This window comes from Lemur catta, chromosome 7, assembly GCF_020740605.2.
Source record: "Lemur catta isolate mLemCat1 chromosome 7, mLemCat1.pri, whole genome shotgun sequence".
Taxonomy (NCBI): Eukaryota; Metazoa; Chordata; class Mammalia; order Primates; family Lemuridae; genus Lemur; species Lemur catta.
This window is the reverse complement of record NC_059134.1, coordinates 15916541-16056234: the sequence shown is the minus strand read 5'-3', so window position 1 is coordinate 16056234 and position 139694 is coordinate 15916541. Positions and strand designations below refer to the sequence as shown.

General features: G+C 44.1%; 4 protein-coding genes, 1 long non-coding RNA gene and 1 pseudogene across 13 annotated transcripts; 5 read left to right on the top strand and 1 right to left on the bottom strand.

The window, feature by feature from the left end:
* Positions 1-7863: 7863 nt before the first annotated feature.
* LOC123641958 lies at positions 7864-17618 on the top strand (annotated as a pseudogene). The gene is made up of 2 exons (XR_006736378.1): positions 7864-8837; positions 17553-17618. The product of XR_006736378.1 is annotated as a 60S acidic ribosomal protein P0-like (transcript).
* Positions 17619-44946: 27328 nt separating this feature from the next.
* Positions 44947-76719, top strand: MSANTD2 (Myb/SANT DNA binding domain containing 2). Of its 4 annotated transcripts, XM_045555717.1 has the most exons (5): positions 61753-62024; positions 65733-65822; positions 69727-69826; positions 71430-71490; positions 75195-76504. In XM_045555717.1, the coding sequence occupies exons 3-5, from the start codon at positions 69751-69753 to the stop codon at positions 76045-76047; spliced, it is 990 nt and encodes a 329-aa protein (XP_045411673.1). In that variant the 5' UTR covers positions 61753-62024; positions 65733-65822; positions 69727-69750; the 3' UTR covers positions 76048-76504. The 4 variants fall into 4 exon arrangements, with proteins under 4 accessions (XP_045411674.1, XP_045411672.1, XP_045411675.1 ...); XM_045555716.1 differs by lacking the exons at positions 61753-62024; positions 65733-65822 and adding an exon at positions 45020-45556 and having other exon boundaries at positions 75195-76719; XM_045555719.1 differs by lacking the exons at positions 61753-62024; positions 65733-65822 and adding an exon at positions 45020-45556 and having other exon boundaries at positions 69571-69826; positions 75195-76719.
* Positions 76720-80637: 3918 nt separating this feature from the next.
* ESAM (endothelial cell adhesion molecule) lies at positions 80638-89009 on the top strand. Its single transcript, XM_045555712.1, has 7 exons — positions 80638-80901; positions 84416-84600; positions 85609-85813; positions 86009-86164; positions 87391-87513; positions 87807-87933; positions 88180-89009. The coding sequence occupies exons 1-7, from the start codon at positions 80832-80834 to the stop codon at positions 88487-88489; spliced, it is 1176 nt and encodes a 391-aa protein (XP_045411668.1). The 5' UTR covers positions 80638-80831; the 3' UTR covers positions 88490-89009.
* Positions 89010-89948: 939 nt separating this feature from the next.
* Positions 89949-94595, top strand: VSIG2 (V-set and immunoglobulin domain containing 2). 2 transcript variants are annotated; one of them, XM_045555713.1, is made up of 7 exons: positions 89949-90090; positions 90533-90696; positions 91243-91450; positions 92251-92409; positions 93357-93476; positions 93593-93737; positions 94403-94595. In XM_045555713.1, exons 1-7 carry the CDS (start codon positions 90030-90032, stop codon positions 94533-94535), a joined length of 990 nt encoding a protein of 329 aa, XP_045411669.1. In that variant the 5' UTR covers positions 89949-90029; the 3' UTR covers positions 94536-94595. The 2 variants fall into 2 exon arrangements, with proteins under 2 accessions (XP_045411669.1, XP_045411671.1); XM_045555715.1 differs by lacking the exon at positions 93357-93476.
* A 291-nt stretch (positions 94596-94886) lies between these two features.
* NRGN (neurogranin) lies at positions 94887-102340 on the bottom strand. Of its 4 annotated transcripts, none has more exons than XR_006736240.1 (5): positions 102162-102340; positions 96340-96566; positions 96084-96104; positions 95746-95984; positions 94887-95662 (listed from the first exon to the last, which is right to left on the bottom strand). XR_006736240.1 is itself a non-coding variant. In XM_045555710.1 (4 exons), the coding sequence occupies exons 1-2, from the start codon at positions 102174-102176 to the stop codon at positions 96345-96347; spliced, it is 237 nt and encodes a 78-aa protein (XP_045411666.1). In that variant the 5' UTR covers positions 102177-102340; the 3' UTR covers positions 94887-95662; positions 96084-96104; positions 96340-96344. The 4 variants fall into 4 exon arrangements, 2 of the variants coding, with proteins under 2 accessions (XP_045411666.1, XP_045411667.1); XR_006736241.1 differs by having other exon boundaries at positions 96084-96101; XM_045555710.1 differs by lacking the exon at positions 95746-95984.
* A 14493-nt stretch (positions 102341-116833) lies between these two features.
* On the top strand, positions 116834-137080 carry LOC123641186. Its single transcript, XR_006736239.1, has 3 exons — positions 116834-116931; positions 117534-117697; positions 137013-137080. It is a non-coding gene; the product is annotated as an uncharacterized LOC123641186 (long non-coding RNA).
* The last annotated feature ends 2614 nt before the right edge of the window (positions 137081-139694 follow it).

Here is a 139694-nt window from a genome sequence, read left to right as displayed (position 1 = left end):
CACAATGCACACACACACTGCCCTGTCCATTTGCATCCCCCCAGAGCCTACAGCCTCCCATCACTCTCTCTGCCTGGATCTCTTCCCAGGGCATTGAGCATGTGTGTGTGTCTGTGTGTGTGTGTGTTGGGGGGACAAGAAACTAACATCTGCCCCCACCCCCACTAGGCTATGCCTGTGAATGGCCCAGCAGGTCTGCTGGCTTCAGAGTGATGCTACCAGGGGCAGTGACCCAGCCGGGAGGGGCCAGAGGGCCACACAGGAGGGGGGATCACAGAGCAAAGAGCAGGCACCCAGCTGGAAAGCAGACAGCAGGAGCCTGCCCCTGGCAGGAGACAGAGTTTGTTGGCTCAGCCTCTGCAGCTGCTGAGATAATAAGCCAGAGGTCCCTGCACAAGAGTCCCCCTTGCCCAACAGGGTTCCAGTGGAGGAGGCTGCGGGGACACTCTGCAATACACTCCACCCAGCCTGGAAATCTGGAGGCAGCTGGGTAGAACACATCCACATCCCAGTACAGACATAACAAAAGCTAGGGAGAGCAAGAGCTGTCTTGGTTCCTTTTCTAAAACTAGGTACAGAGCAAGCACTCTGTAAATAGATGTTTGGTGAATATACCTGAGTAAATGGTTATTCCTTACAACTGCCATCTTAGAGCCAACTAACCTTCTCTGTCTCTGTCTCTCCTTCTGCATTAGGACTGCTCTTATAGCTACTGTAATAGTACGACAAACTGTGTGGCTTAAAACGACAGAAATTTATTCCCCAGCAGGCTAGAAGTCTGGAATCAGGCGTCTGCTGGGCCATGCTCTATCTGAAGGCTCTAGGGGAGGGTCCTTCCTTGTTTCTTCCAGCTTCTGATGGTTGCCAGCAAACCTTGCCATTCCTCCACTTGTAGCTACATCACTCCAATCTCTGCCTGTCTTCTCACGGCCTTCCTCCCTGTGTGTACGTATGTCTCTGTTATCACCAGTCATTGGATTAAGGCCCATCTTAATCCAATATGTCCTCATCTTAACTACTTATGCCTGCAAAAACCTCATTTTGAAATAAGGTCACATTCTGAAGTTCTGGGTGGACATGAATTTTTCTTTTGAGGAGGGGACACTATTCAATTCAGTACACATTTTTTCCCTGTTTTTCCTCTCTTCCCTTCCTCATTATTTCTGATGATCCAGGTTAACTTCCTATTTTGCTCATTTTAAAAATATTTTTATTATTATATACGTAATACATGCTCCTGCAAAAATATCCAAGGAGTATAAGAAATATAAGATGAAAAGTCCAAGTTCTCACCCCATCATTAAGTCTTTCTTCATGCTACAGACCCACCTGCCTGGGAAAGCTACTGGTGGTTTTTTATGTATCCTACCAGATTTTTTTTTTTTTTTTTTTTTTTGAGACAGAGTCTCGCTTTGTTGCCCGGGCTAGAGTGAGTGCCGTGGCGTCAGCCTAGCTCACAGCAACCTCAAACTCCTGGGCTCAAGTGATCCTACTGCCTCAGCCTCCCGAGTAGCTGGGACTACAGGCATGCGCCACCATGCCCGGCTAATTTTTTCCATATATATTTTTAGCTGTCCAAATCATTTCTTTCTATTTTTGGTAGAGACGGGGTCTCACTCTTGCTCAGGCTGGTCTCGAACTCCTGACATTGAGCGATCCACCCGTCTCGGCCTCCCAGAGTGCTAGGATTACAGGCGTGAGCCACCGCGCCCAGCCCCTACCAGATTTTTAAAAAGCATATGTAAACATATGTATCTCTATTCTTTTCAAAACATAAATATGATCAGATTAGCCAGACACAGTGGCGCATGCCTGTAGTCCCAGCCACTTGGGAGGCTGAGGCCGGAGGATCATTTGAGCCCAAGAGTGCAAGACCAGCCTCAGCAACATAGTGAGATCCTCATCTCAAAATATATATGTGATTAGATTATTATACTATTCTGAAACTTCCCTTTTTTTAACTTGTCAATATTTTTAGGACATCCCTTCATAGCAGTACATGTATCTCCATTTTATTACTTTACTGACTGCCTAATATTCCATTGCATAGATTTATCATACATTTGTTATCAGTCCCCTATTTATGGAGGTTTAGGTGGTCCCTGGATTTTTGTTATAAAACAATGCTACTAATAAACATCTTACACATGTATCTTTGCACACATGTATATCTATAGGGTAAATTCTTAAAAGTGAAATTATAGAGGCCAATACTAGCTAATGATAGCTAATGTTTATTGAGTGGTTTTATTATTCATTCATTCAGCAGATGTTTACCAGGTACTTACAATGTGCCAGACACAGTTCTGGACATGCAGGCTACCAGTAGTGAGAAAAACAGATAAAGAATGAGACGTGAGCACTTTGCAGGCACAATCTCATGTAATGCTCGTAGGAACCCCACGAGGCAGGTACTATTATCTCCAGTTTTCAGATGAGAAAAATCAGGCCTAAGAAAAGATAGCAAGCAACATAACTTTACTTAAGTAAACTTCCCAAAGTTACATAGCAAGAAGTATGTGCATTTAAAATTTTAATAGATATTGCCAAATTGCCCTCCAAAAATTTGCCACAGTTGACAGTCCCACAGTAGTGCATGAGAGCTCCTATGTGATCACCTTGACTGAATATTATAACATTTTTTAATCTTCCTTGATTTGATGAATGAACCATGTTTAATTATTATAATACCTGTATATTTAATTCAGAGTAAACTTGAGCATATTTTCATATGTTTATTGGCCACTTGCATGTTTCTGTGGTTTGCCCTATTGTGTCATTGGGGAGAAATTATTATTTGTCCCTCATATATGTTGCAATTTCCCTCAGTTTGTCATTCAACTTTTGACTTTAAAATATTTTGCCAGATTTTAGAAAATGAAGTCAAATGTGTTAATGTGTTCCATTATTCCTTTTGGGTTTGTGTCATGCATAGAAAGGGCTTCTTCATGCTAAGATTAAAAAGTTAGAATACTTGCTTTCTTTTAGTAATTCTAATGTTTAACACTTCACACTTAGATCTTTCATGCATCTAGACTTTATTTTGGTATAAGGAGTAAGGTAAAGATATAGTTTTTTCCTAAAACAGATAAGCAGTTGTTCCTGTCTTACCTTTGCTGATTTGTAGGGCCACTTTTCTCATATGCTAAATCCTATGTGAGAAGGAATCTCTGTTCTGTTAGTTGATCTGTATGTTAATTCCTGTGACAGTACTTAATTGTTCAATTGTTAGATCACTGTAATATATTTTACTACATGACAGTTTCCCTTTGTTACTGTTTAGAGCTTCTCTAGCTATTCTCGAATTTCTTTCAATGATCTTAATTATCCTTCTATTAAGCTTTGGAGAAATTTTATTGACGTTTTTGTTGAGTTACATTGAATTCATTGGTTAAGTTAATAGGTTAATTTAAGAAATTTGACATGTTTTCAATATTTCTTTTTTTTTTCAAGAACAAGGTATTTATTTGTTCATTAAATGAGTATTTATTGAACATCTACTCTGTACCAAACCCTCTTTTAGGCACTGGAAATACATCAATTATCAAAATAAACAATAGCTCCTGTCTTCATGGAGCTTGCATTCTGCTAGAGGGAACAATGGATAAGCTAAATAACTCAAATGTATAGAAGTTAAATACTGGTGAGAATTATTTGGTAGTGTGGGAGAAGCTAACATTTAAATGGATTTCCCAGAAAAGGTCTCACTGAGAAAATGATATCTGAGTAAAGACCTTAAGGAAGTGAGAGAATGAGCTACGTGGCGGTCTCAGGGAATACAGAGGAAATAGCCAATGAAAAGACTCTGAGACAGGAGGACAACTAGTGAGTTGGAGGAAAGGAAAGGAGGTAGAGTAGAGCGAATAAGGGAGAGGGACATTGAGAGATCAAGAGTAGAGAGATTACGTAGGACCGTGTAAGACATAATAAGGACTTTACCTTTTTGTGAGTGAGATGGGAGTCATTGGAGAGATATGAGTGACATAAATCTGACTTGTTTTTAAATGGGATCTCTCTGGCTGTTATGCTGAGAATACACTGGAGATAGGTCAAGGGAAGAAGCAGAGAAGCCAGCTGGGAAGCTTTTGCAATAGGCACAGGGATGTGATGATGGTGATTAGGACCAGGGTGGTACCAGTAGAGATGAGAAATAGCCAGATTCTGGATATATTTTGAAAATAGAGTTAACAAGATGTTACTGAGATGGGGAAACCTAAAGGCATTGCAGATTTGATAAATTATATTAGGAGCTTGGTTTTGGGCATGTTAAGGTTGAGATGCCTGTTAGAAATTCCAGTGGTGTCATCATATGGACAGTTGGATGAACTAATCTGAAGTTTAGAGGAGAGATCTAGGCTACAGATATAAATGTGAGCATCTGCATCATATAAATGGCATATAAAACCATAAGATCATCAAAGGAGATAGAATAAAAGGACAGGTCCTCGGACTGGGCCCTTAAATACTCTTAACATTTAGAATTTTGGGAATTGAGGAGAAAGAATAAAGAAGACTAAGAAGGACCCAAAGAGATAAGAGGAAATCTGGGAGAGTGTGGTATCCTGTAAACCAAGTGAAGAGGGAGGTAAAGCAAGTGAAGGGGGAGGGAATAAGCAATGATAAATTGGGAGCTCAACTAGTTTGTGTCCCTCCAAAATTCATATGTTGAAATCCTGATCCCCAAGGTGATGGTATCAGGAGGTGTGGCCTTTGTGAGTTATTAGATCATGAGGACGGAGCCCTCATAAATGGAATTTGTGTTCTTATAAAAGAGGCCCCAGAGAGGTCTTTCTCCTTTTCTACCACGTGAGGACACCTTGGGAAGACAGCCGTCTGTGAACCAGGAAGCGAGCCCTCACCAGTGAATCTGCCAACACCTCGATCTTGGACTTCACAGCCCCCAGAAGAGGGAGAAATAAATATTTGTTATTTAAACCACCCAGTCTATGGCATTTTGTGGTAGCAGCCCAAATGGAATAAGACAACTAGGATGAAGACTAAAATTTACCATTGAATTTAGTAATGCAGATGTCACTGTTAACCTTGTGAAAAGCAAATTTGGTAGATCGATGGAGGCAAAATCTGACTGGAGTGGATTTAATAGTAAATGAAAGCAAACCGGGCATGGTGGCTCACACCTGTAATCTTAGCACTTTAGGAGGCCAATGCCGGAGGATTGCTTGAGGCCAGGAGTTTAAGACTAGCCCTGGGGAATAGCAAGACCGCTGTCTCTACAAAAAATAAAAGTTAGCCCCATGTAGTTGTGCGTACCTGTAGTCCCAGCTACTCAGGAGGCTGAGGCAGGAGGATTGATTGAGCCCAGGAGCTGGAGGTTGCTGTGAGCTATGATTGCACCACTGCACTCCAGCCTGGGTGACAGAGTGAAACTTTGTCTTAAAAAACAGAAGAAAAAAGAGTAAATGGAAGCAAAGGAATTAGAATTTTGCTGAAATGGAAAAGAGATTTATAAGGAAATAGTTGAAAAATAAGTGGGATCAGGAAGGTTTTTTTTAATAAGATGAGAGAAACAACCTCATGTTTATGTGCTAACTAAAACTATATCATTGAGAGGGAAATGGGATACAGAGAAGAGAGAGGAGAGTTGCTGGAACAATGTGTCTGAGTAGGAGAGATGATGGGGTCTAGAGCATAAGTGAATGGGATCATTTAGCTAGGACACAGATAGTTCATCCACAGTAACAGGGAAAAGGGTAGGATGGATATACAGACACTGATATAAGGAGGTGGAAAGATGTGGTGGTGGGAGCCCACTGGAGTATTTTTTATAATTGCTTCTCTATTCTCCATTAGGAAGCAAAATTATCAAAGAGTGAGGATAGGGGAAGTGGCTTGAATAGAGAAGAGAGGGTCTGACAGAGTTACGTAGGAAACCAGGGGAGTTAATGGCTCTGGAAATACAGTATATGCTAGGCAGCATTAGAGGGCTACTTGAGGTTAGCGGTCATGAATCAAAAGAGACCAGTGTGCATGGTTTTGCATTCTTCTCCAGGTACACTGGGCTGCTTGGGTGCGGGTGCAGAATAGGTGGAGGGTTGGATTTGCCCGAGGTTGTGGGTTAGCCAAACAAACTCAAAGAAGTGAAAGACAGGTAAGGAAGTTGAAGATGTATGCAAGAAACTGAATCTGATGATTGAACATGGGAATTTAAGCTGAGTAATGAGAAAAGTGGGACCATGAGTTGATAAATTCAAGGAGCAATGGAAAGGGATTGATATAAATGGATTGTCTTGGTGTGGTCTAAGATTCGTTGCAATTGGAATACTGGAAGTGGTGAACTGGAAAAAATTGCAGATGGTGATTGGAAATGAGAATGCTTGAAATTGAGATCATGGAGAAGTTCAGTTACTGATTATGACAAAGTCTACTAGGGCATAACCACAAGGGTTAACCACAAGGGAAGAGTAAACAACAAGACTGTGGGAGGAGAGGAAGTCAAGAAACAGCAGCAAAGATATTGGATGGATTATCCAAGTGTGCATTAAAACCATCAAGAATTGGGGCAGGGGAAGAGTTGGTGAGAGTGACAGTGAGCTGGGAGCTAAAACCTGCAAGAAATGGGTGACATGAGCCCAGGAGTTGATAGGAAGTGGTACTGAGACAGTGGGCATGTCTAAGGTCTTATGACCTTAGACTCAGAGAGTTTCTTAGGGAGGAGGGAGGGGGAATGGCTCAGACTTAACAATGGGAAGCAAGGAGTATGCCAACCCCACCTCTGAGCACAATAACAGAGTTGTGGAAGATAAAACAGCTACCTCATTTTTATGTTCTTTATTAATTTTAAAGTTTTCATCATTTAGATCTAGAATACTTCTTGTTATGTTTAGTCCAATATTTATTATTGTTTTGTTATGACTGTAAACAGGATCTTTTCTTTTGGACTCTTTCTAACTTCTCCATATACCCCTTAAACCTTGAACCCCAAACTGTGCATGGCACTCTGGTGGGTTTCTGAGAAGTATTTCATCAACTTTCTACCTCCTGCCAATCTCCATTGCCACTGCCTTGGTTTATGTTCTCATCATCTTTCACCCTGACTATTGCAAAGCCTCCTAACTCCCTGCTTTCAGCCTCCCACTAAGAAGCCATCCTCTGCACTGATGCTATAAGGAGTTGTTATATATTTGTTCAACTCCCATCTAGTAAGCACCTGCTAAGTGCCAGACACTGAGCTACATGGTTGTCTCTAATGTTCAGATCTGATGTTACTTAAAAATGATAATGGCTCCCAACTTCCTACAGGATAGACCTCACATAGGTGGCACACAAGGATAGCCACAGTCCAGATGCTGTCTACCTTTCCAAGATCTTCTCCATTACCCCCCACCCTTACCCAACCCCCTCTGGCCATCTATATACCACCACCAAACTGCCTTTTTCTCTTGACCATGTGGTACTCTTTGCACTCCTATGTCTTGGCTCTTGCTACTTCCTCTTCCTGAAATGCCCTCTTCCCTCCAGGTTCCACTTTCTGCATCCCTTTCATCCTGGTAATCCAGCTTCAGTCACCTAATTAGTGAAGTCTTCCTGACTCTCTCAGACTATACAGTCCTCCCAGACCACTTGGTTTATTCCCCTCCCATAGAACTTACCATGTGATGTTTTAATTATTTGTTTACATGTCTATCTTCCCCATAATCTCCAAGTTCCCCTTAGAGAGCAGGGACTGTATTTTAATCCTCTTTATATTCCTGGTGCCCAACATAATGTGTGGCATATAGTAGGTGCTTATTTAATGTTAATGAAGACATGAATTATAACATATAATATTTACTGTGGCTCTCACCAGGCATCCTTTTGTGAATAACATCATCAGCTCTGCATGGTAATCCCTGATGCACCACCATGATTCCTAGGGAAGACAAGGCAACCTGGAAGTCCAATTGCTTCCTTAAGATCATCCAACTTTTGGATGATTACCCAAAATGCTTAATTGTGGGAACAGACAATGTGGGCTCCAAGCAGATGCAGCAGATCTGCATGTCCACCCAAGGGAAGGCTGTGGTGCTGAGCAAGACAAGCATGATGTGCAAAGCCGTCCAAGGGCATCTGGAAAACAACCCAGCTCTGGAGAAACTGTTGCTTCATATCCGGGGGAATGTGGGCTTTGTGTTCACCAAGGAGGACCTTACTGAGATCAGGGACATGCTGCTGGCCAATAAGGTGCCAGCTGCCACCCATGCTGGTGCGGTTGCCCCATGTGATGTCATTGTGCCATCCCAGAACACTGATCTGGGGCCAGAGAAGGTCTCCTTCTTCTAGGTTTTAGGCATCACCACTAAAATTTCCAGGGACACCATTGAAATCCTGAGTGATGTGCAGCTGATTAAGACTGGAGACAAAGTGGAAGCCAGCGAAGCCACACTGTGGAGTATGCTGAACATCTTGCCTTTCTCCTTTGGTCTGATCATCCAGCAGGTGTCCAACAATGGCAGCACCTACCGCCCTGAAGTGCTTGACATCGCAGAGGAAACTGTGCATTCTGGCTTCCTGGAGGGGTCTGCAATGTTGCCAGTGTTCGTCTGCAGATTGGTTACCCAACTGTTGCATCAGTACCCCATTCTATCATCAGTGGCTACAAACGAGTCCTGGCTTTGTCTGTGGGGACTGATTACACCTTTTCACTTGCTGAAAAGGTCAAAGCCTTCTTCGCTGATCCATCTGCTTTTGTGGCTGCTGCCCGGGGGGGCCACGCCACCACTGCTGCTCCTGCTGCTGCCAAAGCCCAAGCCAAGGCTGAAGCCAAGGAAGAGCTGGAGGAGTTGGATGAGGATACAGGACTTGGTCTCTTTGATGAATCACCAGAAAGAACCAACTCAGTCAGCTCTATTTGCAAAACAAGAAAATAAAGGCTTACTTCTCTTTTTAAAAAAATTTACTGTGAACTTCTTATGGCCAGGGCTGTTTTAAGTGCTTTAAATATATTCACTCATGTCAAAAGACAAAATTACAACAGATTTAGTTTAAAGATCTTACTTGGCTTTTATTTGCGTTTCTGGAATCAGGCAACACGTCCTTCTACAAAGTAGAATGAGTGTTCTGAGGAGCCGAGCAGAGGAGTTTGGTTTTATAGACAGAAATGGGCTAAAGAATACAGAAACAGAAAACAAAAAGTAGACTGATCATCTCAATGTTTCTTTTCTTCTGAAGGTTAAAGCAGAGGGACTTCCTTGTCGTGCCTTCTAAAACTGGCCTGCTTGGGGATTTGACTATTGTCTCTCTCTCCTGAGTTCTTCTGGGATCAGATAAAGATCTGAATGTCGGCATGGTGGTGTGGAACTTCAGCATAAGTCGCTGCATTTTGGTTTGGTCTGTGGGGCCTAGTGCAGAAGCTCAGTCTAAACCAATGGCCTCCTATAAATTTTATTTAACACTCATTTTTTTCCCTAATAACTCTAAGATTAGGTACAATTACCATCCATATTTTATAGATGGGGAGACTTAGGCACATAAAGGTTAAATAACTTTTCCAAAGTTACTTGGCTAGTAAATGGAGGATCCAGGATTTAAACTCAGGCTGATTTTATACTTGTATGCTTAATCAATAGGGTATACCACATCTCTGTGAAAGACCTGCATCTGTATAGCAGGTTTAGTAGTATAGAAGAACAAAGACTTCCCTTGCCCCAGTTCCAACACATACACATTATACTCATATGTAATTCTAGCAGCAGAATGACTCCTACAGTCATATTGCTGAATGTAATCTACTAAGACCTCTGGATCTTTTTCTGCCATTCTGTTTTTAGTTCCTCAATCCCTAAGTCCCTTATACCTATCCTTATTAAACCTGCTGCTCTTTGTATTTTCCCATTTCTCTACTTCCTGGCACTTTCCCAGTTTCAGAGAAGTCAGAAATGGCCTCTGCTCTTTATTTCTCTTTATCTCAATTTCTCTCCTCTCCTCCTCTCTCTCTCCCTCTCTCTCTCTCTTTCTCTGTAGGTGAGGCTCAAATTCACAAAGGAAGAGACCAATTAAGATCTTCAAGTCGCCTATATCCTACAGGGAATATCCCACTTTTCAATTAAAGAGGGATATTTCCTTGCCTCTAATGATTTCCATTCAGAGGGAAATGCTTTTGTGTTAAATACATATGTGAAAGGTTTTCCACCTTACATCACTGAGCCTTTATTGTCTGAGTTTCTTTGGTGATTGTGTGTGTGGTCATAGGTTTGTTTGTATTCACTTCGAACACTAGGCCTGTCTCCAGTATCTGCAGGAATCCCTCTGCCCGGAGTCCCTCCTGCCACTGATCCACACTGTTCTTTGGTTTCTTATATCACAAGGAGCTCCTTTCCACTGACTACTCCTCAATTTCATGTAGTAAAGATGACTCTAGCATCTCTTCGGGCTCCCACAAAGAAGCATAATCTGACCTGGGAAAGTCCAGCCTCACCATGATCTCATTCCTCATCTACACAATGAGAAGAGACACAAGTAGGTTTTAAAGGTATAAGAGAAGTCACTACTCTGACAAGCCATGGGAACCTACTCCTTTCCTTCCTTCCTTTTGTGTGACCCTCTCCCTTTTCCCATGGCTTCTCTTCCACATCTCTTTTCCTTTGCATCTTCCCTGCCCCCATCCTGCTGCCTGTTTATTTTTAAGCCTTACCTCCTAGGTCCTGATTGCATAGCTCATAAATATTCAGCATCTCCTAGGAGCAACCTCTGAATGGTATTTCACCACCCAGCGTTGCTCCCCCATCTAATCAGAAATGGGGCTAGACTTTTCTGAGAGTCACTTGCTTCCATCCCCTGAGCCCTGCACTTATCAGCATGGGGGCTTTATTTTCCTCTTCATGGTCTTAATCATAAAAAGATTCCTCCTGTGACTTTGGAGCCCCTTACAGATTCCAACCTTCGTAGTCTCAGAGACCTGTATCTCTAAATGTGAGAATTTCCAAATATTCCATGATGAAAAGGTTTACCTACTCCAGGGCAATAACTCTGCCTTTAGAAGAGGAAAAGGAACCATAGGAATGAATCTGGAGTTATGATCCAGGTAGACAATTATACGCACATAAGCCTATCTACTGACAAGCCTGCCTCCTAGGAGGCATTCAGTAAATATTTTAGTTATATTGAATGATTTCCTATATGCATATGGAAAAGATGGAATGAAAAATAAACGAAAATGTGAGCAATGGTTGAATTAAGGGAGAGGGAATGCATATAATTTTTCCATCTTTCCTCCATTTTCAGATATTTTGTTTTCTTAATAATGGAAAGTATAAAATGATCATTTATAAAGGGTTAAGTAGAGGCGGAGGGCAGGCAGAGCATGGGTCTGTGGCTCTCCTTAGCACACTGATCTCCCATGGGCGTCCTAGAACAGCTCCAGGCCAGGCAGCAGCCAGGGGCTCCTCTCCCCCTTTGGTTTGGCACTAGGCTCAGCAAGGCCACAGCTGTTTGTATTGGGAGAAAGAAGGAACAGAGATGGGAGTAGGAAGTAAGCACAAGGAATCAGAGAACAGTAGGTCCCTTTGCAAACATCCTCCCCAAATCTCTCTTCTATGACATTTTAAACAGATGTCATCTAGGTTTGGCTTGACTCCCTCCAGAGGCAGGGAGCTTGAAACCTGATGCGGGAGGCCTAGTGCGAGGTAAGGCAGCTCTCACATAAAGGGGCGCTTGTCTACGGATACCTGCCTCATCTACTGGGCTGCGTTCTAGTCCTGCCTCCAACTAAAGGACTGGTTCAGAAGCGGGTAGGAGAGAGGTAGGATCAACAGACAGACATGAAAGTCCAAGAATTACAGAAAAGAGCATCTCTGGTAAGATTCAAATATCAGTGGAGACACTGGAGGTTGAGGTCCAAGCTCATCTTTTATGTTGCCTTGAGCCATCTCTGCGCAAAACCCACTAGGGGACTTAGGTTGGCAGAGGTTGGGGATGGGCTGTGTAGCAATGATTTGGGCTGGTGTCCAAAAAAGCAGCTTCATAGCCCCCATTCAAATCCTATTTCAGCACAGCTTATGTTGGAAATGGGAGTGGGGAATATTCCATGGGGCTATTTCAAAAAGGCCAGGGATGCTGTCAGTGGAAGCTGTAAAAGTGTCTGTGTGTTTAGGGGTGGGGGTGGAGACAGGGCCCATGTGTTTTGGGCTCTATTAACTAACTCCCTCCCATCCATCACGGCCTTCCCCCGGGCCTCCACAGCCCTGGCAGCTGGGTCACCCCGGGGAGGCTGGGCTGGGGGTCCCTAAAGGGAGCTAGGCTTCAGGCAGAGCAGTGGAGACACATGTGTGCCTGGCTGGGTTGGGGCCGGCACCTCATTGAGAAGGGGGCTCTCCAAGCTGGGCTTCATTAGGGCAGTGGCACTAATAGGGAGGGGGTGCAGGGGGCCGGGCTGACAGCCAATTACTTGCTCGTCTGCATTATGGATTAACCCATCTGGGCCTGGGAGATTGGCTCTGAAAGGGGCACAAAAGGGGGGGGCGTGACCACAATCACACACTGAATTATCCCGTCTGAGCGCAATTGTCCACCAACAAACGGGGCCTCAGGATGGGTGACCCCCTTGAGCTCTCTTCACCCCCCACCTCTTGCCCCACAGGAAGAGCTAGAGATAAACTGCTGCCTGGTTAAAAGGCAGGGGTCTGGGACAAGGAAGACAGAGATGCCACTCCAGACAGGCAGGGAATTTAGGGGAGAGGGGCTTGGATTTGAGGTTCAGCCAGAGAAGCCAGCAGTCAAGTGAAATTCTCCCAACATACTTTTTCACTTCAGCTGTCCACCTCGGAGGCGACACGTGACCTAAGAAACTCGCCCGTCTGGAATACTGGGCAGCATCAGAGAGCAGAGGGGCTCAGTCCAGGGGAAAGGAGAGGGAAGGACCAGAGTCAGATGTCTTGCATCTCACCCGTCACCCCTTCTGGGGCTAATTGATTCCAGACATGAATAAGGGGCTCTCGCATGGGGTCTTGAAGGACCCCTGCCCTGCTCTGGCATCTCTGATGCTCTCCCAGTGGGAGTGGCCGCACCCCTCCCCCATGCCTCCTCCTCCTCCAGGAGTAAGACCATGGTGCGGCAGGCAGGGGGGCTCTCTCCTCTGGCTAATCCCCTCATTACCATCTCATAATCAGAATCACGCTTTCAATGTAAATGGGGATTTTAAATATTGGTTTCTCTAGACACAAGCTCCTTTGGAGAAAATTATCAGTGTTCCCCTTTTGCCAGTGCTGGTGGCCCCACAGTGAGGGGGGCGGTGCGGGGCGTCAGTGAGGGCTGGGGGCTGCAGAGTCAGGTCGGTGGGGAGGGTGGAGGTGTCTGACAAGGGAGGGTGGACTGATTTGTTTTTAGTTGGCCTGGGCAGCCTCAATTTCCCTGATTCAGCAGAAGAAACTCATCCAGAGGAAATTGGCTCATTTCAAACTCATCAAGACTGTGTTGGAGCTGATTGGCTTCTGGTCTCAAATCACTCTGGACTGGAGATCAATAAGGAGTTGTAGATCCCAAAATCAGATTACTGGGGGAAGGGAGGTGTATTCATTAGGGAGCTCAGGCTCTTTGCCCTGGGACCATTGCTAGAACCCCCTGGCATGCCCCGGGAAGTGACCTGGACTCTCTTTCCAGCCATTTCTGGATACAAAACATGACATAAAGTTAGAAGATCCTTTCACATCCAAGACTTCATGTTTGCGGATTCACAGCAGTCCTGCGACACAGGGATGGCAGCCAGCCAAGGAGGCTCGGAGTGGGCCAGGAACAGCTCAGTCAGCTCACACGGCTGGGCAGTGACAGAGTCACATGGGAACACAGGTCTTCTGAGTCCAAACTCACCCCTAACCCTTTGTACCATGCTCTGTCCTTTAAAATGGAGGCTACTACTCCTCCGCCACTTGTGGGGAGATGGGGCCCGTTTGGTGTGCCCGTGGTCTGACCACAGAGATGTGCTGAGGATGTGGGGGTCAGACAGAGGTCATTCTCTGCTCTGCTCCACCGCTGTGGTTAGCACACGAGGACCAGGACTGACTGCTGGAAAGGCCATCACACTGCCTGTTCTCTCTCTGTTCACGGCCTCCATCCCTCACCGCCCTGTCTCAATGCTGGGTTCCAAACTGGGAATGAATAATAGCAATAATAATTATAATAATAACGGTTTCTTCTCACATCTGCTTAGCATTTTACAGTCTACAAAGTCCTTTTTATGTGTCATACAACCGCCTTGAGAACTAGCACCACAGCTTAAGGCTGAGGACAGAGGTTCAGGAGTCAGCCTAGGTGCATTTACTCCCACTGCTTATCAGCTGAGCGACCTCAGGCAAGTTATGTCACAGCTCCTGGCCTCAATGTCCTTACCTTTGAAATAAAGAAAATAATAATAGAACCTACTTCCTAGAGTTGTTGGGAAGAATAAATGAGACATACCAAGTGCTTAGAGTAGTGTCTAGCACATACTAAGTTCTCAATAAATGATAGCCATTTGTAGGGAGGGTAAGGAGCACGATCCCATTTTGCAGATGCAGAAGCCGAGGCTCCAAGGACTAAGTAACTTGCCTAAGGTCACTCGGTTGGCACGGCAGAACTGGTTGTTAATTCAGGACCCATGCCCAAAGTTCCTCGAAGAGAAAAAAGCGGCGGTGGTCTCCTGAGGTCCTTTGTTGTGTTTTAGATGGCAAGGCAGGCTCTTCTGTTTAGCCGGGTGAGGCGCCCGCGGAGGAAGGAGAGGCGACTTCTCCGCTGCGGCTGGCGTGGCTCCGGGGGACCCCTCCTCTCCCGGCCAGAGGCGCCGAGCGCAGCCAGGGGCACCATGTGGCTTGCGCTAAGCTTCTACTAAAGAGGGCGGGAGATGCCTTCGGAGGGCCCCCTCCGCAGCTCAGCTTCCTCCGTTTAGCTTTCTCCTCATTAACTCCCCGGCCTCATTAATCAGCCCCGATGAAATGCGCCCCCGGGAACACTGCCTGCCCGCTCCGCCGCTGGGCGCTTTAATTATCCTCCCAGCGGGAGCAGGCGGGGTTGGCGAAGCGCTGTGCTTTGCCTACACACACACACACACACACACACACACACACTCACTCTCTCTCTCTCTCTCTCTCTCTCTCTCTCTCTCTCTCCACGCACACGCACACAGGTCCGCAGATGGCCCAGCTGAGTCAGGGCTTGGATCGTGGCCCAGCCAGTGCTGCAGACCCCGGCTCAGTTCCCGGGATGGTACCCCAACCCCAGGTGGCGTAGAATCTCTTTGCATCTGCCCTGGGAGCCTACAGCGGAGTGGGCATTAGCATCTGTCCCTGCCTTGCATGAGAAGGAGGATCCTCCTTCTTTCCAAAAAAGTCCATGAACCTTCATCTCTTTGGTCTAATTTCATTTACTAACGAAATCCTTACTGGGCTACACCTACTATGTGCACCGGGGACACTGGGTGTTGGAAATAGAGACATAGGGCTGTTTAGGCCTCAGGAAGCTCTTACAACGGCCAGGAGGGGGAAAGTGAAAGATTAATCAAACTGAAAAAATAATACCACCACCAGTAGCAAGGTGCTATTCTTAAAGCACAAAATGCTGTAGATGTGCACAGTAGGACATTGAATGCAGCCAAGGCTTGCCAAAAAGGGTTTTCCTAAGAAGATCAAAGCTAGAAGTGGGACTTAAACTCTAAGTGGGAGTTAGCCAGTGAAGGAGTGGATATTTAAAGCAGCAAATAGCAAATACAGAGGACAAAATATGGACAGAACTGTGTGTACAAAGCCCTGTGGGTAATTCAGTCTGGCTGGAGGACAGGGTCCCGACAAGGGGACAGCTAGAGGTAAGAAGGTAGCCCCCTTATAGCCCAGGTCATGAGGGGCTAAGAACGTAGGCCTAGATGTAACCTGAAGGCAACAGTTACTGACGTATTTCAAAGCCAGAAGGTGACATGATTAGACTTGTGTTTTGGAAAACCTCTTTGCAAGTGATGAGGATGAATTGAGGAGGACAGGAATGGAGGAAGGGAGGCTAATTAGCAGGTTAGGTGACTGACTGGGTGTGGGAGGCAAGAGAGAGAGAGGAGTTTGGAATATTCCCAAGCTTCCTCTGCAAAGCATGCTTTGGGAATAGGGAGGAAGGTTATGTTGAGGTGGTCCCAGGTCTCTGGCTCAGCTCAAATTGAAGGTGAAGGCAGAGACCAGCGGGTTCCTTCCTGTCTGCCTTATCCTCCCCTTGGTAGGCGGTCAGGAGATGTCTTCTAGCCTCAGGTAGGTAAGTTACTGCCTCAGCTCTCCCATCTATCAGATGAGACATTTGGATTGGAGCTGGTTTACAGACTCACACCTGCAGGTCCAGGCAGACAACAGAAGAGCTCTGAGCAGACCAAGGCAGGAATGAAAACCTGCCAAAGAGGCTGTGCCCCTCAGTCAAAGCCTGCTCTGGTCTTGCTAGAAAAAGGCTCAAGGTTGCCAGATCTTCTACAGCAGAAGACAGAGCTCAGTGTTTTTAACATGAGATCTCCTAATTTTAAAATGCCGGCACAATCAAAACACACTTGGTTTGAAACACATCAAATATGTGTAAATACATGAGTTCATAATAATGTTTTTAAAAAATCATTGGTCACCTTTGAGGATGCTGAAGAATCAACTCAGTATTTTAGAAAATAATAAAAGAAAGAATCAAGCATTTGTCCTACTTTTCCTATTTGAAATGTACCTCAGGATAAACAAACAGTTGATGACAGGTTCTCTTTAGAGAAGTATTATGGCTCGTAAATGAAGAGGGAATCATAGAATTAGAATATCACAATTTGGCAGTGCCTAATGAAATAATGGATCTAGGCAGTGGTCATTACTGACAAGCAGATATTACTCCTGATAGAATTAAACAATATTGCCTATGAAGTATTCTTGAAAAAAGAATCAAGCGTTAATTGATGAAGCCTCTATATCTAACAACCAATTTACAGGAAATATAGGGGCAGAAGAACATGTGTAAATGACACCATGGGGATACATTCAACAAAATCCAGACTGTGGAACATTCAACAAAACAAATGATTGGGTTTCTTTAACAAACAAATTGCCAGGGAAAAAAGAGATTAAGGGGAGGAACATCAGATCAAGTCAGACAATGCACTGTGTAGATTCATTTGGATCCTCATCTGAACAATGAAGAAGAAGAATTAAGACAACTGGGAAAGTTTCAACATTGACCATATATTTGAGGATAAAGAATGATTACTTTAGATGTGATAATGGTATTACTATTACCAGAGTACTTACCTTTTTTAGGACTACCTTGAAATATTTAAGAAATGATATGAGAAATGATATGAAATGATATAAGAAATGATATGATTCCTGAGATTTGCTTCAAAATCACGAGGAGAAAGTGAGGCAATAGACGAAGGAAGATTGCCTTTGGAGGGATTAAATGCTGAAGCCAGGTGATGGGTATATGGGGGTTCTTATACTATTCTCACTAATTTTGTATATGTTTATTATCCACAATATGCCATTATTTGTAATACAATAGTTTAAAAAATACATCATGGACCACAGTAAGTCTAGGTTTGGTCCACAGCCCGCCGGACTGTGGCCTCTGACTCTCTGACACTTCAGCTTCCAACCAACTCTAAATCGCCCACGAATCCAAACCGTCAGGGTCGGACCCAGTATTGCCACTAGACCTTGATTTCCCACACTCTTTTCTGGTCCCTTTTCACGCCCTTTCCCAGAAGTCCCCATCTCCCAGGGAACGTGGTAGTGTTGCAGAGAGGAACATTAAACAAAGCAATAAAGACCAGAGCGAGCTCCCTAGGACAGAAAACACCGCAGGATTAGGGTGTTTGGAGCTGGGACAGGAGCTGTCGCAACCCAGCGCCCTTTCTCTGTCCAATTCCCTTGCCTCCACCTTAAAGATATACACTGCGTCTGGCCAGACCTCTCACCTTTTACCTGAGCATTCCAGAGCCCAGACAAAGGCATCTACTGCCCAGGAAAAAATAATAATAAAAGGCGGGAATCTCCCCTGGAGCAGTTCAGGTTGGAGAAGAAGGTGGTCGGTCTGGGGAGACCGAGCCACTGGGGCGGAGGAGGGGAGCGAATGGAAATGCCCGTATCCAAAGGCACGTGAGAGGGGCAGTGTTGGAGACAGGCACAGTGCCATTTCTGTGCGGTCTCTTCTCTTACTGCAACCCCTCCTCCCTCCGCCACCACTCCCGGGCAGTGAACGACCCTTCCCCTGGCACGTGTCTGCGGCGCTGGCTGCTCATTTAGTGAAAGATGGGCCGGCTCGGAGAAGGAATCACGCGGGCGGGGCGCGGGGAGGACGCGGACTTGGAGACACACAATGGGCAATCAGCGGCAGCCGGGGGCGCCCCCAGCCAGCGCGCTCCTGGGGCGCGGCCGTCCCTCTCCAGCCCCCGCGGGCCTCTCATTGTTTCCTGGATCCCCCTCTCGCCCGGCTCTGGGAGCCCAGATTGGCGCCCGCGCTGGGGTTTGGCGGGGGTCGGTCTCGGCCGCAGACCCGACGCGTGTCCCGGGTGCAGGCCCGCCCTCCGCCCTCCCGCGCCCCGGCCCCCGCGTCTGCGCGCGGCCGGCCTCCCGCTCCCACCGCTTTCATAGCCGCTCCCCGACCCGCCGGGGTAACGAGCCGCCCTTGACCTGGCCCCCGCGCCATTGTGCGCGTGTGGGGGTGACGCCGGGCCTCCGAGGGCGGTGGAGGGTGACCGCGCGCGCGGCTGCGACCCCCGCTTCACACCTGCTCCCCGCCCCCAGCCCCAGGCAGGCGCGGGTGTGTCCCCTCCCTCCCCGCGGGAGGGGTCTCAGCTGGGGCTGCACTTGGTAAAGAGGCCGTGGAGAGGCCGGCGGCGGCCCGAGGAGGAGCTATAAATTTGGAGCAGATGCGGCCTGACAGTCACCCGGCCCCGGGAGGTGGGGGAGGGCTCTGCTCCCCGCCCCGGCCCCATCTTCTTTTCTGCAGCTGAGTTAGACCGACTCCAGGCCGAGGTGACACGGGACTTTGGACACGGGCGGCCTGTCCTCCTCACGCCCCCACCTCTGCCTTCCGCTCTTTGTGTGCCCACGTGTAGGGAGAAGGAAGAGAGGGCAGGGAGATGCCTAAATTGGCTTATTACTTTCTCCCTAAAAATAATAGTTTTTCAGAAGAGACTGTGACAAAGTCTGCCACCCTGGCTCTGAGCTGGTGCTTTTTGGCATCAGCTAGAGAAAAATATGGAAGATAGCAGTTCATTCCACACTATTAAGTGTCCATTTTGTGCTAGAAACTGCAAGGTAGGGAGGCACAGGCAGACACTATGGGGGAAGAGGGGAAAGGGTAGCAGAAAAAATACTGAGGAATAACACTTGCTGTGCTGTATTACTTGTGCTGTAACACTGCACATTCAAATAGCTTTTTCTCCTTCCAGCAGAGGAGGGAGCGGGGTGCAGAGTGTCTCCAGGGCTTTGGTGGAGTTAGTTCTCAATTTAGGTATCTAAACCACAAAGCTGTATGGGAGAGGGGAGGGCTTTCCACTAACCACACTACCAGGGAGGTGAGATGGGCCTTCCATGGATCTGGAAGCGAGTGGAGAGCGCTGGAGCTGAGCGTAGGTGGGGTGGATGTGGCCCTAGTTTGTCCAACTTGCTCTGGAACCTGTAGGGATCCCTCTCTAGAGTACTGTGAAGTCTGAGTCCGCGTCTCCCGTCTGAAGATCTTGGTAGCATCACCAATCTGATGGAGGGTGATTTGGGGGTTAGTGTCCACAACACTGGTGCCAAGCTGAGTTGGTAAAAACGTCTGCAGTGATTCTGTTCTTTGTGGCTGTGCATTGGTTCCCTCTAGCACTCTGGGGAGGGGGCAAGTAGTTTGGCTTGTAGGATGCACTGCCTCTCCCCTTGACTCCCACTCCCCCCAGTCTCCCTGGTCTGTACCCCCGTAGCTTTCCTAGGCTAGTGGTTCTCAAACTTTAGCATGCACCAAAATCACCTGGAGGCCTTGTTAAAATGCCACCCAGAGTTTCCAATTCCTTTGGTCTCGGGTAGGCTCAGAGGATTTGCATTTCTAAAAGTTTCCCAGGTGGTAACAGTGCTGATTCTGGGGCTCACACTTACAGAGCACCACCTAGATGGACAGGAAATTAGCAGCTGGTGGAAAGAGGAGGGAGCTCAGTGCTGGGAAGGTCACTGGAGGCTGAAGCTCCCCAGGGTACTGGAGCATCTTCACTCTCTATGAGGGATCCGTAGGCTAAAACCCCCAAGAACTTGGCATATTCCAGAATTAGCCGTGTGTGTGTGTGTGTGTGTGTGTGTGTGTGTGTGTGTGTGTGTGTGTGTGTTTTCTGGAGACTTAGCACTCCCCCTAATGGACTCAGATGATTCTGTGCTCTTCTCAGCCTTGCAAAGGGAAGCAGGAATTATCCTAATTTATTACCCTAATATTTTCCCAACCTAACTTGGTTACCCACCCATCTCTGTGTCACTAAAGGAGCAGGGGCATTGCCCTCCACATTTCTGTTTGGAAACTGATGAGCATAGATTTTAGTACACAATAATGACTCAAATGTTTGTGTATGGATGAATGTATTAGTGCTTTCTTTCCTCTTTAGGAGAATCCTGACACCTACCAGTCCCCCTCCTCACCTTTGCTTCTTCCAGCAGTTCTGAAACATTCCAAGGGTGATTTAAGATGGTTGGGTTCCAGCTATTTGCTGAAAAATTCTCCCCGAGGTGTCAGTGTCATTATCATCAGGAGCCTTCGGCTGGTGGCAAGCCAGACCCACATCAGAAAGAGGCTGAGGACAGTTTGCAAAAGTGGGTTAAAAAAAAAAAAAAAAAAAGCACAGTAGAGAGAGATTGTGAGAAAAGCAAGTGGCATTTTATTTCTCACCACCAGGTGGCAGACATTGCCGCATTAATGAGAATTATCCCTGGACTTGAAACCTGGCCTAAATTCTACTTTTTTCAAACGAGAGCCAAGGCAAAAGGGCTGTTTCTCTACTTAGATGAGTTGGGAATTGAGGCAGGGAGGATAGTTGCTTGAAAACATCTTTGTAGCTGCTGCCAGTGTACTTGAGTAATCCTTGGAGCTTCCTCATCAGTGAGAAAGGGCCCGCTGAAACTGTCTAGTTTTTTCTTTGGGAAAAGAGGTACACTCTGTTGTAGATGTAAGAAAATGGGTTACTTAACTAAGAAAAATGCAAAGACTCCATAACTTCAAGCCAGAGGTTTCTGCCACCACAAAAACACATGACAGCCCTAAACAACTTTACAAGGACATGGCTTTGCTCCCTTCATTTCCATCCCCTCTCTGGCAGGAACTCATATTTCCTACCACTCAAGAATTCTTTGTTCTGTTTCCCATGTTGAAATGTCTTAAAACTAAAGAAGAAAGCTTTATTTTAACTCTAGAATCCACTCAGGCACCTTCTTACTAAATTCTAGTCTGCAGTCTGATGGACGTGTGGGTGATCTCTCCTTTACCCCAAATGTCCTAATGCTCAGACAATATTCAGTGTATAAACTGAATTCAATATAAATTATATAGTAGCTATAGCAAGAGTTATACACATACAGCAAGAATATATGCCTCTTACAGGAGAGTTCAATGAATGTTTTAGGAGAAGGGTAGGTAAAGATTTCTGTTCAACACAACTTTCTCATCTTAGGTGTATGTTACAACAGGTACTGAGAATATATTAATAGTAGCATCCACTACAATGTCAAGGTCAAAGCAGATCTATACAGTACATAGAAGACAGGAAATTGTCTATACCAACATCAGGTTCTCTAGCGTAAGTGGAAAATTACCCTTTTAGCCTGCAGGGGTTATTACTTCTTTCATCTGATCAGCTTTAGGCCTCTTCCCCCTTTGGTAGTGGTACACACTGAAAATCTTCAACTAAGTGAAACCCTCCAGCCCAGAGTGCTGCTCTGCCTTGGGCAATTCACCTTCACCGCAGCAGCAACCTTGCACACTGTAAATGTTTATAGATACTCTAACAGAGCCCGTGAGAAACAACATAAGAAGATTGAAATTGTACATCTTTTGTTTCTTCTATGTGTGTTGTTAACAGTCAGTCAAAATATATTTATGGAATGCCTACAGGCTACATACATAACATGGTATTTCACTCTTCATTGAAAATCCATTAAAACAATTACTAGGTCATGCTTGGAAACTTTTCACAAAGGAATTTTCTTTAGTTGCTGGGTTGGTAGGAACTAATTTGAGATGCAAAACTAACAGACTTATTGGAACTAGGAAGCCCTTATGTAAACCACCACACACTGCAAATAATATATGTGAATTTATTTGTACCTATGTCTGAAAATACGGACTTAAAAGTTATTAGTACCTCATGTTACTAATGTGTGTCGAAGGGAAGAAGAGTTTTAAAAGTTAGTGAATCATCTTTTACTAACACTCCAAAGTTAAATGTTTACCTAGAAGGTTGTGCCCCGGTTATAGGCCCTTAATGACCATCAATTAAAAAAAAACTGTGTTCACATCCATAACAGTTATGGAATGTCATTCCCTCTTGTCTTTCATACCAGGAAACTAGGCTGAAAGAAAAACCCCACATTTTTTGATCAAGGTAAAAAGAGACTCATTCAAATCAACATTTGGTCTTTGAAATTAATTTATAAACATAAGGAGTTTTCATAAGTTTGTTTATTGTTTTTTTCCCCACTGCTAACTTTAACAACCTTTATTAGCATATATGTACATACACAGTTGGTTCTGTCTCTTTCTTTCTTTCTTTTTTTTTTTTTTTTTTGAGACAGAGTGTCGCTTTGTTGCCCCGGGCTAGAGTGAGTGCCATGGCGTCAGCCTAGCTCACAGCAACCTCAAACTCCTGGGCTTAAGCGATCCTCCTGCCTCAGCCTCCCCAGTAGCTGGGACTACAGGCATGCGCCACCATGCCCAGCTAATTTTTTCTATATATATTTTTTAGTTGGCCAGATAATTTCTTTCTATTTTTTTAGTAGAGACAGGGTCTCGCTCTTGCTGAGGCTGCTCTTGAACTCCTGACCTCAAGCAATCCACCCGCCTCACCCTCCCAGAGTGCTAGGATTACAGGCGTGAGCCACCACACCCGGCCTCAATCATTTTTTTAACAAGGAATTTTTATTACTTAAGACACTGGTATAGAAATTACCCCCATTTCTTGCACATCTTGCATGTTAGGGGATCTTGTTGAAGGTTCCCAGTGGTAGTGGAACCTCCATGATTTCTATCCCTGGCCCATGCTTCTAGTCCCAAATCTTTGCTGCAATCACTCTCCATCCAATCCAAAGCCCTCTACTGTATTCCCTACCTTCTTAGGGCAGGAGAAGAGAGAAAGAATAGAGTTGGGCAGAAGGCCTTATTCTGCCTTAAAGGAAGGGTACACTTAACGTCAAATGATGGAACTGCAGTGACTGACCAAAGGGAAATACAGTAGTATAAGTTTAGAGCAGAAACTGGGGTCAGACAATCCCAAGGCCAAAGCTCAGATACGTCACTGACCAGTGTTATGATTTTTGGCAAGTAACCTAACTTTTCTGAGCTAAGGCAGAGCTTCTTGCCTGTAATGTGAGGCTTAAATAAGATAATGCTTGTATAATGCTCAGTATCTGCCTAGTACAAAGCATTGATCAATAGATGTTCTTAGTACCTATCAGATCTCTGTGAGAATAGAAGCCTACTTCACCTCTGCTTCTGGGGACAGACATTTATCTGTGATCAAGAGAGTATCTGTGTGTGATATTATGAAACATATACTTGGGCTTCCATTTCCTAACATATAGCTCCTAAAATCCTTGGAATTTCTGGAGTGATGAGAGTTCTTATGTCAATGAGGTGACTGGTGGCCAAGGCATGATTAGAGGGCTGGGACTTTCAGCCCCATGCTCCAACCAATGGGGAGGGGAGAGGATCTGAAGTTTGTATGGGTCACCAATGGCCAATGATGTAATCAGTCATGCCTACATAATGAAGCTTCTATAAAAACCCAAAGGGATAGAGTTTGGGGAGCTTCCACATAACTGAACACGTGGAGGTTCCTGGAGGGTAGGGCCCTGGAGAAGGCATGGAAACTCTGTGCCCCTTCCCATATTGCTTGCCCTGTGCATCTCTTCCATCTGGCTGTTCATCTGTATCCTTTGTAATATCCTTTATAATAAATGAGAAAATGGGAGTAAATGTCTCCCTAAGTCCTCTGAGCCACTGTAGCAAATTAATGGAACCCAAGGAGGAGGTCATGGGAACCCTGATTTATAGCCAGTTGATCAAAAAGCACGGGTTACAACTTGTGCCTGTGACTGGCATCTGTAGAGGGAAAGTCTTGTGGGCCTGAGCCCTTAACCTGTGGGATCTGATGCCATCTCCAGGTAGACAGTGTCAGAATTGAATGGGAAGGTATTCAGCTGGTGTCCACTGAAGAATTGATTGGCATGTAGGGAAAAAATCTCACACATCTGGTATCAGAAATATTGAATGGCTGTGTAAGACAGTAAAGAATGGGAAGAAAACACTTTGGTTTTTGTTTTTTTCTTATCCATTTAGTGTGCCTGTGCAAATACAACAGAAAGCTCATCGAATTGCCAGTAAATCAGGATACTGCATCACAGGGACTTTCTGTTCTGGGAAAAGTCTGTTTTCAGTAGGAGACAAAAAATGATCAAGACCCTCTGCCTGTCTTCTAATTGTTTTTTGTTTGTTTGTTTGTTTGTTTGTTTTTTGTTTTGTTTTTTGAGACAGAGTCTCACTCTGTTGCCCAGGCTAGAGTGCTGTGGCATCAGCCTAGCTCACAGCAACCTCAAACTGCTGGGCTCAAGCGATCCTCCTGCCTCAGCCTCCCAAGTAGCTGGGACTATAGGCATGCACCACCATGCCTGGCTAATTTTTTTATATATTTTTAGCTGTCCAGCTAACTTCTTTTTTTTTTTTTTTTTTTTTTTAGTAGAGATGGGGTCTCGCTCTTGCTCACGCTGGTTTGAACTCATGAGTTCAAACAATCCTCCTGCCTTGGCCTCCCAGAGTGCTAGGATTACAGGCATGAGCTACCGTGCCTGGCCTGTCTTCTAATTGTTGTTGAGTTGAGTTGCATTGGGTATTTCCAGAAATAGGCAATGAGACAAGGATTTGAGTGCAAGGAGTTTATTTGGGGAAGTGGATCACCAGTAGGAAATTAAAGGTGTGTGAGAGAAAGGCAGAAAGCCAATAAAGGAAGAGTTGTGGGTAGCTGGGGTTTAGTTCCATCAGGAAACTCTAGTGGACAGTATAAGATGCACCTCAGAGCTATCCCATCTGAGGGGCAATGAAGTAGGAATATTTATCTACCAACGCTCCATCTACCATTTGTTAAAATCTGCTTCTGGGATCATTAACTGTTGCAGGCATGGCCCTGCAACGGAACTCTGGAGGCTTGCACTGCAACTTTCCTAATGGATCTTGCGACTCCATGTGGCATACACATCTACAACAAATACCTCTGGCACCATGGAATTAATGGTCACAGGGCCCAAGCAGCAAGGCCACTTAAACTGCAGCCAGAACCTGTTGCAAAATCTAGTCTTGCTCTGGGCCTCCCTCAAAAACTGGCAGCCTTCAGAGTCGCCCGATACATGGATAAGAGCAGTCTTCCCAAATGTGGTGTGTGCTGTCTCCAAAATCCAAAGAGGCCTAGCAGTACGACATCTCTGAATGGAGGGAAGTGCAAAGTAAAATAACTTGTCCTTAAACTCATAGTGGATGTCTTGGCATGCCCCAAACAACCGGACCCCTAAAAACTTCACTGATAAGACAGGCCTTGAATTGGTTAGGGGTTTATTTCCTCACCTCTTGTATATAAGTGATCCAATTAACATAATGCTTCAAAATAAGGAAACTTTGTGGAGTTCTGGGGTATATCTCAAGACAATCAAGGTCTTCTGGGCAATACTTTGAGGCTGCTGTGGGAAAACACCCTTAAGATTCTCAGAAGCTGTGGCTGAGAGGTCCTTTAGGCATTGCCTTAAATAATTCAGAGGTTTTAACAAGGATTCTTACAGCCATACCCTTGGTTTGATTTTGGCCTCAAACTTCTTTAACTTTGAGTAATTTTTACCAGTGGGGAAAACTGGGGATAAGAGACAGTTGTATTTTGCAAACTAGCAAATCCCTGGGCTTCTATAAATCCTCTAAATTCTGCTTATAAGCCAAATAGTTCCTTCTTTCGCTCATCTCTCTTTTCCTATATGTTATTATACACAGTTAGGAGAAGCCAAATGGCACTTTCAACATTCTGCCTGGAGATCTCCTTAATCATATTTTAAAAACTTTATTAGGTACATTTTCTATGTCTCAAGTTTCCACAGGCAACATTTTGCCAACTATTCCATGACAACATAATACAAGTTGCCCTTTCTCCAGCCTCCAGCAACTATTTTCTGACTGCCTTTCCAGCTCCAGCAGCTGTTGGTTCGCCATTCCTCCAGCCTTTGCTCACAGCTCCCTTGGTGTGTTTCCAGCCCCTAACCACCAACTGGTCTTAGGGCAGAATTCCAGGAGAACAAGAGTGGAAGTTACAAGCCTTTTGAGGATAAGTTCCAGAACAACATCACTTCTGCCACATTTTATTGGTCCAAACACACCAGAGGGCCATTCCAGATTCAAGGAGTGGAAAAATTAACCCACTCTTAATGGAGAGAGTTATAAAATAATGTGATGATGCTTTCAATTTGCATCAGAGGTCTTTTCACTTGCAGGTGGATAGATCTACAGAATAAATTCCTAAAAGTGTCTTGCTGAGTCAAATAAAAATATGCATTTGCAATTTTGTGAGATATTGCCAAATCACCCTTCACAGAGGTTGTACCAAATTTTCAATCTCACCAGCAATAAATAATGGTACCAGATAAAGTTTCCCCAGATCTCACAAGATGGTATATTATCCAAAATTTTTCCTCTGCCAATCTGACAGATTAAAAATGGCATCTTCCTATAGTTTAAATTTGTATTATGACTGAGATTGAGCATATTTTATTTAACTAAGAGCCATTTATATTTTCTTTTCTCAAAACTGGCTATTCATAAGTTTACCATTTTCCGTTCGGTTTGTTGGCTTCTTATCTTTCAATGCACTCAAGAACTGGCACGTGTTAGTGGTGGGATATATTTGGATACCAATCCTGGGACAGGATCTCTTGAGTCACTGAACTAAAAGTTTTCTTAGATATCCGATTTTGGTCTTGCTAAAGTCAACAAATTCTATCCTAACCTGGGAAGGGCTATCAGTATGAGGAGAATATAATGGCTTACACTTAAAGAAAATAGATTAAATATGCCCAACCTCACCCACTACATGCAAAAATCACTCCCTTTAGACCAGATGGCTACAAATTAGGGGGTTCCCATGATCACCCTCAGGTTTAATAATTTTCAAGAATGACTCACAGAACTCAGGGCTAACAATTATTATTTTATTATAATGAAAGGTTACAAATTAGAACCAGCCAAAGAAAGAGACACAAATGGCAGAATCTAGAACTAAAAATAATAGAGTTCCAAGTTTTGTGCCCTCAGGAATGTGTTACCATCCTGGCATCGATGTGTTGTAATAAGCAGAGTATTGCCAAGCCTAGAAGCTCATTCTCGTTTTGGTGTCCAGAGCATATATTGAGGCCTCATTGGGTAGGCACAATTGATTTATTACCCTTGAACTCAGTTTCCAGCCACCCTCTCTCCCTGGTGGTCAGATTGATTTCACTCCTATCACTCAGGAAATTTCAGAGGATTAGAGGGAAACTCCAAGGAGCAGGGACAAACGTCAGACCTCTCTTTGGGTAATGGTAATTCTTCACTACACAAATACCCATAGTGTTTCTTTGTTTTGATTTTTTTTTATCCTAATTTAAAATATTTTTTGTTACATTGTAGCAACATAAATAGAGCCAATACTTGCCCTTCACAACATGTGTGGCCAACCTCATGTACATTTTAGTCCATTTCTTTTATATCTTTTTTCTTCTAAGGATTAGGGGCACATATATCTCCCCTAGAAGGTCCTCCTTCATTCTCCCTATGCTAATGTGGTGGTGTACAAGTCTTGGAAGGGACAGAGTTCATCTTTCATGTCCTTGTTCTCCCCACCTTCCTTTTCTTTCTTTCTTTCTTTTTTTTTTTTTTGAGACAGAGTCTTGCTGTGTTGCCCGAGCTAGAGTGAGTGCCGTGGCATCAGCCTAGCTCACAGCAACCTCAAACTCCTGGGCTTAAGCGATCCTCCTGCCTCTGCCTCCCCAGTAGCTGGGACTACAGGCATGTGCCACCATGCCCAGCTAATTTTTTCTATATATATATTTTTAGTTGGCCAGATAATTTCTTTCTATTTTTAGTAGAGACGGGGTCTCGCTCTTGCTGAGGCTGGTCTCGAACCCCTGACCTCGAGCAATCCACCCACCTCGGCCGCCCAGAGTGCTAGGATTACAGGCGTGAGCCACCACACCCGGCCCCCACCTTCCTTTTCTGAGATGTCCTATAACCCAGTGGCCTCCCTTTGCCCCGTGCTCTTTGCTCACTGTGCAGGTGGCATGGAGGACCCTGCTTTTCACTCTTAGCCGTCACTGGGGAGAGCACCATTCAACATTTACCAGATTACCATTGTTGCTCTGCTCTTACCAACTATCTACATGAAAAAATAACATTGTGAACTCTTAATGCTAGGACATTAAAGTCTGATAAAGATTTAGTGTGTTCTCCTTCCCAGGTATATTTGATTTTGAAAAGAAATTTCTGTAAAGTTCATAGGGATGATTCTCCAAATGCAGAATTTTAGGCTGGGGGAAGGCGTATTTGGCAGAGATCCTGATGGGGGAGTAAGGTATGTGGATATTTGGGGGAAAGTTGTTCTAGGCAGAAGGTATAGCAAGTGCAAAGGCCTGAGGCAGACATGTGCTTTATATATTCAAAAAACAGCAAGGAGGCCAGGGTGGCTGGAGCAAGGGAGACAGCAATAGGAGACATGATCAGAGAGGTAACTGGATTATGCTGTTTTGTTGAGAGTAAACTGAAGTGGGGAAAGGATGGAAGCAGAAAGACCACTTAAGCAGCTCTTAAAATAATCTAGAAAGGAGATAATGGTGACTTGGAACAGCAGTGGAGCCTGTGAAAAGTCTAATTTTGAATAAATTTTGAAGGCAAAGTTAACAGAATTTGCTGATAAGTTAGACATAGAGTGAGAAAGAGTCAACAACTCCATGGTTTTTAGCATGAGCAGCTGGAATGATGGGAAAGACTGGACAGAACAGATATGGAGGGGAAGATCAGGAGCTATTTTGAGCATATAGTTTGAGAGGCCCACTGGGCAATGGGCAGTGTATTATGTGAGTGTGCAGTTGGGAAGACAGGCTTGGCCTAGAGATGTAAATTTGGAAGCCATCAACATAATGATGATTATTGAGAACTAAGAGACTTGATGAGATCATCAGAGAAGTAAGTATAGATAAAAAAGGAGAAGAGGTCTGAGGACTGGTTCTGGAGCACCAGCAAAGGAGACTGAGAAGCAAAACTATATATGGTAAGGGGAAAACCGGGAACCGGAAGAGTATAATGTCCTGAAAGCAAAGTGCAGAAAGCATGTCAGGGAGGAAGGGGAGATCAACTGTGTCAAATACTGCTGGCAGGGTAAGTAAGATGAAAATGAGATTTGACTATTGAATTTAGCAATGTGGAAGGCATTGGTGACCTTGACAGGAGCAGTTTCATTGGGTTCACAAAAGGTCAAAGCCTGATTGGAGTTGTTGGTTCAAGAAAGAATTTGAGGGCAAGGAGGAGACAGGAATTGAATATGAAGTACTGAAAACACTTTTGAGAAGTTTTGCTTAAAAGGGAAGTAGATCTGTCTCTAGTTTGGGACTGTTAAAAAAAAAAAAGAAGGGAAGGAGAAAGAGGATCACTTCTGGAATGGCAACATGAGGAGCTCTGAAGACCCTCTTCCCAAAAAAACAACCATAACTGATGAAATTATTTCAAGAAACAACAGCCTTTTAAAGTCTCTGGAAATTGCCTAAGGGCATGCAGTAAATTAAGAAACATTTATTCAAAAAACTCTACTAAATATCAGTAACAACAGGGAGAATCTGTGGAACTTAAGCCACAATCTGCTCCCCATCTTGCTCACTCCTCGAGCTCAGGGTGATGGAAGCTCCTCTACTCTGAGTAGCTGTGGTTATGATGACAGGGCTTCCTCTTCCTCTAACTCCTACTCTAGGACTATGCTGTCTCCCTGTGAGGGGCAGGCCACCAGCATTTCTCATACTCCCAAACTCTGTGTTGCAGAGGAATTTTTATTCCAGGGAGGTTCTGCCAAGAGGTTGGGGGCTCTTTATCTTCACCCAACTCCCACTTGTAGGTCAGAGGCTTTACCTAGGTGTGGCAGGCCAATAATATTGGGGCCCCAGTCACTCTCACTCTAGCTCATTTACAGGGCAGAGGTTCCACATGGGGAGAGGCAAGCCAAGAAGACCAGAGGCCTCCCCAATGAAGTGTCCTGCAGGGGCAGATCACTCTGAAACAAGCAGGCCACTGTCTCTGCCACCAACTCTGAAGCAGGGGTACAGAGATTTTGCCCAGGGAAGAGGTAGGCTATAAGAATAGACAGTGCCAAAGCTTTCCCCAAGAGAACTGACTTTATTTGGAACAGAGTATGCAGGAAGTTCAAGCCTAAGGGTACTTCCAAAAACAATGGAGATGTTGGTGGTAAGCAATTAAAAGGAGGCTGGTAGCTCCATGAGAACAATAAGCTAAACTGTAAGCTAGCTAGTTTACCAGACAGAACCAGAGAAAGAGACAGCTAAGAACAGCCTTCCTGGGTTCAGGACAAACCTCAAAGACTGTCCTCAAAAACTATCCTTGCAAAGGGACCCAAATTTAATTGGATTAGACTACAGAGAAATTTGTGCCCTAGGTCATTGTAGAAAATGATAGAGGAATCATGTGGCAATTGGTGGAACCTAACAGTTGAGTGCAAATGGAGATGTAAAAATCCTCAACAAAATACTACGAAACTGAATCCAGCAACATATAAAAGGGATTATATACCATGACCAGGTGGGATTTATCCCAAAAATGCAAGGTTAGTTTAACACCTGAAAGTCATTTAATGTAATTCACTATCTAGTAGCAATAGAATAAAGGACAAAAATCACATGATCATCTCAATAGAGGATGAAAATGCATTTGATGAACTCCAACACCCCAAAACCCCTTCACAATGAAAATACTTGTCAAACTAGGCAGAGTAGGGCATTTCCTAAACCTGATAAAGGACATTTACAAAAAACCCAGAGCTGATGTCATTCTTAATGGCAAAATACTGAATGCTTTCTCCCTAAGATCAGAAATAAGGTAAGGATATCTACTCTCGCCACTTCTGTTCAACATTATGCTGAAGGTTCTAGTCAGGGAATTAAACAGGATAATGAAGTAAAGGGCATCCAGATTGGAAAGAAAGAAGTAAAACTATCTCTATTTCCTTTTTTTTTTTTTTGAGACACAGTCTCACTCTGTTGCCCGGGCTAGAGTGAGTGCCGTGGCGTCAGCCCAGCTCACAGCAACCTCAAACTCCTGGGCTTAAGTGATCCTACTGCTTCAGCCTCCCGAGTAGCTGGGACTACAGGCATGCGCCACCATGCCCGGTTAATTTTTTCTATATATATTTTTAATTGTCCAGATAATTTCTTTCTATTTTTAGTAGAGACGGGGTCTCACTCAGGCTGGTCTCGAACTCCTGACCTCAAGCGATCCACCCGCCTCCGAGAGGGCTAGGATTACAGGCGTGAGCCACCTCACCCAGCCTCTATTTCTTAAATGATATGATCTCATATACAAAAAAGTATAAGGAATTCACTAAAAAAACTAGAATTAATAAACAAGTTCAACAAGGTTGCAGGTTACAAAACAAACTATATACATCAACAGTATTTCTATATACTAGCAATGAATTATCTGAAAATGAAATTAAGAAAGCAACTTCATTTACAATAGCAACAAGAAAAATAAAATACTTCAGAATATATTTAACATATGAAGTTTAAAACTTACTCTCTGAAAACCACAAAAATTGTTGAGGACTTCAATATATGGAAAGATATTCTATGTTCACTGATTGGATGATTTAATATTGTTAAAGATGTGTAAACTAAAAATAAAATTCTAAGCCCCTCACTGACTGAATGGTCCAAGGCGACCCCAGAAAAATTCTAAAACTGAGTTCCTGGCCTTGAAGGGAAGGGAGGTCAGACATGCCTCATTATACCCCCTCCCTTTTGGAGTTTAGACACAGCAACTGACGAGCATTAATGTTAACATAGAGATCATAAGACTCACAAACAGACTCTTTGTGGCAATAAGGTACTAAATTATAAACAGGACCCAAGGCCATGCAAGGCAAAGGTTAAGTCATGCCTGAAGGCCATCATTTTGCTTAACAATAGAAATTTATTCCTTACCATTCTGGAGGATGGGAAGTCCAAGATCCAGGCACCAGCAAATTCAATGTCTGATGAGGAAGACACTTGGAAGCTGCCCCGTGGTTCTAGAATGGCACTTTGTTGCTGCATCCTCACCTGGCAGAAGGGATTAACATTGTGTCCTCACATGATGGAAGGCAGAAGGGCAAAAGAACTAGCTAGTTCCCTCCAGCCCACAAATCCCATTAACGAGGGCAGAGCCCTCATGACTTAATGACCTCCTGAAGGCCCTGCATCTTAATATTATCACATCGAATCTTAGATTCTAACATATGAATTTTTGGAGGATACATGTATTCAGACTATAGCAGATGGCAATACTCCCTGTCTACAAGTTGATCTACAGATTCAATACTATCCCTATCAAAATCCTAGTTGGCTTTTTTTTTGCATAAATGAATAAGCTGATGCTAAAATTTATATAGAAATGTAAGGGACCCAGAATAGCCAAAACAATCTTAAAAAAGAGCGAAGTTGGAGGACTCATTCTTCATAATTTTAAGACTTACTATAAAGCTATAGTAATGAAGACTGTGGAACTGGCATAGGGATAGATATATATGTTGGTGGAATAGAATTTAGAGTCTAGAAATAAACCCTCATTTTGCAATCAATTGATATTTGACAAGGGAACCAAGATAATTCAATTGTAAAAGAATGTTTTTTTTCCATGAACAGTGCTGAGACAACTGTATTCCAGATACAAAATTAAAAAATGAAGTTGGATCTCTTTCTTACACCATATACAAATATTGATTCAAAATGGATTATAGACATAAATGTAGGCATTAAAAGTGTAATAGTCTTCAAAGAAAATATAGGAGTAAACCTTTGTGACTTTGAGTTAGGCATAGACTTCTAAGATTTGATAGCAAAACCACAAATGAAATTAAAGAAATAGGTAAATTGAACTTCATTAAAATTAAAAACTGCTGTGTTTCAATTGGTGCCATCAAGAAAGGGAAAGACGACTGATAGAATGAGAGAAAATATTTGCAAATATTTTCTTTATATAAAGTCTCACATATCTGATAAGAGATTTGTCTTCAGAATATATAAAAAAGTTACAACTGAAAGTAAAAAGACAAGTAACTCAATTAAAATGGGTGGAGAATCTGAATAGACATTTCTCTAAAGGAGATACATTAATGGCCCATATGCATATGAAAAGATGTTCAACATCACTTATCCTCAAGGAAATACAAATCAAAACCACAATGAGATACTACTTTGCCTCACCAGGATGGCTATAAACAAAAAGACAGACAATAACCTATTGTAGACGATGTAGAGGATAAATATATACCCAAGAGAAATGAAACTATAGGTCCACACAAAAATTTCCACAGAAATATTCACAGCACTATTATTCATAATAGCCCAAATGTGGAAACAATCCAAATGGCCAATAGATGAACAGATAAAATGTGGTTTATCTATACAATGGAATATTATTTGGCAATAAAAAGAATGAAATACTATTAATAATTCATGCTACAACATGTATGAACCTTGAAAACATTATGCTAAATAAAAGAAGCCAGTCACAAAGACCACATATTGTATGATTCCATTCATATGCAATGTTCAGGAGTGGCAAATCCATAGGAGGAGGAAGTTTATTAGTTGTTGCCTAAGTCTGGTGTGGTTGGGAGGGAATGAAGAGTGACTGCTAATGGATGTGGAATTTCTTTTTGGAGTGATGAAAATGTTCTAAAGTTCATTGTGGTGATGGTTGCATAACTGTGAATGCATTAAAAACCATCAAAATGTACACTCTAAATGGGAAAATTGTATGGTACGTAAATTATACCTGAATAAAATGGCTATACTTTTAAAAAAGGAAATATATTCAATAGCTGGAGGAGGAGGGTATGTTTTGAGATTTTTTTTTTTTTTGATGAGAAAAATAAAGCAGAATTATACAGTGATGGTAAAGATCCAATACAGGGGGAAATAATTGCTGCTGAAAGAGCTGGAAAGGAGCATTTCTGGAGCAATGTTCTTGCAGGTAGAGGTGGTAGGATTTAGTGCTTAAATGGAAGAACTGATCTTAACTAAAAGTGCAGACTACTAACTAGTACTAACTAGAGGGCCAGCAAGCAGGTAAGTATTAATAAATGTGTTGGGAGTTTTGATTCTAATCCCTTACATTTCTTTTTCAATGAAATAGGAAGAAAGATAAGGAGCTGAGAACGAGGGTTGGATGAAGAGATTTTTTAGAAGTTCAAGGTGACCAAAGGCATAAAATATTAAATAATTATACAGGAGAGTGAGTGAATGAAGGAACAAAAGAAATGAAACGACTGCTGAGCCACATTAAGAGCTCACTTGAGGTCAGAGGTCATCATTTAATTGAAAGGCAGACCAGTCAGCATGGTTTTGTGGGTTTTTTCCTAGCCATGAGCAGTTGCATGGTGCAGGTGTGGCATAGGCAGACAGTTGGATTTAAACAGGATTGTGGTTTTGCCAAATGAATGCTGCAAAGAGAGAAAGGAACGGTGAGTTGAGATCTAACAGCACTCACTCATAAGGGCTGAAGGGGGAGATGAGACAGCCAAGGTTGAGTAAGAGCCAGAAAGTGTAGAGAATGGCCTGAGAAGAGATTGCGGACAAAAGAATTTTTTTCTGTTCACTGACTCTAAATATAAGAGGAGGGGAAGGGTGGGTAAGGGAGTCAGAAATAAGGATTTACAGAACTTTGAGCACTAAATTCCAGGGCACTGAGGTTGTCCAGGGACTCCTGGGCTTCTCATGGGGAGTGCCTTAAACAGGTAAAGGTCATGATGAGATTAGTACTGGTGGTCAGAGTCAGATAGTGGTAACAAGGCTGTCAATGTTGCATAGGGGTGAGTTTGAGGATGGGACACCTTTCCAACAGCATGCAGATGAGAGGAAATAGCAGCAGTGATCTTTTATTGTGTTTAATAGTATCAGGTTCCATGCAAATTACAGTACATAACATTACCTTATTTATGCCTCATACCTTCTGATGAGGTAGGCTTTATGTCTCCATTGGGCAATAAAATTGACAGTCTACCTTGAGTGTGACAGTGGCCCACGGGAGGATGCAGTCATGGGAGAGAGGAAAGACTGTTGCATTATTTCTTCAAACATTCTTTTTTTTCTTTTTTTGAGACAGAGTCTCACTCTGTTGCCCAGGCTGGAGTGCCGTGGTGTCAAGCTCACAGCAACCTCAAACTCCTGGGCTTAAGCAATCCTTCTGCCTCAGCCTCCCGAGTAGCTGGGACTACAGGCATGTGCCACCATGCCCAGCTAATTTTTTTCTATATATATTTAGCTGTCCAGATCATTTCTTTCTTTTTTTAGTAGAGATGGGGTCTCTCGCTCTTGCTCAGGCTGGTCTTGGACTCCTGACCTCGAGCAATCCTCCCACCTCGGCCTCCCAGAGTGCTAGGATTACAGGCGTGAGCCACCATGCCTGGCCCAACATTCTTTTTTAAAGAACTGTTTTTATTTTCTTAAAAATTACGAAACCATCATTTCTTTCTTTGTAAGAAAACAAAGTTAAGCAACAACAAAAAAAGAAAACCAGCATTTGATATAACTAGTATTAAAACCAGGTGCATATTTATTTCAACCCTTTTTAGAATTAATACATTTGTATAAACCCATTTAAAAAAATATTAATAGCCTTTATTTCTTAAAGTAGCTTTGGATTTACAGAAAAAAATGAGCAGAAAGTACAGAGAGTCCTCCCCCTCCACAGTTTCCCGTTATTAACATCTTGTTTTAGTGTGATACCTTTGTTATAATTGATGAACCAGTATTGATACATTACTATTAACTAAAGTTTATAGTTCACATTAGGTTTCACTCTTTCAGTTGTACAGTTCTATGGAGTTTGACAGATATCCACCATTACATACAGAAGTATCGTAAGAAAGGGTTTTACTGCAATGAAAATCCATGCACTCCACCCATTCATTCCTCTCACCCTCCCCCCTGGCAACCACTGATCCTACTACTGTCTTTATAGTTTTGCCTTTTCCAGAATGTTACATAGTAGGAAACATATACAATGTAATCTTTTCAGATTGGCTTCTTTCACTAAGGAGTATGTATTTAGGGTTATTCTATGTCTTTTCATGGCTTGATAGCTCATTTCTTTTTATTGTTGAACAATACCCCATGTGTGAAAGTATCACGGTTTATTTATCTGTTCATCTATTGAAGGGCATTTTTGTTACTTCTTGCTTTTGGTAATTGTGAACAAAGCTGTTATAAACATTCATATACAGGTTTTTGTGTGGACATATGCACCATTGCTGGATCATATGGTCAGACTATGTTTAGTTTTGTAACTGGCTGTATGTTTTGCATTTCCACCAGCAAAGAATGAGAGTTCCTGTTGCTCCCCATCCTCACCAACCCCTTTGGTGTCAGTGTTTTGCTATTTTAGTCATTCTAATAGGGGTGTAGTGGTATCTCATTATTATTTCATTATGCCCAATGACATCTTTTCATATGTATATTTTCATCTGAATATCTTCTTTGTAGAGATCTCTGTTCAGATCTTTTGCCTATTTTTAAAAATTGGGTTGTTTATTTTCTTATTGTTGAGTTTTAAGAGTTCATTGTATATTTTGAATACAAATCCTTATCTTTTCATTCTCTTAACAAGCCTATTATTTTTGAATAACAAAAATATTGTGAGTATCTAAGTTAACTCATTTACTACACTAGTTTTTATGTCAGAATAATAGTTCATGCAATTAATATAGCAGTGTTTATTAACCAGTCTTTTACTGATGGCTTTATAGGTCGTTTCCATATTTTAGTATTATAAACTGTGTAGTGATGAACGATCTTGTAACTAAATCTTTTTTTGCAATCTTATCTTCTTAGCTTACATTTCTAGAAGTGGAATAGCTGGATCAAAGGGTTCTTATGTTTTTGAAGCTTTTAATATTTATTAAAATTGTTCTACAGAAAATTTGTCCCAGTTTACTATTTTTAATAGCAGTGTATGAAAAAGCACCTATTTCCCCAATCTCTTGTCAAATAGGTATTATAAAATGGTTTAGAAATGGAAATAGCTTCCTTTTTTCTTCTGAATATAAAAATAACTCACTTATGCTATCACTTAAAATTATTTGTAAATTGAAAGGTTAAAAATAGTATTTCATTATTTTAATTTGCATTTCCTTGATTGCTAATGAAGTTAAACATTATGTCAGGAAAAATACATTATCTTTAGTCCCACTTAAATGCCATTAATCTAATAGCTATATCATAAATATTTGGTGATAGTATTCATAAAATAGCATTTATTGAGCACTTATTCCAACACAGCATTTTGCTAGGTATTACATAAACATGTACAGAAGAATTAGTCCCTAACTGCTAAGAAATCACAATCCTAGAAAGTCACCGGCCAGGTAACAAATGTTTATTGAGTGCCTACTATTGCCCAGAAGTATTTTTTTCATGATAGCTTTATTGAGGTATAATTAGCATACAACAAACTGTGCATATTTAAAGTGTACAATTTGATAATTTCTAATATATGCATACACCTGTAAAACAATCACCATAATCAAGAGAAGACATCCATCACTCCCCAAAATTTCCCTGTACATCTTTGTAATGTCTCCTTCCTGATTCTGGCCCCTCTGTTCCCCCACCATTTCCAGTCAACCACTTTTTGTCATCAAAGATTAATTTGCATGTTTGAGAATATTATATAAATTGAATCATGCAGCATATACTCTTTATGGAGGGAGGTTCTGAATTCTTTCACCCTAATTATTTTGAGATTCATCAATGTCCCATGTATCAATAGTTCATTTCTTTTTATTTGTAGATAGTATCCCATTGTATGGACATACCATAATTTATTTATCCATTCCCTTGTTGATGGACATTTGGGATTGTTTCCAGTTTTTGACTATCACAAATAAAGGTGCAATTAATATTCATGTACGTCTTTGCATGAACATATGCTTTCATTTTTCTTGGGGAAATATCTAGGAATTGTATGGTTAGGACATATGGCAGGTGTATGTTTAACTTTTAAAAAAAATGCCAAATTGTCTTCAAAAGTGGTTGTACATTTTATACCAGTAGCAATGTGTGAAAATTCCAGCCGCTTCCATCCTTCGAAGTGAGGTATTACAAGGATGGAAAAACATGCACCACATGTACTCATCATCAAACATTAAGGTGTTCACATGGTAGTAATACTCACTGGGTGCCAGTCGGGGGTGGGGATGGGGGGGTAAACCCATAACTAATGGAAGCAGAACACACTATATGGGGAGGGATACACGCTTGTAGCCCTAGCTTGGGCAGGGCAAACAGCATTACATGTAACCAAAATGTTTATACCCCCATAATATCCTGAATAAATAAAAAGAAAAAGAAATTTCAGCCACTTGAATCCTCACCAGTTAATATGGCTTATCTTTTTAATGTTAGACATCCTAATAGCTGTATAGTAGTATCTCATTTTGGTTTGATCAATAATATTCGGTCTTTTCTTGTGCTTATTTACCATCTTTTTTTGGTGAAATGTATGTGAAAGTCATTGTTTAAATTGATTTGTTTCCTTATTATTGAGTTTTGAGAATTCTGTGCATATTTGGAGAATAAGTACTTTATCAGATATGTATTTTACAAATTTTCTCCAAGTGTGTGGCTTGTCTTTTCATTCTCTTAACATTGTTTTTCAAAGAGCAGACCTTCTTAATTTTAATAAAGTCCAATTTATCAATTTTTTTCCTTCTATGGATTGTGCTTTTTGGTGCCAGATCTAAAATATCTTTGCCTAATCCAAGGCCACAAAGACTTTATCCTATTTTTTTTCTTGGAGAAGTTTTATAGTTTTAGGTTTTACATTTATGGCTAGGACCTATTTTGAGTCAATTTTTGTATGATGCAAGGGGTGGATCCAAGTTCATTTTTTGCACATGCATATCCATTGTTCCAGCACCATTTGTTTAAAAGATTATTCTTTCTGCACTGAATTGCCTTTGCACTGTTGTTGAAATCAATTGACCATTTATATGTGAGTCTATTTCTGGGGCAAATCCCTTTTGAGTACTCTACTTAATGCTCCATGATCTATGAAGTTTTCCAAATTGTCTGGTGGGAACAGAAATTATTCCTGGCCTTTATGACCTCCATGTATTCTTACTTTTAATCCTTTCAAGTGATCCTTCCCTTCACCTTGGGATCTTTTGTCACACACTTGTACCAGTAAGAACTAGGTTGAAGAGCTGAGGGAGCTCTCTTACAGATCTCTGAGTTTCTCTCTCTCTGTACCTCTTTTCTCTCTGTTACTCTGCTCTACAAACACCAGCTGCCTTGGCCACTCTGGACTCTCAACTGTTGTTGTCTTCTCAACTCAGGAAGACCACAAAACTCCTCTGGGAATCCTCCTCTTTATGCCATGGTCTGGAAACTCTTTCCAGCCAGTAAGCTTACGTAATTATAGGGCTCACCTTGTTTGTTTTAGTGTTCACTGTCCTTTGTTGTCTGCTGTCCTATGTCTTCAAAACCAGTGTTTTATATATTTTGTCTGGTTTTCTAATTATTTAAGATAGAAGGGTATATCTTGTCCTTGGTATTCCATCTTGGTTGATGGGGAAAGAATGTCTGGCATTATTCCAAATGCTGGATCTATTAGAAGTGAGAAAAATGAACAAAATCCTTGGCTTCAAACAGCTTACATTCTAGAGGGTTCTAGAGGGGGAGGGCAGATGACAAATACATGAAACAAAAATAATATGTATAAATAAATGATTTCTGAAAATAAGTGCTGTTGACAAAATAAAGAGAGAAGTTGGGCTACTCTAAGAGCCCAGATCCAAGGGGAGGGAACAGAGATTCAACTTCTCGGAAGAGTGTCAAATAATACACAGACATGTTTTAAAACCACCACAGTCATGGCAAAGAGTTTGGATTATATTATTCCAAAGGAAAGCCACTAGTGAATTTTCAAAAAGGAAATGATGTGCAATGATTTACAATCTCAACAGACCACTCCACCAGGATTACTATATACAAAATAAACATGTAAGAATCGATTGTATTTTTATATACCAGCAAAAACAATTAGAAAATGAAATTTTAAAAAGGATACCATTTACAAGAGCATTAAAAAAATATCACCTACTTAGGAATAAGTCCAACAAAAAATGTGTAAGACCTTTATGCAGTAAATTATAAAACTTTATTGAGAAAGACTAAATAAATGTAGGCTGATATCATTTTCAAGGATTGTAAGGGTGATAATTATAAAGATGTTTGTTCTCATATTGGTCCATAGACTCAATGCAATAACAATCAAAATACTTACAGTTGTTTTCTGTAGAGCTTGGACAAACTAATTCTAAAATGTATATGGGAATGTAAAGGATCAAGAATAGCAAGCCACTCCTGAAGGAGGAGGAGGAGGATAACCAAGAGGAGGAGAAGGAGGGACTTGCTCTACTTGACATAAGACTTATTATAAAGTCACAGTAATTAAGGCAGTGTGATATTTTCACAAGCAACACAAATAGAAAAAGGGAGAGAAAAACAGACCAATGTAATATAAGAAAGAGCCCAGAAACAGACCCATGCACATACGGATACTTGATTTATGTCAAAGATGACATTACAAAGAGGGAGGGAAAGGATGGTCTTTTCAGTAAATAGAGTTGGAATACTTTTGTATGCACATGGAATGAAGGAAGGAAGGAAGAAACGAAGGAAGGAAGGAAGGAAGGGAGGGGAGACACTCTACAGAAATGCTTGCACATATGCACTGGGAGATGTGTACAAGAATGTTTCTAGCAGCATTATTCATAATATCTCTAATTTCAGACAACCCAAAAATTCAACAGAATGCATAAATAAAATGTAATATATCCATAAAAGAATTTTACTGGAACAAAAATGAATAAACTACAGCCTCATATAGTATGTATGAAGCTTAATTAAAAAATAATATTAAATGAAAGAAGTCAGACACAGAATACATACTACATAATTTCATTTAAAAAAAGTTCAAAACCAGGGAAAATGTAGTTTTTAGTGATGCATAATAAAATGATAAAACTATAAAGATCAGGATAGTGGTTATCTTTATAGATGAGATCGAGGGTAATATTGGGAAGGAGTTGGGGACAAGACTTCTAGAGTTTTGGTAATATTCTATTTCTTGATCTGAATGGTGGTTATGTGGTATTTGCCATATAATAATTATATATGTTTTATGTACTCCTCTATATACATATTTCACAGAAAAAAGTTTTAAAAAACCAAGTTCACTGTGGCTACTGTGTATACAGGCAAGTGTGCAAGCAAGAGTCCAGTTAAGACATGACAGAGGCTTGGACTAGGGTTGAGAAGCAATCAGATTTAGGAAACATTTTAGAGATACAGGTAACAGGATGATGTGGAATGTGAAAAAAAAAAAGGTAAAACAAACACTAATTCATAATAAAATATAGTGATAAAACTTGCAGAATTAATAGACTTTTGAGACAGAAAATAGTAACGTGAAGTTCCGGGTTGTGTGAGTAGGTATCAGACGGAGGACTTCTGTCCAACTATTTCAGGGAAGACTTTATAGAAAAGCCAGGGAATAGAATACTTGTGAACAGATTGTGAAGGAAATGAATGAGGGGATGACACAATTAAAGGGAGTAGTTGATAGTTTACAGGTAGATTAGTGTGTATAGTTTTATACTCTTTTGCACATTATTTTATTTTTGAGACATTTCATGCATTACTTATGACTACTATTTGGATCCACATTAAAGGTGTAGCATATTACTTCAAACACAGTAGTCATTCTGTAAATTCTGATTGACCTATGAAGTCCTGAACATGCAAGCACCTCACACATCCTCTAAGAGCCAAGATCGGACACAGTGAGCCAGCATGACACACACATGCTCCTAGCTGCCTATTTAGCAGTGCCTATACAGTACGTAATATATATTAATAGCTTTCACATTATTGGCTTTAGTTTTAACTTTAGGATGTTATTGGAAATTTTATTTTTGTTACAACTTTTTCTCATTTAGGTAGACTGATGGATGGGTAAGGGAATAAGGGATGGGGTTGGGTTATACAGAAATAATGACAAGAAACAGAAGTTTGTGGGAAGGAAGACCTCTCAGTCAACCCACTTTATCTAGAAAGGCTTCCTGCATGAGTCAGAGTTGATCTGAGAATCTTCCAGAATTAGGCAATAGGAGGAGGGAAGATTTTTTTTTCAGGCTTGTGGGACAATGAGAGCAGGATAATGTGGTGATTTTAAAACTCTTTGGAGTCTCTAATTTAGTATATGATGTAGGCATGACTTGCCCTTTCATACACAGTATATACCTTATGACATTAAAAAATTTACTGTTGGGCTGAATGAGAGCGAATTTTGCTTTGACAGATATTTGAGATTCTACTAGAGCCCTCATACAATGTTTACGATGAACCAGGCACCATTCTAAGGCCTTTACCTGTATTAACTCATTTAATTCTCCCAACAATGCTGTGAGGTCATCTCCATTTTATAGATGAAGAAACCAAGGCATTGAGAGGTTGGTTAGATAACTTGCCTGAGGTTGACCAACTGGAATTTGAAGGTAGCCATTCTGATTCTAGAATCCATAATCTTAACCTAGGTGGTGTATCTTTCTCTTAGAAAAAGAGAGAAGAGGATATCATACATTCTGGAACTTCCTTAGGCTTCTTCATACTAATTTATAAATATGATGGAATTTTAATATTACATATGAAGACAATTATTTCCTCCTCTACTGCATCCCTATTGCTTAATCCTTTGACTGTCCACTGCAACTATAAACAACCGTAGTCATTCTCTCCCAGAACTTAGGAAGGCTGAGGTGGGAGGCTCACTTGAGGCCAGGAGTTCAAGACCAGCCTGGGCAACATAGAGAGACTCAGCTCTACAAAAAATTTGCACTGTAGACCCAGCTACTTGGGAAGCTGAGGCAGGAGGCTTGCTTGAGCCCAGGAGTTCAAGGATGCACTGAGCTATAACTGTGGCTCTGTACTCCAGCCACAGAGCAAGACCCCATCTCCTAAAAACAAACAAACAAAAAAAAGTGGCTGACCACAGCTTAAAAAAAAAAAAAAACCCTAACATAAATTTGCTATTTTATTTATTTTATTTTATTTTTTTGAGACAGAGTCTCGCTGTGTTGCCCAGGCTAGAGTGAGTGCCATGGCATCAGCCTAGCTCACAGCAACCTCAAACTCCTGGGCTTAAGCGATCCTACTGCCTCAGCCTCCCAAGTAGCTGGGACTACAGGCATGTGCCACCATGTCCGGCTAGTTTTTTCTACGTATATATTTTAGTTGGCCAGATAATTTATTTCTATTTTTTTTTAGTAGAGACGGAGTCTCGCCCTTGCTCAGGCTGGTCTCTAACTCCTGAGCTCAAAGGATCCACCCGCCTTGGCCTCCCAGAGGGCTAGGATTACAGGCGTGAACCACCGCGCCCGGCCTAAATTTGCTATTTTAAAAAATATTGTAAAGTTTATTCTTATTCATTGGTCAGCCTCCTCAGTTACAAGTCTGCTTTGGAAAAAAATCCACTGAAGTTTTTGAGTTACTGATTCAAGATAAACAAGATTTTCAGCTTTGAAGAATATGCAAGTACTGTACAGCTATATACTGGATTTGGTGTGCTACTGTTCAAGTTTCAGCACTTTAAGGAACGTTCAGGAGTGACTAATACACCAACTTGTTTCCAGAGGTCACAAGGGCTGTCATAATTGGCAGTTTTCTTTTTAATCTCCTTACAGTTCAGGATATGAAAAAGTGGGAACACTATGCGACTTCCAAAGCAGGGAGGATGAAGAATGGTATTGGAAAGTGACTTTTCCGCTGGGCTCAGGAGCTTTTACATGTTCAAACAATAGACAACTGAATAAACGCAATAAAGACATCTAATTCTTCTATAAAACGGTCACACCTACCCTGACTAACTGGAAAACAATAGATCATAACTTGAATTAAAGAGGTGCCGTTCTTCAAATAATGGGCTTGGGTTTCTTGCAAAGCTACAGCGCACAAACTCCACCCTGGTCCCCATCTGCTTTTTAAAGCCTCCCCCAGAACCGCTCTTCCTTCAGCCTTGGCGCCTTCCCGATATACCCTCCGTAGTCTTCTCTAGTCCCCACCCTAGACGTCAGGCTCTGCACCCAGAGGCCGGTGTAGAGGGAAGACGGGCAAGAGGGGAGGGAGACGGGAGGGAGAGAGCTAAATGGTCAATTCCTCCTTAACTCCGGGCCCCCTCGCGGGCCTCACCCCTCCTCCCGGGGGCTGAGATTGGAGAGGAAGTGGGAAGGCTCCAATCTGCTCCTCGCTCCAGCGCCCTCATGCCCCCACCCTTCTCCTCAGCCCGGGGCTTCGGCGCGCCTCGTCCCCGCCCCTCGCCCCGGGAGAGGAGCGGGCGGCGCGGGAGGGCTCGCGGAGAAAGGCCGGGGGCAGACGGCCTCCGCCCTGCAGCCGCATCCTCTGCAGCAGCGGCCCGGAGCCGCCTGCCTGCGGGCGAGCCAGGCCCGCGGGCAGCCCCGGAGACCGCGGTGGCCGGATGCGCTGGCGCGTCACTTCCGGGCGGTGCAGCGGCGGCCGCTTGGAAGATGGCTGCGCCCTGTGGCTCGGAGCTGCCCGCCAACTCGCCGCTAAAAATCCCGAAGATGGAGGTGCTCTCGCCGGCTTCTCCTGGTGGCCTGAGCGACGGAAATCCATCGCTGTCCGACCCTTCCACGCCTCGGGGTGCCTCGCCGCTCGGGCCAGGCAGTGCGGCGGGCTCGGGGGCAGCGGCGTCCGGGGGTCTCGGGCTGGGGCTGGGGGGCCGCAGCGCCGCCTCGTCCTCGGTCTCCTTCTCCCCTGGTGGCGGCGGTGGCGGGGCTGCGGCAGCCGCCGCCGCCGCCTGCCGGGGCATGTCGTGGACGCCAGCCGAGACGAACGCGCTCATCGCAGTGTGGGGCAACGAGCGGCTGGTGGAGGCGCGGTACCAGCAGCTGGAGGGAGCCGGCACGGTGTTCGGCAGCAAGGCCCCCGGGCCAGCCATGTACGATCGCGTGTCCCGGGCCCTGGCCGAGCTGGGCTACGAGCGGACCCCGTCTCAGTGCCGGGAGCGCATCAAGGTAACCGGCCGCCCGGCCTGGGGCAGCGCACCAGAGGCAGAGAAAAAGCGGGGAAGCGGGCCTCGGGGGCGGGGGCCGGTCTGAGTGCGGGGCTCCCCTCCGGGGCCCGGTGGGCGATTCGCATCTTCTCCGCCTTTTTCTTCTCTCCCTGGGAAAGGGGCTTTTTTCCAGACGGCCGCCAGCCCGTAGGTTTCCTGAGTTTGAAGTTGGGCGTGTCTGCCGCCGCCCCTCTTTCTTGCGAATTGAGGATGTTCCTGCGCTCTGAAGTTGCTAGTTTCTTATTGCACGCCGTGCGGCAGTCCCCGTGCTGCTGGCGCCTCTCGCCCCCACCGCCGGGGCTCCTTGCTTTGTTTCAGGCGGTGGGGCTCCCAGGCAGAGGCTTACCAGCCGGGGTGGGAATCGAGGAAGGGCAGAAGTGGGGGGGCCGTTGAGCCCCCAGTTTAGGAATTTTCAGAAGTGGATGTGGCAAAGCCATACAAAAAGCGCCTTGGGACAACTGGCCTTTGTGTCAGTCTCTTTGCTTCTAACTTGAGCTACGAAGGACGAATAAGACTTGAGATGCTTTGGAAAATTGGAAAGGCTTGATTTTGATTGTAGCCAGATTGTGTATTGTTATCGTGAAATTAGCGGGCACCATGAAAGTTAGCCTGGCCAAGAGTTGTTCTGGAATTTGGATTGTCGATGCCTCCCGAGTTAGATTGGCTTGAGGCCCTGCTGTTTCTGATGAAGCTCCTTCAAGAAAACCAGTTTTCCCCTCCTTTAGTTACTGTGCCGGATGTGGTGACAAGTAGAACTCTGAGTGTGCATCTGGCCATCTTTGTGTATCTGCATGTTTATATGCAGAGGCTTAATTTGGGCTAGAAATTTTACTACCAGCCGGGTTATCATTTTGCTGTTTCTACTGCCTTTTATCTAGTATTCGTATTTATATCATTGGCAGATATGGAGTTGTGCTTTAGTTAAACTCGTTCCCTCATAGTGTCTACTAAGAGATTTGGGTAGGATTCTCCCAGTTTTCACTGAACTGCTTCTACTACTTAGTGTGTATCTGTGTACTTCTTTTTCTGGTAGGGCTAGCACTTTTTCTGGGAACTCCTTGGGGCTAAAAAGCACTAAGAACAATCATAAGTAAGAGTAATCACACTAATGTAGGGGAATTGCACCAAAGTTCACAAGGTCTTGGCTCCAGCAGTGTTCATTTGGGGATACTGTTGCTTAGAAAATTGGGTCCAAAAACTAAGATGTTTCAAACTGACTAATTATTGTTGAAGCAATTTGGCATTCATTACTCAGTTATAGAATTAAATTAGTTTATTTGACAACATATACCTTTAGGGCTTCTTAAGCACGTTCTTTTTTCTTTTATTTATTTTTACACAAGGATGTCATCAAAGTAGTGGTTAATGGGAAGAAGCTACTGTTCTTTGTCATTCATTGTTCTATTCAAAGTCATTAGGTTAAATTTTTGGGAGAGTGTTTGTACTGTTCTGCTCTAGCATCTATCCATGAACTTTTCTCAAGTTGAGAAGTGTACTTTAGGAATTTGTGACTGTTTTAGCTTGATTGATTTCTGTCCATAGAAATTTCCCAATCACACAGAGAAAGTGTGCTATCAAAACCTCATTGAAAAAAAAAAGGCCGGGAGCGGTGGCTCACGCCTGTAATCCTAGCACTATGGGAGGCCAAGGCGGGTGGATCGCTCGAGGTCAGGAGTTAGAGACCAGCCTGAGGGAGACCCTGTCTCTACTAAAAATAGAAATAAATTATCTGGGCAACTAAAAATATATGTAGAAAAAATTAGCCGGGCATGGTGGCGCATGCCTGTAGTCCCAGCTACTGGGGAGGCTTAGGCAGTAGGATCCCTTAAGCCCAGGAGTTTGAGGTTGCTGTGAGCTGGGCTGACACCACGGCACTCACTCTAGCCCGGGCAACAAAGCGACACTCTGTCTCAACAACAAAAAAAATAAAAACCTCATTGAATATAAATCTCTCCATAAAATTGTTTTTCCAGTAACCAGGGAATATCTAGTGGGGTTGCTTCATTGTCCAGTTATGAGAAGGATAACCTAAAGCAAGCAACAAAGATTGAGCTTCTTTGAAGATTTTTAAAAAGAGGATCAGTTTACCTGTCTCTAGACAGGTAAGACCAAGTTGACCTCAAGCTCTTAGAATATTTTGAGAATAAGCAGATGACAGTGGGTTCTCTGGTCCATAATAGCAGTTAACAAGGAGTGTAGATAACTATTTTGTTTTTTTAAAGTGCTCTATTCTTTATGTGATGTCAGTCAAGGAACCCAGACTTTTTCATTAGTAATGTTGATCTTCCCTGCCAGAATGGTAAACTCTTTAAGGACAGCTTCCGGTCTCTTATGCACTGCTCTACTAGCATATAGTAAACACTGAATACATATTAATTAAATTCATCAAATCAAGTCCAGAAAAGAGAATTTTGGAAAGTATAATCTACAGCAGTATTATTCAAACTTTAACTCAGAAATGTAGACTTTGAAACCCAAGTTGAAAAAATACTGCATTAAAAACTAAACTCTGTCCCTTTAGGAGACTTAGTGTGAATGTAATCTTAAGCACAGAAGCAGACGTGGTCACTGAAATTATAGCCTTATCCAATTATGAGGTGGATGTTCAAGTAACTCAGATTATGCTTGTGAAAATAAAAATACAACCTTAAATTCTCAGAGAATCTCAAACCTCTGAAAACACATCCTTAGATCCTAGTCTCAGAAATGATGATTTAAAACAAGTAATTCAGAAATCCCTTTCACTTCATTGTATTGATGAGAACTGCAAAAAGAAATTCAGTAATACTTTTTGTTTTAGATTTTACAATTTAGAAACAAAGTAGTTCAGTAAGATGTGGAAAATGAGGAACTTCTATAGACTAATGGAAATGTGAACTCAATGTCAGGCTCACTGAGAAGGAATACCATGTGAGTCAGTTACATTTCTGGTCTAATATATTTAAAATTCCTTTCAAAAATTCCATTAGGAGCTGGGTGTGGTGACGTGCACCTATAGTTTCAGCTACTTGGGAGGCTGAGGTGGGAGGGTCACTTGAGATCAAGGCTGTAGTGTGCAATGATTGTACTTGTGGATGGGTACTACACTGTAGGCTGGGCAACACAGACTCATTCTCTTAAAGAAAGTCAATTATGAAAACTCAGTAAATAATTTCTTCTAAGTTTGAAAGGAAGAGATATATAGTAACGTTAGTTTTCCCATGCAAACCTTCCTTCAATCAGATAATTTCAACATGTTCATGTAACAGTCTTCATCTCATCATATAAAGGATCAGAAAGTTGAGTCCTGTCTCAACCTCTTTATGACCACCTTTCCGAATAACTTTAAAGCACATCACTTAACCTTCTCTGGACTGTGCTTCAGTCCTCTTATCTATACAATGAAAGTTTTAAAATTGTAAATATTGAAATTGAATTAATAATGTCTTAGATTTTGAGACTAAAGTCCTACTTTTTAATATCCAAATGAATATATTTCTGCGCAAACACGATTTTAACTTAGACATAAACGTTTGTTATTGCTGCAAAGAGTTTCATTTTGATGTCTGTCATGTTATTGGTATTTGTCCTATCATTTGGATAAAATAGATGTGTTTGAGACTGCATTGCTGCACAGAATGTTGTTTATTCTGAAGTTATGTTGCTTTTTTGTATGTTTGCCAGATGAAAATTTGTCTGCTAACAATTGTATCCTGATTTTGGAGTCAGATAAACAAATCTAGCTGGTTCTTTGTCAAGTGATTGCATGAATTTTCTCCTTTCATATAGGCCTTTTCTTCATATCTCCATTCACCAAATACCTGAGTTCTTGTGATATACGAGGCTGTCTGCTAGATGTTAGGGTGGATAAAAGAACTGTAGTCTTAAAAAAAAAAAAGAAAGAAAAGAATTGCAATATACAGTTCCTGTAGTCCCAAGAGTTTACAATCCAACTGAAGCTTGTATATATACATCAAAGAGTTAAAAAGCTGTACAAGACTACACAAGGGATGGTATGCAAGGCCGTACTTAAGTGTCATATGATTAACGTGGACTATAAGTGTGATGACTTTAAAGGAGGGGAACGATCTCATCACTGTCCATACTGTAGTAGTTGAAAGATCTGTCTTGACTTGGAATTCATGAAAGCATTCACTTCTGAACCAGATGCTGCATTCACACTTCAGTCAGTTAATTTGATGCCCTGCAAAACTCGTTCTCAAGTCCCATATTTTTGGGTGTTCTCCAAAAATTTCCCTCTTGAGAGTTGGCTTTATGTTTTTGAAACAGATGTGTACTTGTAGCTCTGCCTCAAGACAAAATGCAAGTTGATTGTATGAGACCTAAAAAACTTGCCTTTGCTGGGTCAGTGCTGGTTGCTCATCAGACAGATTTAAAAGTGGAAAGGAGTCTTCTGTCCAGCAAACAAAATGATTAATTTTCTGGGGGCATTGCTTAGATTTATCCATCAGTAATTGTCATCATCTTTGGAACAGATTTTGTACTTTAGCAGACAAATCACAATATGGTGTATTTGGTCTTTTATTTTAGCTATCGAGCCTTGCAATTATTTGTTTGTTAAAACCAATAGGGCAAAGATAACTTGGAGCCCAAAGATACCTTTGTCCCTGTATAAACATTTTAATAGACACTGCCCATCTCTGAGGACTTCTATTTGGTGTTTGCAGACAAGACTTCCCTTCTGCATTATCATTGGAAGATTTCTAAGAAATACTATAAGCCACTCAAATAGTTCATAAGAAAAATTTAGTCAGATTTGTTTTCCATCATTTTTTACATATTTAGCTTCTTTTCTCATCCTACTATCACCTGAAAGTTTGTGCATTCTGGTTTGCTTGTTAGCTTGTGAATGTGACAGAGGCTTAATGCGTGTCTTAAAAGAATAGACCATCTTTGACAACTGGGCCATACACTTTAATTAGGCTTTCAGTTTTGGAAGGAAGAGATTTGACAAGCACATGTTAAAACTGAATGAACAGGATTCTGAGTTTACTTCCTGGCATTTTTGGAAATTTAGTGAAAGGTGGAGTTAAATATTCTGGATACTTCATTAAGAGGTTAAGTAAAAGGAAAAAAGGTTTTAGAAAGCATGTAGTAAAAACAGCACTATTCCATAAAACTTTTGTGAAGATGGAAATGGTCTACCTCAGTTTGGTACGATAGCCCCTAGTCACATGTGGCTGTTGGACGTTTGAAATGTGGCTAGTGTCCCTGAGGAACAAAATTTTTAATTATATTTAATTAATGTAATTTTAAATTATGAATAGCCACATGTGGCTAATGGCTACCATATTGAACAGTATAAGGCAGAAAGTTATTATTCATGGTATTAAAGTATTTATTTTATAAAAAGATTCTCTTGGCCACATACTCAAACCTCTAGGGGGAGCTCAAAGTTCCTTCTTGCCCTTCCTGTCACTTTACCCCTGTGTAGGAGGACCCTGATAAAAGTCACAAAAAATGGCCTGCCATTCTAGGATGTGGAACTTTTAGTGCAAGGAATGAAAGTATTATTACCTCAGCTGGCTTGGGCAAACAGTGTGTGCTCTGGGACAGCGATGTCCCATAGAACTTTCTGTGGTAATGGAAGTATTCTATATCTGCGCCATCCAATACGGTAGCTGCTAGCCACAGGTGGCTGTTAAGGACTTGAAATGTGGCTATAGTGACTGTGAAACTGAATTTTTAATTTTATTTAATTTTAATTTTTTAATTTAAATAGCCACATTTGGCTAATGACTATTGTGTTGGCCAGGACAGCTTTGGAACAATGAGTGTTCAAACTTTTTACTTACATGCTCCCAAAAGAATTTTGGATTCCATGTATCCTCTGGAACGTTTTAAAGCTGACATCAGAATTTTTCATGTGTTTGAAAGTCTGTAAGAAGTTAATAGGATATAAAAATATTAAATCTAGTATGAGATGAATAAGATGAGGATTGGCTATAAAGTGTGTCTTGAGTAATGTACTATGAATCTGAAAAATCCACATAAAATCCTTACCTGTGGGTTTTATTAAATATCTCTTGAAAATGTTGGTGATTAGGAAATGTTCTAGTTACATTTAAAAGAAACGATATCAAGCCTGATGCGGTGGTTCACACCTATAATCCTAGCACTCTGAGAGGCCGAGGTGGGAGGATTGCCTGAGGCCAGGATTTGGAGACCAGCCTGAGCAAGAGCAAGACCCCATCTCTACAAAAAAATAGAAAAATTAGCCAGGCATGGTGGTGCGTGCCTGTGGTCCTGGCTACTCGAGAGGCTGAGGCAGGAGAATCTCTTGAGCCCAGGAGTTTGAGGTTGCAGTGAGCTATGATGATGCCACTGCACTCTAGGCCAAGTGACAGAGCAAGGCTCTGTCTCAAAAAAAAAAAACAACAAAAAAAATATCACTAAGCTGTATTGCTTTGGTCATTCTAAATTCAGGGGCAAAACTTCACACCTAAAGAAATATACGTAAGATGGGAAATGACAGGAATCTCTAAGGTTTTAAGGTACCTTGATCAATCATTAAAGGAGGCTACCTTGGTTACAGAATACTGCTTTAGAACTCCAAGCATCTTTCTGTTATCTTTCTTGGCTGATGTAGTGGGCCTGGGCCCGGGCCCTTGAATTCTACTGCCCTTAGAAATCCCAGAGGGAAATAGCGGAGGGTTACAGGAGAAAGGTGTGGGGCTTAACTCTTGGCTAATGTTCCAGCAGCTGGAGCGGGGGTGGATTTAGATATTTTGCCCATTCCCTTTCATCAGACTCAACTGACAGATTTATCACAGGGTTTCTTTAAATACTAAGGTCTGAAATAAGGACTTTATTATTTGCCAACAAATATTTGCGTACCTACTGTGGTAGGCCTAGCAATACAGCAGTGTACCATTTACCTTCAAGATGCCCACCTTCCAATAAAGGAGTCAGATTACTAAAGCACCAATTACACTATTGTGTATAAGGTCTTGTGTGTCATGTTAATGTTAGGCTCATGGTGCTACAGGAGGGAGTACACAACATCCTAGGCTTTCAGGAGGTGGATCTTAAAGGTGAAGTTGGATTTAATTGGGTGTAAGGAAGCAGAGGTATTAATAGATGAGTAGTTGATGTAAAAGTTCAGAGGCAGCATAACCCAGAATAGTGCAGACTGCAAATATGCTAAGATATATTTATGTAAGAATCCCAAACTAGGAGCATCCAAATAATGAAATTGTTGCAGAAAGTTTTAAGTGACCAGCTATTTAAAAAGTCATGCCTTTTAATTGAAGAACCATTTGCCATAGTGCATGGAGTGTGGTAAAGGTGTGATTTAGGAACTGTGAATGATGGATTCTTGGTGTCATAAAGAACCATGTAAAAGGATAGAGCTGATAGTTTTGGAATGACATAATGGACATACCAATCCTAGGCAATTTGTATGTTTTGATGAGTAACTTTTTTACAGCATTGAATTGCAGTTGTGCAAATATCCATTATATATCTCATTCCTTAATTTATACACTGGAAAGAAAAAACAAAGCAGTGCATCTTTTTTTGACCACAACCCACAAGAAGAAGAAATATATTTTACCCTGGGGCCTAGTACTCAAATAACATAACATATATGTATAACTATAACAAATTTCACAAAATAATGGTTATAGCCAACACTTATGTAGCTTTTACTATGTGCTATGCATTGTTCTAAGGGCTTTCTGAATGTTAACTTATTTAATCCATATAACAACACTATATTTAACTACATGTAATATACTCTGGTATGTTCTATTCGAATGCAGACACTAGCTCCAGAGCCTCCTTACTCACAGCACACAGCACGGGAATGCACCCAGCACCACGCCTGCCCCTGGTGGGCCATCTTTCTCTGTCCTCCTCCCCACATCCTCCTCCTCCCCCTCCCAGTACTTTCCAGCACTGCTTTGCCTTTTCACCCCAGTTTCTGTGGTACCTCAGTACCTCTTATCTTTCCCCTTCCCAGCCACAGTCCAGCTGTTTCCAGAAGTGCTCTCACCTGAAACTGGTGCAAAGAAAACCTGGGCGGATGGGGGCGGCCGCTCCCACTGGTATTGGGCAGCAGGCTTACTCCTTGGAGACTGGCAGCTCAGGGTCACGTTGGCCCCCACACGGGGCACGCCCAGGAGATGGCAAGATGGAGGAGCTGGAGGAACTGGGCAAGGGGAGACAGATGAAAACCCACACCTAAGGGACCCACAGATCCTTGTCCTCCCCAGTCCCCCATCCCTGTCACTCCATTTGCCCCTCCCCCAACCCTTACACTCAGCCATTTGGGAGAGACACCTGCCACACCTCCCATTGGGGTTGGGGTTGGGGAGGGACCCAGAAGTGTGTGCTTCTCACTCACCCAGCACATTGAGTTCTAAAGTTTTGATGCTGTGGCCCCTATCCCTGTCTTGGATGTCCAGCAAATTCACAGAACAGCTGTAGGAGCCAGAGTCTTTATCTTGTAGGCCCTGCAGGTGCAGGGGCACATACTTAGAGGGCTTGGGGTAGACCAGGGATACTCTAGGTTTGTTGGACATGACCCCATTGATGTTGGCCAGCACCTGATGTGGGCATAACACCTCCCCGTTATTATTACATGTGCACTGTGCCTGTAGGCTCAGCCAGTTGCCCTTCCCCAAACTGGCATTCTTCAGATGCCTCTCACCTGTATCCACCCTTCTAACCTACCTGTGCCAGCTCCCCATCCACCCCTGTCTCCCTAGCCACCCTCTCCCTGCCCCTGGGTCCTCTTTGCCAGAGCAGTTCAGTTTTCGGTCTCCTATGCATTATCTCTTCATCTCCCACTTTGAGTGTTCACAAAGGTGATCCCAACTCAACTAAAATTGATTGTGCAACCCACTAATGGGCCACAACCTACAGTTAGATTAAAAAGGACTAAAAGATTGAGGTGAGATCAAGATTTTTTTTCAATCATTATTGTCTTTTAGACTAAAGATACCAAAACTCCAGAAACATCATTAATTTATACTATGTAGTTTCAGATAGCTGGAACCTAGGGTTTGGGAAGGAAGGGTAAAGAGAGGTGGGAAGTCAGAAGAAATGAGACTGGAGATATAAACAAGAAGTCAGGTAATGTGCTAAGGAGTTTGGACTTTATCCTAATCAAAGGATTTTAAACCAGGCAGTGACGTGGTTAGTCTTAAATTTTAGAACAGTCACTGGCTCTAATGTGGAAAATGGAAGGGGTAAGACTGGAAGCACAAAGGCCATTTAGAGTAGTCCCCCAACCTTTGGGGCACCAGGGACCGGTTTCATGGAAGACAATTTTTTCAGAGAAGAAGCGGGGTGAGCTCGGAACTCAGGCAGTGATGTGGGCAATGGGGAATGGCTGTAAATACAGATGAAGCTTTGCTTGCCTGCGCTCACCTCCTGCTGTGTGGGGGGCCCTCTCCCCTCCTCAGTTTCATGGAACACAATTTTTCCATGGATAGCAGTATGGGGGGTAGAGTGGGGAGGGGTGGAGCTCTGTGGCCCGGTCCTTAACAGGCCACGGATGGTACCTGTCTGAAGACCGTGGGTTGGGGACTGCAGATTTAGAGGCTTCTTGCAGTAAGCTAAATGAGAGGGGAAATGAAGCAGTGGCAATGAAGATGGAGGGAAGAGAATGGATTTCAGATATATCAAAATTGGGGGGCCGGGTGCGGTGGCTCACGCCTGTAATCCTAGCACTTGGGAGGCTGAGGTGGGTGGATCGTTTGAGCTCAGGAGTTCGAGACCAGCCTGAGCAAGAGCAAGACCCTGTCTCTATTTAAAAAAAAAAAAAAAAAATTGGGGGCTATTGGGAGAATTTGGAAATTTTAATTTACAGGCTGGCTTTGTTAGATCTTAACCTATGAGACAACTCACTATCTACTTCTCTACCAATTTGCAGAGGATTCTTTGCTGCAGTCATCAGAGGGCATCACAGTACTTCATAGCTTCAGTTTTTAGGCTTGATTTTTAAGAACCCAATGAAATCCAACTAAAACACCACATTGGGACAGTCCGGTCTGTGTTGGCTCTAGAATATACTCTCCACAGACTCTTGGATTTTGATCTTCTCCCCAGTCTTCAGAAGTGATTATCCTGCCTTTTTTCTCTTTTTCTTAACATAACCAGAGGTTAAGAACTAAAATTCAGATCTAAAATTTCAAATGTTAATTGTCATATGGGCACCCAGAAGTTATGCTCCTATTGCTAAGTTAAGGTAGAATAGCAGGTTTTTCCCCCTATGAAAAGTTTTATCTGTGTAATGTTTAAAAATGAAATAAAATGGGGGAAAATTTTTCTGAGTTTCAAAAGAACAGCAGACCAGTACCATAAAGAGCTTTAGATTTTAAACAATTGTTAGGACTGAAGTGATGATTAGATACATTTTAATTCTATTGCTGTTGTGGGATTCCTCCACTGTGTTTTGCCTATTTACCATTGCAGAAACTTCATTCAGTGTTTAAAAGGAATGTTTAATGAATCTGTGCCTCCTATGCATGTTACACATTATCTGGAGTTTGTAATCCATGCTGAGTCTTTCCCCCCTATTGTTCTAAATAATTGAAAGATGTCTACATATGGAAAAAGGCATGTGTTTAAATCTGTATAATTCTCCCCTATTTGTAGTTGAGAGAGTCCTGGAGAGCCAGTGGAAATACTTTTTTTCGTTGGGACTAATCAAGTGAGTGTTATCTTTTCACTTAGTAGGATGTATTGTTATTCCTTAGTAAATTACAAACCTATATTTATTCTCAGGCATTTTAGGAACAGCCATCATTTTATTTTTATATGTGTGTTCTTGGCTGTATTCATAAATTACATATTTGAGCTACCAAATACTATTACTTCATTCAATATAAATTGATACAGTGGCCTGGAGATTGTTTACTTCAATATGTTTTTTAGTTGCATTTTCTCAGCCTATGTAAGACTACTTTGTTGTAATAGTCTTTGAAACTTACAGTACTGTTTCTCAGCTATCTTCAGATTACTTTATTTATTTGAATAAACCAATTATGTTTGTAACTGATATTAATAAAACCAGAATAAAAGTTCATATCTACCCCAAACTGCTTTTATTATTTTTTTTAATTTGCAAATAACTTTTCTCTGAAGGGAAAGAGCTGGTTTTGTGATTTAGAAAGAAGAATTTGATAGGTCAAAAAGTACTTCAAGGCCGGGCGCGGTGGCTCACGCCTGTAATCCTAGCACTCTGGGAGGCCGAGGCGGGTGGATCGCTCAAGGTCAGGAGTTCGAGACCAGCCTGAGCAAGAGCGAGACCCCGTCTCTACTAAAAAAAATAGAAAGAAATTATCTGGCCAACTAAAAATATATATAGAAAAAATTAGCCGGGCATGGTGGCGCATGCCTGTAGTCCCAGCTACTCGGGAGGCTGAGGCAGTAGGATCGCTTAAGCCCAGGAGTTTGAGGTTGCTGTGAGCTAGGCTGACGCCACGGCACTCACTCTAGCTGGGCAACAGAGCAAGACTCTGTCTCAAAAAAAAAAAGTACTTCAGTCTTAACATTTGGTATCTCAACTGCCCATATACAATCTTAAGGAATTTTTAGTCATTCATTCAACAAAAATTTATTGAGCCCCTTCTACATGCCAGGCATTGATTTAGGTCCTGAGATACAACAGTGAACAAAACTGACAAGCCTATATTCTGGTAGAAAACAGTATGATATTTAAAATATGTAATTCAAAGCAATTAACACAATTAGGAAAAAACTCCTCAAATATGGTATTCCTTGATAAAGCCTTATTGGCCTTATAAAGTTTGAACTCTATGCCTTTCATTGTGCATAATAGAAATTCATTTGCTTTTGCTTTATTAAGAATACATGATTTTATATTATTCCTTTGCATTGTGTTTATCCAGTTGTCATTGAGGTTTGTACCACCAAGCAGCAAAATGCTGTATTCTTGTTATTCATTCAGTTATTAGGTAATGAGCACCGCTATTGAACCACACACTGTGTAGGGCCCTAAAGGTACAGTCTTAAGCAAAACCAGATTATGTCCTTTCTCTCTTGTATTGGGAAACATAGTTGGGCTTTCAGAAATCAGAGCTGTCAGTTTAGAACAATATAAAATAATTACTTTTTTCCTTTTATAAGTAATATAACCTCACTACAAAATTAAGGGGAAAATTTTTAACTTCTTTATGATAGCATAACCACATATCCATGAAATAAATGTTTTGTTGTTTTTCAAGAAGTGGTAATGGTAAATCTGCTTTCAATTTAATTCCAGTAAATTTCCATGCAAAAATGGAATGAGAGATCTACATGCTTTTTGTTCTGTCAAACTCCAAGAAAATATATGGATCATTCATGCTCCTTATTTCTATTTATTTCTATTCATGCTGAGTTTTACCTGCCTCCTGCTTCTTGTAAACAGGAGTGAGAATTGCTTCTCTCCCTGGATGGGTAGTTAAGATCCCCTGTTCCTTGTTGGTTTATATGTCAGTGTGCTAGTCACATATTCTTGCCAAGACTATAAATCTTTGAAAATGATTAACTAATTGGCTTTTAATCTATAAAAGAGGAACTGAGCAAAAAAGTGGAAGAAGCTATGATGATATAGCCAGATGTTTCTGAAACTTGAATAATGTGTGGGCAAAAACATGTTTATGTAATGATGTTATTTAATATGTACAAATTTACATCTAGGAATATACTACTTTTACCTGTAGAGCTCACATGTTATCAAATACAGACAGTTTTATGAAATATTTTGAGTACTAATAAGATGAAAAATTAAAAGTCAAGTTAACATTTGTTTAATATTTTGGATGGTGTGGTTTAGCTGAAACTTATTTGCTTTTTCCAACATGACTGTGATACTGATTGCTTTGGTAACGTTCTGAGTATTTTATTCTTACATGTTATTCCTATCCATGTTGTGCCTTGTAATGTAACACTACTGCTACTACTTTTCTCTACTTGAACTAACCTTTATTCATAAGGCCCCTTAGCCTCTGTATGGTGTGACTGTATCATTTTTATAATAATTATGATGACTGACATTTACTGAGTACAAGCAATTAGGCAGACACTTTTAAATGCTCTATTTCTTTTTTCTCATTTAATGCTCCCAACAAATCTATGATGGAGGTACTGTTACTAGCTTTACCTTACAGATGGGGAATGTAAGGCACAGAGAGATTAATTTGTTTAACGTCACAAAGCTAGCAGGTGGTGACACTGTAGACCAGGCAGTCTTACTCCAGAACCCATGCTCTTCTTAACTACTTGGTTATACTGCCTCCTTGGTTATATTACCTCCTTATTAGCCCACTTTATTAAATTTTGACAATTAAAGTAATGCTTTTGGCAACAGTGGGTGTGATCATAAAGTCATAAATGCAGTACCAAAATAATATAGTAACACCCAGATGGACATCATTATGTTTATGTATGTTTCTTATTGAAATGAAAACACAAATTTTTAAAATTCTTGCAGATAATTCAGGGTTTCCTAAGATTACAAACACAAGGAGAAACACTGGTTTGGAAATCCTAAGGAAGAATTTAAAATAAGTGTTGAAACACATTGTAGAAGATTGATTCAGCCATTCATTCGAGACTATGTAAGTGGTGGCATTTGTTGGACTACCAACTCCTCTCGAAAGAAGTAAGTTTGAATTACAGAAGAAACACAAAGTAGAATTACTTTTTGACCGTAGAAGCAGGTAAAGATGAGGCTTACCAAAGGAGGCTATGGCATGTCTATTACCTTATACCTGCCATTGTTTTCTAATGTATAAATGGTTTGGCTGCCCATCTTAGAGATGATGGGGATGACATGGACTGTTTTGTAATGTATAATATAAATATACAAAAATGTGTTAGCTTATCGAGAAAACCAAAAATAGAATAAGGAAATAAATCAATGCAGGGTGTGTAGCAATAACCAAGGTAAATATGGTTACTTGAGCTAAATATAAAAATGAGCTGTGAGCTTCTCAGTAACTATGGCAAAAAGGTAAATACAGTGACTTTCCATAATTTTCAGTGTTTCCTGAAGAGAAGCATACCAGGTCCTAGGGTTGAAACCAAAGATGAATTACATTAAAAAGAATGCCATAGTGACCTTGGATAAGCTCTTACCTTTCTCTGTCTTAGTTTTCTTGTCTGTAAAATAGGGATGCACCATATATCTCTACTATATATGTGATGTGCTGCCCAGATGCATCTTCCAGGAATGAGATGGTAGTCCCCCCTCCCCTCCCCCAAGCTGCCAGGAGCATTGACCGCTGAGGGCTTTGTGGTTGAATTCCTCCTGAGAATTTCCCCTTTGCTCAAGGGAACTGTCTCACCCAAGGTGAGGCCCCTTCTCTGATGGCAGGCTGAAACTAATGACTGGTCAGTGCTGAAATACAAAGGTCCAGCCTCGTTGCCTCAATTCGGGACAACTCTGAAGGATCGATCACCCAAGTTCCGTACCACACTTTAGGATTAGCAGAGGCCTCTGTTGCAACTGTATCTCATTTTCACTTCTTTCTCTGCCAGCCCTGGGCTCTCTCAGAAGTGTGGTTCCCAAGAGCCTTCCCCTGTAAACCTGCACAGTCTCCTCAGAGTCTGTTTCTGGGGACACTCTCTTTTAACATTACTATAAGAAGTAGAAATGATATTGTAAATTGCTTAGCCCAAATCTCAGCACACGGTAGCCCCTCAGGAAATGGTAGTTATGGTTTACCCTCATTACATGGCACATTGAGCCACATGAGGAAAATGTGTGACATTTGTAGAAGGTACAGAGATGTTTTTCATATGGCTCTCTTAGCAATCCTCATAAAGCTAAGAATGAAATATAAAAATTCTACCAAATGAGCTATAAAAATAGTGTTCTGATTACCCAAATTTCGTTCTAACATCTTCCTAAATAAGTTCAGGTCACTCAAGGACAGTTGCTTACAATAAACTTTAAAAATGCTTATTTTCAGGTTTTTTGTAGAAATGGCATGTGTCAGAACATGAAGATGTGTTCTTTTCATGCATTTATGACCAGTTTCTACTGTGTAATGCAAAAAAAAAATGTTTTTCAATCTTTACATTTTTCACAATTGACTGAGTCTTTATTTAACATTTGTACTCAGATGTCTTGGTGGAAGATTTCTAATAACTAGTTTTTGGATGATTTTATCTGGATATCAGGATTCTTTTTTTCATAACCAAATGTATAAAATTTACTAACAGAAAACATCTCTATTATAGGTTATCTTTGTGTTATAGATGGTAGTTTTTAGTAAGAAAACTATAAAACTTGGAGAATCACATGCTCAACATAGGAAAAGAATAAAGTGGGCTACTACTGCAGGCGGGGACTACTCTGGGCAGTTTCCCTTTTAAACATTGGTCTCATGAATAGAAGATACCTTTGTACTTGGGGAGCAATACAATGTTCTAATGATAAAGCTGTGTAAGGTTTCTTGTGTGAGTGTGTGTGTGTGTGTGTGTGTGTGTGTGTGTGTGTGTGTGTCTGGTGGGAGGAAGGGGTCCTTAATTTCTAGACATGGTTGTTTGTGAAACAGTTAAGTTCATAATGGAGGGTGTTTGGGAGGCCTTTAAGGATGAATGGTTCTCCCCTATGCCAGAAATATTTTAGATAATTTTCTTGAATGTGTTGTTTAGATATCACATACTAATGAAAGTTAATAACATTTTTATGTATCTGAATACCACTTTGAAGTCGTACCCCAAGGTGTGAAGTACTGAATAAAAGATTCAAAGAAGTGCTGACATAGCAACTTCAGAGGTGTGATAGGAGGTCACATGAAAATAACCTCTAATCCAAGTCAGTTCTTTACCAACAATTGATTTTTTTTTCCTTTCAGGTGAGGAAGAAGTTCTAGATAAATAGTGTTATCTGCCTCTTATAGCTACCTACTACTGCTGCTTATATCTGAAATAAGTAATTCAGTATACCCTAATTTTTTGACCTGCCTTGTTCTAAATAGAGAACATTTGAGAATTCCATGTTAGAAGAATTCTTATGTCCCAAAGAAGCTCTTACACATGAACATGTATACCATGTGTGGCTTTTATAGAGTGCTGCTAATATGAGTTAATTGTATGAGTGTCCATGTAAAGTACATACAGCATAGGGTTAAAAGCTTTATGGTTACATCAGTTTACTTCATTGAGCCATCGAAGATATTTCTTTTTGTCAGTGTCCTCCTTGAAAGTTTTTTTTCCTTAGTAATTTGAATGGGCAAGGCCCTTAGCTACTAGCATGAAGGAACCCAGAAAACTTAGAACTTGGTATTGAGAACCAAAATTTCCCAAATTACATATTCTATGCAAGACTCTCTGCTCATGAAGACAGTGCTGACCAGTTATAAACACACAGTGAGTGAGTTGTTGATAGCTAGATTCAGAATGAAGTGCAAGCTGATAGCGTTCAATCCTGGACAGTTCCCCACAGAGACTGAGGCTCCAGAGAGGTAAGATCTCTTGTTTGTGGTGGTCATTCTGTTTGACCCTATTAAAATCAGGAAACAAGTCTTTTTCCCTTTCTATCTTTGACAGAACTACCTTATATTTTTAAATATTTTATTTATTTGTTTAATTTATTGGGTATAGAAATAAAATTTGGACAGGGCTGCAGAGCTCCCTTTGGTAGGTGACCTGCCCCCCGCCCAAGCCATAACAACAAGAATGATAGGTATTTTAAAAATAGCCTTTCTGCTTTGCTAATTATAGCCATATCTACATTTTATACCCTTTTTTGCTCCTGCTTTTTTCAAAATGTTTCAGGAGCCCTACCTACGAAGACTTTTTGATTTTATAATCTATCATGGTTAAAGAATGAGTTTTCTGATTTTCTTTGCTAAGAAAAATTTGACCCAGTCATGGTGGCTCATGCCTGTAATCCCAGCACTTTGGGAGGCCTGGGGGCAGAGAAATCGCTTGAGGTCAGGAGTTTGGGACCAGCCTGGGCAAGACAGTGAGACCAAAAATTAACCAGGTGTGGTGGTGCGTGCCTGTAGTCTTAGCTACTCAGGATGCTGAAGCAAGAGGATCGATCACTTGAGCCCAGGAGTTTGAGGCTGCAGTGAGCTATGATCAAGCCCCTGCACTCCAGCCTGGGTGACAGAGACCTGTCTCTTAAAGAAAGAAAAAAAATAAATTGATCCTCTTGTTAGTGACTTACTATTTTAAAGTTATCTTAATTTATTTATTTAACATATATTGAACAATCCTTATGTGATAGGCACTATTCTAGGCTCAGGAGAATAGAGACAAACAAGGTAGACAAAATCCCTATTCATAGCTTTCTTAGGAAATACTAAAATTTTATGGGTATTATTTGGTAATTTTCATATGCCAAATCCCTTTTAAAGGAGTACTTATCTTTGGGCCTTGATTCCTCATTTGTTAAGTGAGGAAGTTGGACTAGATGATCTTTAAGGTTCTTTTCCATTCAAAATTTCAATAATGTTTTAGAAGTTAGAGCCTGGTTTGCAATTAGAGCATTGGGCAGCTCCACCCACCCCCAGTGGATCAGTATATTATAGAAAGTTTGGGAGTTTTTTTGCTTGTTTGTTTTTTTAAGACAGGGTCTCACTCTGTTGCCTGGGCTAGAGTGCAGTGGCAGTGGCATCATCATAGCTCACTGCAACCTTCAACTCCTGGGCTCAAGTGATCCTCCTGCCTCAGCCTCCCAAGTAGCTGGGACTACAGGCATGTGCCACAACGCCCAGCTAATTTTTTTTCTATTTTTGGTACAGATGGGGGTCTCACTCTTGCTCAAGCTGGTCTCAAACTCTTGACCTCAAGCGATCGTCCTACCTCGGCCTCCCAGAGTGCTGGGATTACAAGCATGAGCCATCTCACTGGCCTAGAAAGTTTTACAAAGAGAAAGTTGGCAAGGATAGCGATATGGATGGGTGCTGAGCAGTATCAAGTGCTGCAGGGAAGTCAATACAGAGTTTGAGGACCATTCTTAGTTATTAAGATGACATTGATCATAATACAAACAGTTCTAGTAGAGTCATAGATCAGAATGAGATCCCATTGGGTTAAGGACTGAATTAGTGTAGACATGGTCTATGCTTGTGAGACCCTTCAGTCATCAGGAAGTGTTAAAATTGGAAGATGTGAGAACTTAGCCACGGAGACTGATAAATGTAGTCACTTTCCTATACTTGTTTCTAGATATATGAATCTCCCTGTCTTAAGTTGTTACTTTAGGTAATTTATCTAGCATCTATATTTATAAGTCAATCAGATAATGATCCAGTACTGTATAATACAATTAGACCAGATAATCAGCATAGCTAATGAATCTTTTAATATCGCTTCTCATTTCAGAAATGAATTTCTTGCTCAGCAGGAGGCAAATGCTATATTTTTGTGAAGAGCAAAGTGATATCCTTGTATACTTTTACTGATAGAAGTTATTTCTTTCAAGAAACAGAAAATTTGGCTAATTTACCTCTTAAAGGAAATATTAATGCTGCTTCATCTAAATGAACAGGATACTGAGCCAAACTGGTTAATTGTACTCCAACTGGTTTTTCCAGTCTTTAGAATCTCTTGTAAAAAGCCTAAGACACAAATTCTGACTAGTATATATTATTGTCTTTTATGGAAGAAAAAGTTACATAATACAGAGCAGAGGTTTTTAACCAGAGGTTCTTGCATGGGCTCTTTAGTGAGTCCATGTACCCCTTGAAACTGTATGGAAAAGGTGGTGTATGTGTGCATTTTTCTGGGGAGGGAATCCATGAGCCAGAAAGGGTAGGAACCTCTGCCCTGGAGAGGAAAAGGAAAAGCAAAATGTTTAAGAATAAAAAGATTTTTAACTTGCCAAAACTTGCTCTGTACTACTAAGAACTGGGGGAGTTAAAATACCCAGTTACATTTTTCTTTTTGGTTTTCTTTTGTTTTTTTATTTGGTTGGCTTTAAGGGATTTAGGTGATTGGCAAGCCAGTTTGTCAGATATTAATATATAGATAATCTAGCAAAATAGGTACTAAAAGTTCTGCTGGCCCCAGATGGATTTTACCTTAGGTGACTTCCTAATCATTACAGTTCTGTGTCGAAAAGATATATACAGGAATTTATACTACGTTTTTAACATCTCTCTTACTGTGTGCAGAGATGTGGTTTGTGACTTATGTGTGCTATTTAAGATTTCTTTTATGCTCACAGTAACAAAATATAGCTAATTAAAGAAATTTTGAGTCTTTCTTAAAGATATTAAATACACTTGGTTTTGTTTTGTTGCCTCAATTAGCTAAGAGCAACTAGTTGTAGCAGTTAAAATAATAGTAACTTTAAAGGAAGAAGAAAGATATATCTCATAAAGACTTCTGTTGTTTCAAAATACATATCTGCTTTAGTCTGAGGTATCATTTTTAATACTTTTATAAGAAAATCAGTCACTGGAGGTTTGCTCCTAGTATAATTTCCCCTTCTTTTGTGAAGTATAATGTATGATTTTTAAGGCTTTGTTTATAAATAAATGTATTCTTTATTTAATCATTTGGGTGAAAGGAATCTCAAATTTATCAGTTTTAGTTTGGAGTGGGTTAAGATAACTGTGTAATCCATTTCTAGTACAGCCAGTTTGACAACTACATTTGAAAGTCTGTTTCACTGCTTATTTTTTCTTATAACATTGTTTCCTGCTATTATAACTAAGCTGTCCTCCCTGCAGATTGACTGTTTTTCATCTGACATCTTAGCCTGATCAAGCCAATGTTTTCTAAACAACATGTTTATACAACTGTTACACCTTATTTCTGCCCTCCTCGTTGTATGCTCCTTTCCCCTTACAGTCAGTCAGCTACAGCAGTGGTTTTGTCATGGTAATTATTTTATGATTGTATGAAATGGAGCAAATTTTGAGAAAATTACTGAGCCAGTACTGGAATTGGTTGGCATATGCCCTTATGATTTATTTAGTTTTGCTTCCTACTTGGCCATACCAGGGAGGAATTTAATTCTTCCCACTTCCTGAAGGTCAAAGGAGGGATTGGAGGACATGTAGCAAAATAAACCTTAATCTCACCCCAAAAGTAGCTTAGATAGTGTCAGGAAGGGCTTTGATGAAACCACTGGCCCTGCTTATAGATCTTATTTTCCAAGCCTTTCATTATTTTATTTGCCCTTTTCTGAACTCTACAATTTCCCTCTCTTGTAGCTGGTTCGATGCCCAGAACTGAATGCTGTGCTCCAGCTGTGGCCTCACCGGTGCTGAATAGAGAGGAAGAGCCACCTTCATAGCTTACATGTGATTCCTCTGCTTATACAACCCAATACTGGATTTACTTACTTTGGCAAGATAGCTGCATTGTGCACTGTATTTAATGTTACGTGTACTGTAACTCTGGGTCTTTCTCTGCATTGCTGCCGTTAAACCCCCAATCCTGCCAATCTAAAACCCCTGCCTTTGTTTACCTGACCCCTCCCCCATAGACTCCCCATACATTCATCCACAATGAATGTCATCTTTTTATTCTCTCATTTCCTTTTACTCTAATCTTAAACTTGGCAAAACTTTCACTCTGTCCTATAAATTGTCAGTTGTCAGCCATCTTATTTTTTTCCTGCTTTGGTAATGGGACATCTTTCGAGTCTTTTCTCTGGTTCTTTTCCTTTTGTAGTCATTAAGCACCTGGCATGGTGGATTTAGTAAGCATTTACCTGGCATTTCTTCCAAATCAAGTACTCATGAACTCCTCTGGTTTGACCCTTTGATCCAGGTATTACCTCTGCTTTAGTTCTCCTGTCCAGATTTTCTTGACTCCTCCTGACCTCTGTCCCTATGGCTTCATTCAAGATATAGTATTTATTATCTCACAGCACTTCCTCCAGGGAGGAGACAGAAACTTAATGTCAATTTATCAGGGAAATTTCTGACAATAAGGCAAATTATTATTTTTAATTGTGAATAGTTTTTAATAATTTTAAGCAAATTTCCCCCAAGATCTTAATTTTTAGAAAATTATTAGAGATTAAGTTACTATAAATTTCCAAGACAAGTACGGTAAAGGAAGAAGGAAGGGAAGCAAGGTTTTTGTGTTGAATAGGACGTGGCTCTCCAAGAAAGCCAAATTAAGGTTCTTGTTGGATTTGGTAGCTGTCTGAAATGGGAGGTGAGACTTTGTTTTTCCTAGATTCAGAGGCATTATTGTAATCTCAGATTCAGAGTGTGTTTTTAAGTTGGTTTATTCAGGACTGTTGACACAGACACATAGTCTTTTAATTATATGCTTTGGTTAAGCATTGAGAGTGTGGAAAGCATAACCTTTTTTGATTTATTATGGGTAATAATAATTGGAAGGTCTCCATAGGTCCTTTTTATCCATGTCTAAATTCTGTCAAGTTTAACTAAATCCCAGTGTTTGTTATAGTAGCAGTCAAGCTGATGTTTGAGTTCTTGCCTTTTTTTTTTCTTAGTTAATGTGTGGGCTATTTAAACAGCCTGTCCTTGGATCTGTGGTCTTTACTGAACTCAGAAGTTACCTCTTATGTGTATTTGTATCTTGAGAGAGTTAAAATCAACTTGGAAATCTTTTTAATATTATTTCAATACATCAAATTCCTATCATGGATTTATAAGTTACCAAACATCTTTTCTTCAGACACCTGATAGATATTTTACATTTCAGCATAAAGTGTATTACAAAAGTACACTGCAAAGTAAGAGGTGGCAAGATCTGTTGGCCTCTTTTGATGAAATATAAAATACAACACTAGTCTATTCTCCTATATCTATAACCATTAGATATTACTAGTTTCCTTATTCACAGTTACACAAGCCAAGTGAAATTTTAAGGTCAATTTTGTGGTTTCAAAGAGAGTAAAACTGTGGTTTCCCACCATGTATATTATCAAAGATTGGTGGCTTTGCTTATGCCTGTGTCACTTCCTGATAAGTGTGGCACCTTTCTTCAAAGGAACATTAGTTTTATTCCTTGATTTCTGAAGTAACTCTCAGTGAAAGAGCCAATGGGCTCTTGGATGTGCTGAATGCTTTTCTCCAGGCAGCCAGTAAATAGTGAACATTGGCATGGTTTCCTTCTCCATTTATGGCCTTGGAAGGGTGAAAGGGACATGGTTGGGACTCTCCATTTACGGTCCTTGGAGGAGTTGAAAAGAGTGGTTGGGGTGTTCTTGGAGGCAGAAACTAGACATTATAAGATAAAAATAAATTGTCAGGGGATGTTTGCAATTCAAATTCCAATCCCTGCAAGGAAGGCAGAGGGCACTGGGAAAGGCGAACATGTAGAAAGTCAAATGAGATCTGCTGCGGGTGTTTGTCTCCTTCCATTGGAAGGCTTGCCCATGACACACGTTTCCCAAGTTCATATTTCTGGTTTGTTCTAGAAAGTTTTGTTTTATGTAGTTGTGGCTATCCTTTACAAAGAGAAAGAAGAAACACTTTTAAAAAGATTGTATTATTAGAAACCTCAGTACTCTAAGGCATCACGTGAACCCCCAGAAGAGATCTCAAGAAAAGGAGAATGAAGCAGGTGCTTGTGCAGAGGGTAGGCTGGCTGGCTTTAGGGTGGGAGACACTAATAATTGCTCTGTTTATGTGTGAGGAAGATCATATGTGTCATGCTTTTATTACTTCTTTTACCCATCTGGATTTCTAGCCTCAAGGGACAGATTTACAAAATATTTGACAGAGTGTCTTATAGATTGTCAGCTGTGATTTAAAGATACTGAACTTCCATGGAGGCTCTATAAAGATTATTAAGAGTCGTTTTAGTTTGGTGAGAATAGTTAATATATTGGCTTATGGAAAGTAATCTCATATTTAGGAGAAATTTATAGTCTGGCAAATGCCTATAAATGAAGTCTGAGGTGAACTGGTTTTGCATAGTTGAGTTAGGAAGTATTGGGGAGGCAACAGGGAACAGGGTCTTGTCTTTCAAGAAAATTCTGAGTGAAACCCAGTAAAGTAGAAAGGAGAGTAGAAGGAACAAAGGGAGGCAGAGATGATATAGAGACTGAATGCAGCTAAACTCAAATTTGGAAGCTGGGACTAAGTCCTTGGTTTATCGTTTGAAATCCGAGATAGCATAAGACATACCACTAAACTCAGGAAACTGGGCTAACAATCAGAAATATGTGTCAGAAATAAAAACCCTGAAAAAAAAATGGCAGAGTTGTACAAGGTAATTAACTAGGTTTTATCTGTGGACTTGCATGTTATTTAGTTGCTGTGTGCTATGTGGCAGAAAAATAAGTGAAATAATACCCCTCCACCTTGCCCTTCCCCGGAAAAAGAAATTATTGGCCTGCCTTGTTGGTTTGTTTAGCTGGCAATTTGAGTTGGTAGAATAGATTAGTAAATTGTCAAGTTTTAGATGTAGGTATTAGTGTACTGTTTCTTGATAATCCATGTTTGAGACTGGGAATTTGTAGCATTATTGATTTGACCTCTCTTTTAAAGTTTAGCAGCTTCTACAAAGACTAAGTTAGTAAGGAATACAGATGCAAGTAGTATGTTTTACTAGCTAATTTGTTTAGGCAATTGTTTTTACCCTTTATTCCTTCTTAATCTAGAGTAAGGAAGGTATTCTTTGCTTTGGGAAATTCTTCTTTCTGTCCTCCCTTCCCTCACTTTTTCCAAATTCTGGGCACAATAGCAGCTCTCTCTTTTCTGTGGCAGGTGTGCATCCTATTGGCTGGCTGGTATTTCTTGTTTTTTTTCCCCCTTATTCTTTTTAAATGGGGTGGGGGCATAAAAATATGTGTATGGGGTACATGCAATAATGTTGTAATGTTTCTTGTTGTTTAATGGATAATTAATTGCAAAAATAATTGTTTGAATTATAACATGTTTGAGTAAATGCTAAATTAGTTTTTTTTTTCTAATATAATAATGAATTTGAAATCTAGCATTCCTGTAACAATGTGTCTGTGTTTGTCTGTCCGTGTCTGTCTAATAGTAATTAATATCTGTGGTCCGTACCTGGAAGAGGAAGTACAGCTTTAAAGGAATAACAAAAGACTTTGTGTCTTAGACCCTTCGCAGGTGTTACAGTCGGGTGAAAGAACATGGTGTTGGGAAAAGAAAGAGCAGTTACACATTTGAACAGTTGGAACAGGTGTTTGGTCAGGGAGGATGGGATGCTCAGCCCTGCCAGCCTGTACTTATTAACAGTAGTGGCTTGTACCAGGAGCTGGAGTCAGATGGCAGCACTATGGAGGACTATTCACAGGAGGACTGGGGAAACCACAGTCAGGATCTCCATGGCTATCCAACAGATCAGGAATTGGGTAAGAAGCCAATATATATGATACTTAAGTATGTGTGTGTTTATATACCTTTATATATGTGCACTGGTACTTATTATCTGCAAATATCTTCTGGTAGTGTTCCCACTAGTGGTCACTCATAACAAAGCATATAGCTAGTTTATTTGGGGCAATATGGGCATCCTCAGTTTAGCCTTAAAGTGCTAGCTAGTGCGTAGTGTTGGTCATTTGGTGATGTGAGTACCAACAAGATTCCGAAAGACCCAGAAGAATTTCTAATTCTGAGCTATACACAGAAGCTCACTGACAGGTAGCATCCTATGCAATTCTAAATATCCTGCACCTTCCTAGTTCTAATATGACAGCCAAGAGTATTGACTCTTGGCCCAACTGCTATAGATGTGACTGTCTTTTCCTTCCTTCATCCCAAATACTTTTTATTTTATGTTTATGATTTGGAGAAGTTCCCCTCTCAGACTTCAGTCTGAACAAAAAATGAGGGGAATCTTCCATCTATCTTGAGAAAAGCAGATATTTGAACTGTATCAGTGATCACACTCCTTCAAAGTTCTTAAGGGATCCTGTCCCAATAGTGGCTGGAATGATTTATATACAGTCATGGGCATTAAAAATGGAAAATAAAACTCCTGGCCATCAAATCTAAACTTGTATGGCCTAATTAAGAGTATATGTGTAGAGTTTTTTTTGTTTGTTTCTTTTTGCTTTAAATGCTCTTATTTGATTTCTGTAATTTGGAAGTACTAATCAAGTTTCTGTTGCAGCCATTGTACATTAACAGCAAATTGTGTAATAAGTGCTCACTTATAAGTAAATGTTCTTCCCAGTGAGGTACTCAGGCAACTCCCAAGGAAGTATAAGTAGAATTGGCAGTATAAATGTGCTACCCTAGCTTATGACAAAAGTCCGTGGGTACTGTTTTTTACAGAATTCCTGATGAGACAGAAATGTGAATTCAAAAGAAAAAGGATTAAATGTTAATGTATTTGTTATGAATGCTGTTTTTAAAATATCTCTCAAATATTGGAAGAGAGAATGAGAAGAAGGGCTATAAAACTGTAAGAATAATAGTATGTGAGAGATGGACTTAAAGGTTAGAAGAATAAAAAGGTCAGATGCTAAGTGATCACTATCTCTTTAATTTCAAACCAGTAATAAGGTCTAAATTATTTTGGCATCCCATAACACTGGTTTTTGCCATAGAGAGTTAAGTCAGTCAAACCTTTGGGAAAAAAATAACACGCAGTATGTGTTGATCCTCTATAAAACCTACATAGAAAATCTAAATAGAACAGAATTATTTTCATTCTTGTTCTTCTAAAATCATGTTTGCAGTGAAATTAAGCTTTAAGCTCCTAGCTAGAAATCCACTGGTGACCTTGAAGAATTTTATACTTGTAGAGCTGGTTTCTGATCTTGCATATAAATGTATGCATCTCATTGTATAAGAGTTATATTTACAAATCTGGCACTGGACAATTTGACATCAGAATTAAGGCCTGGCATTGGAAAGTATGGAATGAGCAGTAAACATAGGTACTTACCTACATAAACATATGCCATCACTTAGGAAAATATAATTCGTTTCAAAATCTTTGCTTTTCAGATGAAATACCTGTCACAAAGAGAACATTAAAAATAAAACAAGAGTCTTCTGAAGAAGCACAGTAAGTAGATGCTTCACCTTTCCAGAAACTGTGTCTGACCATTAGGAGGATCAGAAAGTTGTTAGGCATGTTATGGAAGTGACAGCCATAACACCAAGGAAGCATGTCTGTTTATTCTTTCTCATCTTCTGATCTTATATTTTCCAGTGGTTCTCCAAAATGTTGAGAATTTTGTATATAACAAGAATAAATAAATATCTTACATGAAAATAAGCATGTTTATGGTGTTTGCCTGTGTGTGGATGTGGATTTCTGGATGTTTAAATAAGGCACAAGGAAGAGTCATAGGGACCTCAGTTTAATCTTGGGTTAAGTGAAATGGTAGGAGGGCCAAAGAGACACTTAAATTCCTTATAGTATTATATTTTGGGAATCTAAAAACAAGCTCTTAGATGATCTATTTATACACTTGGAGAAGAAAGCAGTTGCTGTAGGAAAGACTAAGAGTCCAGGGACAGGTCTTCCCACTTGTCCACACCTCTTAATCTTTCCCCTAAGAGTTTAGCATTATCTTTTTTGTGAAGACATCACAGTTCTTGGAGTTCATAGAGTTACCAGTGACGTTATGTTTTCAGTTCTTTTGTTTGTTTTTTGAGACAGGGTCTCACTTTGTTGCCCAAGCTGGAGCGCAGTGGTGTGATCGTAGCTCACTGTATTCCTGAACTCATAGGCTGGAGCAATCCTCCTGCCTCAGCCTCCCAAGTAGTTGGGACTACAGGTGCACACTACTGTGCCTGGCTAATTTTTAAAATTTTTTTGTAGACACAAGGTCTTGCTATATTGCCCAGGCTGGTACAGTTCTTTTTGATAGATTTACATGAGTCTCTCATTAAATCTAAATATTGAAGAAAATATATTAAAAGATAAATTTAGGGGGAAAGTGAGGAACACCATTTTTTTCACCTGTTAATCTTGGAGCATTTATAGCACCCACTTGTTCCTGGCTGCTTCATTCCACACATGTGATCTTGATGTCAGAGAGATGGTGGAGAAAGAGGCAAAGAGGTGAGATGAAAAGAACTGTGATAGAGAATAGGCAGTACAATGAAGACACATTAATTGTTTTCATTTAGCAAACCACGACCATCAGTATTTTTCCTTTGCAAATGCTTGTTTCATTTTGACTGTATCTCTTTGGAATCAAAGAATTCCCAGTATCATCTGATTCCATGTCTGAGGAGAGGGTGAGAGTTCAGGGATCAGGAGTTGTTACCCAAAATTGTAGCCTTTATCACTTGCCTCAAAAAGGAAGTTAAATGACCAAAATCAGTAAGTGTAAGGCCATCTCTTTTTGGGGAGGTAGTTACCATTTAAGATTGTGACATTAAAGTATACCAAAGGAAGGGTTATTGTTTTAAGAAATGAGTTATTACAAGTCTATACATTCAAACCCCTATTTTCCAAAAAGAAACCTCACTTGCTCTTTCACAAAGTTGTCCTGTCTCTCCCTTATGGTCACTCAGAACCTTCGGGGAGGCCCAGTTGATGAAACTGATAACTGGGGTTGAACTCAGACTTCATAGAATGGGTGTCACCAATCTCAAACCACTTGAACTTTTCTGGTGGTTGGCAGAACTGTTTAAATAATTAGGTCTAGTTCTCATTGTGCTCCATATCTCTAAGACTCTCACGTGAGTCTTGAACCTAAATCAGCTTCAGGCTCAGATCAGCAGGGCAGGAAACTAATAGGCTCTGCAGAAATCTCCAGTTTATGCTGCCTCTTCAGGTTTCAGCTCTTAGGGTGAGAGATTTCTGAAGAGGTTGTGGGTCACTGGGTATTTTCCAGGGCAATAGTTTTTGCAGAACTGTTCTTTGCAGGGTCTGACTATAGCATTAATGATTTATGAATAAAATCATAAATCATTGCTGAATAAAATAATTTCATTTGGGCATGGGATTTTTTTTCCCTGTGGGTACAGGCAGGATTAGCAGAACTAGCTGACATAACCTGTAGTAAAATACACCAGCCTTCATCCATGAAGAAGAGTCACCTAATCTGCTCATTTGTTCAACCCATATTTATCAAGTGCCTAATATATGTCAGGCATTGGGACACATCCGTGAGCATAATAGACAAAAATCTCAGCCCTCCATCCCTGCTCCATAGTGTAGTCCTCCCTGAGATCAAGAAAACATTTCAGAAGAGAACAAGGAAGGATGGTGGCTATGAAAGAGTTTTTCTTTAAAGCACTGACCGATGCAGAAACATAGTCCTGTATCTTAGCCTCATAAGCATCACAATCAAATATTATAAAAGTAATCAGGAGCCTTTATGTCCTCTGAGAAGAAGAATCATTCCCCAGGAATGTAGTGATTTCATCTATCAGATGGCCACGCTAATACTTGAGAAGCTTTCAAGACAAACTAAAGAGTGGAGGGTAAATCCAGGGCAGTCTTAGGCTCCAAGAAGCAACTGATAACAAAATATTATCTCTTTGTCATCTTGCAAAGAAAGTCAAGGAGAGTAAGAGGACACACCACGAATGGTTATGTGAAGACTCCCCAGAATGTTCCAAAAGCTCTTGCTCTAGAAAGTATGAGAATGTACAAGGAAATTCTCAAGGATCTGGCTCCTTCCAAGTCCTCCTTTCAAGAGGCTATTAGCCAATCAACATGTACACCCTCCTTTCTTGCCTATGTTTGATTGTGTGTGAGTGTGGCAGTTGAGGATTTTTATAGGTTAAACCTATAATTGATGTAGAGTATAATAGTTTGTTGCCAAGTTAATATTTAACAAATCAATCTTCCAATATCAAAATCTGCTATACTTGAGAAACAAACTTGTAATTACATGTCCTCATTATATACAAATTACATGAGTTAACCGGCCTGTGAAATAAGAATTTCCCATCATTTTCTGTCTTGTTGACTATCCAAGTCAAAATTGAAATAATTCCTATACTTTTGCTTCCCTTTATAAAGGGTTTTCTAGGACAGTCTCAATTCATTATCTTGAATCTTTCTGTCTTAAAACCTAAGCCTAATGTAGACCTTTTCCATCTGAATTCTCAGATCTTAATTCTGTGCTAACCTGACAGTTCTTTTAAATTTGGGAATAGTAATTAATTTCAGACATATAGAAACTGTCATTTTGTTTTTATATCAGGTCATTAGTCATAATCAGTTGTATATTCTCCTACCACATGCATGTATGGGCCAAAATTATTGAACTTTCTGAATTTCTAGGTTAGAAATTAAGCTGTTAATTTTTTAAGTAACACCAGATGCTTTTCTGAATACAGCATTCCTCATCTGATTTTGGTAGTTAGGTGTGAAGGCCATCATAGACATTATAATAGCCACTTAAATAATTTATGATCCTTGGATTTCTGAAATCCTAGAGGCTTGGGTTATAATATTGATTAAATATGATACAGCAAGGCTACAGAAGTAATAGAAAGCAGTTTATCATTAATTCCTAGACACTCCCTAAGGGTGAATGTTTTTCATACTTGAATACTATGATTATCTAGACCTGTACTGGCTGATACAGTAGCCACTAATCACATGTGGCTATTTAAATGTAATTTTAAATAAAATATAATTTAAAATTTAATACCTCACTCACATTAGCCACTTTTTAGGTTCTGGTGCCTACCATATTGGACAGCACAGATACAGAACATTTCCATCATCACAGAAAGTTCTATTTGACAGTGCTGTTCTGGACACCTGAAGACTTTGACTTTTATTTCTCTTTCTAGGAAGAGAGACATCATGCAGAACATTGTACAGATTTTGGAATCGGTACAGTTGAAATGGGAACTGTTTCAGAGCTGGACAGACTTTTCAAGGCTCCATCTTTCTAATAAACTGGCCATTTTTGGAATTGGTTATAACACTCGTTGGAAAGAGGATATTCGTTACCATTATGCTGAGATCAGCTCCCAGGTGCCCCTTGGCAAGCGACTTCGGGAATACTTCAACTCTGAGAAGCCTGAGGGGCGGATCATTATGACCCGAGTGCAGAAAATGAACTGGAAAAACGTTTACTACAAATTTTTAGAGATCACTATTAGTGAAGCTAGGTGCTTGGAGCTGCACATGGAAATTGACTGGATACCCATTGCCCACTCGAAACCAACTGGTGGGAACGTTGTTCAATATTTATTGCCTGGAGGCATTCCTAAAAGCCCAGGCCTTTATGCCATTGGCTATGAAGAATGTATCGAGAGGCCCCTCTCACCCCACATGGAGCGATGTTCCACAGATGCAGGAAAGGAGGGCTGTGTTGACCTGGAAACCCTTTCGGCACAAGCCTCGTTACAGGTGGAAATAGAACCCTCCCGAATTACCTATTGCTACCTCGGGATTGCTGAGGTCAGGACTCTGCAGCAATGCTTATTTTTACATTTTCAAGCAAATACCAAAACCTTCAACAAAGATTGGGTTGGTATTAATGGGTTTTTGTCTCAGAACTGTATTGTGGATCCCGGAGTTTCCCCCAAATCCATCTATATCAAATTTGTAGAAGTAGAGAGGGATTTTCTTTCCGCTGGCTCTTTAGTTGAGTGCCTGGAAAAAGCCATTGGATATCCCTTAAAATTTAACAACTGAATGTCATCCTCCGTAAGGATTTTGGCTCTTACCTCCTTCTTCTCTACTGCTTCCCATTACCCAGACTGTTCCTCATCCAGATGCTGCCATCAGACTCTTCATGGAAACTTTTCCACGATTGGGCCAGTACAACTTTTAAGGAATCATAGTCGACTTGGGCAGAGAAAACAGACCTCACCTGAAAATGCTCATTTTGAGCAAGCAAGATATATAGTGAACTTACATGGTGGGTCAGCTGTTTCTTTTTTAAAGACAAAAAACAATTTTTAAATGGATTTTAAAGCCCTAATATAAACAAATTGTAGGTACATTCCATATTGGACAAAACTTATACTTTGAGTTTCATATGAAATTGAAAAATTGTATTTTTTTCACAATGTTTCATTTTTACACATCTCTATGTCTCTATATAAGTAATATTTACAACCCTGAATAAATAAGCAATAGATAATGGCAAGTTAAATCTTGAGTCACAGTAAATAAGACTGTTTTTCAATATCACCCTTAGCTACTATTGTATATAATTTAGAGTTTCATTTTTTTCACCAACCAAGTGTTTTGCTATTTCCAATCAGTGTTGCCTGCAAAGACCTTTGTTTCTGTGATGTACCAACTTTACGGTTGTGTTGCCATTTAAACTTTTTTTAAAAAAAATTAAAGTAATTCCTAGCCTCTTGGCGTACTAATTGAGCTTTTTGTAGCAGAATGTGGCCACACTGGCAGTGGGTAGTGTGCTCTGACTTTACGGCTAAGACTGAACAGAACAAACAGAGCAGGATATCTTCACCTTCATGCACTCTCTGTACCCCATTGACCAGTGTCATTATTTCTTGTCAGAGTACCAAAGGTCATTGGACATCTCATTTTGTATTTCTTTTTAAAAAATTTCTGACCCTAAGTACATGAATTTGTAAGAGACTCATTCCTCATCTTTTACACTCAGTATTCAGGAGCAACTCTCTCAAGGAGCACAAATAGAAAACTGATGTCATCTTGCTGCCTCTAAAAAAGGAAAGTGAGGATCCAATAGAAACATCTAAAAAATATTTTTAAAAAGTGATCCATTGGAGGGGAGATTGGAAGGTATCAGTCCCTTAAGAAGGTAACTATCATATTTAGATCTTTCAGAGGTTTCTAATGGGTCAACCATCACTCCACTTACAGGTTAGTAGTAGTATTGGCTAAGAATAGCTTACTAATAGAGTAGTCAAGGATCACTTTGGTCTCATGGCAGGAGCTGGTTAGATTGGTTATCTTTAATGATTCCCCAGCATCTCTCAGGTACTCTGCTTTAAATGGGCTGCAAATCCAGGTAAGAGCTATCATTCTCTCCATTTTTTTATACTACTGAAGATAAAGTTGCATATTTACCAAAAAAAATGTCCTTTTCCTGCAACCTGAATAGTCTCAAATCAGTGATTTTCTCATTCTGAAACCTCTTGGTTGGTTGATGCTTATTTATTTTTCTAATGATTAGAGATCTTATAATAACAATGGGATAGCTTTTATTTATATTATTTGAGTCTGGGTTTGTGAAGTTGGCTATTTTCCAATGTGAGCTGCTAAAAATGGGTGCTAGTTGAGGGAGAGGATAAATATCCTGAGAGTGTTTGAATATAACACCTGTTACGCAGACAGAGGCCTTAGGAAATTCTCATGAGTTTGCTCTTCTTTGGAACTTGGAATTACGGTCCTAAAGGCTGAGGTGCCATTGACCATCTTGTAGCAATAATCTCATTAGTATTGAGTGCTTAGTGCTGTAGGAAAAAGAATTATTACCAGGAATACTACATGGATTCCCTAAAACCTTGCCACTGACCATTCTCCAAACTAAGATTGTGCTTCATGCATTTTTTTTTTTTGTGCATCCTATTTTCCATCGGTGTTAGTTGCTTAGCTGGGGCAGAACATTTGGGGAACGTTTAGTGAGGATGTTTTAGACCCACCTAACATTACTGAGAATGGGGCATTGCTGGACCACTATGAGTGGCACGGAGAAGATGGCAAAGACTGGATCCAGTATGTGTTTTCACCATTTGGCTTGGGATGGGTAGGGGTGAGGGGGAAAGAGGAAAAAGCTGAGCATTGGGAATCGGAGGCTTGCAGAGAAAGTCTCTTTCGCTAAAACAGTCTAGAAAAGAAGACAGTAGGTTATCAGATAACTGTGAGTATTGCTACAACAAGAAATGGACTCCTTAGACCTTAACGAAGCCTTATAACTGATTCAAGGGGGACACAGACACTATATTCAAATGTAAGAATCAGTATTAGGAAGCACTTTGGAGATAGAAGATGAGGTGTGATCGGAAGAAATGGTAATGATCTGTAAGTCGCTAACATCTGAAACTAGGAACTTAGCTCTTGCACACATGTATGGAAGCAGTTCCCAGGTCACACACAGATCATCTATGCCAACATTCTCATTTTACACCAGGGTGGAGAGCAATGTCCACCCTAAAATGCATCTTGGTGAAAGCTTTCAGAAAGTAGTGGAGCTGCCCTGCTAACTCCTACTACTTGACTATCTTAGGGTCAGAAGAAAGAAGTGGTTGGAAAAGGAGACAGTGAGGAAAATTCTTTGGGGTGAAAAAGTCCTTAAGAGATTGCACCTGTGTCACATGGAGACATTCATTGCCTACAAATCCTTAGTTGCAGCTTTACTTTCCATGCGGCAAGTTATTTGGAATCTGAATTCTGAAGGAAAAGTTAGCTACAAGGAATGAATGTTGAGGCTGTACCTTACGTAGCTCTTGATAAGGACGAGCACAGCTTGTGGGGTTAGGTGCTTTGGTGTTCCTGGGTTAGAACCAAAAGACTCTGTACTGCCTTTCATGGGCAGAGTTATCCGGTGACTTAACTGGTCTGTCTGAAAACAAAGAAGCGGTGTTTACAAGAGGTGGTTTGTAACGTAGACTAAAGCCAAGAAAAATTTGAGTGTGATAGAATAGGAAAACCAAACCAACAGCCCCCAACCCCTCCACACAATCTACTTGACAATTCCAAGTTTGTAGCTCCCTGCGTAAGGGTGTGAGACTGGCAGTTAATCTATTTTTTCCTGTTGCCTTTGCCGCTACTGAGTTGCCAAGTACTAGATTCGATTCTAGGGTTCGCGTGAGCAAGGTAGTGTTTGCATAGGCATTTCTCAGAGTCACTGCATGGCAGGTATTTGAAGAGAAGCCAGGCAAGTCACACTAGGAAGAAGCAGCCGAGAGGGCCTATGGGGCACTGTGTGGAAAATGACCTGTGCAGTGTGGGTGTTAAAACAGCAGAGAACTGTGTGGAGGACATGCAATCCAGCAGGCCTGGCTGCTCTTCTTCTCAGACAACTCTGCCCCTACAGCGGGCAGCGCCAGGGATTCGTCATGCTTTCTGTCCTCCGTGACCTTTGCGCGGTGCTTGAACTGCGCCGGATGTTTGAAGCACCTTTTTTTGGCTGTTGGACGGAGAACAGCTGCGTGCCCTTCGGTCAGGGAGCCATGGCCGCCAGAGGGCGCAGAAGTGCCTTCTGACCCAATGGCGGTGACGGGGGGCGGCGGGGAGGGGGCGGTTAAATTAAATTCACAGCGAACAAGATCTAGTCTCGGGAATTAAAGGATCAGAGCGGGCCTGAGCCTTTCACTGCAGCGATGGGAGGCACTAAAGATTCGGGGAATAAAGAAGAAACGGAGGACTCTGTCCTACCTTCCCGTGGCCGCCCCCCCCCCTCCCCGGGCAGCATAAGGCCTGTGAGCTGTTCATTTTGGGGGTGAGGAGCTGGGAACGGAACTAGTGTTGCCTCAGTTTCCCGCCCAGCTCCTACCTTGCGCCAATCTTCCCTGCTTGGGGTATGAGGCACAAGACCAGGGTAATCGTCTAGGGTGGGTTTCGGAGAGGCCTTCTCTTCCCCGCCCACAGGTGAAGACGGTCCCCTTGCCGACCCGCCGGGGGGCGCTGGCGCGTCCCGGTGCCGCCCGGGACCTCCCAGAGCAGCCCGAGGGCAGCAGGCGCGCGTGCGAGGTGGGCGGCGGCGGGCGTGGCGGAGACCCTTCGTGCCCGGCTCCGGGGGCCGAGCCCGGCCCTGGCTCTGGGAAAGCGGTTGATTCTGGGCAGCAGAATGGGGCCGGCACGGGCGACGCTCTGGCCTCTTCCTGCCACTGTGCCCCCCACACTGCAGAGTCCCGGGCACCTGGGGAAAATGCTGCTTTCTCTTCCTCCTCCAGGGAGGCCTCTCTGGTTAGGTCGAAGACGCGGTACCTCCAAGTTGGAGCCGGTTATTGGAGCCAGAGCCTCAAGGCGTTTAGAGTGTCGGGGGTGCGGGTGGTTCCTAGACTTCGGAGAGTCCCCTAACTTCCCTCCTTTCCTGGTCATCCTTCCTATCCAACCCCGGCGGAAGCTGAGGGTACGGCGCAGAATGATAGTTCAGGACCCTCCTCTTTCCGCCTTGACCCCCGGGCTGGCTCGTGGAGACATCAAGACTTACCCAGCCCCACCCTGAGTTCTGACCTGGTAGGGGACGCGGGATCCGGCCGTCGGAACGCTAGGAGCGCCCCCCCGCGGCGGGCCACCCGCGCACCCAGCCCGGGAGGACGGCGACCTCTCCGCCCGCTCGAATGCCCCGCCCCCCTGTCGCCGTCGGTCCCCACCCCACCACCGGCACACGCGAGCACAGACTTGGGCTGGAGCCGCCCTTGGTGTTAGTGGCTTGACTCCCGCGCCCGCTACGGCCCGTCGCGCAGCTTTGGCACCTGTCGGTCTGGTGTGTCCCTGAGTTGGTACCCCAGACTCCGTCGGGGCCAGGGAGGGCCATGACTTCCCTGCCCAGGCCCCCGGCAACCAACTTGCTGCGGCTTTTGTTTCTGGGGCTGAGTACCCTCGGTGAGTAAAACCTGGGACCAGGAGGGGGCTTGAGATGTGGGATGGGTGAATCAGGCCCTGAGGGAGGACTTTGGGCACTGATGAGGAATTGGGTCCCACAAGACTCCTGCCTCCGACTCTTCTTGCCCTCCTCCCTTACCCCGCAACCCCACTCCAGGGCATCACTGGCCAGTGCTGACTTTTCTCCGCGCTTTGGCGGGGACAGCTCCCAGTTTGAGAGCAGTGTTTGTGTGAGAATAGTGGCGTGGGTGGGAGGTGGGTAAGGGCATCGCCTGAAAGACCTGGATACCTCTGGGGTGAGTTACGGGAGCCATTCCTCACCTCCCACTCCCCGCCCCCCACTCAGCAGGGCCAGATGAGCTGAGCCGCTAGATGAGACACTGGCTAAAGAGCTTAGGGACTTAATCCCAGCCCCCCCTCGTCCCCCCACCCCCCCCACAAGCTGATGAATCCCCAAGGGAATCCCCTGGTCTTCAGGTTTGACAAAGGCACTTCGTGTCAGTTCCCCAGTCCAGATCCTCCCTCTTGCCCCCTCTTCCTGCTTCCTGCCCTGGAAATCAAGGGAGGTGTCCCAAAAGGGTGACCGTGAGGTCATTTGGGACACAGGAAATGGGGGAGGGGTTCAAATGCCCCGAGGATAACTGTGACACCACCATCCCCCCACCCAGGTCCACTACCCCGTTGGTTCCCAGAGCCAAAGGGACCAGGGAAATAGGGAGGAGGGTGGCAAAGGGTCAGAGAGGAAGAGAACTGACTTGGAGCAAGTACTTAGTAGTGTTGAAGGCCACCAGGGGCCCTACGTTCGGCTGGAGCTGGGGGTGCTCAGTGTTCCATCTGGGGAGAAAAGGACCCAGCAGGAACTAAGCCCATACAAGCTGTTTCGCTTGCTGCCTCCCAGGATTTCTTGCCATCCTCCTTCAAGGATCTGGAATGGGGGTGCATGGGTGGGTTTGGGATATCCACTTTAGCTCATTTCCCTCAGATTGGAGGATGCCAAGCAAGTAAGGGCTGAAAAGATGTAGAGTGAAACTCAGTTACAATGACCGGAGCTGAGATGGAGATGCTAGGTCCTGCCCATGTCCTATAGCCTGGTCTGTATCCCAAGGGTGTTGGGCATGAAGTATTGGAGTCCCCAGACAAAGTGGGTCTCAAGAGCAGCACACCCACCACTCCACCAGCCACACCAGATGGCCTCCTGCTTCCTTAGGCTTGGTGGACCTGACCCAGGATCCCTCAACTTCTCAGCCTGGCTCTGCCAACTTCAACCTCAGCTCCTCTTTTCCTTCTGTGGAAGGGGGAGTCTCTGAAGCAAGGGAGGAAAATCCAAGTTTGCTTCCCGGGCATCCTGGACATCACCTGCAGCTCATCTGCAGCTCCCCCTTTTTCTATCCCAGTTCGGAGCCTCAGTTTGCCACACCGAAGGCGCCCGGACTCAAAGGCTCTACCGGGCGCCTTCGGGGGGGTTCCCTGCTCCTGCTGGCCACTTGAGGGTTAAATGGCGCTCAGGACCTTGGCGCACCGGGCAGGCCCCGGCTCCGCTCCACTGGGCTCTCGGCGAGGCCTCCCGCTCCGCGCGCTCCTCGGCGGCTCGGCGCTGCTGCCCCTGGGGCGTGAGAAGCCCGCGGGGGGAGTTTCTCAGAGAAAGAGGGAGACTAAAAATAGTAGCCCTGGGGAGCGGGCCCATTTCGCTCTCTTTCGGCCCTTGCCTGCTCCCTCACTCTGGTCTCCGAGTGCCGTGAGCTGGAAGTCCCTTCTTGGGCTGCCCCTGTGACCTTCACTCAGACCCAAACAGAATCCTTTCTCTCCCAGAGGCACCGTGGACCCTGGGAGCGAAAAGGTCCGACCAGTTGGGGGACTTCCGCACCAGCAGGCACCCAGGACAGAGGGCCCTTTTCTGCTCCTAGTTTCTGACTGAAGGCTAGGACAGGGAGCATTTGCCCAGACCCTAGTGTATCCATTAGTATCTATTGTGACCCCCCCCTCTACCTTTTGCAACGTGCAGTTATAGATGGGGGAGGTCACTGGGCCAGTCTATGCGAAGGAAACTCGCGCCCCTCCCGGGATGCAGGCAGTTTCCGTGCAGGAACCGTTTCTGGGCGCTCGGTGTGCGCTGCAGAAAGGCATCGTCCGCAGGCTCCCGGCTTGCCCTGCCTCGGCCCAGTGGCCCACAGACCGGGTCCCCAGGGGGCGTTGAGCTCCTTGAGGCTGGAGTTGTTTTCCACCGCAGAGCCTCCGGTCTAGCAGCCCCCCCTTCATTGTGTTCTGCCTTATCACCGGCTACAAGTTTCCTGCCCAGCCCGCGGGAACCGGCCAGGAAATGGGAAGGGGGTGCTGCGAAGGCCAAGGAACAGGGGTGGGGGTTCTGTAAAGACACGCCGCGGGGAAGCGGCGGGGGCGGCGCGCATCCTGGCCGGATCGGCTCCGGACCCTCAGAGGCCTGCAAGCCTGGTGCTGCGAAGGCGAAGGCCGAGAGCTGGGCCTGTCCGCGGCCTCTGCCCAGGGGTTGGCCGCCTGCTCGCCACGCGGAGGTGGCGTCTTGTGTACGCGAGCGCAGAATGCCGAGGCCCGAAAAGACCAGCACCCAGGAGCAGGGCGGCCGGCGTCCTCAGGCCTGGCCGGGCGCAAGCCCCACGTTATTCTCCAAAGGACTTAGCACTCAGCCGCCCCTTTGCCTCTCTGAAAGGCAGAACGTGAGCCTTTCTGGACGCCGCGGTGCAAACGATAGGCCGCTCCTTGAAACCAGCACTCCAGCTCACCTCCTGCACGCCGGACACGCGCAGGGGGAGCTTTGTGCTTGTCCGGAGATCGTGGTTCGCCCTGCCTTTAATTCCCTGCGACCCGAGAGGATCCGCCCAGATCGCCCGGACCTCAAAAGGGTTCTGGGGTGCTTTATGGGTCCGCTTTCCCAGGGAAGACCGGCGCATTGGGACTGAGCGGGAGGCCGAGGACCACCGCAGCCACTGGGCCGGGCTTGGGCGCTGGGCCGCTCCGCTCTCCCCTGTTTTGGGGAGTTCAGAAGGAGCCGAGGGGTTAATCGGTAACCAGGCAGCTTCCCAATCTCCTCCCTGGTTGTCCGGACCAGCGTCGCTGCTCTTGCTTGGCTCTCGCCCGGAGAAACTGGGGGAGCAAGTGGGCTACGTGGGGCGTAGAAAAGTAGATCTGTTCTTCCTCCTGATATCTTTCCCTCCTAGCTGGAAATCAGCCCCCTCTTCTTGGTGCTCAGAATCTGCACCTCTGGATACGAATAAATGTATATAAATGTGGCCTATCCGCGCTACAAACCCAGGGGCTGGGGGTGGAGAGAATAAGCTCTAATGACATTGAAAGCAAGACACTGGGTCAGCGAGCCCAGGGCACTGCTCAAGGCCTCCGGCGGCGGGACACCACGAGGTTCTTTCCCGTTCGCGCGACTTTTTCGCGACCCTCTCCTCCAGCCGCGTCGGACAGGGTCAGCGAACAGAGCCGAGCCGCGCGCCAGCCCTCCGCGCTCACGCCTCCTCGCTCTTGTCTCCAGCGTCCCCCTCGCGGGCCCAGCTGGAGCTGCACGTGCCGGCCAGCCTCGCCAGGTTGCAGGCAGTAGAGGGAGCAGAAGCGGTGCTCCCGGTGTGGTACACCCTGCAAGGGGAGGTGTCTTCGGTCCAGGGGCTGAAGGTGTTCCTGATCTGGCTCTTCAAACAGGAAGGGAAGGAACAGGTCCAGGTGAGAGAGGAAAGCATCTCGGCCTGTGGCAAATTTCGCCCAGCGGCAGGCTTAGGGAAGGCAGGAGGGGTGGCCAGGGAATGCGGCCCAGGAAGGAGTTTCAGGGGTAAGCAAGTGTCCTCACCGCTTCAGTTTTTGTTCTGATATTGGAGGCTTCCCCAAAATAATTTTCTTTCGCCCAACTTTCCCTGGAAATCCAGCACACAAAACACTGTAAAAGCTGAAAGGCATTTTGCTTAGTTATATGGGGTGGGGGGAGGGGTGGGAGTTAAGGAAAGGGGACAGGCTTAGGGCAAGTAACACAACTCTTAAAAGTTGAGCATGTTTCTGTTTTCGCATTCTCTGCTTTGGACACTGCCAAGTCACAGGCCATTTCTCTTCCCAAATGATTGTCCTCTGCTCCCTGCCCCTTTATACCACCTTGAGAGGCAAGGGGGCAGCCACCTCCCACAATCTCCCACCTGTCCTCCTCACCATACCTACTCAGAGGAGGATTTACAAAGAAGCAAAGGGAACAATTTTCAGAGCCCCTCACTTGCATGGGCTCCTTCCAAGGTCCTGGGAAATGTGTTCAAGCAGGTCATTTGATTTTTTTTAAAAGATACTTTTATCTTCTTTTTCCTGAAGATGCTCCCCCCCAACATTGTATAAGTTTCAGGCCCTACAAAACCTGGATCTACCCCTGCAATCTAAGTTTGTTTTATCCATACTGCCTATTTACATTATCCCTCCTTCACCCATTACGCCACCTTTCTAAACACCCCAAGTGAGAGAAGAAGAAATAATGCAGAGGGGATTTAGAACTGAACTGTTCTGGTGAAGAGAACCCACGGGCAGGGAGAGGGTGGCTAGGGAGACAGGGGTGGATGGGGAGCTGGTACAGGTTAGAAGGATGGGTGTAGATGAGAGGTATTTGAAGAATGTCAATTTGGGGGAGGGTGACTGGCTGAGCCTGTGGGCACAGTGCACACATGTAATAATAACGGGGAGGTGTTATGCCCACACCAGCTGTTGTCCCGCTTCAATGGGAACACAACGTCAAAAAATCCGAGAGCATCCCTGGTCTACTCCAAGCCCTCCTGGAACGTGTCCCTGCACCTGCGGGTCCTTCAGGAGACAGACACCGGCTCCTACAGCTGTTCTGTGAATTTGCTGGACAGCCAGAACAGGGATAGGGGCTCCAGCATCAAAACTTTAGAACTCAATGTGCTGGGTGAGTGAGAAGCACACACCTCTGGGTCCCTCCCCACCCCCAACCCCAATGGGAGGTGTGGCAGGTGTCTCTCCCAAATGGCTGAGTGTAAGGGTTGGGGGAGGGGCAAATGGAGTGACAGGGATGGGGGACTGGGGAGGACAAGGATCTGCGGGTCCCTTAGGTGTGGGTTTTCATCTGTCTCCCCTTGCCCAGTTCCTCCAGCTCCTCCATCTTGCCATCTCCTGGGTGTGCCCCGTGTGGGGGCCAACGTGACCCTGAGCTGCCAGTCTCCAAGGAGTAAGCCTGCTGCCCAATACCAGTGGGAGCGGCCGCCCCCATCCGCCCAGGTTTTCTTTGCACCAGTTTCAGGTGAGAGCACTTCTGGAAACAGCTGGACTGTGGCTGGGAAGGGGAAAGATAAGAGGTACTGAGGTACCACAGAAACTGGGGTGAAAAGGCGAAGCAGTGCTGGAAAGTACTGGGGGGAGGAGGAGGATGTGGGGAGGAGGACAGAGAAAGATGGCCCACCAGGGGCAGGCGTGGTGCTGGGTGCATTCCCGTGCTGTGTGCTGTGAGTAAGGAGGCTCTGGAGCTAGTGTCTCCGTTGAAATTCCAGCTCTTCCGTTCCCTGGCTTTGTGATCCTGTGCCTCCATCTCTGCATTTGTGAAATAGGGATTTTTACACACACCTGTCTGAACACACCAATGTGGTTTGAACACGCCAGTTGAACAAAATCTTTAGGGACAATTGAAACATTTTTAATATGGAATATTAGATGATTTTAGATAATTATCATTAATTTCTTAGGTGTGGCAATGGTATTGTGGTTATGTGAGACAACATACTTATTTTTTGGAGATTTACGCTTAAGTATTTACTTTAAAATGTCTCAGTAAGAGAGAGAAATCAAATAAATATGGCAAAATGTTAGCAACTGTTGGATCTAGGTGGTAGGAATATGGATTTTCATTTTGCTTTTTTTCTACTTTTCATTTCTTCTAGCTTCATTTTCAAATAAGCAATTTTCTTTTTCTAAATAGTACTTATTTCCTCATAGGTTCATTGTGAAATTTTGGTAAGTTAGTACGGGTAAAGAACTTAGAGCAGTCTTTGATGTGGAGTAGGTAGACAGTAAATGTTAACTGTTATAGTGATTAGTCCATATAATCTTTCAACACCGTCAGGTAAATTATTTTGTCCCCATTACACAGATGAAGAAATGGAGACACAGGCATGTGAAATAACTTGCTTAAAGTCACAGAGCCTATTCTGGAACCTAGGTTTTCTAGTTCCTAGCCTAATGTTCTTTCTCTCTCTTACTGCTTTTCAGTGTAATGAATCTAAGAAGCAAAAAGAGTACTTTGGTTTTTCTGTATGTCACTTCCCCTTTAGCCTCCTTTTTCAGATATCAGGTGGGGACACTTGGGAGCATGCCGGCTGTCGCACCTTCCCCTCCATCAGGGAATAGACAATCTGTGACTCCCAGAGAGTCAGAGGGGACATTCTAGAGGAAGGAGAGGAGAGGAAAGGTTTTTTGTTTTTGTTTTTAATGGGAAAGAGATTCCCTGGACTGATGGCTAAACTGTGTCCACAGATGCCACCCGTGGGTCTTTAAGGCTCACCAATCTTTCCACTTCCATGTCTGGAGTCTATATCTGCAAGGCCCACAATATGGTGGGCAGTGCCCGGTGCAATGTGACCCTGGAAGTGAGCACAGGTCAGTGAGGGGTAAGTGTGGGTAAGGGGAATGGTCAGTGGTGGTGAGGTGGGGTCACAAGAGGGGAGGAAGCCTGTCTGCTGAGGCCTCTCCTTGTAACAGGACAGGGACCTTGCTCTGGTCAAATGTTTGTACAAATGTCTGGTCGGTGACTGGCCATTTTCTGCTTGACAGCCATCCCCTCTTCTTAACGTGGAAAAAGACAGAATGTGTATGGTGGCAGTGAGGATAGTGGGATTGGAGAGGGGTAGGGAACAGCTGGGTGTCCCACTCTAACACCAAGCATTTTCTAGGGCCTAGGGCTGCGGTGGTAGCTGGAGCTGTTGTGGGCATCCTGATTGGATTGGGGCTGCTGGCTGGGCTGGTCCTCTTGTACCAACGCTGGGGCAAGAGCCTGGAGGAGCCAGCCAACGATATCAAGTAAGTATCCCTGGTCTCTGCTGTGTTTGGGGCTCTCTCTGCTCCCCTAACAAAGCCTGGGATTTCAGGCAACTCTCATCTAATGGAAAGGTGAGCAGTAGCTGAAACACCCCTGTGGGCAGATTTTAAGGGAGAGGGGGAGGAAGGTTGAAGTATGGGGGGAGAAGGGGAATAGAACAAAGCATGTGAACTCTCCCCTCCTTCCTCCTCCCACTTCTGACCTCTTATTACTTCTTTGATTACTAGGGAGGATGCCATTGCTCCTCGGACCCTGCCCTGGCCCAAGGGCTCAGACACAATCTCCAAGAATGGGACCCTTTCCTCTGTCACCTCAGCACGAGCCCTGCGGCATCCCCCTTCCAGGCCTGGTGCACTGACCCCCACACCCAGTATCTCCAGCCAGGCCCCGCCCTCATTAAAACTGCCCAGAACAGATGGGGCCCACCCTAAGCCAACATCCCCCAGCCCTGGTGGGGTTTCTTCCTCTGCCCTGAGCCGCATGGGTGCTGTGCCTGTGATGGTGCCTGCCCAGAGTCAGGCTGGGTCTCTGGTGTGATGGCCCAGCCACTCATTGGCTGAACCATCTGGTGTCTCTCCTTCCCATAGGGGTCACCCCTAGCACAGAGGCCTAAGTCTTGGGAGGGTTGCCATACTCCAGACCTTTAGTCCTCTGCCCCCACCTCTCTTTGCTATGAGAAAACTGATTCTCAGTAAGACACAAATGTCCAGGAGGTAGAAGGCGAAGAGGAAATGGACCTGGGATTGGGAGGAGCCTCTACCCATCCCTACTTCTGTGAAGCCAGCTGAATGCTGCTGAGATTGGCTGCCCACCAAGGGCCCTGGCAGAGACTGCTAATCACTGAGTCCCCCAAGCCTCCTTGATCTGTACCCCACCCCTATCTAACACCGTGCTTTGTTTCCACTCCTGCTCCCTGCATTGATATAACCTGTCCTGCTGGCTTGGTTGGGTTTTGTTGGGGCAGGGGATGGGGAAGATATCTTTTAAACTAACTTGAAATGTATGTTTTTTGTTTTTATTTTGCCAATTTCAATAAAGATACATTGTGTTTGTATGGCACAAGAATCAAATCACTTTTTCAAACCCAGAATTCCAGAAATTGAGCTTCAGGATAATGCAAAGTAGATCCCTACCCAGGCTGTGTACCCAGGAGTGCTTCTCCACACAGCTTCAGAGCTTACCAGCTCCAGATAGCTCTTCTAGAGTTTTCTAGAGCCCTTCTATAGCTCTAGAAGAGTCATTTGTTGTCCTGTGGAGAGAAGGAGACCATAACCTGCTCTGATCAGCAATGGGATGGGATTGATGCATTTTCTTGCTGTGCTCCAGGACTGAGTCTCCTGCTTCCTCTTCTGGGACAGGGAGAGGAAGCTGACTTGTGCTTCCCTCTCCCAAACCACTGAATCCTTGACAAACACACGTGCTTGCCCATCCAGAAGTGATTCCCCTTGTTGCTGAGGGAGAGCTGGGCATAGGATGTGGTGCAGGTCCATGTCTGAACTCTGCCATGCACTTTCCTACCAAGGCTGGGCTCTCCTCTAGGTGCCAGTTTCTTTGCCCATAAAATGGAGTGGCTCTGCGAATGGGGAGGCTGTTGTAGTTTCCATGGTGACTCCAACCTCAGCAAGTGGTGAGAAGAAGGATTTGGAAGGAACAAGAACCTCTAAAGGGGCCAGAAATGGTCTGTGGCCAGGGCCCCTGCTCACTGTGTCAGGCTCTGGGGTGGGGCTGTCATTTGCCAGCTCTGGGGGGATCAGAATGCCTCCCTCTTCCTCCAAAGTCGCACTTTCCCTTCAGAGGTCCCATTCTGAGCCCTTCCCCTCGGGATGCCCACCCCAAGGCCAGCCCTTTTCCCAGGGCCTGGCAGCTTCAGAGGCTGGTGGGAAGAGGAAAGAAGAAGGGAGCAGGGCTAAAGTGATTCCAGAATTGGGCCTTGAGGAGGGAGGAGCGTGCTTTTTACCTGAGGGTGCCGGCCTCTCCCCTTGTTTGCTCTGAGATAGTCAGTCTCGCTCCTGCCCAGCACTGAGGCGGCTGCCCTTGGGGCGCTCCCTTCCCTCCCAGACACCCGGCAGGACGCGCCATGGCCAAGCTCCCCGGGCCTTTTCTCTGCGGGGCCCTGCTGGGATTCCTGCGGCTGAGTGGTGAGGAGGGCGGGACCGCGGGGAGAGCTGGGGGGCCGAGGCCCGGCCTGCTCAGTCCCGGCGGGGCGCAGGGGCTGGGGCGTCCGCTGGGGGTGGGCCGGGGAGAACCGCCGGGGAGGCCGCCGGGCGGAGGGGCGAGGTAGGCAAGCCGGCAGGCCTGTTCGTCCTCTCCGTGGCAGGGGGCTTAACCCCCGCAGGACCACTGTTTTCCTCTCTCTGCTGAACACACCCTCATACCTGGCCCAGTCTAGGCCCTTTTACCCACAAAATCCAGGCCGGGCTGTGGGCCTCTCCCTCCCTCCCTACCGAAACCTCAGGTTTCAGGACGGGAGGGACTGGGTTGAGGGGAGGGGTTGCGCTCTGGGGAGGGAGCCCCCCGCTTCCAGTGTAATCGCTCAGGTGTGGGCCGGAGCCTTCAGATCTCCGGGATGTGGGTCTCCAGCCCCAGGGCTAGCTGTGGAGGTGAAGGTACCCTCCGAGCCGCTGAGCACGCCGGTGGGCAAGACTGCCGAGCTGGCCTGCAGCTACAGCACGTCGGTGGGAGACAACTTCGCCCTGGAGTGGAGCTTTGTGCAGCCTGGGGACCCCATCTCTGCATCCCATCCTGTGAGCTGAGAGCAACTGCGCGGAGTGGAGTGGGGTTGGCAAGGAGAGGCAGGAGCCCAGGTGGGGTGGGGAGGGTGCGTCTGGGAGTCACTACGCTTGTATGAAAAGGTAAGTGGGCTTTTCCTAGGTCTTCGCAGGGCTGCAGTCTGCTTGATCCTATATCATCCCTTCCTCTCCCATAGCTCCTATATCCAACTTGCCTATGTCAGTGCAGTCCTAGTTTCAGTTAATAAACTCACCGACACTAGAGCTTTGTAGTTAATATTAGGATAATATGCTGCCTCTTCTAGGACTATTTGCACGAATCCCCCCTACCCCCAGTAGAGAGAACCATGCTTAACTGAAAGCAATGAATCTAGTTCATCTAGCACCTGGAAGGGGCTGGTGTTTGGGGACAGATAGACCCTTGTGGTTCCAGCTACAGAGTATCAGCCTCCCTGGCTGATGTAAGTGAGGAGCCTCTTATTCCCACTTTTATAAGGAAGGATTGTAGAGTTGATGCCAAGCAGAAAAAGGCACATATGTGTGTTTTCTACCTCTCTCCAGATCCTGTACTTCACCAATGGCCATCTGTATCCAACTGGTTCTAAGGCAAAGCGGGCCAGCCTGCTTCACAACCCACCCACAGGAGGGGTGGCCACCCTGAAACTGACTGATGTCCACCCCTCAGATACTGGAACCTACCTCTGCCATGTTAATAACCCACCAGATTTCTACACCAATGGGTTGGGGTTAATCAACTTTACTGTGCTGGGTAAGGCAGGCTGGGAATCCGTCAGCCACCCACATACCTGAAAGTTTGCACTGGCCCTGCTAAATCTCCCCTTGTCCTCATTTTCAGCCTGAGCACACAACTGCACTGGGGACCCCAGGGGAAGATATCCCCTTCCCAAGTCTTCTAATCTAGATGGTCATACTCCAACTCCATCTTCCACAGAAAGAATCTCTTCCCTCAGGACCTAGTAACAAAGGGTGTGAGAGAAAGTCTTTCCCATATGTGGGGATCTGAGTCATGCCCCCACCAGCTCCATGGTGAAGGAACCTCCCATGGGTAGCTAGAGTCTATTCCCAAGGTCAATGGCAGAAAAGGGGAGTGGCCATTAAAGGAACAAGGGCCCTTGTCACTGAGCACCAACTTTGTGTTCAGAGCTTCCATCTTACCCCAAACTAGAGCCTGCTCAGAGATGAGCAACTAGAAGAAACTATTAAAGGGGCTGGGGATGTTTCGATGGAAAAGACAAGACCTAGGATGTGGTGTATGTCTGCTGTATTCAAACAGCTGAAGGACTGTCACTTGGAGGAGAAATTTTCATTTCTCCTTTCAGGTCCAGAGGGCAGGAACTGGATGCAGTGGGTGGATATTATATTAACAAAGATTTTGGCTCACCATAAGGAAGAATTTTCTAACAATCAGAATTTCCAATAGTGGGAATCCCTTCCTCAGGATGCAGTGGTGTGTGGACACTATTTGGTAGGGGTAATGAAGCAGGAAGTCAAGTGCTTAATGGGGGTAGGGTTGGAAGATTGCTGAGGTACTTTCTGTGGTTTTTGCAGTTCCTCCCAGTAATCCCTTATGCAGCCAGAGTGGGCAAACCTCTGTGGGCGGCTCTGCTGCACTGAGATGCCACTCCTCTGAGGGAGCTCCCAAGCCAGTGTACAACTGGGTGCACCTTGGATCCTCTCCTACACCTTCTCCTGGCAGCATGGTTCAAGGTAAGGGCCCACAGCATCAGGAAGAGGGGACTCGGGATCTGGGCAAATCTGCTCTCTAAGCCCTATACACCCATGTTACTAGTTCCATGACTAGGAGTATGAGGCCCACCACTGGACCCTTCCCTGACTCTTCCTTGGCCTTTTGTATTGTTCCCTCCTGTCTGCCTTCCTGCGCAGTCTGTGGCTGGGTGATCCTAGGTGCATTTCTCAAGCTAAATATACCCTGATATCCCGGAAGAGAGTGGAGGGCAGGGAGCATTGTGATAATTTCCACTTGTCTGCTTTGGGGAGACTCCTTTTAGATTTCTTAAGGGTCATGAATCACTTCCAAAAGAGGAAACTGAGGCAGAGTAGCCTGGACTGGCTTGAATCTTTCAGCCAGTTTCTTTGGGGGAACCACATACCTAAGAGCCTTAGCTTCTCAGCTTTCTCTTGCTGGCTCCAGCTGCCCTGTCTCCTCCCAGTCTTAGCAAACTCTTTTATCAATCCAGACACACACCCTCACCCTCAACCTCCTGGTGTGTACTCTGTCTTCTCAAGCAAAGGCAAGCAACTGAGAAGAGCAATTGGGTCAGCTTAGAGCCCCCCAGAGGATGTAGTTTCTAGCAATCAAACCTTTTATCCCCAACCAGAAGCCTGACATCAGCCAGTGACCACCCCACCCCAATTCCACTGACGGTTTCTAAGCCTTCTATGTGTATGCAGTCCCCTCCAAAGGCAGCTGTGTAGGGCAGAAAGAACACAAAAGTTGCAGAGGCTTTGGAATTCCTCTCTGGTCACCTCAGGCAAATTACTTCCTTTCTTTGAACCAGTTTCCCCACCAATAAAATGAAGTTAGTCCCTTTCTGACAGAATTGTTGTAAGGATGAAGTGAAATGTGCTTTCCTCATAGTAGGTGCTCACTGTGAGTTGAATGAGTGGTGGAACACTTCCTCTTCATCCTCTAGATGAGGTGTCTGGCCAGCTCATTCTCACGAATCTCTCCCTGACCTCTTCGGGCACCTACCGCTGTGTGGCTGCCAACCAGATGGGCAGTGCATCCTGTGAGCTGACCCTCTCTGTGACTGGTAGGGGATGCTGGGCAGATGCCAGACTGGCAGGCTTGGGTTGGGGAGGCTGCATGAAGCTGTCTGAGGATGGGCCAAGGAAGGTCTGCAACTCTGAGGATCCTGTGTCTCCTTAGATCCCCCCAAAGGCCGAGTCGCTGGGGCTCTGATTGGGGTGCTCCTCGGTGTGCTGTTGCTGTCAGTTGCTGCCTTCTGCCTGATCAGGTTCCAGAAAAACAGGAAGAAGAAGCCCAAAGAGACCTATGGGGGTAGTGACCTTCGGTGAGCAGGAGGGCTGGGGGGTGGTGCAGAGAGGGAGGAAAGGGCTTGGGTTGAGTGGGTGCCTGCAGCCCTCAAACTCTGACACTGTGAAATGCATTTAGGAGTAGGGAGTGCTGCTCAGGCCTGAGATTTGGTGGTGACAGCAGTATAACCCTACGTATTTGCATGTGTGAGCAAGGTGTACAGGGTGGAGCTGGTTCCTAAGCTGGTGCAGGGACAGCTCAGTTTGCAGGACTGCCCTGCCCCTCTCCATACTTAAAAAAAAGGTTTACTTTTCTGCTTTTAAGGCATTTTCATATATACTAACTACCTGGAAGTAGTGGTGAGAGGTGCTGCTTTGTCCTGAGCATTCAGCTGAGTTTAGTTCTGTGTGAGGCAATCAGGAAAGGAGGGGGGTAACTGCCTCTGCTATCCACTATAGCTGCTAGTCCGGGTCCAGAACTTGCTCAACATTCAGATTCAGACCATTTCCTACCGCTCCTAGAGGTGTGTGTGTGTTTGTGTGTTTGGGGGTGGGGGCTGATGAGGCTTGGAATCTTCATTTTAACTAAAGTTCCACAGGTGATTCCCATGCACAGTCAAATTTAAAAGTCTCCAGCTTAGAGGATGGCCGCCCTCTGAAGGATGCTTCTAACGTTCACTAAGAATTTCCCTATATCCATCAGGGAGGATGCCACTGCCCCTGGGATTTCTGAGCAAACTTCTGTGAGGCCTGATTCTAGCATTGGGCTCCTGGAGAGGCCCCCGTCTGCCAGCACTGTGACGACCACGAAGTCCAGGCTCCCTATGGTTGTCTGAATTCTCCTGAACCTGAGGGCGGTGAAGGGGGATGTCAATAATTAAAGTCTTTGGGTACCATATTGACTCCTCCTTCCTACCAGTATGGAGAATTCCTCTAGGCGGCTCAAAGAGTATTACCAGTAAGGGAAGGAAGGAATGAGCCTCAAGTCCGGGAGACGACGCCTTAGGCAGGAAGTTTGGCTGGGTCAAAGGAGTAGGTTTCAACCTGGGTACCTCTCCACCTCTGCCCTCCCCCCGGCCCGCCCCGCCCCCGCTTTGATTTGGTCAAATGAGACTTGTCAAGCTCCCAGCGGCGGCCTTGTGCACCCAAACTCTCTCCTCCCCCCGCCCCCCCGCCGGCACCCTCTGCACACTTGGACATTCCTCTTTATTGTTCACATTCCAACCCAGCACGGTCACATGCACACACGGAGATTAAAAACCTTCCGGCCACAGCCCCAGGAGCCCTGCGGGGGACGGGACCAGCAGGGGCAGGGGCGGGGCCGCGGAAGACTCCTCCTACCGAGCCTTCCAGGCGCTCGGCGTTTGCATAAACAAGAGAGCTGGAGAGGCTGCTCTCAAGAGTGCGCTAGGGAGAGGGAAGGGGACGTCACAGGCAGGCGTGGGGTAGGGACTTCCTTTCCGATCAGAGAAAGGGGCGTCTGACGCCATGAAAACCCTCTTCCCCTCTCTCCTTGCCCCAGGTCCAAAGTCCAGGCGGGAACGGCACAGAGACGCAGGGCGCCCCTTTCAGCTGCGCACAGAGCGAAAGGACTTGTTCTTTTGAGCGTACTTGGGCGACGCTTAGGGCGCCCTCCGCAGTGCGCGCAGGGAAGCGCACCGAGGCTGCGGAGGCAGAGCTGCATGCTGGGTGCGGGGAGAGGTGGGCGAGAAGCAAAAGAAGGAAGATTTGGGAGCACAGGGTTTAGGGTAGGTCGGGGAGGAAGGGCAGATGGGAACCATACTGGACTAGAGACTGACTAAAAGTGCACGGACTCCGCGACGGAGCCTGCCTGGGAGAGGGAGTCTCTGGGGCGCAGGGGGGCTCCTGAAGCTGGCAGGTTGGTGGGAAGGAGGGGATCACAAACACGGCAGGGAAGTCTCGTCACTGCGAAGGGGACGCGGCATCCATCTCTCCTCGGGAACTGAGGAGAGAGAAGGTCTGAGCACCTGTCCTCTCCTGGTACTTTTCCTCCCTCCTCCCTCCTCCCTCTCTGAACCAAGATACCTGGGCAGGGAGTGCCAGGGGGCCCCAGTCACCCAGAACCCCCCGCCCGAGTCACTGTGCTGAAATGAGCCCCGCGGCAGGTACGTGTGTGCGCCGCGGTGTGCGTGTGCCCCTCGGCCAGACTTGTGCAGCCAGATGGGGGTGACTGCGTATCTGTGTTGGTCCAGGTGTGTCCCCGTCGCAGCCTCAGGCGTCTCGATGTATCAGAAAACCCGCAAGCGCAGGGTGCATTTCCCCGGCTGGGAGGGGTGAGGGCGGGCAGAGGGAAGGGCTGGGGATTTGGTCCTTTTCTCCCACTCACGGCTCCCACCCTGCCGCTTCGGGGTCGTATTCGTTACCTTCGAAAATGCTCAGTTCTTCTTTGGTCCCGGGCGGGGCGGAAGGGAGGGTGAAAAGGCAGAAACAGTGAGCTCTCGGCCCCCGCAGCCCCCTTCCGCCCACCCACCTCACGTCTCGGATTTCTGGTCCCCCACCTTTAGCTCCCTACACACCCCTCTCCGCCCGTCGCCCCCCGTACCCCCGGTCTGCCCCTGTTCCTTCGGAGGAGGGCCGGGAAAGGACAGCCTCCAGCCCGCCGCGCCCTGCCCGCCTCACCTGGCCTAGTCTCCGCTGGGGCCGCCGCCCGCGCCTCCCCGGGCGCCCCCAGCTCCGCCCGGTCCCCCAGGGCCCGGGCCCTTCCGGCCGCGCTCTCCGCTCTTTATCTTCTTCCGCGCCATGTGGCCCCGGAAACTCGCCTGGATTTTGGCAGCGGCCGCGTTGGCACCAGGATCGTCCAGTGGGATGTCCAGAATGTCGTCGTCTGGCTTGGAGCAGGCGCTCTCCTGGGGGCGGGGCGGGGAGGGGTTCTTATGGGGTAACTGGATCGAGATCCCGCGGGGTGGGACAGGAACAGAGCCCTGGGGGACGCAGAGGAGGGCGACGCGGGGGTGGGAGGTGCAGAGAGGGGAGCAGAGTGTGGGGAAGGGATAAAGCAAGGCCGCACTCTGGGGCCGGTGTGTTGGGTGGGGGGAGCGGCAGGTGAAGAGTAAGGTTCAGGGCCAGGCGGACACAGTCGTGTGACCAACTCAGGAAAGAGAAGAGCACGGTGGGACGGGATACAAGAAAGCCAGGCCCACCACCAGCGGCCGAGTTAGGGGAGCTGCAGAGCTGATTGGGGGGTGGGTTTGGAGGAGCAAGGACAGCAGCAGCAGGCTCTCGTGGAAGTGGCCCTAGTCCCCCTGCTCTCAGAGGGTGCCTCCAGCTCAGAAAGTCCCCTTCTCAGTCCAGGATTCCCTGGGGAGAGGGTGTAGAAGACTCAGCAGGACAGCCCTCTCCCTGAGTTCTCAGTGAGTCAGCCTCCCCCTACCTAGCGCTGGAGGCCCAGAGGTTGTTTCCCATTGCTTCCCAGGACAAGAGATAGTATAGTGTGGAAGAAGTGACAGAGAAAAGACGAAGAAAGGAATTATGATGATAGCTACCATTTCATCACTTACCTTGTTCCAGGTGCAATAACATAGTGTTTTCTAGGCATTATTTTATTCAGTCCTCAAAAATAAAGCTATGACGTACCTTTTTGTTGTTATCCTAGTTTACCCCTAATAAAACTAATGATTGGAGTGTTTAAAAACCTACCTGAGGTCTTACAGATAGTTATCAGTGGACTTAAGATTCAAACCTTTGTATGTCAGAGTCCAGAATGTATTTTTAACCCCTACTTTGTAGGATAAGCAAATGCAGCCCAGAAAATGAACCAAGGCTCTACCACTTGCTATGACTGTGTGGTCTTGGGCAAGTAATCTAATCCATTCCTATCTCAGCTCCTTCATCTGAGACTTCATCTGAGAAGTCAGGATAATAATATCCACTTCTATGGGTTGTGGGGAAGAAAAAACAGCATGATATGCATAAAATTTCTGGCACAATCTAGTTGCTCAATAAATGGTAGCTATTATGATTGTTTTAAATAATAATAAGTTGATGCAAAATAGTAGTTTCCATAGGCCCAAAGTGGTCATATAATAATTTCACATGGTTCAACCTAATAATAGTCTGACCCACCCCTGTGCCCCAAAGTAGGTTTCTGGTTCTCTGACAGCCTGCCCTCTTTCCTAGAAAGGGCTAGGGAACTGATGGTATTGACTGGGGAGACAAGGCCCTGGACTGGAGAGATTCAGCTCCGTTGCCCCTTTGTTGCTTAATATTACTTCCAGCATTAGTGAGGGTTGGGATGGGGATGGTTACTATGAAGTCGGAAGGGCATTTCTCCTTTGATCTGGCTCTCTGGCTTCTAGGAATTTGTGCTCAGTTTTTGCATGAGGCCTTCCACGGCTTTCACTATCTCTTTCTTCTAGGACATGAGATGACCAAGGTCTCACATATGGTAACTCAATTCTGCACATTCCCCCTCCCCGTCCTCATCCATCCAGTTCACAGAAGTGAATAGGAAATGAGTGAGGCTTCAGTGATCACTGTCCTGGCCAGGTTCTGCCCCAGGAGCACAGGTTTAAATTCCAGATGCCCAAGCCTAGGTTTACAAATGGCTCCCCCTCACCATGTTTCCCCAGGCCATCCTCATTTACTGGGCTTCAGAGTTCTTCCATTTGTGCTCAAGAAGCCCACAATTGATTTAAACACACTTAAAAGGAGTTAGGAATAGGCGAGTGGTTGTGGAGGGGCCTGACAAACACATTCTTGTCTTTAGCAGGTCTAGAGCTCTGACATCTTATTCCTCACATAAAATCAGAAACAACTCCTTTGGGTTCTTTGATTCTCAGAACTCAAGTCTTTCTTGGCATATTTTGAGGGAACAGTGAGACTTCTCAAAAAGGGGCAACAACTATAAAAAAACATTCCTGACCCACCTGTCCTCCATGGCCTCACAGGAGGTTAAGCGGAGGAGGAGCCCTTCTGGGAAGGGGTATCTTCCCCCAACCATGCTAAGACCCTACTTGCTGTCACCACCCACCCCTGATGGATCCAGAATGGAAACCTGGAACAACAGGCAAAGCCACCCCTGACATGCCACTCTTCTCTAGAATCAGCTCCCTCTCCCTCCAGCTGAATTCTCAGGACAGAGCAGCTAAGTGGCAAAACTGGAAGGAGAGTAAAAGGAATCCAGAAAGGGGCTCCTTGGTCATGATGGCTGGGCTGGTGCCTTCCAAAGCCAAGACTGCTGGTGTGTGTCTGAGAGCTCCATGTGAACCAAGGGACATCTGGCAGGGGCAGGGGAGTTGGTGGTGGAGGAAGTGGAAAGAACACTCGTTGATAAAAGAGGAGCCATGGTCTCTAGTCCCAGCTGGGCATGTCACTTCACCTCCAAGAGTCTCATTTTCTTCAGCCACAACTAGCACTTGGCCTAAATGAATAAAGTCGCCTTCGATTCCCAAATTCTAATAGCTTTAAGGATTATCCCTGCTTGTTGCTTGCTATGTGTCAGGAGGCCCTGTGCTAAGCACTTTGCACATATTACCTCTTTTAATCCCCATTTTGGAAGTCAGGATAGAGCCTCAGAGATGTTTGGTAACCTACCTAAGGTCACTTAGCTGACAAATAGTGACAGTGACTTGATCGGATTCAGTAGCCTCTGCTGTTAACCACTGCCTTAGGGCAGGTAATTATTTCTATGAATTAAGCTGGACCAAGCCAACTAGACTAAACAAAAGAAAGGAGTAGGATCAAAAATATGTTTCCTTGCCTTTTCATATTAAGTGAATGCAGGAAAAGTCATACGCATGTGGCTATGTAACTCAGCAACTGTAACATTTGAATCAACAGCTCCATCTCCAAAAAAAAAAAAAAAAAAGCAGCTATTTTCTTCTTCCTCATTTCTGTCTCAGCCTCCTTACCAAGGGGAGAGAGGGAATAAAGCAGGACTAGGCTCTTCCCAAACACCTGGTGAGGCGGTCAGCAAGGAGAACCCCAGAATGAAAGATGAAGAAGGACTTACCTCTAGCCCCCCAGAGGTACACTGTTCTCTTTACAAGCCCAGCTACCTTTCAGCACTGAGCCCAGCCCTGCCCTTCCCCAATCCTCCACCTTGTCACCCCTTCTTATTCTTCCTGTCCCCCCACAGTCTGAAAATGTCTCTTTTGCTCAGCCCTTTGTCTCTGCAGATCTAGGACAGGGCAGGAATTGGGAAAGCTCCTGTGCGCTGGGTGCACTGGAGTAGTTGTGTATCTGCTTCTTCTGTACCTTTTGAGGCTCAGCCTTCCCTTTTTAGGGGACACTGATATCACCTATGTCTACCAATCCCTCAGTATGGCTTCCTGGACACTCAAGAGCACGGTCCTGGGCAGAGCAGGGCCTGCAGGCAGGGACTCCACATCCTACTCTAATTAGTTCTGCAGACTCCAGAGGAGACAAGCTACCTTCCTTCCCTGGCTTCTTGGATCCTTTGCTTACTCACCTCTTTCCACTGGCCATGCCTCCTGCTTCCCCTTCCCCAGCAATACTGCCCCCTCCCTCCTCTCCCCTTTCCCACTCATACCCCACAGCCCACCATGCATTTATTTCTTCTACTTTATAAAACACTTCTGAGGGTGAGGGGCTCTTCCCCAGTGGTGCCCAGGAAAGTGGAGTCCCTTTCACAACAAAAATTGCTTCCTGAAGCATAATAAGCAAAAGGAAAAGACTGGAAGGAGATATGTTATCAGGGTCTTCTCCAGGGGGTGGGGGTGGGGTTGTAGATGCAAAATATGTTTCTTTTTTATGCTTTTCTTTCGTTTTTACATTTTCTATGATGAGCATATTACTTTTACAATGAGGAAAAAACAGTACAGATTCAGAGGAGAGGTTAAAGAACAGCTATTTGAATAAGACAGGGCTACGCTTAAATCTTGCCTCCTTGGGAAGGAAAATCATTTAATCTTTCTTTCTTTCTTTTTTTTTTTTTTTTTTTTAAACAGAGTCTTGCTCTGTTGCTGGGGTTTAGAGTGCCATGGTGTCAGCCTAGCTCACAGCAACCTCAAACTCCTGGGCTTAAGCAATCCTTCTGCCTCAGCCTCCCGAGTAGCTGGGACTACAGGCATGTGCCACCATGTCTAGCTATATTTTTTCTATATATATGTTTAGCTGTCCAGATCATTTCTTTCTATTTTTAGCAGAGACTGGGTCTCGCGCTTGCTCAGCCTGGTCTCGAACTCCTGACCTCGAGCGATCCTCCCACCTTGGCCTCTCAGAGTGCTAGGATTATAGGCGTGAGCCACTGCACCCAGCCTCATTTAATCTTTCTAAACCTCAGTCTGCACATCTGTGAAGTAATACCACCTCACAAGGTTGTTGCAATGATTAAATACAAAGTGCTAGGTACGTGGTAAACAGTTACAAACTGGCAACCATTATTGACACAAATAAGAGTTAAAATTACAACAACCACGACTTGCCCCCAAGTTTTCTCTGCCTCTTGGTACCCAGACATAGGGAAGTCTCAACTCTTATAGAACTGGACTATCCTTTCCATCCAAACCCCACTTCTTTTTTCTTTTGTACGCCATTGGGTGGAGGGTGGAGAGCAGGCTAAGTCAGTAACCTCTTGTATCATTAGCTGAGTTGACTGAACGAGAATACAAAGACTTTGGAGTAGTCTTTCTCCATATGTAGGGGCTAAAAATAAATAAACATAAATTTTATATACATCTGATCACTGCCCTCCTCCAGTGAGTCAGGAGGCAGGTCCTGTGCCAGGCGCTTTCATAGAGTCACCTCAACAGCAACCCACTTTGGCTTTAGGCTCTAGGAGTATCCAGGCTTCCGTGTGGGCGCTGAGGAACCGCAGACACTTCCTGCCCTCGCCAGCAGGGCTCTCTCGCGGCCACTTCCCCCAGCCCCCTCCAGGGCGAGAAGGCGGTGGGGGCCGGGCCACCCCCTGCCCCTCTGCCCCCGAGAACCACATTCACTAGGCTCTTTGCTGCTCATCGTAACTACCAAACTAACCAGTATGAACCGATTATCCCAGCCTGCGCTGTACAGGGCCCTAGGCGATTGCTGAAGGGTCGTGAGGATCTGCCAGTCCGCCCACCCCGGCGGCGACAGTGGGATGGGGAATGGGGTGGGGGCCGAAAGCCAGGTGAAAAGGGTCGCCGCAGCTTCTCTCTAGGCGACGGTTTCCAGCATCTCACTGGGGTGTGTGTGGGGTAAGTTCCTCTTCTCGTCTAACCTCCAGCATCCCTGTTGCAGAGCCCTGTCGAATTCCCAGTCCAACCTAGACTGCCTGGCTGATCGGCTCTCAGACGCCCCCGCAAGTTGGGGAGCATTTTTCCTAGGGCTTCCAACTCAGGCGGGCGCCTTCCGCCACCCACCACCCACGTCTCAGCAGGCACCCCTTTTTGCTCCTAGGTCTTCCGCACCCACTTCCATTCCTTACTCGCCATCCGGGGGGTTCTCGGGCGCCCCTTGCCCAAGCCCCAGCTGAGTGCCGGTCCCCAGGCCCTCTAACTTACGGTGCAGCAGTCCATGCTGGTGTTGGGGGTCCTTGCCTGGGGCGGAGGGCGGGGGTGGGGTCAGTGTGATGCTGGGTGGGGGCTCTGGGGCTGTGGGCCGCCAGCCGACCCGTGCCGAACCAGCAGCTCGCCTCTCGGGTCCGGTCTCCCGCGCTCGGCTCCGCTCTCGAATGTAACCTGAGCACCGCTGCCGGGAAGCCAATCAGAAGAAGCCTTCGGCAGGGTGGGCGGGGAGAAGTGGAGGGAGGACCACGCCCCCTCTCGCCTCCTGCCCCAACCCCTCCGCCTACACACTTGTATCCATTCCCCCTCCACACTCCATCCTCCCGACTCAATCCCCTTGCTTGCTGCGTGGCAGACTGCCAGGCAGATGTACGCTGGAGTAGGCAGACGGAGGCCCCCGATATCCCTGGCACAAACACACTCACATCTGGGCACAGCACCCTCTCCCGTCCATGAATAGAAAACCACGCACCCCTCACCCACCTCTCCATATTTCCACAAGCTAGCTAGAGTCCCAAATATGGCTCCCTCTAACTTCCCTCCCCCTCAGTCCGCAAAGAACAGCTCCTTAAGACGTGCGGTAAAAAAAAAGTCCCATCATCGCTCCTGCTATGGAACGGAGAAAGCTGTTGGTACACAGCCTGGTGATGGGCACGCATGAACACAAAAGCTCACAAGCCCCGCATGTCCATATATGACACGGCCAGGCTCACTAAAACGTGTTCTTCCAACATGCAGATACTGCAGACACAACCTGCAAAAATAACTGCATAGACCTTGAATGCACACCGTGTGCAGTTACAGGTAAACGCAGACACCCTGTTATGGGCGTGCATGCACACACACACACAGGCAATCACCCTGCTCAAGCTGTCTGCATTACATCTCTATTATCTATCTATGGATCCATCATCTATTATCTATCTGTATGCCCTGCACCAAACCAACAAAACTCACTTTGTGTGTGTTTGTATGTACAGATTTGGATGAAACACCCTCCCCACCACTGCTCCTCACACCACACTCTCCCTAACATCTTGATCTTCTGCCTCAGAATAAGGCAAAAACTGGCCCACCCTCACCCTTGCTCCTGGGAAGAAGAAAAATACCCTAAACCCAAGTATAGGGAATTAGAAGTGATAGGCTCTTTGGTCTATGGTGAGAAAGGACATGTGCTTGGTGAGAGGCTGGGAAGGGGAGATACGGCAGGAGCATCTGGGAGGGACAGCCTGCCACTTTTGTGGTCATCAACTTTCCCCGACTTGTCAGGGTGACGGAGCTGGCAGTGTGGCATGTTATGTGGCTAGGGTGGGCCTTCTCTGAGAAAACTAGAAGGGATCTTTCTCAGCTAAGATCCCAGAGGAGGGAAGGAGGAAAGGATGGCTGCTTCTCAGAGCAAAGGAGAGGAAAATGCCCTGTGGCTCTGGGTGGGACACGGGACCCTGAGTGCGCATACAAGGAATTCCCAGCCACTGGCCAGTCGTGGCATGGCTGTTTCATGCTTCCTTCCCACCTGAATGTTTGGCCCACAGGCTTTGCTGGCCAAAGGGAGAATGAGTGGGAGGGAAATTCCAGTGTCCACTCAGGATGGGGAAGTCTGAGCCAGCTGAGGCCCTGAGCTGAGCTGGATGCCGGCTGGGATTCCAGGGCTTGGGATGTAGGGGTGTCTCTCCCAGTATGTTTGGGACCCACCCACCCTTGTAACTAAAAATCTGTTCCCCAAGCTGTCTCTGGCACATCCTCCAGCTCCCCACCTCCACCAAATGGCCGGATGTCCTGGCAACTCAGGCTCTTGCATATATGATGGGCACATCTGGGGCCTTAGGTTGTGCCAATTCCCGCTGGACTTCAACTCTACTATCCAAAGGGGAGAGAAAAGGAGGAAACTGGGGTGGGGGGGACATAGTGGCTACCAGGCCTAGACTCTGTGCTTTTCTCTTCCCAAATTAGAGCTGAGGAATTCGGGATTTGGTGAGTTTGCAGTTAAGTCTCCCAAGTTGCTAGGCAACATCCCTCTGCAGGCTGTGCTGCCTCTGGGCCCTTCTTCCTGCTGGTCAGAGCTGAAAGGGGGGGTATCTTTACACTCCCCCCAAACTCCCACACAGGCAGCACAGCCCTTGTCTCTTCCTGAAAGACACCTTTGTGTGGGGTGAGGGTGTCTCCGAACACTGGCAGGCCCATGGGAGAACAGATACGGCAACTGTCAATTCCATCTGCAAAACAACCATTTCAGCAACAGCCCACTTGAGGCGCCTACGCAGAACTGGCCACAGCGCTCACCCTGGGGGATGGGCTGGCTCTGAGGTGAGGAAAAGACAGAGAGGAAGGCAGAGACTGGAATGAGAAGACAGACATTCACAAACTCAAATACCAGAGGCAGGAGCAGCAGCACATATGGCCCCATATAAATGACACATACACATAGACCCAAAGACGCAGACACACACTGCCCACACATCCACAGAGCCACACACCCTGAGCAGGTTGTCATACACTGACATCCAAAGACGTGCTCAGAGGAGGCCCTTTAACCACCGTGGGGCCAAGGCACACACTAACCCTGGTGAGAGGTCCCTCTTCTGCACCTCTGGGTGGCGGGAGTTTGTCTGCAAGGTGGACTGGTGGGACTCTGAGCCAGTGATTCTCAAATAGAGGAGCTAGGAAAAGGGACAGGTGCAGTATGGGATGCCCGGGTCTGGCTCTGCAGGGCTCTGGTCCTTGGCAGAATGATGCCAGGTGACATTTCCCATAGCAGCTTGCCTGGCCTAGGGCCTGGGTGCCACCAGTCAACTTTTGGAGTATTACCTACTAACCAGCTGGGCTTGGACCCTGTAGTTGTCCTCCTTGAGTCTCCTGTACTGTCGCCAGCCCCCATCGCTACCAAAGGGGAAGGGCTGCAGGCCTGGAAAGGAGAAGAGCTCCAGAAGGGAAGGGCCGGGGCGTGTCAGTGCCGTGGGCTGGTGTCAGCAGGGAGCACAGAGGGAGAGGGTGAAGAATGACAGCCAAGGCAGGCAGAAGAGGAGATGGTTAGCAAAAGAGAGGCTAAAAGATGGATTAGTGGGAAGCTTCTGTGGTCCAATACAGATCCATCTTGGGACAGATGGAGGGGGATTTGGAGAGGGTTGGTCCTAGTAAGCAGGGAGAAAAGCCAAGACATGTGACAATCTATTTGCCAATACTTGTGGCTTCCCCTCCTCAGAGTGGGCACTTTCTGAACATAACATCCCAGCTCAAGCCCACAGAGGGACTCCATCATAAGAAGGGGGCTGAAAAGTAGGAGGCCTGTGCCTTTGGTGGAGCTGATCTGGGGGCTTCTTAGGTCAGGATTTTACCCATTTGTGTGGAGGGGGTGGAGGTAGCAGGAAATTCAGTTTTCGCTGCAAATATTTCAGCTTTTGCTGTCGTCGTATTTTTAGCAACCTGGTTGGCAGAGGAGGAGCCCGGGTACATTTTTAAAGGGGCCTCTGCCAGACTGGAGGCCTCTTCCCACCCTCACCCCACATGTCATAAAGGAGAGGAGGAAAAAGCACACAGCTCAAGTGGTGCATTCAAATGGAAAAATCAGGTTTGCTGGGCATTAGGTGACCATTAAGTAATCTTCCTCAATAGCCGTCAGAAACATTGTCGTTGTTAGCATCGTTATCAAGAAAAGTAAATGTTTCTTGAGCTTCTGCTGTGTGCGGGGTTCTGCTAGGGACACAACGTAGATTAAAGGTTTGATATAACGTACTTGGTAAGATGGGGAAAGAGTCGACACTATTGTGTGAGTACTAGGCTAACTCCGAAGAGTGCTTTTTGCAAAGTGCTTCCCATCCATTATTTAATGTGGTGCTCTTGAGAACTGTGTGAGGAGGTACTGGTATTTTTAAACCCTTTTTCTGAGGTGGAAACTGAGGCCTAGAGAGGGTAAGTGGCTTGTTACTTGTCTGGCATTAGATCTCTAATGGCATGCAGAGCTAGTGCTCAAACACAGGAGCTTGGACTTAGAATTCCGTGTTTCATTCCCCTGTAACCTGCTCCTAGCATTTGTATGGGGCTCATTGTAATGGGTTATGGGGAAACAAATCACACATAGTCTCCTTTCTCTTGGATCTTACAGTCTAATGACAAATGTATGTGTGTATGTGTGTGTATAAAATAAAGTAATAAATGGTAGATGCCAAATGAATGATGCAGACAGTAAATGCTATGGGAGTTGAGGTATGAGAGAAATGATTTGAGAATTTCGGTGATCAAGGAAGGCTCCCTAGATGAGGGTGATTTGAAGCAAGAATAGAGCTCAGACAAGTGAAGGGGACCAGGAGTGGGCAGAGGGACATTTAAGGCAGGGGCAGATGTTGTGGACCATGAACTGCATTTAGTGTCACTGTGAGCTCTTGCCACCCCAGCCCAGAGGGGCCCTGAGGACAGCAGTCCTAATCTCCTTACACACAGGGTTTCATGCCCGAAGCTCTGTGCCCTGCATTCATGTTTGGTGACGTATCAAAGCCCACCAGGACCTCCAGGTCCACACCAACTGGTGCTCACTCCTGCTCAGCGGCCCTGCTGTTCCTCAGAGTTCTAGCACACGCCTGCCCCTTGCTCCTGTGACGTGCCAGGCGTCTGCTTCCTCCACTTCCACCCCTTTTGTTCTGGGTCTTGGCGAAGTTCAGAGTCCTTGATGTGGTTGCTCCTTGTTCCTATATTGCTGCAAACGTGTACTCGTTCCATGTCTCTCCGCTGCCCTTTCCCCGGCTTCCTTCCCACCTTTTCTAATGATTAAGAGCTAGTGACACTGAGCGATGTGTGCACCTGCTGGGCCCACACATCCTGCCTGCAAACATTACACCAACACAGCCTTTTAATAACAAGACAACGACCATTTTATTAACATTTGAATAACAATCTCTAAAACAAACCTAATAATAACCACCTCAGTTTTGTCTTGATTTTTACAAAAACACTTACATGAAGTGTAATTTTTACCTTAATCCTTAGTCCATTTAAGGACATACTTGCCTTTTGTGGTTCAGCTGGATAGTCAGATAAAAGGAAGTCCTGGCTCAACCAGCAATGCGTGTGTGTTGATGCAAGTGAAGTTCAGGCCTTTCTCCTCGTCACTGTCTCCCTCAAGGCAGAGGTGGGGGAAGCTCTTACCCAGGAGACCGAGACCCTTTCAAAATCACTCAGACCGAATGTCTCTCGGTGTGCGTGTATGTGGCAGGTATCATACTTCTCACGCTTCATGCTGACACTCACTCTCTGATCTGAGAGCTTGGAGTGGTCCACTGGCCATGGTTGTGCCATTCATTTGGCATCTAGCATTTATTGCTTTATATTAATACTTTTTTTTAAAGAAAAAACACCTTTTTTATTTTAGAAAAACTTAAACATATGCACAAGTAAATAAAGTAGTATATGATGAACTTCACTGTACTCATCAATAATTCTCAACTCATTACCAAACTTATTTATATTCCTTATGATTCCCCCATTATCATTTCATTCATAGATGTCTAAGTATACATGTCTGAAATATAAAGACTCTTTAATACTTTTTTTAAAACATATACTCATTAGACTGTAGGTTCCAGGGGGAAAGACTCTGGAGAGCCAGAGAGCATGGGGATGTCTCCCTGAAAATTGCTGAGAGTAGATCTTAAGTGTGCTCACCACACACACACATCCCAAAACTGGTAACTATGTGTGGTGATGAATGTGTTCATTAATTTAATTGTGGTAATCATTTCACAGTGTATGCATATATCAAATCATCACATTGTACACCCTGAAAATATACAATTTTTATTTGTCAATTATACCTCAATAAAGCTTGAAAAATATGAAATGTAAAAAAAAAAAAAAAAGAAAATTGATCAGAGCTGTTTTCTTTCTTTCTTTTCTTTTCTTTCTTTTTTTTTTTTTTTGAGACAGAGTCTCACTCTATCACCCAGGCTAGAGTGCCATGGCGTCAGCCTAGCTCACAGCAACTTCAAACTCCTGGGCTCACTCGACCCTCCTGCCTCAGCCTCCCGAGTAGCTGGGACTACAGGACTACAGGTGTGAGCCACCACACCCGGCTAATTTTTTGTTTCTATTTTTAGTTGTGAGGCTAATTTTTTCCTATTTTTAGTAGAGACGGGTTCTCGCTCTTGCTCAGGCTGGTCTTGAACTCCTGAACTCAAGCAATCCTCCCGCCTCAGCCTCCCAGAGTGCTAGGATTAAGCCACCATGCCAGGCCTGATCAGAGCTGTTTTCTTCACCACTGTACCCTTAGCACAGTGTCTAGGACATGGTGGATACTCAGTAACCATTTTTTGAATGATTGAATGAATACGGGGGAGGATGAATGAATACATGTCAAGAGGAAGCGAGGAGTAGGGAAAGTGCATACTGCTGTGGCCAGGCATGACCTCATTTGCAGCAGGCCGTGCTTCTGTTAGAAGGCCAGGTGTGTGTTCAGCAAGAACTTAGAAGGTAGGCCTTAAACAGAGAGGCATCTCTTCATTTCTCTGAGATTTAGTCTCAGGGCTTCCATTTTGAGGAGCTGAGACACAGAGGCATGTTCCTCCGAAGTCCATGCTGAGGTGGACTCTTTCCTGGGAGCAACTTGGAGATGGACCATGACAGGGCCTGAAAGCCAGGAAGGAGCTATGTCTGTCCCCGTTTATCCAGTTTAATGTTACTCTCTGTCTGGTTCCATTTGAATGTTTCCTTCCTTTAGCTTGGCTAAGCATTTCCACTTTGTCTTTGCTGTGCAAGGAGACATGCCTCAGGCCAGAGAGGCCAAGGTGGGGCAGGCAGCTTGGTGGCAGCAATCCTTAGTGAGGCATTGCAAGAGGAAGCCGGCTCCAGGTTGTGTGGTCTTGGTGCCTTGTTCCACTTGGACATTCTCTTTCCAGTGCTAACCTTGGAGGGTTTTATTTTTACTTAGAAAGTTAGGAGATTTCTTTTGTTGAGTTGTCTGACATGGTTGATCCCAATTCCCTTGAATAAGTTCATATGCTAATTACTTCCACCTACCAGATCTGTTGAGTGGATGAAGACCAGCCTGCCATTGCTGTTTATAAGGAATTAAAGGCTTAACACCTATCACTTTCTTTTCTTTTTTTTTTTTTTTGAGACAGAGTCTCGCTTTGTTGCCCAGGCTAGAGTGAGTGCTGTGGCATCAGCCTAGCTCACAGCAACCTCAAACTCCTGGGCTCAAGCAATCCTTCTGCCTCAGCCTCCCGAGTAGCTGGGACTACATGCATGCGCCACTATGCCTGGCTATTTTTTTTTTTCTATATATATTTTTAGTTGGCCAGATAATTTCTTTCTATTTTTAGTAGAGATGAGGTCTCGCTCTTGCTCAGGCTGGTCTCGAACTCCTGACCTTGAGCAATCCACCTGCCTCGGCCTCCCAGAGTGCTAGGATTACAGGCATGAGCCACCGCGCCCGGCCAACACCTATCACTTTCTTTAAACCAATCCAGATCAGCTGTCTGGCTAAAGATGGTGTTACCAATAATCATCTTTTCCTGAATTTTCCTATGAACTTCTCATAGGAAGTGTTGATACGTTCTGAAGTTTTAGACTTTGGAAGAAAGGAGACATTGACAGAATTGTTCTAGTGGACTGCATCCACCATGGCCAAGATATAGGTGAACATATGTTAGAAGTCAGCCATTGCAGGGCCTGAATGGCAGGTCATCTGCAAGAGAGAGCTTCCTCAAGGACATCATCCAACATAAAAGATATGTCACACACCCTGGGATTGGATCATGACACGGGAATTTGGTCATTTGGGAAAATATCTTTCCCTATGTAAAAATGAGAAAATGTAAAAATTTTACCCAGATAAACTCTGGCTCTAACCTTGGAAAGTGATGTTTGTTTTGATTTTTTTTTTTTTTTGGTCAGACTGAAGCACTGAAAAGTAAAGGATTATTAACTATAAACTTTTGTTATTCTGTAGTTTTCATGGAACATTTAACTTTAATAAAGTGTGTACTGATAGTTATTTGGGTTGATGTATTTTTGTTATTTTTGCTTTGCCTTCATGGGATCATGTGTTGGAGTGGGATGAGGGTGGGGAGAGCTGGAACATGAACTGTTTTGGGATTGGATTGTTAGTGGAAATGTTCGTGCTACTTAGAGAGAAGGAAGTGAAGGTAAAACCACACTTCCTTTTGACCCTGAGACCTTCAGAGATTTCAATAGTCTTTCTATAGGTGTTCAGTGTTCATATATACCTAGTAGACAGAGTCAAAGTTCTGTGCAGTAAACACAATCCTATCTAGTAGATGTTCCTCAAAAGAGAGAGAGTGTAAAGCTTGGTCTTTAAAGAAAAGAGAACACTTACTATTCCTCTGGAACAGGATGGTGGAGCAGTGCTGCATTGTGACTTGCTAAACACATGTCAGATCAATAGGAAAGTCCCACCCTTGGGATAATAAGTGGGGTTGTGTAGACTGTAATGAAATTGTCATGGCAGACATTTCTGCTTACCTAGCCAATATCCATGCATTCCCCATCTTGCTTGATGACACAACTGCAATTTTGTAGAGGCATTCATGGGTCCAAACATGACAACAGATCATATCTAAGCCTAGTTAGGACTGGTCACAAGACTCCAATATGGTCAATGAGATGCAATTTCTGTTGAGAAATCTGGGAAAGCTCTTACTTTCCAGACTCCAGACAGGAGGGGGCTGATGCAGCTGGTACAATCATCCTCCTTCTTTCTGCCTTAAATGCAGACCTGAAATATGGAGTTGCATTAGCTATCTTGTAATGATGAAACAAAATGTCGACATGCTAATATCACAAGGAACAAAAGCCCCAACCCTATAGATTTAAGACACTATCATTCAGGCTTTCTATAACATTTACACGAATGAGTCCCTAACATGCCACAATAATACAAGAGATGTTCGAGTGCATCAGACCAATGCACCTATCATTTTGTCAAGATGAGGAGTGCATGTGCAAGTAGTTTCCAGGGATTCTTTGATGACAGACCCTGAAAAGTCTAAGCTGGGACAGCTAGTAATTCAGACATGAGTCTATACAATCCTGTGCCGCCTCGATTCCCTAATTGGTCGTCCTAGATTGGTTTTGCTTAATTGAAGGAGTCATTGCAGGATTCTCAGTGACCATTTATAGTTCCTGCAGTCATGCTCAAAGTCCTTGTCCCCTAGTCTGTCTCACTATTTCTATCACATCAACCTCTCCCAGTTGTCCCATGTCTGGAGTATGGGCTTGCTATAATTGGAATTACTGGCGATTAAGGAAAATTCCTTTAAGACAAAGATGAGAATGCAGAGATAGATGAGGAATTGATGGGTATGGGCATTTTATCTCCAGCCAGATGGCTGATCTGTACTGGTTTTTAAAAAGTGATAGGTGGCAGGCCCTTACTTCCTTATAAATGGCAGTGGCAGGTTGGTCTTCCTCTACCGGGCTGGCCACTGGTTTGGACTAGAGGGCAGAAGTCATTAACATACGGACTTACTCAAGGTATTGGGATCAACCATGTCAGACAACCCAATGAGGAAACTTCCCACCTCTTTTAATAAAAATAAAACCCTCCAAGGTTAGCTGGGAGGAGATCGATTAAAGGCAGAGTGAATGTTCATCCAGAATCCCGTTTTTATACAACCTTTGGAGCTTCCTCAGGGCCCTTTCCTCCACCATTCTGGTAGCCAGTACGTGGTACTCCATCTGCAGTTGCCAATCTAGTTATTCTGACATTCTGAAAGATTAATCAGATGCCCTTAGGACCCTCTACCAGTTCTTTGGCTAATGTAGCCTTATCTCCTTTGAAATGGGCATTACTTTTAACTACTAGATGGGAATGACTTTTACCCACAAGCAGAAACCTCTGGGACACTAGTAGGGCACTTCCATTTCTTGCACATTGTTCTTATTACTGTAAACCTATATGTGTATAAATATACATATATACACACACAAGGGCTCAAGAATTTATCTTAAATTAAAGCAAAGATTCCATAAGTCTGGAAAGTCTTAAATCATTTTCCTGGGAGCACTTTCTGTGCCAAATATTTATTATGAGCATTTATTATGTGCCATCTGCTTTATACTAAGTGCATCACACTCTGTATTGATTAAGACTTTTTTGGTTGAAAGGGATAGAAACCCAACCTATATTAGCATAAGCATTGATTCACTGAAAGGGCAGAGGTGGAGCTTTAGAACAACCAGCTCCAGGAATGTAAAATCTTATTAAGATTCTCTTTTTCCCTTTTTATCTCTTGTCTCTGCTTCCTTCTGCATAATGCTGCTATTTCTATAATGCTGGAACTATGGCTGCAGGCAGCTCTGAACTCAAACCATTACAGCCTTGGGACCAAAGAAGAAATATTATTCAATCCCAACTTTATTAATAATATTTTAACAATTCCCAGGGGAGGTCTCTGTTAAACCGCATTGAGCCACATGCCCATCCTTGCACTAATCCTTTCGGCAAGGTGGATGAGATATTGTAATTAACCCAACCTGTGGCACAACTGTGTGGCCAACTGGATTATAGTCATGTGATTGACAGTGTCCTCCTGGAACATTTGGAGAGAGTGAGGAAGAGCAGTTCCACAGGAGAAAGGGAGTTTTCTGGACTGAAATGACTAATAATGTATGTCCATCTCAAAACATTATGTCACGTCATGCTCACAGTAATCCAATGAAGCAAACATTCTTTCTGATGTTTATAGGTAGGGAAAATGTGGGGGAAAAGAAAGGTTATGTAACTTGAACAAGGTCACACAGCTAGTAGGCAGCAAAGCTGGGATTCCACTCAAGTCTGTTTAACTCTAAAGCTACCCCGCTATTCAGCCATCTCTCCTGCCAAGATGAATTTCTCCCCAATCTACGTGTCTTAGTCGGGAAGCCATAAAGACAGAAGACTAAGTCTGCACATTAAACAACCACCTTCTCTCTCTCTGCTCCTCTCCAGGACAGGTGATCTTGGCATTGAGGTCTCTTTCAGGCTTCTGCTTCCTTCCGGAGTAACGAGCTTAAACAAAAACAGGGACGTATCGGGCCACTTAACTGGGCTAGCATGGCTGTACCCAGTGCTTAGAGCGATGTCATGGGGTTTCTGTCTCCCTCTCCATCATATAGCAGTGCCTACCTCAGAGTCTTTCTGCATTAGATTCAGCCTTAAATTGGCCTGCTCCATGGTGTAGGAGGGAAGGTTGCTGACAGCCCCAAATCCCCAAATGATAGAGACCATCTCTCTCTGTGTAGCTATATATGAAATTTCGTGGAAGGCCTCTGAGCAGCCCTTCTTGGGCATTTGCTCTTGTTACTGACAAACATTCCAGGACCACACAGACTCGGGAAGGGGTGGGCCAGCCCTAGGCAGGGACGCTGGCAGTCAAAAAATGTCCACATCGACACCTAACAAGTCAAAATCACTGGAGACTAAAGAGTTGTGGTCAGTCCTCCCCTCCCTATGTCCCCTTATTAGCAGTTATGTGGCCTACTCATTGTTTTCATCTAATTGTCCTCACTAGGCTGGGACTTCCTTTAAAATGTGTAGAACTAGGTCTTTCATTTTGACATCGCAGCACCTAACATAGTGCCTGACATATGGTAGGAGCTCAGTAAGTATTTATGGAATGAATGAACATCATATAATGCTGTGGCTGAGAATACAAGCATTCTCCAAAGGTCCGGTATGCACCACAATAATAAAAACGACCACTGAGATGCCACTGTGTAATTTGCAAGGTAAGTTATAAGTACTTTGTCAAAAGATTTCATGTATGCATCTCAGTTAAACCTAAACACCATGAACATTTATGTGCCACTTCTTATAAGCCTTGCGCTTGGCTGCGTGAGGGTGAGGGAGGTTGGCCAAGTAGAGGGCGCAGCCTGTAAGGAGCGTCTGGTCTTGCGGAGAGAGGTGAGAGGACAGAGACAATTAGGAAACCTCTCCAAGATGGTATGTAGTAATTTCTTCCATTCAAACGATGCTCAGGTGCTCCCTGGTGAAAAGTCTTGTGTCTGTTTGGGGTTCCAAGCTGGAACTTAGGGATATATTCAGAGTAGGGTTAGAAGAGCGACAAGGAGATGAGTTAAAAAAAAAAAAAAAGCACATGATAATGTGTGGAAAGGTTCAAAGAACGAGAATGACTCAGGTTGGAGAAGAGAAGGTCGAGAGGAAACTGAATCACTTTCTGCAAGACAAAGAAGGGCTCTCTGGCTGGGGGCTGACGGCCAGCTGTCCTCCTGTGCCTCTGCGTGCAGAGCAAGGGGAAATGGGCTGAGACCGAAGGCAGGGCTAAGATTAGAGAGAAGGAAGAACTTGGCAGTGAGGGATGTTGTATAACCTACTTTTTGAGACAACTTGGGGACTGAGGAGACTCCCACACTCCTGGTCTGGGCCCAGTGGACGTGGTCGTGGGGCTGATCTGGCTGGCTGGCTGGCAAGGGAGGAGGAGGTCCTGAGCCTGTGTCTTTCTCCGTGTCCTCGATTTCCCGTTGGAAGTTAAGTTCCCAAATTTTGGAGCTGGCAAGACAGCACCTCCCCCACCCACCACGCACTGCACCAGTGTTCCTGGGCTGGGTAATAATGCCTGTCATTTCCTCTCCCGGGGGAGTGGGGCTGCAACCGCCCTGACAGCCCCGAGGGATTGAAGGCAACTAAAAATAGTGCATTAAATATAATCTGTTGAGGGGCACATTTGCATTGCTTTTCTTTTCCCCTCCCTGTTTCTTCATCCTTCCCGGCAGGCCAGGCTTGGGTCTCGCTCTGGGCACTGGGAATCAGGTTCCTGGCAGCAGCTGCTCTCATTTTGTTACGACAGTGTTAGCCAAACAAGAAGTCCCAGGGAATAAATCCATACAGTACAGTCGAGGGTCCTCAGGGGTGTCCCCTGCCAGGCCTCCCCATTTCCCCCTGGGCCTTGGGGTGATTCAGGGCCCGAAGGTGCAGGGGGAGGAGCTGCAAGTTGGAGAGGCAGTGTTGAAAAGGAGAGCCAGCCAGGGCTTTGTTCTCCCATCAGCCACTTCCGTCTGCTACACAATCTCTCTGAGGTTAAATATTAATTAAGAGCAGAATGACAGTGAGAGCTGAGCAGTGTCACTTTCTGTCCCAACACAAATGCTAATTTCCTTCCCTGTAGAAAGTGACTTTGGAGTGGGATTGGCAGCCCAGGGAGAATAGCTGGAGAGGAGGAAGGAGAGGCAGCAGGGAGAGATGGGTGGTGGTGGCCCAGCCGCAGGACTATTCAGAGGGATGAGGCAGGGACGGTACTGGCTGCTGAGATTCTAGAGGGAAGACAGGGCTTGTCTGGCTATAGAGGCTGCAGTCATAGCACAATCCTAGGCTCTACCCACTTTAACAGCAGTGGTCTCCGAAGTTGGAGTAAGCCCTCCCCACTTCCCTAAGGCAGGGTTCTTAACCCGGGGCCATGAATTGGATTTAGGATTCATCAAACCCTGGAAATTGTTTGCAAAGCCGTTTGTGTGCACATACCAGTACTTTGGAGAGAGTTGTGGATGTCCAGCTGGGATGGTATGATCTATAGTGTCACAACGGTGTCATCCTCAGCACGTGGTACCCATCTTTGAGGTCAGTTTATGGTTTGAGATGGTTGCTAGAGCCCCAACTAAACATGTACATTCTAGGCAGGAAACAGGAAAAAGTTGGGGTAGCTGGGAGGACAATAAAGTTCTGCCCTAGTTTTCTGTCCCCATATCAATGAGCTTTCCTAGAAATCCATTTCCATGTCACTGTCCATACCTGGGTGGCTGAGGAGAGGGAAGATATTTTTATTTCTTAAGGAAATGTGCACTGGGCAAGGGTCTTTGGGCGTGGGCTGGGGAGGGGCAAACTGGGCCAGTCTGAGATTCCACTTGTTTAGGACCTGGGTGGTGCATTCAATTCAATCCATTTCTTAGGTCTTTGTGCCTTTGCACAAACCATTCCACCCAACTGAAGCGGTTCATCCCTTGGTGGACTCTTCATCCCTCTCCAAGAGTCAGCTCCGTGAAACAGTTACTGATTTCTCTTGCTCATCCTCTCTACTCCGCACCCATCCCCGGAAGCTTCTTGTGATTCTATAATCCTCTGTACGTGTTCTGTATCTTCATTACAACATTGACCACAGTGTTTACATTGTTTAAAATGATTGATCTACTTGTCTTCCTCCACAGGGCTAAGAGCTCCTTAATGGCAGAGAGTGTTTTGTGCCCACCCTTGGGATACAACTCTTAGTAGGGCTCAGTAAATGTTTGACGGGGATGAACAAATTTTAAAAAGTGTTAATGAGCTTCTACTGTGAGCAAAGCACAGTAGAGGTAAGAAGGGGATTAACATTAACAGTGACATAGACACTGGCTTTTAGGAGTCCCCAGTCTAGTGGGGCAGACACAAGGCTAGAGTATGGATCTGAGAAAAAGATAATGGTGAGAAGGTGCAGGGATCTCCAGAACAGGGGGGAGAGATTAATAGAACCGAGCAGGATCTGAGAAGGCAACACCGATTTGTGCTAGGCCTTGAAGGAAAAGTCACACCGCTATCTTTAGGGCAGAGAAGGAGGAAGAAAACAGGAGAAAGCAGAGCTGCCTTTGGAGATCAGGTGTTTTGGGGGTCGAAGAATCCACGTGGGAGTCTAGGAATGTTTCTATGTGTTTGTTTTTTTAACAGGGGGAAGCCGGTGCTATGCATGTGTTAGGCTGATTTCAAGGCTCGACCTTGGTCTGCTTTTCCTGGAAGAAGATTGTGCCATTGTGTTCCTGTATGGCCTGAAGGTGTCTGTGAAGGTGTCAGGACCAGGTGACGGTGCTGCTCAGGGAACCGGAGGCAAGAGGCCTTGCTGGAGATAGGGTCTGGGATGGCTGTCACCTTGGTCTGAGTGTTTTGGAGGCCTGTGGGAAGGAGGGCCCATGCTAGGTCCTCCCTCATCCTTCCCTTTTTTGTCTTTCTCAAAATACCCTGTGTTCCTGCAGCAGCACGGCTGCTAATCTAAAATAAAAACAGCAGGAAATGCAAATGGTCAGGTTCTCCTAGCAACAGGAGCCAACCCACGCAGGGCGTGTGGAGCAGAGCAAAACTGTCCTGAGGCTGAGACGCGGGTGGCTGGGGTAAGGAACAAGTCTCCTCATGCAGCTTGGCCCCTCCAGCTTCTGAGAGGGGCTGGGTGGTGGGCAACCACCAGTTGTGCAGAAGGAACCTTCCACAAGCTGGACTGGGGCAGAGGACCCTGTGCCAGGGAGAAGCAGCAAGGGTAGGGGAGAGAGCAGAGTCCTAGTTTAAGATACCTCCTGACTGCATTGGCTGGAATGGTGCCTCTTAGAGAACCGACACTAGGGGTCTAACTAGCTGCATGACTGGGAAGGGGCTGGATTTGTATGCATGTTTCTGTGTGTCCGTTTCAGTAAACCCGTGGAGCCTTGCCATTCCTAACGTGACGAAAGGAAAGGAGACACAAGGTGGCTCAGATTCCTAGGTAAGGGGATCAAAATCAGGAAACTGCAAGACTCTTACAGGCATCTGGTTTAATCCCCTTCTGCTACAAATGAAGAAACTGAGGTCTAGAGAGGTAAGTGACTTTCCCAGGACACAGACTTAATTAGTGGCAGAGGTGGTGCTGGAAAGCAGGCATCTAGGCTGAGATATGTCATTTTAAATAGAAGCTGCTGATGTACCTCCTCTGCTCACAGCTAAACAATTAGAAGCCATGATAACCTTGCTGGGCCCCTGGAAAACCAGTCATCTTAGGCACATGGAAGAAGGTGCAGACATTTGAAAGAGAAATGGAGTCACAACCCCAGTGGGTACAGAGAAAAGTGAGCACCTGGACATGAGAGAGGCATGGGCTAGGGGTAGAAATAAACCCATATTGCTTAGAGTGCCACACAGCTCCTGGTGGTTGCTATCCAGGGGCATTCCTTGTGGGGGGGGGAGTCTCTCCATGGGAACGGGAAAGGAGAACATTACCATTACATAGCAGGAAACTGGAGAAGGTAAGGTGACCTGCTCGAGAGGACAGACCTAAGTGTGGTTGAACTTGGAAAAGAACCCTAGAATCCTGGCTCCTTGGATCCCAGAGAAGTCCGTGTCCCCTAGACAGTGTGGTTTCCTATTACATAAGCAACTCTTTTATTACTCACACTCTGGCTTCCTCCTGCAAGACTCCTACAGCATCTCATCTAGAAAACACAGTGGAAGGAACAGGTCCTTAATTCCAGCTGAGTCTTGGTGACTTGAGTACATACATGGTCATCCCTAAGGATTCTAGAGTAGCTAGCAGGGTGGATGGCAGATCCAAGCCACATTGGGGAAAGTGGTGTACTCAGAGCTTGATTTCAGAACTATTGGCCTATAAATGGTCTATAAGTACTTCTGCATGCTTCACTTCCCCATGGCCCCGTGGCACCCCATGGCCAGGGCACTGTAAAAGTGCCCTCAGTCCTAGCCTTCCCATGTCACCCCATCCTTCCTAGCCACAGCCCCAACTGCGACAGTTGGTGAATAGACAAAAGAAGAAGGGTTTTGGTATCTGTAGCCTGGACTTAAATTCTAGCTCAGTAACTCTGTGACCCTAGGGAACTTACAAATCTTCTGAGTATTGGATTCTTTAGCTGAGAGCAATTGTGTCTCTCTCACAGACGTATGTAAAGTGCTAGCACAGCCAGACATACAGTAGGCACTCAACAAATATTGGTTTCTACACTTCTTACTTGTGGTTGCAGTTGCTGAGGGACCAGGTGGGAGCTTCAAGTGTTATTGCCAAGGCAGGGAATGCTATTTTCCAGGTATCCCAAGATGGAGCTCAGAGTGCAGTTCTCCCACACGCAAAAATTAGTTTGACTTTATGCTGATTAAATAGATTTTTGTGGGTTGATCTGAGAATCTAATCTCTGTGCCCATTTTTCAATATTGTATCCCCAGCACCTGGTATAGTAAACGTTCAATAAGTATTAGTTGAGTTTTGTGTATACGAGAAAAAGCATTTTAAATTATAGATAACCAGCTTACAAAAGAATATTTGAAACATAATGAGTTCATAAGTTTGGTCTGCTTACAGAACCTGTTTGAGGCCAGCCCTAGAAAGACACATGGCACCTGCTGCGCTAGTGAGTCTACCAAACCATGATCTATTGTAGACCAGCCCTGGACAGCTCCCTGGGTCAGACAAGTCAACAGGCTGCAGGAATTCCTATAAATGGCTTTTGAGGAAGGGGCTCTTCCCAAAAGGTCTCTGAGGGGCTGCTGGGGCCAGGAAAGTGGGTAGTCAGTCAGCCTTGGCCTTAGCAACTCCATCCTCTATTCTACTTTGGCAGCAGCACAGAGGAGGGGCATATTCAACTGAGGTCTCTTCCAAGGAGTGGGTTTTTTTTCCCCTCTTAGTTGTAAACATCCCCTGTCCCTCGTGCCTCTCTTTTTCTCTCTCCCACACCAACCCCCACAGCTATGAGTTTGAATATTGATTCTGCCATTTGAACTGCAAATTCTGTTTCTCAAATGTGGGTAGTGCTGGCTTACTCACTATGCTCTTGTTGCCGGAGTTGTAAAAATCAATGTCCCATTGCTGAGACAGAAGTTCCCTGAGTCTCTGGGGGGCTCAGCAGGGATGATGGCCTCCACAATGGACCCTTGGGAAATCATAGAAGTGTCATAGCTGTGGACGCAGCATACTGGCTCCCAAAGGGGTTAGAGCCCACTCCTCCTGGGAGCCGTGATCCTGCAGAGCTTATTTGCAACCTCCTGGAGTCCTAGACTCCCCAAAGGGTTCAGATCCTTTTCTTTTTGCTTCCTACACGGAACACGTTATAGAGCTGCAAGAGGAATCAGAATTCCAGACTCCCTCTGTGAGAGACAAACTGTTTGGTCTTAGGTTTTTCCTTTCTAAAATAAGGGTCCTCCCTGGAATCAGGTTGCCTGATATCATTATCTGTGAAGCTGGTGGAGAGTAAGAAAATTGTATTGCTCTTCATGGGTGGGAAATCAGGTCACCCTCTGCAAAGGTATAGAAAACTCCCCCGGGCTGTGGAGAGCATGTTCTGGTTTCTACCCAGAAAAACCACAGAGGAAAACTGTGGCTGCCTACTACTGAGTATCAGGGGGAAAAGCAGAGGTATTTTTAACATACGGAATATCAGTGAACAGAATGCTAAGGAACTAGAAAACTTATTCCAATAAATATGAAGCATATGCTCTGCCTAAAGCCAACTCAGCTTTTGCTATATACAAATTTCATGAAGGAAAAAAAATGTAGGAAATTGTGGAAATATCTGACCATAAGTGGGCTACTACCACTTGCTGCAGGAGATCTGGATGGCTGCACAGATGGAGTGGGAAAAGTGACTGGTGGGCCTGCGTGCGTGGGGTCCTTGGCCATCTTGTCATGTGGGCCTGGGGCTGTCCGGCACTCTCTGGAGTCGTGGGGCAGGGGGCACAGGCTCCAGATGGACACTCCCACACAGACAGCCCCACTGTATAATGTCAGGGTGCACGTCACCGGCCACTGGAACATCATTGTTAGCTTCTCCACCCTGAATCCTTGGACATGGAAGATGCCAGTCCCAGTGACAGAGATTGCTGGGCTTAGCCAAAAATGGCACTTTGGGTTTTGTGTGACAGGTTCTTCCTCTTGTAACTAGGAAAGGCAATTTGTGTTTATCTCATCAGTGAGGCTATAGTAATTGCGGATATTAATTTTATTGCTAAACCTGACAAATATTTTACTCTCTCCTGTAGTGGGTAATTGCATCTCCAACAGCCTCTCCTTTTGTGCCGCCAGATGGAAGGGATGTGTGTTTGCCATTTTCATTAATACAATTAGTACCTTAGCGTCTCGCCTGCCCCCTCCCTGGCTGCACAGTCCCCGGGACGGGAGGAGGGTGCGGCGGAGCGGGAGGCCCGCGGGGCTGGGCGCTGGGGCGGCGGGGAGGGCGGGCGGCAGGGCTGCGGGAGCCGGAACCGCAGCCGGCGCGAGCGCAGGGGGAGGCGCGGCGCTGCCAAGCGCGAAGCCCCAACAACACCGCACTGACAACTGCGCGGTTAGGGAGCAACAAATCATTGAGCTGCCTAAAGCGCCCCCAGCATCACCTGGGGCCGGAACACCTCCCCACACAAAGGGGACCGCGCACGTGTGGGCGCCGCTGCCACCCTTCCTCCCGCGCAGCTTGACTGTTGGTTGACACGTGGCTGCGGCCACTCCCGCCCCCCGCGGTCCCCACCCTCCGCTCTTCTCTCCACCAGCGCTGTGGCGCCGCTGGGCGGGGCTGGAAGCCTCCGCAGGCAAGAGGGCCTGTTCCCTTTCACCGGGGGATGGGAGCAAAAATCCTGCTCCGGCTGCCTGGGCCTCCATGTTGCTCTCTGAATCACTCCCTGCTCCATTCCCATTCCGAAAGCTGGTAGCTGCCAAATATTTACTATGCTCTTTGCCCAGGCTCCTCAGTCATCTCAGGACTGTGCCTGGCAGACGCTCACTTCTGTTACAATTTCTGGCTTGGAGACATGGAGGCAATGGCAGAAGTGGTGTGGTGGACGGACTTCACCAATCCATCCAATCCAGTCGATCCAGACCAATCTGTGTCTCAAGATTCCTTTCTGATGGCCTGAAAAAGGAGAGCCATGATTCACTGGTTGTTTGCTGGGACTTCCCTGACTCCTGTCTTAGTCAGCTTGGACTGCTGTAACAAATATACCACACACTGGGTGCCTTTATTTCTCACAGTTCTGGAGGCTGGGAAGTCCAAGGTCAAGGTGCTGTCAGATCTAGTGTCTGCAGAGAGGGCCCTCTTCTTAGTTTGCAGACAGCAGTCTTCTTGTTCTATCCTAGCATGGCAAGGGAGAGAGAGAGAGAGGGAGAACTCTCCTTATAGGGGCACTAATCTCATCATGAGAGTACCATCCTGATAACCTAATTACCTCCCAAAGGCCTCATCTCCTAATGCCATCCCATCGGGGATTAGGGTTTCGACATGTGAAGGGGCACAAATATTCAGTCCATAGCAGCTCCCATCTTTTCATAGCTGTCCCAGAGGTGGGTGCATGTTGCCACTTATTTCCAACCTTGCCAAAGCCAGGAGTGAGGCAAAACTAGACAGGGCACCCTTTCCCACTCTTTCCCTTGCTTTGGCCTCTGAATGCTGATTTGGGGACTATTAGGGAAGAGTCACAGAGAGAAGCCACCTCTATGACAGCCACAGTCTGCTCCTAGGAAGGAGTCTCTCCTTCAAGGGATTGTGGTTGTTACAGAATGGAAAACAATTTTTAAAAATCAGTCTTGGATATATCAGGTAAAAGTGCTTGCTGCCACAACACTGTGCAGACATTTTCCTTGGGAACATCACATTCTTTTTCCATTTTGTGTCACCTCCTGATATCATCTTAGCCATTGATGGCATTGGTGGCAAAGGCTTACTTTAAAACACTCAGCCTATTACCTTGGAGTTAGGAAGAACTTAAGCAGAAGCAAGCCCATGGTTTCCTAATCCTGGTTATGTCACTAGAGGATAGGAAACTCTGAGCTTAATGTAAACTCCTTAATGTAGGAATGATGCTTCTTCCTGAGACTGGGATTTTTGAAACAAAGCTATATGGAAATACATGAGACTTTTAGCTGTTTTCCCTGATTGGAATGGATTCACCCTTCTTTTCCAGCGTATGATCCTATACCTCTTCTTCCCCCAAGAAGCTTGCAAAATAATCCTTGTAGAGAATGCACTACCTGCCCTATTCACTTACCCCTAGATCAGTGTTAGCCTGTGCAATGAAAAGTAATAGGATAGCTTGCCCGGACCACCTTCTGTAGTCTTTCTTTGTTCTAGACCCCATTCAAAACAGACAGCCTTATTATGAGTTTCCTGATAAATGGATAGGAGCAACACATTCATTTGTGCCGTATTTTGCTCCTAAGATCCAAAGAGGCCTGCCAAGCATTATGCCTCTTTTCTGTGCGTAGATGCAACCAATTGTTTTTTTACTTTAGAAAGTATATCTTGACATGAACTGGACCACTAGACCCTCAGGAACTTCATTCATGTGGCAAGCCTTTGAATGTTCCATTGTGTTACCAGTGTAATGGACTAGGGTGGTGTTCTATAGGATATGAAGACAATCAAGGTCTCTTTAAACCATATTACGACAAAGAGCAGGAGCACAGACATAGCACGAGGTAAGAGATTGAGAATGTACTGTTGTCCCTGCTACATGAAGTCAAATTGCTTCTGATTATCTTTGGTGATATGCATGGGGGCGGGGAGGAATTTGTGAGGCTAATATCTGCAAATCCATTTCCAAGGGCTGCACTGTTTTGTTCCAGAAAGTTACCACATCCAGAGTCTGCTGTGAATGGCACCTCTGATTAAGTGTGTGATAATCTATAGTCATTCTCCAAGACCATCTGGCTTTTGCAAGAGCCAGGAAGGAAGCTAAATGGGGATGCAGTTAGAATCCCACCCCTTCCTCTATCAAGTCTTCAATGGTGGCACTAAATCTGCAATTCCTCTGGGGTGGGGGTTTGTTTTTGGGTTACTATAATAGCTTGATAAGGAGTGGGTTGGGGTGGGGCAATTCTACTTGCTGCTTGGTACTCTCTTCTGGCCATAGTAGACCTCACTCTGTTGGTCAGGGAACCAATATGAAGATTCTTCCAGTTACTAAGTATATCTGTTCCAAATATACCTTCTGAGATGGGGAACCACAAAGTGGATCCATGATCCCACTGGACTTAGACCAAAACTTCATCTTTTACCCGACTTCCATAAGCACACTCTGATTAGTGAATCAAGGTGAAACTTCAAGTTTTAAGATTACAGTCAGTTCAATTCATTTTTTACTGCCTTGAAGAAGGGATTATTCTCTGGGCCCTCCTGGGGTACATGGCAAGGGAGTGGTTGATCAAGTTGCATATTATAGATCCATTTTAGCTTTCTCATGCTCTTTAGCATTTAGGCTTCTTCCTCTGTCTATAGTATGCCAGGCAAGTTCTGGTGTTTCACCTTTACTGACTATAGCTTACTGTTGAGACTGACCCACCTAGCTGACTATTAATGCTATTTCCCACATGCACAAACCATGACATTAAATCCTAATTCCCAGCCATGTGTCCATTTCAATAAATTCAGCTTAATCAAATCTTAGGTTATAGTCTTCTTGGTCCAAGAACCTTAGAATCCACTTAAATACATGCTTCCCAGACTCCTGCTGATATAAATTGATAAAGTTCTGTAACTTGGTTGGCATAAAGTCTATCTCCTCTAGGCCTAGGTCTTGTACTTTGCAATCTGGACCATGCCAGCATTTAACTCTCCTTGTGGATCTGGAAGCAATGAAGGGTAGTGGAGGTGGGTCCTGAGGAAAGTCACATTTCCTTTGAAGGCAACTGCTCAAGGTGCAGTCATGGCAAGGTGTTTATTCAATGGAAATGGGGTTGCAGGATATAAACCTCCTCAGCGAGGCTTAGGAGGATTTTAGCATTCCCATTCTCAGTCTTATCCTTGTCTGCACGAATATCTCTATCTGACATCTCAGGGTCCCATTTCTTTCCCATCAATGCCCTTTGCTTATTGTAAGAGACCGAAAACTGAAGGATTTGAGTATTTAACTGGGTTTGCAACTCTGCAACTGTTAGGTTCATTTTCTAGATTTGGTTTTCATCTGTATCAGTCCAGTGACTACAGGAGAAAGACTCCATTAGAGCTACCATGGAGACTTTCTGACTTCCCACAGATTCCACGTTGGGTATCCATGGCTTTCAATGTGTTCTTTTTCCTGTTTACTCTCTTTAGAGCAGCAGAGGCAGTCAGCTGACTCCAGTAATCACTATTGTCACCATGGTGACTAAGTACCACAGTCGCTTTATTTCTTTTGCCATCCACCTGAATTCATTTCTTGCCCCTATCAATGATGAGTTGAGTCACTTAGCCATTGAATACTGTGAATTACCAGCATCCCATTTTCTCCTGGTGAGGAGGTTGGTTGTGTGCTTCTTAAATATAAGAGCAATAGAGTATCAGAATCCTGTTTTGGGGATCTGTTTTCTTGGGCTTTTCCTGGTACCTATTCCTACATTTATCTGGAGTCTGGAAGGCAACATGTGGCACACTCAAATGGGGGTTATTGAAGTGGATTTAATAATGGAAATATTTATAAAGATGAAGGCAGCATGGCAGGTTAAATAATTGACTTCAATTCTTCATCCCTATCTGTATCCACACCCTTTCAAGCCCTCGTTGTGGGTGGGATATACTATTTAAGTATTTTAAAATCGAGATATGCTTCACATAACAGAATAATAATAATACTTCACCATTTTAAAGTACATGCTTCAGTGGTTTTTATAATTACTATGTTATGCAACAATCACCGCTATCAAATTCCATCACCCCCAAAACATTTCCATTGCCCCAAAGAAACCCTGCACCGACTAGCAGTTAGTCCCAATTCCCCTCTACCCTCATCTCCTGGCAACCGCTAAGCTCTTTTCTGTCTCTGTGGATTTATGTATTTTGGACACTTCATATAAATGGAATCATACAACATGTGGCCTTTTGTGTCTGGTTTCTTTCACTTAACGTAATGTTTTCAAGCCTCATGTTCTAGCATGTAACAATACATACTTCATTCTTTTATGGTTGAATAATATTCCATTGTATGGATGTTCCATATTTTGCTTATCTATTCATCAGTTGATGAACATTTGGGTTGTTTCCACTTTTTGGCTATTATGAATAATATTACTATAAATGTGTGTGTACAAGTTTTTGTGTAAGCATGTTTTCAGTTCTCTTGGGATATATCTAGACGTGGAATTGCTGGGTCATATGGCAATTCTATGTTTAACTGTTTGAGGAATTGCCAAACTCTATTGAGTTTTAAAATTATGTCAGTAAGTTTTATATTTCTAAAAACTCCTTTTTTATTTTTTGAATGTTTCTTGTTAAAGATTAAATGTAATATCCCTCCTCTCTCTTTGAGGATATCAGTGGTACTTGTTTTGAGGTTTTCTTCTCCCTGCATAGTCTGTCTCACAAAGTTAATTCAACTGAATTTTTTTAAAAATTCTGTTTTCTATTTTAGAGGCTTTTCTCAAATTTCTCATGATCCTTGACTGATCCAGAGTGATTTTATTCAAGAGTGGGAAACCAGAAAGCTGATTGCATCATGGTCTTGATCACAAGGGCATTGTCTTGTTGACTTGGAGTTTGAAAGTGATTTGTGGGACATTTGTTGAGAACTCCTATGTCAGTTATCTTTAGCATAGATTTTTCAGGGAAGGAACTTCCAGTCTCTCATCTGGAAGGTTAGGATCTTTCTCCAGTGCTCTGGGGTATGGTCACTTAATCCTCTTCTTTGGGCATACTATTTCTGTCCTCAAAGGAGCCTGGTAATTTCCCAGTCTAGACACTCTTCTATTCCCTCTGCGTTATAAACCTCCAGATTTCTGCTAGGGTGAGGGAGGGGTAGGCTCCCAGTGGCATGGAGTAGGAAAAAGAATCTAAAGATCTAATTGTTTCTTGAACAGCTTTTATCCATTTCATTTTTTTGAAATTTAGACCTCTTCATTTTTACTTCTAGCTCCAGTGGTACCTGGTATTTGTTAATTCTGTCATCACTCCGTCACACCAGCCCTGCTTTTGATTCCTCCAAGCAAGGAGCCAAAGAACTGGGATGACATGCCTCAAAAAATCAACCTTTTGTGAATTTTGTGGTACAAAATTGTCTTGATTCTCAGCCTTCCTCACTGTGGGCTTAGGATCTGGCTCTCTCAGTTCTGCTACATGAATCTGGTTTCCAGATTCCAAAATATGTTGATGTTGTCTCATTTCCTGTTGCTCTAATTATGTTTTAGTTTAAAAAACTCATTTGCTATTGTTTTAATGGAGTTCCTGGAGGATACAGAATTATATGTATGTATGTGTTCAGTTATCCATGTTGATCTAGAAGTCTCCAATTCACCTGCCTAACTAAAAAGTTGGATATTTTAATTCTTGTCTGAATCAGTTGTAGTCTAGTCAGGAGACAGAAACCACTATACTTATTTTAATAGATAGAATTTAATATAAAGAATTGTTAATTAGTAATAAAGAGTTGTTAACCAGTGACTGAAAAAGGTAAAAGAGAAAATTCAGCTATTATGGAGATAGAAACTGTAGGAAGAGCCACCGTCCCTAAGCCTGAAGGAACAAAGGGAAGAAGTTGGAATTACTAAAACTCAGCAGCTTAGAGAAAGGGCCTCGTGGAGCTGAAATTCAGTCCGCTGAGGAGGGACACTGATCAGCTGGGGCTGAGATGTCCCTCAAGCTGAGGAAGCTTGATGAGGCTAACTGTGAGTGCTGGAAACTGGATTCTGTCAACCTTAAATAAGAAGATTCAGAAAATATGATTAAGTGTAGAGTTTATTCAAGTGCAAAGCTTGAGGATAGCCATTGGAAATACCAACTCCAAACAAATGGGGTCAGTGTTCTGTCAGGGTTGATTTTTTGAGGCATGTCGTCCCAGTTCTTTGGCTCCTTGCTTGGAGGAATCAAAAGCAGGGCTGGTGTGACTGAGTGATGACAGACACTTAGCACTTTCACACAAGCAGCTTTTATTGTAGGCTTTTCAGTATAGAAAGTGAAAGTGTATTTTCTGAGGGGAAATGGGTCTTTCTCTGCTAGTGGAGAAGACCCTGGGGTTTTATCACACTTTTACTTTTATGTCTATACCTTATGATATGTTAAATGTATGCAGAATAGGCATTATTTTTCTGGGAACAGGGTGGAAAGGTTTTAGAGTTAAGGGCCTTCTCCAGTTTTATTCTTATAGGATAACTTCCAAGAGTTGTCATGACATTTGTCAACTGTCCTGGCGCTGGTGGGTGTGATTTTTATTATGTTAATGTATGTTAATGGGAAAAAGGCTACCTTTGGACATGAGCTAATAGTGTCTGCACATGCTCCTGGCTGGGAAAAGTGACCTACCTAATGTTCCTGCTGTTGCTGGTTTGGTTCTAAATGTTCACTGGCCTCCTCATTTTTGTCTCCTTCCTCTTTTTCTGTGGTTAGTGTTGCCAACCTACACCTGTCCCTAACATGTTCCAAAGTGGAGAAGTTAAGGTTTCACTTATATAAAAATTTTAGCAGGATTATGACATTTTCCATACAATGGAAACATTGGCATATGCCACAGTGATTTGATTGGTTACAGATTGCTACATTCCAAGGCAGATTAGTACTCCATGAGGAGGGGTAGTGATCTGAGGGGGTCTTATCGCTGGTGTTGTTTAATCTTTATTATTTTTAGGAAAAAAAGACAGAAGTCGCAGCTGCTTGTGTGACTCAGGCTGCATAGGCATATCCTCTCAAGGTTCAGAATAATTTAAAGTTCCAGCAGCTTTAAGTTTGAATTATTTAATTTCACAATTCACCTGCTTCTGGACTGAATTGCTGTCTGGGGTGAGGAAGAAGCAATGTTGAGTGACACTGACAGACGTAGGAAGCTAATGGGAAGTGAACAGAAAAGAGTGTGGCCACTCTCTTCCTCCAGCCTTGAAGTCTCCTCTAAGGACCCCTATTGTCAGAGCCAAAAAGAGATGCAGCTGGCAAAGGAGAAATGCGCTCTGCAGAGCCCAGCCCCAGCATCACAGAGGCAACTAGAAGGTGGGCTTGGAGCTGAGAAGCAGTAGTTTAAGAGTCGGTATAGTCTACCCCTTTGTCTCCTCAGGATTCTTATACACAGTACTAAACACATCTGAACTTCCACACAACCGCAGATTTGACTCTGTTTACAGCTTCTTACAAACAAAGCCATCTTCACTGTCTCTCTGAAATGAGGAGACACTAAGTCCAAATAGCAACTGTATCCATATGGGGGAGACAGATTCACTATGTATTTCTAGGTCTTATTAATTACTAGTCAAACTCAGTCATAGTCCCATCTGAATATTCTGTTTCTAAATACTACTCTTTGATCCCTGTTTTCCTCCTTATTTCCCCTCAACTGGTTCAGAATTTTGGGTGGGAAGAGAGGAGTGTTATATATATTGGTCCTCTTAGACCCCAGCCCTGACAAGTATGCCTATCATCAAGGTTATTAGCTTTTGTGCCAATTCGCATTCCTAAGAGTAGAATAAGTGGGTTCCAGTTGTCCCACATCATCCACTTAGTGTTGTCAGACTTTTTAATTTTGCTAATCTATGAATGAGAAATTGTATCTCAGTATTGCTTGATTTATATTTTTCAGGGGGACTGAACATTATTTTTCTGTATGTTTATTAGACTTGGGTTTTCTCTTCTGTTCACATTTTTTTTCACTTAATTTCCTAATTTTTTCTTCTTACTGATTTGCAGGAATTCTTTAAAAAAATTGGTGAGCTATATTTGAAACATATAGATAAGAATAGAGGATAATATAAGAAATATGCATGTTCCCACCACCCAGCTTCATTAAATCTTAGCATTGTGTGATTTTTTTAAAAGAAATAAAACATTATATATATATGCTCGCAATCCTTTTGGGCTCCTTCTACAATCCAATTCTCCTCTGTTCCTCTCCTACAATAATCACTATCATGAATTTAGTGTTTACCATTCTCATGCAAAGTTTTTATACTGGGTAGGAATTTATATTCTGGATACTAATCCTTTGTTAATTTTATGCATTTTGAATTGCAAATATCTCCTCACATTCTGTGCTGTGTTTTTCACTTTGCTTATGGTATTTTTGATATATGAAAGTTTTAAATTTTAATCTGATCATATTTATCAGATGTTTCTTTTATGGTTTGTGTTTTTGTGGTATAAACTTTCTGCACACTTTTCGTGAATGTGTGTCTTATCTCATTGGAGGAATCTCTATGGTCCCTTAAGGAAAGGACCATGATTTTATACTTTTTTCATCCTCTACAATGTTGATTTAGGGACTCTCAGCTGGTAGGTCAAAAAGTCCTAACTGGGGGGCAGTAGCTTCTTGTCTTTCTCTGCATATCGAGTTCCAGCTGTTGCTCCTTTTAGCTGTTATCCTGTGCCCTTTCCTCTCTTTTCCTTTTGCTTCATATCTACATTTCTCCTTTTCATTCTTTTTGCCCAGGGCTTAGAAAAATATCAGTTACAGCTCTTTGTTACAGGTTACTGAAAACTGGTAAAAATAAAGGGGATTAGTGAGCTCATAGAAGCAGAAGGACTTCACTTTGATTCTGCAGGTCATTCATATAATCATTAAGAAACATATACAATGTCTTTCCATGTTTTTGCCCTACTTCCCGCTGGGTCAGCTTTATCCTAAAGGTTGTTCTCCTTTGGAGCTGGATGGCATTTTTATGCCTAATTGAGGGTTTCTCAGCTTTGATACTTGTGGCATTTGGGTTGGATAATTTTTCGTTGTGTAGAGATCTGTCTTGGATATTGCAGGATGTTAAGCAGCATCCCTGGCCTCTGCCCATTAGATACCGACAGCATTCCCCCTCCCCACCCTGAGCTGTGACAGCATAAAATATCTCCAGACATTGTCAAATTTCCTGGGGGAGAGGTGGTGGAATCACTCCTGATTGAGAACTACTATTCTAATTAAATGGGCCTAAATAACATGTCTAGTCTCAGAAAAATGATAGCCTGCTGAGGGATGGAGGGTGTTGATTGGCTTAAGCCAATCTAAATTTATCACCAGAGTTGGTTCAACTTTTGTTCTGGGTTGATGAATGTGGTAGAAACCAAAAAGAAAAGTTGGGTACTAGTAGATAGGAGGAAGGTGGAAATGATGGTGAATAGTCGAGAAATGGCTACCCCCAGGAAAATCTGATATTCTGATATGAGGCCCAAAGTGGCAGCCAAGTGACTGTTGCCACTCTTCTCCCATTTTAATATCCAATAATCAATCCTAAGCCGTCACCATCAGTTCTTCCATTCTAGTTTTCTCTCCCCTTCTTGATTCAGGTATATATGTTATAGCAAAATTAGAAAGGAATAAGTATGTCAGTAGTTCAGAAAAGATGGCAAACACTGACATGGCATTATGTTTTGCATATATCAGGTGCTCAACAGTTGTTATTTGTCTTGGCCTTTTTGGGCAGCCATAATAAAATACCATAAACTGGGTGACTTAGACAACAGATATTAATTTTCTCACAATTCTAGAGGCTGGAAGTCTGAGATCAGAGTGCCAGTATGGTTGGGTTTTGGTGAGGGCTCTTGTCCTGGCTTGTAGACTGCCACCTTCTCTCTGTGTGCTCACATCCTCTTTCCTTGGTGCCTGTAGGGGCGGAGGTGGGGGTGGGGGAAGCAAGCTCTCTGGTGTCTCTTCTTATAAGGCATTAATGAGGGACCCACACTCATGACCTCATTTAATTTTAATTATCTCCCAAAGGCCCTGTTTCCAAATACCATCACATCGGGGGTTAGGGCTTCAACGAATGAATTTTGGAGGGAACACAACAGTTACTATTTGGGATTTTGGTAATTATAATTCATTTAGAGAAGAAATGTGTATTTTTCTGTTGTAGATTAGCCCCTGACAATTACTATGCCCATCATTGAGCTCTTATACAGGTCACATTAGAGATTACAAGTATGTCAGAGATTTGCAACTAAGCTTGTCATAGGTCAGGTTTCCTGGACATGGTTTCTGAGACAGAGTTTGAATGCAGATGGTTTACTGGAGAGTGCATTCAGGATCAACACCTGTAAGGACGGTGGAGAAGCAGGATCGGATAGAAGATGAAGCTGAACTGTGATAAAGTTGCAACAGAGGTTTAGCCAATCCCATGGCTGAGAGCTGGGATGGCTCTGCCTCAGTTTGAAGCAAAGGATCAAGCCCTTCCTTACACCATGGCCCTGACTAGTCATTAGATGGGGGTGCAACTTAAGGTGAAGCAGCTCCCTAATGCTGAGGGCAAGTCTTAGAAAGGAAGCAGCTTTCAGTCCTGAAAGAGTAGGGGTTGGGGACCAGATCCGGGTAACACATCACAGCATTGACTACATTACCCAAGAAATCTAAAGGCAAATGACTCTAAACTCATTGTTAGGACAGCACTGCAGTGATCATACTTCCCTACCAATTGCTTGTTACATGTCCAGGCAAGTATATTTTCTATTGTTTCAAGGAGTTCAAAACTAAGTTTTTCTGATAGCTTCCAAAATTGGGTTTAATGCCTGATTTATCAAACAGGGCCCTGGTTCTTAGTAATATAATTTCAACGGTGTAAGATGCCTTAGTTCTTGGTCAGAAGCCTTCTGAGACAGGAGTGTGTCTTCAGGGGTAGACTGGTGGCAGATTCTTACACCTTCCACGTTATATTTGACACCCTTGGGGTAGTATGTTTATACACTTTTTGTGGTGATCTGCTGGTCTTGGAGTGTTGACAATGTTTTGTCGAAGTGTGTGGTAATGAGTACGGTGGCTCTTGAGATTTTAGTTATAATAACATCACTAGTCAGCAGACTTAATTCTTGGCTCTACACAACAGAGACTGCTTACTCCCAAGCATTTCATTCATGAAAATAATTTCACATTCTGAACTATTGTGTTCTGCATTTACAGTTTCTTCTGAGATCCTCACAGGCATAAATAATTGTCAATCCCAGTAGCTATATTAGTAAAAAGTACTTCAGATTGGAAATGAGTCTATCAACATTATATATTGTTACAAAGTGAGTCATAATTATGTATTCATTTACAGATATAAGGGAGAGGGAAAATAGGAATAAAAATGAGGTGACAAAAGTCCTAGTCCTATGTTTATAATGTCCCCTAGAAATAGCCTCAAGCCAAGAAGACTGCATGTGGGAAATTATTACCTGGTTTCTGTGTTACCACTCCCCACTCAAGAACATGAAAATAATTTTATAGGGGAAAATCCAAAGTTTGAAGGAAATATAGTACCTGCTGAAATGTTTCTAAATTTTCTGTTGTTTTGCAGTATAGAGAGAAACTTCTGGGTTAATTTTATTGAGAAATTGTGGAAATCACTGTTTAATTTGCTTTAGAACAACAAAAGTGAATGAACAATATATGTTTAAAGGCAGAATGACAGTGACAATTCCTAGGTTCATCTTTGAATCACAGAGTCATTGTGTTTGACTGAGATCCAAATCACAGGGGAGAGCACTTCTCTCTAAATTATACTGGATTTATGTTTATTGAAAAGGAACTGATTGATGATCTTGACAGAAGACTCCTTTTCTATAGGTACAGTGTTCATAAGAATGTTTTATGAAAAATTCATGTTGACAAACTGTCATATTTAGCTTCCCACAGAGCAAAACTTTGCATATGTGTCTAAAATATTTCTAGAGCTTAAGTCCTCTCTCTCTCTCTCTCTCTCTCTCATGGTTTTTCATACTCTCCTAAACTCCAAAGCTCATTCTTTTGGGGGATTGCCCTGTTTACACTGCATAACTCCAAGAAGCACCATTCACATTGCAATTTATGTGGCAGGCTACCCAAATTTCCACGTTCTCGTGTCTTATTAACCTCTCACATGCTGTTTTAGTTTTTTCCTTTTATTCTTGATACTTCTCTAGTCTTTCACTTTGATGAGTGATTTACTAACTAGTGTAGTGTTAGTGAGAAGCCATGTGGTGACTAAAGTGACTGCAGTGGTGGATATTTGTTGGTTGCTTGCCCAGCATCCACTAACCCCTCTTTGGGACAACATTACTCTATTTCCTATTGAAGACTTCAAACTTCCTCAATTTTCAGCCAGATTTTTTGGGCAGAACTGACCTCCCACTCCAGGGGCAAGTTCTGTTTGTGATAGGCATAAACCTATCAGCATATTCCTTTCCCTTGGCCTCAATGACTGATTTAGGGATGGATGTATAACCCAATCAAAGCTAATTATTAGGTTATTCAGTATGGAATCTCCAATTTCCTTAAGTATTAAGTTTGACAGTTGGTATCTCTGACATTTCACTTTGGGACTTCTATTTTTTTTTTAATTGTGAAGGTACATTCTCATTCTTTCAAATGCACATTTTGGCTTGTGATTATCTTTCATTTTTTTTAAGAGCGATTTTTGTGAAACCATAGATAAATAAAAAATTCATGTTATTTTTGAATATGAGTTCTGTTGTGGAATCAATGCAGCACAGACAGCTCGAAATATCAGTGAAGTATTTGGGAAGGATGTGGCTAATGAACTCACAGTACGTCAATGGTTTGAGAAGTTCCATTCTGGTGATTTTAATCTTGAAAATGAGCCATGTGGGCGACCTGAGACCAAGGTGGACAATGATAAGCTGAAAGCTGTAGTGGAAGCGAATCCACCTCAGCCTACACATGAATTAGCAGCAAGGGTTGACGTTACTATTCCAACAATACTGGACCATATGAAACACATGGGCAAGGTAAAGAAGCTGGATAGATGGGTACCACATGAATTAAACAATCATCAGAAGAGAAAACATCTCGAAGTTTGACTTTCTTTGCTGTCACAACATAAAGGTGAAGCATTTCTACACTGTATTGTTACATGTGATGAAAAATGGATTCTTTTTGACAATCACAAGCATTAGGCACAATGGTTGGACAAAAATGAAGTGCCAAAACACAGTCCAAAACTGCATATTCATCAAAAAAAGCTAATGGTGTCTGTTTGGAGGTCCAGCGCTGGTATTATCCACGACAGCTTCATGAAACCTGGTCAATCAATTACAGCAGATGTCTACTGCCACAAATTGGATGAAATGATGCATATGCTTGCCATGAAGCAGCCGAGACTGGTCAATAGAGACAGGCCAATCCTCTTGCAAGACAACACTGGACCACATGTTGCATAAACAATGCTGCTCAAACTACAGCAGCTGGACTTGGAAACTCTCTGTCATCCACCATATTCACCAGACCTTGCACCAACTGACTACCACTTCTTCCAGGCTTTGGACCACTTCTTGCAAGGAAAAATATTCAATTCTCAACAAGCCGTGGAAAATCCCTTCTGCAATTTCATCGCCACTTGCTCTCCAGGCGTCTCCACTGTTGGCATAAACAAGCTACCATTAAGATGGCAAAACTGTGTCAATAGTTTAGGTGAATAGTTTGATTAATTGTACTGCTTCTTGTTTGAGATATAATAAACTAAACTTTTGATTAGAAATTGAATTGGACATTTCACATTTAATGACCTAAGTAGATGGAAGGAGCTATTTGCTAGACTCCTCCAACTTCTGTGAGCCACTAGAGATGATTCACTCCTTCCTGTTGCATGTAAAAAAGGAACTAGAAAGTGAACAAAACAGCAAATCTCTATCCTCATGGAGCATGTATTTTACTAAGGGAAGCAGGCTAGTAAACAAGATATATTTGATGGCGTTCAGAACCAAGGAAAAAAATAAAGAAGAGAAGGAAAAAGAGAAGTACTTTTTTTTTTTTTTGAGCTATTTTAGGTAGAGAGGGTGTTCAGGAAAGCTCTCACTGACTTTTGCTCATTCAGTAATGACCTGAAGGAATGAGGCAATTTTGGTGGAAAAACATTCCAGGCAGAAGGAACATGTGCAAAATCCCTGAGATAGAAACATGCCGGGAATGTCTCAGGAACAGCTTTGAGACCAGTGCAGCTGGAGCCAAGTGAACAAGCAATATGGGGTCAGAGGTAACAGGAGGGAAGATCCACATAGGGTTTTGTGGACCATTATGAAGACTGTAGCTTTTATTCTGAGTGAGATGAGAAGCCATTGGGAGTTTTAAGCAGAGGAGTGACCTGATAGGACTTAAATTATAGTAGTATACGCTGGCTGATGTGTTAAAAGGGGGAAAGGGTGTGTGACAGTGAATTTCATGTGTCAACTTGACTGGTTAAGGGATACCCAGATAGCGACAAACTACTTCTAAATGTTTTCAGAAGAGATTAGCATTTGAATCAATAGACTGAGTAAAGAAGGTCTGCCTTCACCAGTGTGCGCAGGTTGACATTGAGGGCCTGGGTAGAAGAAAAAGGCAGAGGAAGGTGAATTCTCTATCTTTTGGAGCTGAGACATCGTCTTTTCCTGCCTTCAGACATCAGTGTTCCTGGTTCTCAGGCCCTTGGCCTTGGGCTGAGAGTTAGACCATTGGCTCCCCTGGTTCTCAGACCTTCAGACTCAGACTGAATTACACCGGTGGCTTTCCTGGTTCTCTGGTTGCAGACAGCGTATTGTGGGCCTTCTCAGCCTCCATAATTGCATGAGCCAATTCCCATAATAAACCCCCTTTTATAGATCTCTGTATATCCTATTGGCTTTGTTTCTCTGGAGAACCCTGAGTAATACAGGGTGGAACCCAAGAGACTAGTTTTGACAGTTAGAAGGCTTTAGTATATTGAAATATTGGTTCTAATACTTTAATTTTCTTTTACTCTTCTTAATAGAATTAAATCAAGGGTATGGTGAGAGAGCATACCTTGAAAGAATTGTGGGTGCAGCTTTTGGCACATGGAGTTAACTATAGTCAAATTCATAGTAAATCCACAAAATTTTAAAAAGAACTTTATTGCCAAAAGTACCACCACCAACTAAAAGAGATTGAGGCCATGCAAGATATAAACAGACCCTTGGGCTCTAATTTTCTACAGGCAGGAAGTAGGTTGAGTAACACACTTGACCACCAAGAAGGGCATATTCTCCAATGTCCTTTCCAAGTGACTAAGGAAGGTGCTGAAAAAAGAGTGATCTCCTAGAGTATAGAATCAAGAGCTGTGGAAGATAGTGTGGAGAGTCATTCTTAGGGGACAGAACCTGGGCCTAATCATGGAACATTACTTCCCTCAATAGAGGAACCAGACAGCCTTTGCCCAGTGGGATTTTATAATTGTTATGGGCCAGTGGTTGCCATTTGATTTCATTATTCTCCTTTCTGAGTGAGAGTATTTTTTGTGTTTATATTGTCTCTGTTCCATCATTTGTTGTACATTAGGTGTGTGAGAAGAGATTACTTGCTATTTTAATTCATAGGTCTCTACATCAAGACCTGGACCATATCTGGACCTGCTATAGATCATGAGATCCTGGACTTCAAAGGTTTGAGGGGACCTTTAGGCATCTAGGGATAGGAGTGAGTCTATGTTGCATGGGGGAAGAATACGAATAATTGTAATCAAGAGAGCAGACTGTGGTAGATTCAATCACTGGTCCCGATTCTTAACCATCCTGTAGTATTATTATGCATACATGAGGCCTTTGCTATGGCCACATGGTAAGCAGTGTATTACCTCATCCTCTTCATTTTGGGCTTGGTCAGATGATTTTCTTTGGTCAATGGGAGGTCAGTGGAAGTGGCATGGGCAAAATCTTGAAATATTCTTGCGTATGGGGTTTTCCTACTTCTGTTTCTGTGATCAGCATGACAAGAGCTTGTCCTGGATAGCATCTGTCAGCAGGGGCTCAGAATAGGACAGGTGAAACAGAAGCACTGCAGTTGACCCTAGGGCTCACAGCCTGAAGCAGACCTTTCCCAGTCAGCCCAAACCTACAGCTTGGAGCAGTCCTGAACCTAACCTTGAGGCTGGAGTCCAGCCCAGCTCAGCTACATTGTCATTGACCCACAGACCCATGAGAAAAGATAATTGTTTTAAACCACTGGGAGGGTTGTGCAGCAGTAATGTGGCAATGACTGGCCAATATAGGGGTTATTGCAATAATTCACAAGAGAGATGATGGGAACTAGGACCAAGGTGGTAACAATTGTAGTGGTGAGAAGTGGTCAGATTCTGGATATATTTCATAGGTAGAGCCCACAGGTTTTGCTGATAGATTGTATACGTGGCATGGTAGAAAGTGAAGAACTAAAGATGAATTCTAACTTTTTGCCCTGAGCAAATGGAAGAATGGAGTAGAAATTTCTGAATGGGAAAACTGGAGGAGTTAAAGATTTGGGGAGAATATCAGGATATCAGGCAATATCATGTTACTTTTGAGATGCCTATAGACATACAAATGAGGATGTTAAGTACATAGTTGAATATACAAGTTTTTAGGTGGGGAGGAGAAAGGTCTGGGAGAAATCAGTATGGAGATGACTTTTAAAGACCTGCAGGAGATCAAGTGAATGGAGAAAGGGGGTCAAAGGACTGAGCCTGGGGGCACTTAGCATTTAGTGGTTGGGGAGTTGAAGAGTTACCAGCAAAGGAGATTGAGGAGGAGCAGCCAGACAGGTAAGAGGAAAAACAGATAAGTGCTAAAAAAATGTTGTTATAATACTACATCCATTGCTCTCCACCTACTCCTTTTCCTTCTCTTCCTTTACAACAAATATCACCACCACTAGATTCATATGTGAGTGTGTGTGTGTGTGTGTGTGTGTGTGTGTGTGTGTGTGTGTGAACTGAGTATATGGAAAGGACAGTGTTAATCACTTTACATGTATAACAGAAAATATTATTCAAAAGCTAACTGGTCTTCTTATTGTCCCTTGCTATCTACTCAACTAGGGGAAAATCTCCTGTTTCTCTTCTGGTCTCCTCTCGAGGACAGGGAAGCTAAGTTTTTGTATTAATTCTGGGTGTCCCCTTGATAATCCCCTAAGCAGAATGGCTTTGTTTGAGAAGGGAAGGTGTTGGAGGCTGGCACTTTGAGTGGAATAGGGGAATGAATAGCTGGAATCCTGGAAGATAATTGATTTCTGTTCCTTCCTAATCCTAGAGCAGAGAGGTTAAGGATGGGAGGAACGGGGACAGTGCATATTAGAGACTTGTGTTTAGCTAGCATGCAACTATATAGTGGCAGGAAAACCTTGGAAAGAGGAAGGCTGCCTGTAGGTGAGTGTAGATTAGAAAATGAATGCTACAACCCTCAAAACATTGGCATAAGTCATCTGTATTTGAGGGGAGATCAGTTGGGTGAACCTCTGTTTGTAGAGCCTGATAAAGGCTCAGTGCCAGGAAAGGGCAATGATGCACCTGAAATAAAACTGCTTTATAGAAAGACCATGTCTGAGCCTAAGACAAGGATCAAAGTGTTTATAGGAGAGCACTTGTTAAAACATAACATATAGCTGGTTTTAGAAGCTCCTCAGGACTGAGCCACCCAGGCTTGTTTTTGAGCTCTGGCGAACAATGGCTGTGTGACTATGAAACAAGAGAAGTGTAATCCTAGAACCAAATCATGGGGCACCCACTATGGTGCAGGCAGTAATTAGAACTAGCCAGGGCACCACCTCAGTCTACCGGGCTATGCCACAACATTATTGTAGAAGACAACAGCATTAATTAAATTGTAAGACTCCAATTTCTCCCCTTTGTATTGAGAAGGAAATTGCATCCTTTAGTCTAAAACATGAAGCCTCGATTTCTTGGACAATCAAGGGCAGGGAGACCTCAAAAAGGAGAAGCTGAAATTTCTAAAAGTAAGGCACTGGGGGCTTGAATAGTTCATTCAAATAGAAAATAGAAGAGATAAAGCCTCTGAGTTTGTGAAACAGGTATCACCATTTATATATTAAAGAAATCTGAGAAGTCTTAGCTAAAGAAGAGAGTATGATGTTACGGTAGTTTATATTTCTTCAAATTGATATTATTAGTATCATTCTGTGTGGTTCTGGAGAGCAAGACAATAAAAAACTGAAAGCTGCATGAGTATAAGAACATTTGCTACTAATTCCCAGCACATGAAAGGTGCTCAATACATTTCCAGTGAATG

What these genes read in the sequence shown, in the direction of transcription:
- MSANTD2 (XM_045555719.1), top strand. Translation starts at nt 45,047, where the DNA reads ATGGCTGCGCCCTGTGGCTCGGAGCTGCCCGCCAACTCGCCGCTAAAA. An exon ending in AGTGCCGGGAGCGCATCAAG is followed by an intron (nt 45,557 to 69,570) that starts GTAACCGGCCGC and finishes TTTGTGTCTTAG; the next exon opens with ACCCTTCGCAGGTGTTACAG. An exon ending in TCCAACAGATCAGGAATTGG is followed by an intron (nt 69,827 to 71,429) that starts GTAAGAAGCCAA and finishes TTTGCTTTTCAG; the next exon opens with ATGAAATACCTGTCACAAAG.
- ESAM (XM_045555712.1), top strand. Translation starts at nt 80,832, where the DNA reads ATGACTTCCCTGCCCAGGCCCCCGGCAACCAACTTGCTGCGGCTTTTG. An exon ending in TTTCTTTGCACCAGTTTCAG is followed by an intron (nt 86,165 to 87,390) that starts GTGAGAGCACTT and finishes CTGTGTCCACAG; the next exon opens with ATGCCACCCGTGGGTCTTTA. An exon ending in GAGCCAGCCAACGATATCAA is followed by an intron (nt 87,934 to 88,179) that starts GTAAGTATCCCT and finishes TTTGATTACTAG; the next exon opens with GGAGGATGCCATTGCTCCTC.
- VSIG2 (XM_045555713.1), top strand. Translation starts at nt 90,030, where the DNA reads ATGGCCAAGCTCCCCGGGCCTTTTCTCTGCGGGGCCCTGCTGGGATTC. An exon ending in AATCAACTTTACTGTGCTGG is followed by an intron (nt 91,451 to 92,250) that starts GTAAGGCAGGCT and finishes TGGTTTTTGCAG; the next exon opens with TTCCTCCCAGTAATCCCTTA. An exon ending in GCTGACCCTCTCTGTGACTG is followed by an intron (nt 93,477 to 93,592) that starts GTAGGGGATGCT and finishes GTGTCTCCTTAG; the next exon opens with ATCCCCCCAAAGGCCGAGTC.